The sequence below is a fragment of the Leptonychotes weddellii genome, chromosome 6 (assembly GCF_054177405.1).
Source record: "Leptonychotes weddellii isolate Sample4059 chromosome 6, ASM5417740v2, whole genome shotgun sequence".
NCBI lineage: Eukaryota > Metazoa > Chordata > Mammalia > Carnivora > Phocidae > Leptonychotes > Leptonychotes weddellii.
In genome coordinates this window covers 58,921,484-59,065,662 of record NC_138374.1, presented here as the reverse complement: position 1 = coordinate 59,065,662, position 144,179 = coordinate 58,921,484, and the positions used below count along the sequence as shown (strand labels likewise).

General features: G+C 40.7%; 1 protein-coding gene across 6 annotated transcripts; it reads right to left on the bottom strand.

Moving 5' to 3' along the window:
- Nucleotides 1–82,922: 82,922 nt before the first annotated feature.
- SLC16A9 (solute carrier family 16 member 9) lies at nt 82,923–134,789 on the bottom strand. Of its 6 annotated transcripts, none has more exons than XM_081824217.1 (7): nt 134,412–134,788; nt 121,920–122,100; nt 111,747–111,979; nt 100,259–100,402; nt 88,838–88,933; nt 85,405–86,322; nt 82,923–84,991 (listed from the first exon to the last, which is right to left on the bottom strand). In XM_081824217.1, exons 3-7 carry the CDS (start codon nt 111,940–111,942, stop codon nt 84,813–84,815), a joined length of 1,533 nt encoding a protein of 510 aa, XP_081680343.1. In that variant the 5' UTR covers nt 111,943–111,979; nt 121,920–122,100; nt 134,412–134,788; the 3' UTR covers nt 82,923–84,812. The 6 variants fall into 6 exon arrangements, with proteins under 6 accessions (XP_081680343.1, XP_081680344.1, XP_006732709.2 ...); XM_081824218.1 differs by having other exon boundaries at nt 121,920–122,096; XM_006732646.3 differs by lacking the exon at nt 121,920–122,100.
- Nucleotides 134,790–144,179: the final 9,390 nt, after the last annotated feature.

The window sequence follows — 144,179 nt, the reverse complement described above, 5'->3', positions numbered from 1 at the left end:
GACTCTTCATTTCGGCTCAGGTCATGATCTCAGAGTCCCGGGATAGAGCCCCATATTGGGATCCCTGCTCAGAGGGGAGTCTGCTTGGGATTCTCTCTCTCCCTCTGCCCTCCCACACCCTCCTCCCTCCTGACTCACTCACACTCTCTCTCTAAACATAAAATAAATAAATCTTTAAAAAAGTTAAAAAATAAAAGCCTTTTTAGGCTAAGAAACGATCCAAGAATCCACCATCAGACTTTAACTGGAATACCTATAGATTGGGTATATTTCTCTTTTCTTGATATCCCCAAGATATCCTGAGGTGCCTCAGCCTTTCAGGAAGTGACCTTCCTTACTCACCTTACTCACCTGTAGGCAAGGTACCAGGCCAGTTTTTCCAAAAGGCTTTTATTGACTCCTTAAGGTCAATCTTAGTTCCCAAAACCCATCTGGTCATATCAGATTTTATGCATATTCTCAAACATGAAATCCAAATCGAAGCCTTGGTAATATAACCAATGTTTCCAGTTGGGTCTTGTTATAAAGAGAACAGATTTTCTATGAAAGTATAGTTACTTAGCATATAATATTAGTTTCAGGTGTACAACATAGTGATTTAATAATTATATACATTATGAAATGCTCATTACAGTAAGTGTAATTATCATGTGTCCACATACAAAATTATTACAATATTATTGAATCACACTCCCTATGCTGTACTCTTTATCCCTGTGACTTATTTGTTTTATAGCTGGAAGTTTGTACCTCTTAATCCCCTTCACTTATTTTGCCAATTCCCTCACCTCTTTCCCCCCTGGCAACCACCAGTTTGTTCTCCGTATTTATGAGTATATTTGTTTTATTGTTTGATTGTAAATGTGGTAAGGAAGAACTAAGAAATTCAACTAAGATGGAAGTCAAGAGATGCCTATGTTCTAGATTCAGAGGCATGTTTCTTGGAATATTTGAGTAAATCCTTCCACAATGGAATTTCAAAATGTTTTTCTTTCCCTCTAGGTACATGGTTTCATTTTAGCTTAGGGGAGAAGGCCTTTAAAAAGTTCCTATCAGGCTTTGAGTATCAGCTTCCAATTTGACCAACTTCTGACCACAAAGCTACTTTAAAAAGAAAAAAATTCTTTTAAATATTTTGTCAGGTTCTAGCTGGAACAAACAGTAAATATCTCTGGCAGTATCGAACAACCCTATGGACACAAGAGGGGTCCCCAAGTAGGGTGCAAAAGATAGTACCTTCCCAAGAGCCACTCCCAAAGATAACCAAAAGAGAGAAAGCCTTAGCTTCCCTGAGAGCTGGCAACACGTGGTAGGACCCTAGCTGCAAATGGAGTGCTGCCCACATTTCTGTCCAGTCATACTTTGGAAGGTCCCAAACTGGTCATTGCCCAACTGGTTCTCAGGACACAAAATGAGACAAACAAGAAGGCAAAACTGTCCCTGGGAGAAAAAGGATTGATAATTAATATTTTTTTCCTGCTAATCTGAGTTTGGAAAGGAAGGGGCAATGCAAAATTTTATCTTCCTCTCTCAGCCAGGTACCACAGATAGAGATTTGCAAGAGCTGACCTTGCTAAGAATTCTTACCCTTAGCTGACTTCTGCTAATTTTCCCTGGATGCTGTCTGCAGGCTCCAGTGAGTGGATTGTCCCAGCAGGTCTCATCCTGGTCACCAGAAAACACAGAGGGGAAAAATAACTTTCCCTCTTCCTTTTATAGTGTGTGCCTGGCTGAGACCCCTTTTTTTCTAGGGTACCTCATAAATGGGTAAGTGTATCTAGGTTAAAAGTTCTCCAGTGTGGCTGCTGTAATTCAAGATTACCTTTGGTAAAGTTAACCTACTTATTCAGTCTTAAAACAAAACTCTATTCACCTGAGGTCTCACCCTGGAGCCAGTGCAGTTTAAGTTGGACCCAGGCTGTCCCCAGACCCAGTCCAGCTTCTGAGCCAATCCCAGTCTATCCTAGAACCCAGTCCAATTCCAGACCCAGTCCAGTTTCTAAGTTCTAATCCAAGTCCTGCCAATTTCTGGACCTACTCTAGGAAAATAAATGCTCAAATAGTCTGAAAGCTTATAACACAAAAGCTTCAGAGCTAAGAACTGAGATCCAAGATTCAAGAGGGACTTACCCATGACCTCCAGAGGCAGAGAAAAAGCAATGAGTTTTAGGGGCTCAACAGGTACCTATGGCTGGTTGCTCATTGCTCCTGGGGACAGTTGGGAGTCTTCTTTGGTTCCCTCTTCTTACTTTAGAACTTTAAAAAATTAAACTGCTGGCATATTAAAAATTTTAAGAGTTTATTTCAGCAAAAATTGATTCAAATCAAGAGGCACCAAACCAGTAGTGGTTAAGAGGTTCTTCAACACAAAGTCTTAAACCTACTTAAATGAGTTAATTTGAGTCAGTCTCTGCAACCAAAGTCTTATAAGCACTTGCTGGTTAACCTTCATCCTTGGCTTAGAAAAAGAACTTTCCTTAAGTGTTGTAGTAACACTTGATTTAACTACCTGAATTAGTTGTAAGTTTGTTCTCCCTTACAAGGAACACACACACACATACACACACACACACACCCCTACACTATTGCCTTGAGTTTCCAGCATTATGTCTTAGCTGAACAAGGCATATTTTTCCCATTCAGGAAAGTAACACACTAATTGGCTAATCCATTAGAAGAAATTTGCTTATATGAATAGACTTTCCTATCTGTTAAAACAAAGAGTACACAGTTTAGCAATTTAGGGATGAAGGAGTGGCTCCGTGAAATTAAAGGGAGTTTTGAGACCAGCTGAATTGCCAAAGAACCAAATTGGGTTCCAAGACAGCGGGAGCCTGGTTTTTAGTTATGGATCAGATTTTCCCACAAGCCACAGAAAAGGCATAGAAGAAAGTATCATAAAATGTTAGAACCAGAAGAGATCTCTGAGGTCATCTATCCCATCTCTTGCCATGGTCAGAAAATGGGCATGAAAGGCAGGTCACATGACTTGTCCAAGACACAGCATTGTAAGAAGATGCCACATGAGCAGAGCTCAGGTCCATCCACTCCCTTGGCCTAGAACTTCCCCGTTGTACCACACAGCCTTGTTAAAATCCAGCTCCATTTTGCCATCTCCTTTGGTCATTGACAAAGTTTTATCAAGATCACAAAGACCAATATTTTAGAAAAAAGTTTTGCTGAAGCAACTGTGTCTTGTCTACATGAGCACCCTGGCATTTCAAAAGTAGAAGCATGTTGCTTGAGAGGTTTATCAAGACTAACAGAGTTTCTGTAAAGCCATGTTTCTCAGCCTGACCTTTCACAAGCAGAGACAACATCCAGGGTTATTTGCAAGGGTTGACTTATGTTTACATTTAGACAAATGATATTGGAAAAATTCAGCAGTTTGTTTTCCAGAGTTTCCACTTCTCTAGCTCTGAGCAGAGTTGCTTTATCACCTTATTTTCAGTTTGAGGGAAAAGGAGATAACGGCCATGAACTTGCTGATTTTCAGATTTGAATCTCCCACTCAGTTTCTGCTGATACATTGATAGTTCTTGGCTTTTTGGCTTTTTTCTCTGCTTTCCTTCTTTCTCCTTTCATTACTCACAGGATAGTGACTCTCTCCCACAGTTACTTTCATTTTTCTGCCTTCTCTTTCTCACTCCCACAACATGCAAAGAGACACTCATTTTGCTCTGCAATCACAGGTTTTTTAGCAATTGGGTCCTAAAAAAACTTTTCTGAGTATTTCAGGATACTTTCCGGATGACTGTGTGATTCATGCTGTTAACTACTTAACATTTTTCATTGTTCCAAGCTTCTCTACAAAAAGAGATTTAAGAATAATCCTCAAAACTCATAGTTATAACAGCATAATAATGACAATCATGATGATAAACTGCAAAATTTCCAAGGCAAATCCTTTCAGTGAGTCCTCAACATCTTAAATAACTTTCAAGACTCCTGAAAAACTTTGCAGTTATGCAGCAACTATCTAGAAAGCATGTAAATATTGGAAGGCACTTTGGCTAACTGCATTGTATTTGGTAAGTTTGTTTTGGTGATGCTTCAGTGCATTCTATTTCTGTGAAGGTTGGTAGGTGTGAAATGCAAAGGCTCAGCTAATATGTTCTGTCTTTGTGAGGGGCACCAAACCAGGAGCCTGGAGACCAGGCTCCCAGTGCCAGTATTAGCAACCAAATAGCTTATGTAACCTGGGCAAGATATTTAACTGTTCTGGGTCTCAATTTTGTCATTTTCTAAATCATGAGGAATTTAAAAAGTCTCTGAAGTTCCTTCCAATTCTATAATTCTACCATTATGAGATTCAGAAAGGATTTTAAGATCATATAGTGCATAAGAATCATCATTATTCAATTCAATAAATGTTTATTGAGGAAAGTCTAAAGCAGAATATGCAAAAAGAAACATGAGAGAACAAAGCACAGAGCAGAACATAATCTCTGCCCTTTAGGTTTCCTCAATCTAGGGTACAGGAAGATGGTATAGGAATCATCAGTCATAAAAGCTTGTGTCCCCACTCAAAAAGCATCATGGCGAAGTAGCACTGGCTCATATTGGTATTAGCCTGATGCCTCTGTCACTGCTCCCCAACCTGACCCCCTGGTCTGGTCCATGTGGTCTCAGTCGTCAAGGAGTTGAGGCTCTGGTTGGAAATCAGATGGCATAGAGTGACACAGAGCGATATCTTCCTAATAGATGTTCAAGGATTGCAGAAAGCAGAACGATTAATACATTTGAGAAATTGGTAAAAAAAAAAAAATGGGACAGGGGCTAGGAAAAGAAACTGCTTTTCTGATCTGCAACTTAGCTGCTCCCTAAGTTGTCCTGGAACGTGAATAGCTAAGGGCCTGACAGCAATGAAGAGGACTAGGATGCAAACTGAGAGAAAAAGAAGAAGGAGGAGGAAGAATGCATCAACCCTGGGAACAAAAAGGACTGTTATGAAATAACCAGTGGTTTGTAGCAGCAAAGAGCCAATGTCTTTGATCCTGATACCTACAAGGAGTCCTCAGTGAGATGAGAGCACCTGACCAGTTTAGTCTTTTGTGCTAAAGGCCGATAAGCTCTGTCCTCCCCAGGCACAGGATAACTGACTGCTATCTAATAAAAGGAGGTGGAAATACACATTGAATAAAGTTGATGCATAGAGCTGGGCAGCAAATCACAAAATTACTGAAGGATAAACCCACAACCATTTGCCAGAGTTGCCTTATCTAAGCTTCTGGCAAACCCTGGAACTATATTCTTATAGAGCAGATCCAAGGTGACCCGCTTTGCAGGCCAACAGATTGTTGTTAACACTACTTCTTCTCTCTAGTCTCTGAAGCCAGTATATCATTGAAAAAAGATCTTACGATCTTATTTATGGTTGTGAGTTTGTGTGCTGTTTATCATGCCAGGAACTGCTTGCCAGCAACAGCAACTAAAGCATTCAACTACACTTGGACTTCATTATGTCTCTGTGAGAAAATCTTAGCATCACTGCCTTGCAACCTGGATTTCTGCCTGACCCCTACCTCCTATCCCAACTTATGAATCTGGATAAAGCTGTGTGACACATTTACTATGTGCCTGTATGAAAAATGGAGACCTTGACTCTCCAGAAGCTTTGTGGGGCCGATATAACCACAAGTGGTAACTGCCGAATGGGTTTTGAGGGCCTGTGTTGGGCAGATGCCTGTGAGTTTCTGTGGTGAACACAGACCATGGTGGGCAGCCAAGGCCTCTGGCAGTGTCTTTCCTGGGAATCACTGATGAACCACAGCAACATCCTTTCAGACATGCATTTAGCTAAGTGCCTCCTGAAATAAAGATCTGGAAACCGTCTCAGGTGGCAAAACAAAGCCAGATTCGACTGGGGCCTATGGGTCATGAGAGGCTGTGTCTGGGAGAGGGGGAAACAGTGAGAAGTGACCCCTCAGGTCCAGCAGCTTCTCTCCAATATGGCACAAGGGTTAGACAGCAGAGGGAAAGAGGCAGGAAAGTCTAGAAAGACAGACTACGGTTGGCTCTGATCCTAGCTTCAGCTCTGTAAAGCTCTCCCTGAACCATCAAGAGACTTGAGGGCAACTAACTCCAGGCTTTGGTGAACTTGATCTTACCACTGGCCCTCCCTCACCCACCTTGCTCAGCTCCCTAAAGAAATAAGAAATAAGAAGAAAGCTCTTGCTCTTGGGCCTTGTGGAGCCTCAGGCATGAAAGTGACTGCTCAGAGACTGGCCAGAGCGTGAGAAGAGGAAGGCGTGAGAGCTGGCAGACGAGGAGCAGGGTATCCAAGGGAACAGTGAGAAGGCCTGACCGGGGAGGTTCAGAGGGAGCAGATGGTCAGTCATCAGCTATAGGTGCTGTAGAGATCCATGTAGAAAGGGAACCTGGTGACTTTTTATGACTTAATACTGAAATTCACATTACATAATCAGTTAACCTTTGGTCAAAACCATGCTAAAACTCTAAAAAGGAATTTTTAATTTAGGGATTATAGGCAAAAGGACAGAGTGAACTCTTTGATGGAGTAGTATAAGGGTCAATCCCTCGTATATTGTGACATTTGTTTATGTACGTTATTGTCACTGAATTGGATTTGGCAGATGTTTTTTCCTCTAATATCTTATTATGAAAATTATAAAATATACAGAAAAGTTTAAACTTTTTGATGGACATCAACATACCATGCTTAAATGCTTAAATGCTTAAATTCTACAATTGTCATTTTTTGGCTACACTTGCTTCGTTCACACATTTATCCATTAATCTTATTTTTTAACAGCTTTATGAAAATATAATTTATATACCATAAAATTTACTCATTCTAAGTGTACCATCTGGTGAATCTTAGGAAAATTACACAATTGTGCAACATCACAATTCCAGTTTTAGAACATCTCCATCACCCAAAAAGTTTCCTTGTGCTCATTTGCAATCAGTCTTCCTTTCCACTCCCAGCCCTCAGCAACCACTGATCTTTGTATCTCTATGGTTTTGCCTGTTCTAGAAATTTCAAATAAATGGATTCATATAATATGTAGTCTTATATGTTTGGGTGGTTTTTTTCACTTAACATAATGTTTTTCGGGTTCATCATGTTGTAGCAAGTATCAGTACTTCATTCCTTTGTCCTTCTATTAGTTGATGGATATCTGTGGGTTTTTTTTTTCCATTTGGGGGCTATTATGAATAATGTTGCTATAACATTCAACTCCAAGTCTTTATGTGAACATGTTTTTATTTCTCTGGGATCCCTTATTGTGAAGCTGAAAAAAGGCTAGGATTTCAAGATGAAAAAAATAAATGAATGATACGGAATTTTTAAAAAATCTAAAGAATATATGGGCCATTTTTGCTATCACTAGAATAGAGTCTGCCTCAAAATCTGAAACTCATGGCAAGAAATGAAGGGAAAGAGCAAGGGAGAAAGAGAGAGTATTTTAATGTCACCCATTAAACCCCAGAATCTTGCTATGCCTTAAAGCAAGATACACCCTTGACTTCCCAGTTATGTGAGCTAAAATATTTACTCCTTTTTTTGATTAGTTTGAATTAGGTTTCTGTCACTAGCAAACAAAAGATTTTTGACTACTACACATCAATTCAAAATAAGAAAATGGACAAGAAAGATACACATGATATTTGTGGCACTAAAATGGTGTTTTAAACCACAATTTCTTAACTTCAATAGAAAGTATGATGAAAGGAGATGGTTTATAAAAAGGGCTATGAAAAAATTATGAGTCTGCATGGCTAAAAGTGCACAGACTGGAGTCCTGTGTGACCACTGAAAAGGACTCACCACAGGCGGTCCCTATTCCTCACCGTGTATCGTCACATATAGATCATCCCAGAAATATCAAGGCCAGTGATGAGTGACGATTGCAAGGAACTGCTCTCACTGCATGGTCAGACAAGTTCTTAGAACACAGGAGAAACATGCCATGTCCTGCAGTAGCTGAGACGGGCCACATGGAAGGGAGGGAGGAGAGCTGAGAGAGCAGCGTGAAAAACCAAGGCCAGTTATGAAAAGCTACCAACCATGCTTTCTTCTCACTTAAAGAAAAAGAAGTAATTGCACCAACATGTTCCAAATGTTTGGAGTAAACTATGCTCCTGCTCTTTCTTCAGTGACCTGGGCCTTGTACCAACTCTGATCATGCCCTTCTAGGGATTGCAAGTCTATAGCAATTCAAGGGCCAAGACACCAAAAGCCTCCTCTTGACTGCTGCTGACTTACTCACCTCCCCACTTCCTGGCCCTGTTCCTTGAAGCCAGACTAATTTGTTCAGCTTCCCAGGCCCTCCCCTAGCACTGATGATGGCACCCATCTCTCTAGTGCTGCCGCCACCCCAGACCATGGCTTCTCTTGCCTGTGACCTACCAATACAGTCTCCTAAATTATTTCTCCTTTGGCATTCCTTAGGCCCTGACTATCTGTTTATTCTCCATGCCACAACCAGAACAAATGCTTTTTGTCACTTTATTTTGCAAACTCAAAATTTATAAGAACAGTAGAAGGAACTATCTTTTATCAGACACACCAATTGTTTGCATTTTGCCCCTTTTCCTTATCCCTGGGCTCGCCCACTCTTTCTCTCTTTCATGCACATACACGTGTACATTTTTTTCAAAACTATTTAAAAGTAAATTGCATATAGCATGTCCCATTACCTCTAAGCTCTTCAGTGTGTGCTTAGGACATTCTCTCACATGACCACAGTACAATTGAAGAGGGCTCATCTTAAAGAGCAAATCTGCCTTCATCACTTTCTTCCTACTTCTGCTCTTACGATAAAAACAAAAATCCTTAACTTGCCCTGCAATATGGGCCTGACCTAGCCCACCTCTTTCTCCAGCTTTGCCATTTGCCGTTTGCTTTTTGCTCTAGCCACACTGGCTGTTCTTCGGTGCACAAACAGCCTGTTCCTTCCCACCTTCAGGATTTTTCTGGGAAAGTCTTTTCTGCATAGACACATATCCATCCTTGGTACCTGCCTTTTTTTCTTAGCTAACTTCTACTTATTGTTCAGGTTTTGGTTTCCTATTTTGCTTACTAAACTATGCAACCACTTTCTAAATTGTCTTCACTATCAAATCATGAGCTCCTTGGTACAGAGACTTCATTTTTTATGTTTGTCCTTATATCTCCCAGATCCTTGAGCAGTGCTTAGTACATGGTAGGTCCTGAAATAATATCTGTGCATGAATAAATCTTTCTGGATTACTGAGTGGTAATTACTTATTTATTGTCATTTCCCAAGGGTTACAAACTCCTTACATTCAAAAATGATTTCCTGATTTGATTCTGTATAGTCAATGCTCAGTACATGCCCTGACACATGACAGGTGTTCAGTGAATCTTTATTGAGTGAATGAACTAATAAATACATATTTATTGAATGTTTAGTATGTACCTTGGCTGCACGAGGCATAACAATGGATAATGTATTCATAATCTCTGGAAAATTTGGTATCTTGCATGTTTTACATATAGTATTTTTTGAGAATTCAGTCAGTTTGTAAACAATATTTATTTCTTGTTTCACATTACAATTTCCTCATTGAGGACTGGACTTGAACCAAAAGTATTACCAGTTCAATGACTTTGTGGATATGCACAACTTTGATTTCCATAACTTCAGTACATATTTGGATTTGGTTCTGATTAGAGTAGTCAGACATCTTGTTTGCAAATGAAAAAAAAACTATATTTCAGGTAAAAAGGAAAAAATATCTTAAAATCTTTAGTTATGTGACATAATCAAAATTAACTGCAGAAATTCTCAGAGTTCAAATGCATTGTGAGTCTCAAGCAAGGACAATATTATTTATAAGTTTCCTTATCTTATTTGGCCATGAAATTATATTTTTTTGTTGGTATTTTTTTAAGAATATTTATTAACATCTTGTGAAACTCTGGGATTTCGTGGAACAACACAATAGAAAATGCTGTATTAGAGGGAAAACCCTTTTTAACTTCTCAGCTTCCTTCCCTTAGGACCACTGGTATGTGTTTGGACTGTCTCAAGTACTCATAAATCACACCCACCAGATCAGTAGGTGATCCTGTTCCAGGTTATGTGAGGGCCTGTAAGAATCAGTCCTGGAGAATGTGGGACTTGGTTCACCTCATCAAGCAGTATGATATTGTGTTCCTTTTGTTTGTTTTGTTTTGTTTTAGGTCATGGTAAAGGGGCCCCTACTCCCTACCTCCAAACAATTTACATATTAAGAATGAATCAATCCCCTTCAGTAAAGAAGGGTTTTGCAGTATATTAAAACTTCATTTTAATTGCATATTGCTATGGTCTGAATAATTGTGCCCCTCCAAAATTCATGTATTGAAATCCTAACCCTTGATGTGATGGTATTTGAAGTTGGGGCCATTGGGAGATTAGTCATGAGAGTAGAATCTTCATGAATGAGATTAGTGTCCTTACAAAAGAGACCTCCCTCCCCTTCTGCCATGTGAAGTTATGGCTAGAAGGCACACTCTGTGAAACAGGAAGGAGTTCTCACCAGACACAGAATCTGCCAATGCCTTGATCTTGGACTTCCCAGACCCCAGAAATGTGAGAAATAAATTTATATTGTTTATAAGTCATCCAGTCTACAGTATTTTGTTATAGCTGTCCAAACAGACTAAGACACATATGCTTGTAACTTTCAATAGGGACCAGCATTTTGTGGACTTCTGGTGCAATAGGGATAAGATTCGCCCTTCCATATGAAACTAAAAAAATGTATAAAAGATAAGAAACAATGGTTCTTAAGATATTTGCTATTAGGCAACAAAAGACAGTGATCCCAATTGTCCCAGTTTACTACTTGGGGAAAGTTTTTAGGCCACAGAGTAGAGAGGAGAGACTCAGGCAGAGCCCAGCAATATCTATGAGTTGGGAAGATTGAAGCAGGTCTGAAAAGACCACAGCAGCTCCAGTTTGTAAGTAACAGTACAAGGCAGAAGAGAGATACATAAAAGAGGATTCTGAATACTTGGAAAGGGTTGCTTTAGGTATTCACTTAGTACTGATCAGTGCATGAAGGTGAAAAATTATCTGAAGGTGGAGGGAAAAAAACACACAAATAGATGAGAAGGAATAATCTCTGGCACTCACATAGGGTCAGGAATAGAGGCTGTTCCTAACAGCCAGGGTAGAAAACTTCCTAACCCATGGAGCATTGGGCATTGTACTCAAAAGCATATGTTGCTTCAGTCAAGAAAAAAAATCCTAGAATAAATGCTGCTTTGGTTCCCCCTAAATGTCTTAAAAAGCAATACCTAAAAGCATCAAACCATTTTCAACTTAACTGTGTCCTAGGAAATATCTGCTACAATAAAAAATTAGCAGGCATGCAAAGAAGAAAAATATGATCCATAAGAAGGAGAAAAACCAGGGGTGCCTGGGTGGCTCAGTTGGTAGAGCGACTGACTCAGGTCATGATCTCAGGTTTCAGTTCAGGTCATGATCTCGGGGTTGTGAGATCAAGCCCTGTGTCAGGCTCCATGCTCAGTGAAGAATCTGCTTGAGATTCCTTCTCCATCTCCCTCTGTGTCTTCCCCAAATTGTGCTCTCGCTCTCTCTATTAAATAAATAAATAAATAAATAAATAAATAAATAAATAAATAAAATCTTAAAAAAAAAAGGAGAAAAATCAATTTATCAAAATGGACCCAGAAATGACACAGATGATGGAATTAGACAGGGACATTAAAACTGTTATTAGAACTCTATTCCATATATTCAAGAAGCCAGAGGAAACACTGAACAAGTAGAGCTATGGAAGATATAACAAAAGATCCAAATTGAACATCTAGTCATGAAATCTACAATGTCCGGGATGAAAAACATACTGGATAAGATTAAGGATAAATGGACATTACAGAAAAAAAATGTTAGAAAACTTAAAGACAGGGCAATATGAACTATACAAAAGAATATACAAAAAAAAAAAAAGACTCAAAACAAACAAACACAAAAACAGAGGGTCAGTGAGTTGTGGGAGAGTTCAAACCCACCTAATATATGTGCAGTTGGAATCCACACAGGAGGAAAGAACAAAAAAAATAATATTTGAAGAAATAATGGACTGGAATTTTTCCAAATTTGATGAAACTATAAACCCACAGATTGAAGCAGCTCAATGAAGCCCAAGCAAAAGAAACATGAAGGAAACTACACCCAGACATACCATACGCAAATTACTTAAAACTGTAAATATTCGGATACTTAAAAACCATGCTGCTAAATAACCCATGGATCAAAGAAAAAATAAAAGAGAAACTGTGAACTATTTTGAACAGACTTAAAACGAAAACACAACATATCAAAATTTGTGAGATGCAGATAAAACTGTACTTCGAAGGAAATTTACAGCACTAAATGCCTACATTAAAAAGGAAGAAAGGTTTCATATCAATGACCTCAGCTTCCACCTTAAAAAACTATTAATAGGGGGCACCTGGGTGGCTCAGTCGTTGAGCGTCTGCCTTCGGCTCGGGTCATGATCCAGGGTTCCTGGGATCGAGCCCCGCATCAGGCTCCCTGCTCAGTGGGAGGCCTGCTTCTCCCTCTCCCACTCCCCTTACTTGTGTTCCCTCTCTCACTGTGTCTTTCTCTGTCAAATAAATAAAATCTTAAAAAAAAAAAACTATTAATAGGAGAGCAAGTAAACTCAAACAGAAGAAAGAAAATAATAATGATAAAAATAGAAATCAGTTAAATAGAAAACAATCACAACAGAGAAACTTAATGAAACTAAAAGCTCTGAAATAAATAAAACTGATAAATGTCTAGCCAAAGTGTTCAAGAAAAAAGCAGAGAAGACGCAAATTACCAATATCAGAAATAAGAGAAGTGACATCACTTCAGATTCTATAGATATTAAAAGGATAATAAGGGAATAATATGAACAGCCTTATGCCAGTAAATCCAACAACTTAGATGAAATCGACAGGCTCTTTGAAAGACACAAGTTACCAAAGGTGACACAAGAAGAATTCGATTACCTAAATTGGCCTATATCCATTAAATAAATTGAATTTCTGGTTTAAAAACATCCTATAAAGAAGATTATGGGCCAGATGGCTTCACAGGTAAATTCTAGCACAGGAAAGGATAATACCAATTTTATACAAACCCTTCCAGAAAATTGCAGACGAAGGAACCCTTCTCAATTCATTCTACAAAGATGCTATCATACTGATAACAAAGTCAGACAAAGGCATTACATGGACGAAAACTATAGATGATAACCCTCATGAACGTAGATTGCAAAAGTTCTTAACAAAATGTTAGCAAATGAAATCCAACAATACATTAAAAGGATAATGCATCATAATTATGTGGGGTTAGTTGATACAACTTTTAAAAATCAAGAAAATCACCAAATTAAGTGTGAAAAAAGAAAAACCATATGATTGCTTCAATACAAGCACAAAAGCATTTGACAAAATCCAACACCCATTCTTCATTAAAACTTTCAGCAAAGCAGGAATCAAAAAGAACATCCTCAGCCTGACCAAGGGCATTTCTGAAAGCCCTACAGTCAATGCCACACTTAATGGTGACAGAGTGTATGTTTTCCCCAAAATCTCAAAGAAGACAAGAACATTCATTCTCAGTGCTTCTATCCAACGCTGTACTAGAGATGCCAGCCAATAAATAAAGCAAGAAATAGCAATACAAGACATCAAAACTGAAATTTTTTCATGGAATTTTTTTCATCAAATTCTCTTTGTTTATGTAGAAAATCTATAAGAAACTTACTAGTACCAATGGGTGAATTTAACGAGATTGCAAGATTCAAGGAAATGTGGAAATATCAATTATATTTCTATATACCAGCAACAATCTAAAATCAAAATTTAAAAATTACCATTGACAATGCCATCAAAAAATATGCAATACATAGGAATAAATCAGACAAAGGATGCAAAAGATCTTATCCTGAAAACTACAAAACATTGCTGAAATAAATTAAAAGCAACCTAAATAAATTGAGAGATATATCCATCTATAGTGACAGAAAACAGGTCGGTGGCAGGGGAAGGGGGTGGGCAGGTAGGAGTGGGAGAGAAGAATTACCAAGGATCAAAAGGAGATGTTAGATAATACTTATATTCATTATCATCAGGTTGTCATGATTTCACAGGTGTAATATTTGTTAATTAACACAAGTTTTATAATTTGAATACGTGCAGTTCATTGTATGTCAATTATATCTTTAAAAAAGATCAGTTCAGAATAGCCCAACTCAGATTGATTCTGTGTAAAAATTAGTAAATTCCGTATGGTACCACTAAAAATTGAGTCAAGATACTCCTGATATCTGGAAATATAGAAATAAGGTTATTTTTCTTTTCTGCACTGTTCTCTTTTTATGCCATTTCTAATGTTCAGTCTGGTTTCTTGATCTTAAAGGAAATCAAATATCAGCAACGGAGATAATTAATATAAGGACAAAGAAGAGGAAGGGACTATTTAGATTAGTAAAGCAGAATCTCGGGGCACCTGGGTGGCTCAGTTGGTTAAGCGGCTGCCTTCAGCTCAGGTCATGATCCTGGGGTCCTGGGATCGAGCCCCACGTCTGGCTCCCTGCTCAGCAGAGAGCCTGCCTCTCCCTCTCCCTCTGCCTGCCACTCTGCCTATTTGTGCTCTCTCTTTCTCTGTCAAATAAATAAATAAAATCTTTAAAAAAAGAAAGAAAAGCAGAATCTCAGCATTGTTTTGCTAAGAATGTTGTGTATGGTACATTATTAGTCAGAGGGGAATTAGCATCTGTTCTCTATCCCCTCAAATGAAAAGAGACCACTCTTCACAAAGGTAAAGTGTAAAGAAAAAAATGCATTAAAATGATGGTTTGTGTGCTGGGGTGGGTGCCCATGAGAGCAATTTATTTACAAGCATGAAACACATAGTCTTGACGGAGAGCATAAGAACAGACCATCTAACTTACATGTTTTCTTCTGTTCACCTGGAAAATCCCTCAGGCTAAATCCTAATCTAACTGTTGGCTGACCTCATCACATTTCCTGTCCAAAAACAATTTCCTGAGCTGTGTGTGGCATAGACAGGTGTCATGGGCTAGACAGTTATGGTATCACTTTCCCATTGGTTAGAGGAGCTGGAATGTGAGATGTGCAGACCACAGGAACATCATGTTTTCTTCATGTGGCTCATCATCTATGTCCTCGTCTCCTGTGTCACACATCGGCCGGCAACGTCTGCACCTCTCAGTGGTTCTCTCATTTCCCATTAAGTCCAGGATCGTTACATCCCCTAATTCATTACTACCCCATTTTTTGAAACTGCAGCTGACATTTTAAACTCCACACCACACCACACATCTCCTCCAGTATACGGATTTTTTGAAGATCCCCCTGATGGTGTCAGAGAAGACATTGAACAGGGAACCCACAGTTCCTGCTGCCACTGGCTCAGCAAGACATGAAGCCCTTTGTTACAAAAGAAGAATCACCGTGTGTACTCTTTTCCTTCCTAACCCCTACTTGCTCCTGTTAGCAGATATAATAGGCTTTTCCCAAAAATGACAACTGTATGAATAAACGAGGCTTACCTAGTAGAGCCTGGTGGAGGAACATTATCAGTATGGAACAGACCTGACCTCCAAGTTCCTCTTTGGAAGATCACCTGGTCTTTTAGAGAACAGCTGATTGTTCAGAGAATTTTGAACTGTAGAGCAGTGGCCTTAGGAATCATCACGGAGCTTGACAAAGCTTAGAACAAGTTTGCTTTTATTTGAACAACATGTTGTAGTCTGAAACTGAACACTTGGTTAGGAAGCAATGTTCCGACCCCATCCCCACAGGACCTCATCAATCTGATGGGCAGGAATTTTGAAGATTGAGAATATGTGGTGCCTAGGTAGCAACTTGGCCTGGGTACATCAGCAAATGTTAGTGTTTCTTGGTGACTCCCCACCTCTCCCTTAGAAGGGCAGGAAGGAATCTTTTTATTCAAAGGTGCTGTGGGTTTCTGAGAATACAACAGAACACTGACTTTGGTCTCAATTGGAAAGGAGTTTATGAGGCATTATGACAGGCTTTGCCCTTTATCCCCAAGCACAGAGCCCTTTCAGGTGTTTCTAAACCACAGTTTTAATACAGTCAATGGTAGGAAACTAAAGTGGAACTCACTCCTTTCTTCCTTTTTTTATGGGATCATAAAGATGAAGAATAGATGACAGGTGAGTTTTATTAATAGGACTTGTGCTTCAGGTGGGCTAATAATATTGATCTTTGTTTCAAAAGAAAACCCAGCCTCAGGCTTTCTTGGGCATTTTATTGTTGGAGTTTGGGACCTTTGAGAAAAGTAGCTGGATGGGGCCTGGAGTAGGGGTGGGTGGGAGGATTTTGGTGGAAGTGAAGCTGGGGAAGCTACTAAGGAAAGAATGTTGTGTTGGAGCTCCCATTAAAAGTGGTAGCAGTGGGAGGAGAAAGAGGAGCACCCAGTCTCCCCCTTCATTCTTGCCCCATTTTTCATCAGCCATCGTGGAAATGACTGCCGATGAATCACCCACCAAACTCCCCTCTACTGACACTGAGGTGAAGAAGTAAGCAGGAGGTGGAGGGGTATGGGAGCTGCCTCCTATATGAAAGAGGAGAGAAGTGGGGTCCCTAGTAAAAGGTGTAGCTTAGGTCAGATGTGGGCTAGTCAGGGACTGCCTAATCGGATGTTCTTCTTGGATCCTCAAGCCTTTAGCCACAAGGACCAATGCGGTTGAATATTATATTTGCCACTATTCAGTCTAGGTTTACATGATACTGCCAAGAAATAAGTTGGAAGCATTCAAGAGATACTGAAGACTAAGGAGGCTTAGGCCCTCACGGAAATATTTACAGTTTAAGAAACAAAGAACTAGTTGGCCAGCTGCCTCACCTCCTCAGAGAAGCCTAAACTCCCTGCACTGGTGATCTTCAAATACTGCAGTGCATAAAAATCACCTGAACAGTTGTTTTCAGTTATTTCAGGCGTGTTCATAAATGCTCATTAAAATGTTCTTAAGATATTTGCTTTAAAATATATATCAGATAATTGCAACATCTGTGTCATCTCCGTGCCGGCATCTGTTGATTTTCTTCTCTCGTTCTGGCTCTTAGCATGATGATATTGTTATTGTATTCTGGACATTTTGGATGTTGTATTTTAAGACTCTAGATCTTACTTAATTTTTTGTTGTTGTTGTTTAGCTGGCCTATGCTGAAACTGGGCCAGTGGTGGAAGAAACACACCCTCTTCTGCTTTACCACTGAAACCGGATGGAAGTTCAGACTCCCTCCCTCAGGCCCCACTGACAACGCCATGGCTGGGAGGTAGGGAGATACGCATTACCACCACATAGAAATGGAAGTTTGAGCTTCTTCGGTGGCCTCCACTGAATAGTGGGGTAGAAGGTAGAGGGAGGGATGCCTCATCACCACAGGATGGGGATAGAAATCCAGGCTCCCTACTTGGCTTACCCGAACACTGCCTCAGCATGGAGAGGGGAGAGTACCTCATTACCTCCATTCCAGGGTGGAGGTTGAGGTCCTCCACCTAAATGTCTCGACCTTTTCCTCAAGGTAAAGGTGTGACATGGTTTCTTCCCTGATGTTGTGCTGGAATAGAGCATTTATTGTGAAAAAGTTTGTCTTGCTAGTTTGTACCTTGCTAGATTATACCTTTCCTAGTCTTTTTGACAAGAGCGAGCAGGCTTTGATTGAGACTTTGTTTGTTCATGCCCATTGAAATTTCTGGGTTGTAGCCTTCTCCAGCAACCAGACTGGGACATACAGGAAGCAAAAACAAAAGCAAGAGAATTCAGTGTCATATCATTTCTGGAATCCTGGAGTCCCTAACTCCAGCATCTTCTCTTCACCATTCAGAGACTTCCTATGTTTGCTTTACATGTGATGTCCAGAGTTTTTAGCTCTAATTAGTAGGAAGGCCAGAGAGAAACGCACATACTTCATTTGCCCAGAATTGGAAGTCCTACAGTTTATTTTCTAAAATGCAATTTCCTGCCCAGGCCCCATCTAGGAAATTCTGTTGCCATTACATCAGCATGAAGCTCAGAACACACTGAGGAAGTCAAATCCAGAAAGAGGCAATAGGACACTGTTTAAGCCCCATAAATACAACAAAGCTTAATGATCACAATAACAAAAATCTGGGAAGCACAGTCTGTTTTCAAATGATTGTCACATCCCGTGACCTTTAGTCCTTATGCCATTTACAGAACAGTCCAAGGTAGTGATTGACTTGTCCAAAGGCATATGAATAATCAACAAAATAGGAGGAACTGGAAACCAGATTTTCTGATTTCTGGCTATTTTTTAGCCTATTTTAATTCTAGAATTCTTCTGTATTTACGGTTAGCTCCAGCACTCCAAATTTTCCTTTAGGTAAGTGGTTCTCAGTCTAGCTACATATTGAAGCTCTCTGAAGAGCTTTTTAAAAATGCTTATTCCTAAATTCTTTCCTCCCCCAAAGATTTCCATCTCTGTTCAAGGTTATGGCCTGGGCATCAGGAATTTATATAATCTCCCTAGGTGATCCTAATATGCAGCCAAGGATGAGAATCACTGTTTTTATGTCTTCTACCTCAATCAATTGTAATCTTTCTCCTTTAAAGAAAAATCCAGTGGATTTTGCTAATAGCAACAAGAAGCAGCTGGAGGTAGAATATCGCTTTCTAGGCCCTCTTTTGGCTAAGCCTTTGTCACTATTGTGTGATGCTAATCTGTCACCGCAAGTCATGTTTCTAAAGCATTCAGAAAGATGAAACGGTTCAGAAGGTAGTGATATTAAAAGAAGATGCCAAGACAAAGGAGTTGCAATGGGTTGGCCCCCAAGTCGGCTGCAAAGTGAGCTTGCAGCTGGCAATCAAGGGAGCGGCAGCAGCCAGGGCTACATGGCCCTGGCATCTTCCAATTTTGTTGTTAAATGGGTATTTCCACTGAGATTCCCAAATTAACATTTTCAAGTTACAAAAACAAGACAGCAGCGATCAGGAGCACAATACTGCCCCCAAGAGGAAAGAAACCTAAATGGCACTTGGATGGCTCTGCAGAGCTGAGAGCCTCAGGTTCTGATGGAAGAGAAATACCACACTGAGGACAAAGCTGCTCAGCTGGAAAGAGGCTCGGAAGCAGCAAACGTGTCGAGTTCTTTGTCTGTAATAAGTTTTTATGTGAACGCTAATGGTGATTCATGAGGGAATATTTACTTTCAGGTAAACGTCCTCTGAGGTCATCATGCACGTAAATTTCCAACCATCAGTATATATCGGTAAGGTTAATAATCTTTAGGTTATAATCTGAATTTTCTTCTGAGAAACAAAAGCAAATTCTGAAGAAACTCAATAATACGATCTAAATGGAAATAAAGTAAGTTTTACCAAAATACTTAAAAGAGAGTTTAGTAATTTGGTTTCTCAAAAATTTGAAACTCATTTCTGGGTTCAGTGTTTATGAGCAGATGCTGAAGAGCAGAAAATATAAATGCTGTAAAAGGGAGACAGGATCAGGAGCCCCTAAGGCAAATCTTGGAGTCAGCAAGCCTGCCTTGGTGTGCTTCTCCATCTCTTTCGTTTGTCCCCCACATGTGTTCATTCACCTGAGGGGATGGAAATGGTGGGAGGCTTGGAAAGTGACTTTAGGAGCTTTTAAAAATCACTGTGAAAGGCTGGCTCTCTTCCTCCAAGGAAGGAGGCTGGTGCCCCACCTAATGGCTGGTGCCCATTTCTTGGGAAATACTCTATGGCCAATAAACTCTCCCAACATTCTTTTAGTCAAAAGCTTCCCAGTCTGATTTGTTACCCCAGGGCTCCCTGAATGCACAATATGGAGGTCGGGGAGGGAGGACCCCAGCCATTACAGACTCTACTAATGCAGAGGATGCCGACCAGCATCATTTGCAGAGACAAGAAGGGAGTACCGGGAAGAACAGGTGTGATCAAGAACCTCAATGAGAAGAGATTGTTGCTATGAGCTCTCTTTCTCACCCAGAAGTCAGGTATTCTCATCAGTCTGGATTTCAAAAGCCACATATGAAAAAAGGGCAAGCCTTCCTTCAAGAAACATGAAACTAAAACAGAAACCGGACATGGAAGTACTGTCTGTTCTCACAGCCTGCCAAGGACTTGCTCCAGACCAAGAGAGTCTGAGTCTCTGGGGACCTACAGCAGCGTCTGCCAAGTGTTCTTGATGATAAGAATCACCTGGGTCCTTGTTAGATATAGAAATTTCCAGCCCCCACCAGGGTCTATCCCAGCCCACTGAATCAGAATCTCCAGAGCCTGGGAGTCTGTATGTTTCACATCGCCCTGCTGGTCTGGAGTGGGAGATGGACATTTCCTGGATAATTATATAAATATCTAGTGCCATGAGAGAGTGTCAAAGGGAGAAGAAGGAGCCATGTGACACCTGACTTAGGAAGCCTTCCCAGAAAAATGTCCTTTAAACAGCCATCTACAGATGAGTAAAAGTTAATTCGTGGGAGCAGGGGAGGGTAGGATATATATATTTCAGGTATACGGGGGGAGGGGGGATGTGCAAAAGCTCTAGGTAGCTTATAGTCTAATAGTAAAAGAGTATGTTCCTCAAATATTGGAAACCAAGGTAGTATGTTTTAAATGTCATGGGGCAGGAGGTCATGCAAGATGCTATTACAATTCAGTCAGAATAAGGACTGGGAAAGGGTGAGGGTGTGGGAATTGAAAGACTGAACGAATTTCCATCCAATTTAGGCTTTCTGAGTAGAAGGGAAAGCAAAGCAGAGACAGGGATACAGGTGACTCCAGGACCGTCCATGAGATAAGTCACAGAGGGTGTGGAGGAAAGAGGGCAGACATCGTGAAGAAGTACATTGGGCTTCGAATCTTAGGGAAGGGATTTTTCTCTCCTGAGTGTCGCATCACCTTGATATTCTACTTCTGGCCTACCCCATGGAATAGTTTTTCCTATTATCAACATTTGTTTTGGTTTTTTTTTCTTAAAGATTTTATTTATTTATTTGACAGAGAGAGACACAGCGAGAGAGGGAACACAAGCAGGGGGAGTGGGAGAGGGAGAAGCAGGCTTCCCACAGAGCAGGGAGCCCGATGCGGGGCTCGATCCCAGGACCCTGGGATCATGACCTGAGCCGAAGGCAGACGCTTAACGACTGAGCCACCCAGGCGCCCCTATTATCAACATTTGTAACTTGAAATTTTCTCATCTCTTTCAGTCTTTGGTGCTTCCAGTACATTTCATAATCACTTGAAAAGATTCAGCTGTGGCAGATCTCTCATCAACTGCCTCAGTTTCCCAGGAAGTAAGAAACTACAGATGAACAATATAGGTGTATGTGCCCGCATACAGAAGCAATGGTAAAAGTGGCATTTGCTGATTATCTTCCATTGTTTCTTGTATTTAATTCAGCTTAAACTGACCATGATTTTATTTTCAAATTAGTGTTCTCAAAGGAAAATATATTAGATTGAGGCTTTTCATTTGGAAAACCATAATATTTGCATTATCATTTCAGTGTCCATTTGGTTTATTAAAAGTGATAATTCACGCTGATGGGCAGCAGTCCTGAATCAAGCACCACAGTGAGAGAGGAGAGCATTCTTCAGGCTTCTAGGCATCAGCTGCTAACCTTTTCTAACCTCACCACAGCAAGGGGCTAGCTTCTCGTAGCACCTGAGCCCGTCACACAGATGCTATCAAAGATATCTGCAGTGGGGTGCTGTGCATGATAGATATTACAATCTAAATGGGTCTTTTGTTGTAGTTTAGTTCAAATGGAGTGAATGACTTTTGGCTTGAAGCCATACTGATTTATTTGTCTGACTTTTATTTCAGGAACAGTTTCCTTCAAGAAAAAGGAGTTTTGTTTAGGCACCTATAGGGAACTTAAAGTAGTCAATGGAACCAAAGGTATTCAATGATTGAAGTAGATCTCAGGACCAGGGGCTCCCCTATCCCTGTCCTGGGCCATGTGCCATCCCTCATGGTGTCACTGCTTCTCTCTGTATGAGCCCCATCTCCACTGCCTCTCCTCCAGTATTTGCAGCTCATGAAGCCTCTGCTTCCTCACATCTCAGTCTTGCTCAGACTGAGACCCTGACCACAACCCTCTTCACAGTCCTCTTAAAGTTCAAACCCCTGGTGAAAGGTCCCACTGTCCTGTCTTCTAGGTGCAAATTCTTAAGAAAGAGAATATGATTGGTTCAGCTCATCCTATTGTACCAAAGGGAAGAATACCAGGCTGGGGTGACATTCAGATTTCTGAATTTAGCCATTAGCTCTGCACTTGTGCTGGACAATCAGAGTCTGCCAGAGGTAGCTCCTTAACTGCTAGATTGTGGAAAGTTCTGGGCAGAGTGGGTGTGAGGGGGGGTTCAGTCAGATCAGTTGAAGGGCACAAGGAAGGCTCAGGGAAACCCTGATTTCCAATGGATACAGAAGTATTTCAATATTTTAATAACCAGTATGGCCATACTGGTTTATACTGCTGAAAACTCTGAATCCCTGGGAGTGGAGTAGGACAGAGACATGATATGCACAATATGGCCTCCTTGGAAGGTAGTCTAGGTTTAACAGGCATTCAAGGCTCAGCCCGTGCAATACCTATGTATGTCTTTGAAAGAGGCATGAACCTTGAGGGCAGTGAGGACAAAGTGTTTAGTTCTTACTCATCCCCCCAAAGAACCATTCATGCCCTCCTACATAGAGGGAACTAGTCAACCAACCGATCAATGCCGTCAGCTGATTGGGGAGTGAGGGCTCCCCCGCATCAGTCCTGGCTTTGCACATATCTGCCTACGAGGCTTTGGACACAGGGTCTCAGTGTCTTCACCCTTAAAATGGTAAGTTTGTGTTGTATAAACTCCACAATCCCTTTCCCACTTCAGAATCCGCCCATGTTCAGAGGGCTTATTTTAAGATTTGTGATTAGAGGTACAGACAGTGCCAACTTCAAGAGGAGGAGGAAACCTTATTGAAGAAATTCAGCACAGCAACGAAAAACATAGGTTCTGGAGTCAAATTCTGACTCCGCCATTGTGGTTTGTATAACACACACAAAATCCTTCCTTAATCCTGCTATGAATCTAATAGGAAGCTAGAACCGCAGAGTGAGAATTCCATTGAGACATTGGGATAGAAGATTGATGATGGGAAATTATTCCATAAGCTGGCCCGTGAAAGGAATTTCCAAGCACTGTGACATACCTGCAGAGAGTAAAGGCCACATTAAATCAGATGTCAGAGATATCAAAGGAGTGTCTGCCCCAAGCAGCTCTCAGTACAAGAAGGGCTTACACAGGGTGCGAGACAAGCAGACGTCTGAGAAGCTTGGTTCCATCTTTAAAAGAATACTGTTAGCCAAGCAAAGCATAAGCATTAAATTTTAATATCATTTTAAGTGCCGGAATGTCCTCATAAAACTTGAAAATCTGTGCTTGCTGGGCCCACAGAGAACACTCTGCACTTTTCTGGGCTATAAACTTGCTAGGTGGAGTGCCGGTAAGAAGAGCTGGTCTTTCCTTTGGCTGGCCTTCCTCTCCCTTGGCCTCTCTGAGGCTACCTTCAAGAAGGATGCTCCAACAGCACTGGATGCCCACACCTGGCTGGTGCCCTAGCAGCCCGAGCTGCTAAAGAAAGACCCATTAAATAACCACTCCCTGGATAACTATAAGCTAGAAAAGGCCTGGGGACCCGGCCTGGGAGAGTTTCTGCCAACTTCCTTCTACTTTGTACAACTTCCCTCCCTGCCTTGCTCAGACTTAAAGGGGCACAGCTCCACAAACACTTTGTCAAGAGGCTCTTGCCTCTCCTGAAAAGCTGTCATTCAGACACCCTTTAGGGCCACAGAGAGGATGGTCTGGGAGTTGGAAAACAACTATATCAATAATACCAGTAATAACCAATAATAACTGGTTAGAAGCCAACCTTGTGTCAGGCTATGTGCTAGGCACTTCATCTCCTCTACTTCATTTAAATCTCACCACAACCTTAGGAGGTTATGCTGTGCAGGTGGTCACTCCCTGAAATTTGGTCCGAGGACTAGAAGCATATGCCTCACCTGGGAGCTTTTCAAAGATGCAGAGTCTTGGGCCCCCCTCCCCCAGATTTGCTAGGCCAGATTCCACATTTTTAAACAAGTTCTTCAGGGGATTTTTGTGCACTTTACAGCTGGAGAAGCACTGATGTAACTCAGAAACTAACAGCTCAGTCACCTGCCATCCTTAGTACTGGTTTTCTTACCTGAAGAAATGAAGGAGTTACTAATAATCACTCCACTTTCTGAGGACATCGGCAAGCACACACTGCCCCTAACCCTCACAACAGCCCTGAAAGGCAGATATTCAGGCTCTCGTTTTACAAATCAGGAAACTAAGGCCAGAGCTAGCAAACAGCTTCCCCATTTACAAAGTTAATAAGCATTTGAGCCAGGATGCAGACCTTCCCTGAAAGACTGAAAGCTAATACCTTTTCCTTTCCTCCATGTTGCCTCTTAAATGATCTCAGGGATTATTCCGCTTTTCGTCAACAACTGGTTTGACCCAACTGGTTATTCCGTGGACAAAGTAACAAGCTGTGTTCCATGACCTCCCTCCAGTTGGCTCTGAAGAATTCCTTGTTCCTGCTCAGCTTCTCACTGGCCTCAGTGCATCCCATTTGTCCACCCCTGTGAGGCTCCAGGCACTTCAGACCCCAGAGCACAGCCTGCTGATGAACTGTCCCACCATGTGCTCCCTGCAATATGTCCACCACCAGCTCAGCACTGGTTACTGGTCAAGACCCAGCCTCACCTGAAAACTCCCTAGGAAGGGGCTTGCCCTTTCCCATCCTGTTTTAGATCCCAGGGCACTTGTGTAGTTTCTGAGTCAGATAGATACCAAGCTAGCTCAGTACAATTTATCACTATATCTAACCTATTACTAGTCTGAGGCAAATATGGACACATTGAAGCCTTGGCACATGTGACCTCTCTCAGCCTTTCGTTTTGCAGCAGGGCAGTTTGAGGTCCAGAAAGGGAAGTCCATTTTCTTTCTTCTTGTGGTCAGAAGATCTATGTAATGGTTGCCCTAAGTCCCTTGAAACAAAATTTTAGCCCATCATATTACATCCTGCAGCATCATCATTTATTAATTTTTTACATTCAACAACAACTACAACAAAAATCCTGCAACGTGTCCTACATGTCTAAGAAGCCCAAGAGAATTATAAAGGCTTAAAGAGGAGAAGTGGAAGAAGAAACAGACAGAAAGATGAAAAGCAGGAAGGAGAAAATACAGAAAGAATCTTGAATTGGTTCTCACCAATTCAGAAGGAGTGGAGTTAATTAAAATTCTTCAATAGTAATAGCAAAAACAGCTACCACTTACTATGAATGTGCATCAGGTACTTGTAAGCATTCTCCAGCCAGGACTTTATTTAATTCTTACAGGTTTCCAGAAAGAGGAAAGTGAGACTTAGTGGGTGAACGACTTATCAAAGTCACAAGTGAGAGGTCAGAGACTCAAACCCTGGCCCAAACTCTTCACCTAATGCAAGGACAAGGAACTTCCACAGGTGCCCAGAAATGTCAGCTTGAGTATGACCACATGGGGTCCAAGACCCAGAAAAAGCAGTGAGACTACAAACAGGAGAGACATGATTTGGGATAGCTTGACTGAGAAGGCAACATTCCCTCTTGGATTCTTGTGCTACTATGACACTTTGGAAGCAAACACTGAGCACCACTCAACCCCTGCCCTTCCCCCTAGAAAACCAGAAGTTTCTCTAGTTCCACATTAGCTGGTTTCTCATTATGTAAACAGTCTGAGCCATCTTCATTCAATTTATTGCTACATTAGTCCCAAACCTAGCTAGGGATATACATTAACTTTTAATAACGTGTCCTTGATGACTTGTAGAAATCAGTCCCTGCCAGCTGCCTTCTTAAATTTATCCTTGTGAATCAGGGAGCAGTGAGGAAAAGCAAGTTAAACCCAGTGTCCTTCTGCAGCTGAGGGAAAGAAAGAAATTTGGAATTCTTGGGAGACCTTTAAAAATATATCTAATGTTTAATCATCTGCTAGAAGCCTATGGTAGTAAATAGTAACTTGATAGCAGGTTTCTGGTACTGTCCATGCTTTTTCTCAAAATCTTGGCAATGATACCAACTAGCATCAGGGAAAGGGAGAGACTTACTTAAAAATTCGTTGGGAGTTATTCTTCCTGATCACAGCCCTGCTCCCCGAAGTGGGGAGCAATTTAGGCTTTATTCATTGCTGTAATAGACCTGAAATTAATTCAGAATCTAATCACAAGAAGAGCCTTTGAGAATCAATCCAATTTTTAGTCAACATCATTATCATCACCATCAACAAATGTTTATTGAGCATCTAGGACACTAGATGCTGGGAATACAAAGAAGCCTGAGCCCATCTTCCCGTTCTGAAAGTGCTTCAGTGGAGAGAAAAGTAACATCATATTAGAATTCACTCAAGATAAAAGGTGTTACAGGAAATAGGCTGGGGCAGAAAGAGAAGGCAACATGTGCAGAGCCACAGAGGTCAGAATTCAGAGAGAATGTCCCTCAGGTAAGATTCTGGAGTGGGAGAGTGACTTCCACAGGATGCATCAGTAAGATCTAGTGGGCTTGTGCAGTATGAGACAGGGAGAGTCTGGGGAGATGGTCTCCAGCTAAGTAAGGCAGATGCAGACTCTAGGGGTGGCCTGTGGGAATAGAAAACAAAGGACCACTGTAGAATCCACCAAAAAGAAATAAGAAGCCCAGGGTGCCTGGGTGGCTCAGTTGGTTAAGCGACTGCCTTCGGTTCAGGTCATGATCCTGGAGTCCTGGGATCGAGTCCCGCATCGGGCTCCCTGCTCAGCAGGGGGTCTGCTTCTCCCTCTGACTCTCTTCCCTCTCGTGCTCTCTGTCTCTCATTCTCTCTCTCAAATAAATAAATAAAATCTTAAAAAAAAAAAAAGAAAGAAAGAAGCCCACAATTCCCTTCTATGTGCTTTCTAAAATTATCTGCAATCTCCCACTGATCTTTCTACCTGTGACTGTCAAATGACAAAGAAACTAGGTTGAAACCCTTCGTTTTTCTCTCACTGATCCTATACTCCCAAATAAATTTCTTTTGATTTTGCTCTCTTCCCTTGGTGCACTTTTTTTAAGGTTTTATGTTTTACCCTATTTGAAAAGAGGCTTTGTTTTTAAACAATCCCATTTTAATAAGACATCTTCCTCAAAGCGACTTTGTGAAAGCTATTTATTAAGTTGACAATATCAACCAAGTGCTTAGAGCTCCTCTAAAAAAAGATGCCAACTAATGTAAAAACAATCACAGGCAACGATGTGCTGCCGGTGGGGGGCGGGGTGTTCTTCTTTTAATTAGCATTAGAATAGCTGTGGCCTCTGAGGGCTGATAAACTCCTCCAAACAATGGCAAAGCAAAAGCCATTCAGGTTGGACATCCCCAAGTTTTGAATGGTCATGTTCTGAAGACATGTGAATTTGTCATTTGAGAGTCAAGCCAAGCTTTTCCATAGTGAAAAAAAAATGGTCCAATGATGGCCAGTGGTTCCTGTGCCCCTGCTCTGTAGCAGGCACTGTTCTAAGCCCCTCACATGACTTATCCCATTTCTTCCTCACAGCAAATTCTATAAAGTTGGTGTGATTATTATTTGTTTCTTGGAGGGAGAAACCAGGGTTCAGAATGGGTAAAAAACTTGCCCAAGATTATACAGCTAAGAAGTAGCAGTGCCAAAGATTCTATAGGCTTAGCCAGTGTTTGATCCTACCTTCTCTGTAAGAACTGATGCTAAGCAGGCCAGGACTAGGGTTGAAACTAGTGAGGTACTCTCACCTGCAGCTGCAAAAAGCTCAGTAGGCCAGCTCCAAGAAGACTATCTAATCTGTAGTAAAGCCAGCTCAACATATTCTTCAGAGTATTGTGCCTGGCCAGCCTGGGCCACCTACTGTATCCATCTTGCCAAACTCATCAGTAGTTCTCATACTTTAGTGTCAGTATCACCCTAGAGGTTTTTGTCAAATTCAAATTCTTAAGGACCCACCCTAAGAAATTAGGATTCACTTTGCCTGGGATGGTCTTTGTTACCCTCTCTTCTGCAGCTGGCATTAACTCCTCTTCCTGAAGTGGAAAACCAAGGATTGAACTGGGAATGGGAAGAGGGAAGGTCAGCACAGTTACTCTGGAGAAAGGAGAAGGAAACTGAAAGGACAAGAAATCAAGGACAGCATGCTCTTTGGCTCTATGACAGCAAGCATAACCAGGTTGGCTCTTTCCATAGAGAAGGTACAGGGCTATTTATATAGAGGAATATAGAGGAGTTAAGATGGTGGAGGAGTAGGGGGGCCCTGTGTTTGTCTTGTACCTCAAACACAACTAGATAGTTAACAAATCATTCTGAACACCCGAGAAATCAATTGGAGATCTGAGAAAAGAAATGCTGCAAGTCTACAGGTAGAAAAGCAACCACTGTTTGGAAAGTAGGAAGTGAGGAGACTTCAATCCAGTGTGATATATCAGAGGACATGGCAGAGGGGAGGCAGCCTGCCTAAGGAGGCTACCGCAAAGTATTATAAGCAGCAGAGTGCAGAATCAGAACTTTCAGAAGTCTGCTACAGTGGGGAATGTGCCTGGCTTAAAGTTGCTCAGGTGGTGAAGTGGGGCAGAATCCCAGGTGTTATAGCATGGCCTGAGGATCCCCAGGGTTGCAAGAAGAATGGGTGGCACCTAAGTGTAGCACAATTCCTAGGCACAGGAGCAGGGAAGCTGGCTGAGAACAGTGAATCTAGGTGCCGACTTCCTGCTCTGTGTTGCCATAAACTGCAAACCACTGCACAGTTGTGTGACCACTTTCCTGGGAGGGATCCAGCAAAAAGCAGAAGTGTGGCAAGACCCTCCCCGGATAGAACAGCACAAGTCCACACTGTGGGAATCCCTAAAATTTGTAGTTTTGAAATTCAGTTGCATACCTGAGATAAAAACACTCAGTCACAGGCTGGGTGAACACAGAGTTCTGAAGGAAAGCAGGGAGACAAGAGTGATTGACTGCTTTTCCGTCACTGAAGAGTGAGGGGTGTGAAAGCAGGGCACCACCATATTAATCCCACCCATCAGTGCTGATAGACTTCAGGGAGCAAAACAACACCACCTAGTGGAGTCTGGAGCCGCTTACACCGAGGCCTGTCTCCCTGCACACTGGAGGGGCATTTTTACTAGGGCAAGTCCTCCTGAGAATTAGGCCCCTCCCCCGGAAGACAAGCACAGACAACGCAGTCACACCAAGTTTACTGATCACAGAGGGCTGCAGAGCTTCAGCTCGTGGGGAAAACAGTATATAGCAGACTTTGTATTTTTATTCTATAGTCTTTTAGTATTATTTTTTAGTTATTTACTTATTTTTTAAATTCTTTCTTATTCTTTTTTAATTTTCATTTTTATATATACTTTGTGTATTTTTTTTCTTTCTTATTTTGGGATCTAGTTTCTTTTAACAAGCAGACCAAAACACACCTAAGATCTAGTTTGTTGTTGGTGGTGGTGGTGCTGGTGGTGGTGTTTTTATCATTTGTTTGTTTTTTTCTTTCTTTCTTCTTTTCTTTTCTGGACAAAATGACAAGATGGAGAAATTCACATCAAAAGAAAGAACAAGAGGTAGTACTCAGAGCCAGGGATTTAATCAACATGGATATAAGTAAGATGTCTGAACTAGGATTTAAAACAGCAATTATAAAGACACTAGCTGGGCTTGAAAAAAGCATAGAAGACACAGAGAATCCCTTACCATAGAGATAAAAGAACTAAAATCTAGTTAGGCCAAAATTAAAAATGCTATTACTGAGATGCAGTCCTAAGGGGAGGCCATAAAATAAGGATGAACAAAGCAGAAGAGCAAATCAGTGATATAGAAGATAAAATTATGGAAAATAAGGAAGTTGAAAAGAAGAGGGAAAGAAAACTATTAGGTCACAAAGGTAGACTCAAGGAACTCAGCAATTCCATAAAGCAAAATAATATCTGTATTATAGGAGTCTCAGGAGATGAAGAGTGGGGAAAAAGGGGCAGAAGGTTTATTTGAACAAAGTATACCTAAGAACTTCCCTAATCTGGGGAAGGAAACAGTCATTCAAGTCCAGGAGACACAGAGAACTCCCCTGAAAATCAATAAAAATAGGTCAACACCTCAACATATTATAGTGAAACTTGCAAATTACAAAGATAAAGAGAAAATCCTGAAAGCAGCACAGTACATGATGTCCTTAACCTACAAGGGTAGATATATTAGGCTGGCAACAGACCTGTCCACAGAGACCTGGCATGCCAGAGAGGACTGGCATGATATATTCAATGTGCTAAATGGGAAATATATGCAGCCAAGAATACTTTATCCAGCAAGCAATTCTGTTCAGAATAGAAGAAGAGATAAAGAGTTTCCAGGACAAACAAAAACTAAAGGAATTTGTAAGCAATAAACCAGTCCTGCAAGAAATATTAAAGGGGACTCTTTGAGTGGAGGGAGCAACCAAAAGTAACAAAGACCAGAAAGGAACAGAGACAATCTACAGGAACAACGAATGTCTAGTTATTCTGAATGTAAATGGAGGGACTACCTGATCTCATCAAAAAGACATAGGGTACAAGAATGGATAAAAAAAAAACAAGACCCATCGATATACTGCTTACAAAAGACTCATTTTAGACCCAAAGGCACCTCCAGATTGAAAGTGGGGCATGGAGAACCATTTATCATGCTAATGGACATAAAAAAAAAGCTGGGTTAACAATCCTTATATCAGACAAAATAGATTTTAAATCAAAGACTGTAATAAGAGATGAAGAAGATCACTATATCATAATGAAAGGGTCTATCCAACAAGAAGATCTAACAATTGTAAATATTTATGCCCCTAACTTGGGAGCAACCAAATATATAAATGAATTAATAAGAAAAATTAAAGAAATACATTGATAATAATACAATAATAGTAGGGGACTTTAACACCCCACTCACAGTAATGGACAGATCATCTAAGAAAATTAACAAAGAAACAAGGGGTTTAAGTGACACACTGGACCAGATGGACTTCACAGACATATTCAAAGCATTTCATCCTAAAGCAGTATAATACACATTCTTTTCGAGTGCGCATAGAACATTCTCCAGAATACATCACATACTGGGTCACAATTAGGTCTCTACCAGTATAAAAAGATTGAGATCATAATGTGCATATTTTCAGACCACAGTGCTATGAAACTTGAAGTTAACCAAAAGAAGAAATTTGGAAGGACACAAATATATGGAGGTTAAAGAACATCCTACTAAAGAATGAATGGGTCAACCAGGAAATTAAAGAATTTAAAATATACATGGAAGTAAATGAAAATGAAAACATGACAATTCAAAACCTTCAGGATGCAGCAAAGGTGGTCCTAAGAGGGAAGTATATAGCAATAAAGGACTTCCTCAAGAAGTGAGAAAAGTCTCAAATACACCTTACTGACTTATTTACTTACTAATCTTACTTACACCTAAAGGAGCTGGAGAAAGAATAGCAAATAAAGCCTAAATCCAGCAGGAGAAGAGAAACAACTAAAATTAGAGCAAAAATTAAATGATAAAGAAATTAAAAAAACAGTAGAACAGATCAACAAAATTAGGAGCTGGTTCTTTGAAGAATTAAGATTAAACGAGAGGAGGAAGATAGTGAAGGAGTAGGGGACCCTAGTTTCATCTGGTCCCTGAAATTATGCTAGATAGCTATCAAGTCTTTCTGAACACCTGCAAACTCAACTGGAGATCTAAGAAAAGAATTTCTGCAATGCTACAAATAGAAAAGCTACTGCTTTTTGCAAGGTAGGAGGTGTGGAGAAGTGAATCTCAGATGATATTTTGGAAGATAAACTGCAGGGGGAGGGAGCCTCCATAAGCTGGCTACCAGAAAGTGATATAGCAGCAGAGTGCAAAATTGGAACTTTAGAAGTCTGCTCCTGTGAGGGACATCCCTGCTTGAAAGGTGCTCAGGTGGCAAAGTGGGGTGGAATCCTAGGTGTGACAGTGTGGTCTCAGGAGCCCCAGGGTCACAGAAAGAACAGGGGTGCCTGAGTGTGGCAGAGTTCCCAAGTATCGGAGCAAGGAAGCTGGAGGTAATCAGTGAGCCCAGGATTGGGCTTTCAGCTCTATGTTCCCATAAACAGCAAACCATGGCACAGTTGGGTGACTGCTCTCCAAGCAGAGACCCAGCAAGAGGCAGACTGGTGGCGGGACACCCCTCCCTTCCCCAGAAGGAGCCACATAGGTGCCCACTGGAGGAGACTCAAAGCAGGGTCTGTACCTGAGATTAAAACACTCAGTCACAGGCTGGATGAACACAGAGGGCTGATGGAAACCAGGGAGGTAAGAGTGATTGACTGCTTTTCTGTGAGGGCTCACTGAAGAGTGGGGGGCCTGAATTTTCAGCTCCAGGGCTGGAGATTGGGGCTGAGCCATTTTCATCCTCTAAAGCGGTACAGAAAGCCTCAGGGAACAAAAGCCACATAGAGCAATATGAAGTCACTTACACTGAGCTCAGCCTCCTGGCAAGGGCAGTGCAAAGACACCTGAGAATCAGTGCAACAGGCCCTTCCCCCAGAAAACCAGCAAGAACATCTGGCTACTGATCACACAGAACCGCAAAACTCCAGTGCTGAGGGAAAATAGTATACGGAATTCAGGGTTTTTTCTCATGATTCCTTGGTCTTTCAGCTTAAATTTTTTTCTTTTTTCTTTTTTACCTTTTGAACTAGTTTCTTATTTTATCAACTTTTTTTAAGTCTTTTTTAATTTAATTTTTACATTTATATTTTATATATAAATTATTCATTTTTTGCTTCCTTTCATTGTATTCAATTATATTTGAATATATAATTGAAATATATATTTTGTATATATATATTTGTGTATATATATATTTGTGTATATATATATATATATATATATATAAGTTTTTCTTTCGTTACAATTTTGGGATCTAGTTTCTTCTAACAAACAGACCAAAATACACACAGGAATTAGTGTACTATTCTGTTCTGTCCACCTGTTTGATTATATTCTTTTTGTCCATTTTTTTCATTTTTGGTTTCTAATCTCTTCTGATATGTTTAGTGTATATTTTGTTGGGGTCATGGTTGATATTTTTGTATTTTTGTTCTCTCACTCATCTATTCTCTCGACAAAATGACCAGATGGAAAAATTCACCCCAGAAAAAAGAACAAGAGGCAGTACTTACTGCCAGAGACTTAATTAATATGAATATAAGTAAGATGTCAGAGCTAGAATCCAGAATAATGATTGTACAGATACTAGCTGGGCTTGAAAAAAGCATAAAAGACACTAGAGAATCCCTTTCTGGAGAAATAAAAAAAACTAAAATCTAATCAGGCTGAAATCAAAAGGGTATTACTGAGATGCAATAAAAAGTGGAGGTTCCAACTGCTAGGATAAATGAGGCAGAAGAGAGAATCAGTGATGTTGAATATAAAATGATGGAGAATAAAGAAAATGATAAAAAGAGAGATAAACAACTACTGGATCACGAGGGGAGGATTTGAGAAATCAGTGATACCATAAAGCAAAACAATATTAGAATAATTGGGAGCCCAGAAGAAGAGGAAAGAGAGAGGGGAGCAGAAGATATATTTGGGCAAATTAGAGCTGAGAACTTCCCTAATGTGGGGAAGGAAACAGGCATTCGAGTCCAGGAGACACAGAGAACCTGATGCCCTCAAAATCAATAAAAATAGGTCAGCACGTTGACATATAATAGTGAAGCTTGTAAATTCAGAGACAAAGAGAAAATCCTGAAAGCAGCTCAGTACAAGAGGTCCTTAACCTACAGAGGTAGAAACATAAGGCTGGCAGCAAACCTATCCATAGAGACCTGGCAGACCAGAAAGGACTGGCATGAGATATTCAGGGTGCTAAATGAGAAATATCTGCAGCCAAGAATACTTTATCCAGCAAAGCTGTCATTCAGAATAGGAAAGATAAAGAGCTTCTGGGACAAGCAGAAACTAAAAGAATTTGTGACCACTAAACCAGCCCTGCAACAAATATTAAAGTGGATTCTTTAAGCAAAGAGAGAGCCCAAAAGTAACATAGACCAGAAGGGAACAGAGACAATACACAAAAACAGTGACAATACAGTTAATACAATGACACTAAATTCATATCTTTCAATAGTTACTCTTAATGTAAATGGGCTAAATGCTCCAATCAAAAGACACAAGGTATCAGATTGGATAAAAAAAGGAAGATCCATCAATATGATATCTACAAGAGACTCATTTTAGACCCAAAAACACCGCCAGATTGAAGGGGAAGGGGTGGAGAACCATTTATCATGCTAATGGACATCAAAAGAAAGCTGGGGTAGCAATCCTTATATCAGACAAAATAGATTTTAAATCAAAGATGGTAATAAGAGATGAAGAAGATTACTATATCATAATTAAAGTGTCTATCCATCAAGAAGATCTAACAATTAAAAATATTTATGCCCCTAACATGGGAGCAGTCAATTATATAAACAATAATAAAACTAAAGAAATACACTGATAATAATACAATAATAGTAGGGGACTTTAACACCCCACTCACAGCAGTGGACAGATCATCTAAACAAATGATCAACAAGGAAACAAGGGCTTTGAATGATGCACTGAACCAGATGGACTTCACAGATATATTCAGGGAATTTCATCCTAAAGCAGAATAATACACATTCTTTTTGAGTGCACATGGAACATTCTCCAGAATACATCACATACTGGGTCACAAATCAGGTCTCAACTGATACCAAAAGATTGGAATTATTCCCTGCATATTTTCAGACCACAATGCCTTAAAATGTAAACTCAATCACAAGAGGAAATTTGGAAGGAAAACAAATGCATGGAGTTTAAAGTTCACAGTAAATATCATTCTCAATGGGGAAAACTGAGAGCTTTCCCCCTAAGGTCAGGAACATGACAGGGATATCCACTCTCACCACTGTTGTTCAACATAGTATTAGAAGTCCTAGCCTCACCAATCAGATAACAAAAAGAAAGAAAAGGCATCCGAATAAGCAAAGAAGTCAAATTTTCACTCTTCACAGATGACATGACATGTGGGAAAACTCCACCCCAAAATGGCTACCACTCATACAGGAATTCAGCAAAGTGGCAGGGTATAAAATCAATGCACACAAATAAGTTGCATTTCTATACACTAACAATGAGACAAAAGAAAGAGAAATTAAGGAATCAATCCCATTTACAATTGCACCAAAACCCATAAGATACCAAGGAATAAACCTAACCAAAGAGGCAAAGGATCTGTACTATGAAACTATAGAACACTCATGAAAGAAATTGAGGAAGACCCAAAGAAATGGAAAAGTGTTCCATGCTCATGAATTGGAAGAACAAATATTGTTAAAATGTCTATGCTTCCCAGAGTAATCTATACATTCAATGCAATCCCTTTCAAAATACCATCAACATTTTTCACAGAACTGGAACAAATAATCCAAAAATTTGTATGGAACCAGAAAAGACCCCAAATGGATGAAAGACCTAAATGTGAAACAAGAATCCATCAAAATCCTTGAGGAGAACACAGGCAGAAACCTCTTCGACCTCAGCCACAGCAATTTCTTGCTAAACACGTCTTCAAAGGTAAGGGAAACAAAGGCAAAAATGAACTATTGGGACTTTATCAAGATAAAAAGCTTTCACACAGCAAAGGAAACAGTCAACAAAACCAAAAGACAACCGACAGAATGGGAGAAGATATTTGCAAATGACGTTATCAGATAAAGGGCTAGTATCCAAAATCTATAAAGAACTTAGCAAACTCAACATCCAAGGAACAAATAATCCAGTCAAGAAATGGGCAGAAGACATGAACAGACATTTCTGTAAAGAAGACATCCAAATGGCCAACAGACACATGAAAAAGTGCTCAACATCACTCAGCATCAGGGAAATACAAATCAAAACCCCAATGAGATACCACCTAACACCAGTCAGAATGGCTAAAATTAACAAGTCAGGAAACGACAGATGTTGGCGAGGATGCGGAGAAAGGGGAACCCTCCTACACTGTTGGTGGGAATGCAAGCTGGTGCAGCCACTCTGGAAAACAGTATGGAGGTTCCTCAAAAGGTTGAAAATAGAGCTGCCCTACAACCCAGCAACTGCACTACAGGGTATTTATCCCAAAGATACAAATATAGTGATCCAAAGGGGCACCTGCACCCCAATGTTTATAGCAGCAATATTCACAATAGTCAAAACATGGAAAGAACTCAGATGTCCATTGACAGAATGAATGGATGAAGAAGAGGTGGTATATATATACAGTGGACTATTACTCAGCCATCAAAAAGAATGAAATCTTGCCATTTGCAATGATGTGGATGGAACTAGAGGGTATTATACTAAGTGAAATAAGTCAGAGAAAGACAAATACCATATGAGTTCACTCATATGTGGAATTTAACAAACAAAACAGATGAACGTAGGGGAAGGGAAGGAAAAATAAAATAAGATCAAAATAAAGAGGGAGGCAAACCATAAGAGACTCTTAACTATAGAGAACAAACTGAGTGTTGCTAGAAGGGAGGTGGGTGGGGGAATGGGATAACTGGATGATGGGCATTAAGGAGGGCACTTAATTTAATGAGCAATGGACATTATATGCAAATGATGAATCACTAAATTCTACCCTTGAAACACTATAATACACTATATGTTAACTACATGAATTTATAATACACTATATGTTAACTACACTATATACTGTATGTTAACTAAATTGAATTTAAATAACTTTTTTAAAAATAGAGAAATATGCTGAAAAATTATTCATAATTAGCCAAGCTGAGATGGCATTATGGAGAATCATTTTTAACAGATGCTACTTGATATTACAACAAAACACATGCTATGCACTGATTAAGTAAGCAATGTTCAGATCAAATTTCAAAACATTTATATATTTTTAAAAATATTTCCTTGAGCAATCAAAGGAATGATGTATTTATCACTGCTGAACTTCCATTCTTATGAGTTAACACCACTGGAGAAATACCAAGAAAGAGGAAGGAGAGAATATGGACTTAATATTTAGTAGTCAATAATACTATGTCACTATATGCTTATGTATATAGCACATCACTTTATACTCTGTATATAGACCATATACCATATATGTATCTATATCTATATATATATACCATATATATCTACATAGTTATTCCACAGGGGCAAAAACTCCCCTAGAGAAGCTCCATGTCTATCTGGTTCACCATTGTGCTGCCAGTCCCTAGTACTGCACCTAACATGTAAGTAGTAGCCACCCAGTGAATATGCCTATAATACTACAGAATACTGCAGGATGCAACTGAATGCTAAGTTGCATCATAGAGCTTCAAGTGATGCAGAAAGATCAGGAAATAGAAAGATAGATATAGCCTAAATAATGAGAGAGGTTTTGAAAAGGAAGTAAGGCTTAAACTGAGTTTTTAAGAATTTTAAGCCCATGGACACTTCTCTTCCCACCCCTCCCCTTCTAGTTCCTCCTTTTTCTCTCCTGTCCTCTGTCTACAACCACTCCTTGGTAACCTCATCCAGTCCTATGACTTCAAATACCATCTATAGTATACCAATTCCACATTCCTATTTCCAGACCTCAATTCCCTTGAGAAACCCAGACTCATCTATCCAGCTACATCCATGACATTTCCATGTAGAGTTCATTCCTCACTGAACCCTTAATACACTCCAGCATCCACCACCACTGACAACCCTGCTCCTGTCCAATCTCCCTCATCTTGGTAAATACATTCTTCAAGCTGCTTAGGCCCAAAACCCTGGAATCACCCTTGACTCCTCTCCTCTCTCAATCCCCACTTCCAAAGGTAGGTCTTGTTGGCTCCATATTCATAACAAATCCACAATCTGACCACTTCTCACTAACAAAATCATCCTGTGCCAGGATTTCTTCTGTGACCCCCTGATCAGCCACCTGTTCCCACCCCTGGCTCCCTCCAGCCCATTTTCCACACAGCAGCCAGAGGAACTCATTAAATATCTACATGATCATGGAATTCCTTTGTTCAAAAGCCTCCACTGATGTCTCATCTCATTCAGAGCAGAGGAACAGCCAAAGTCCTTACCATGATGCCTATCTGATCTCATTGACCTGTCTCCTTCTATCCCTTACTCACTGGATAAGTTCAAGTCATGCTGACCTCTTTCTTATTCCTTGGATATTCCAAGCACACTCCAGGATCAGTGTCTTTTTCTTGCCGTTCCTTCTGCCATAGAGATTCCTCCAGATATCCCACTGTTCACTCTTGACCTCTTTCAGGTCTTTCCTTAAATCTCCCTGAGTGCACTATTTAAAAATAACACCCCACTCACTGCCATGACTCTTTCCACTTACCAGGCTTTCACCATCTCACATTTTATGTATTTGTCCACAGAATATAAATCCATGTGAGCAGGGACTTTGTTATATTCAGTGCTGTGTCCTCAGCCCCAAAAACAGTACCTGGCACATTGCAGGTCCTCAATGAAGATGGCATTATGAAATCTTGCCATTTGCAATGATGTGGATGGAGCTAGAGGGTATTACAAATTAATAAAGAATGAATATGCGATTACAGTTGGTGGAAAAGAGGATAAAGATTTGAAAGGAGAGTTCCAGCCCAAGCAAAAGTCACAGGATGGGACTGTGAGTGATATGGGGAACAGATGGAAAAGAACAAGTCTAGAGTGTGGTAGAAAGTTTTCATTAATACACAGTTGGAACCGGTTGGGTTTAAAATAAAGTTCTAAAGAGATATATTGAGAAAAACACTGTCTAGATTACCAGAGAAGATTATTGCAAGATAGACATCATAAACAGAAAGAATAGTGTATGATATACATGATTGCACATGAAAAGAGAGAAAAGCTAGTAGAATATTAATAAAAGTTACTTCTGGGGGCACCTGGATGGCTCACTCAGTTAAGTGTCCCACTATTGGTTTCCACTCAGGTCATGATCTCAGGGTCTTGAGATCGAGCCTAGGGTCGAACCCCACATGCGGCTCCATGCTCAGCAAGGAGTCTGCTTGTCCCTGTCCCTTTCTCTCTGCCCTTCTCCTTCTCCTTCTCCCTGCCTCGCACATGAGGGCGCGTGCACTCTTTCTCTCTCTCTAAAATAAATAAATAAATCTTTCTTAAAAATTTACCTCTGGTAGATGTTGTTATGGATGGTTTAAGTTATCCTCCCTTATTTTTCTATGTTTTTCAAATTTCCTTAATAAGCATGAATTAATTTTATAACTAGAAAAAAAATTTCTAAAGTTGCTTTTGTTTTCTAAAACACTGAAAGATAAAGTCCTCTGGAAAATCATTATTCTCTGTATGAAATATGACCATTTAGTGAATGCCACATATATTTATTAAAAAGCAAGGATGGAAGAATTACAAGAGAAAAAAGATTTCAGGATTCTCCAAGAGGTGACTTTTGAGCTAGACCTGAGTGATAATATGAGACAGCCATCAGAGGGTGAAGAATTCTCCAAATTTTCCAGGCAGAAGTAACAAGTGCAAGGCTTCAAGGTGGAATAAACTTGGAAGTGCCTGATGTGAGCTTACAGGATCTGACTTACATTCTCATTCTGCTATGTGAAAAATGAGAGGAACGAGGGTGGGAGGGAATGAAAGGCAAAAGTAGAAGTGTGGAATGCAGCTTAAAAGGGGTTCTGTAAACCTAAAATGATGACTTGGTCTGGGTTAATAACAGTAGGGATAGAGAAAAGTGAAGAGAGTTGAGATATATGTTAAAGGCAGAGCTAACCAGACTTGCTAATGGATTAGTTGCAGGAGGTAAAGAAAAAAACAGAAATTACTGCCAAGTCATGTGGAATCTATCCTAAGCAACCAACAGTCTCTGGAGGCATACGGAGTATGTATGGAATAGAGCATGACATTGAAGTTCTCACATTATTCCTCCAAAGACAGCGACACCCCAAAGAGAGAAGTGTCAGTTACTCAACTGCTATCAAGAGTCCAAGTGCTAAAGTCCTGCTGGGAGGTACAGTGAAACATAGTATAAAAGAAACAGAAGGGATGAATCTTTTTCTCTTGAAGTTTATGAATTTATAGGTGAGGCAGAACAAAAACAAAGATATATATAAATGTGACTTTTTTACATGCTTTAGCATTGACATGAACACACTCTGACTAACCAGAGGCTGATGTGCTTATGGCAATTTCATCAAAAATTATGGCTCTAAAAGACAAATATCATATGATTTCACTCGTATGTGGAATTTAAGAAACAAAACAAATGAACATAGGGGAAGGGAAGGACAAATAAAATAAGATGAAATCAGAGAGGGAGACAAACCATAAGAGACTCTTAACTATAGGAAACAAACAAGGTTGCTGGAGGGGATGTGGGGTGGGGGGATGGGGTAAGTGGGTGATGGGCATTGAGGGGGGCATGTGATGTGTTGAGCACTGGGTGTTATATGCAACTGCTGAATCACTAAATTCTACCTCTGAAACTAGCAATACACTATATGTTAATTAACTGATTTTAAACTTTAAAAAAAGAATTATGGCTCTAATAAATTACACTCAAAAATCCAACTGTGGTTTATAATTACAAGATCAGGAAATGATCACAGCTAAAAATATCAACACATAAATGGAAGTCAGTTTCACATGCCCATCTTTAGCCTTCATACTTATATAATGGCATGTCACTGTGAATGACAGGATCATTAGTCTATTTTATTCTACAGCTGGATTGACCCAGCACCAAAAAGAAAAGGCCATCTGAATGATGGGCTAAGTTTTCACTTGTCACACAACTGTTTTGAATTCTGTAACAAATACAGAACAGAGGAAAATATGAGAAACTTGCCTTCTAGGAAGCTACTGAAGACAAATTTGCCATCAAATGAACCAAAGCTAGAATTGGAAGAACTTTTGATAATTAGGTGTCCCCTGGAGCTTGTCACATGTAAACATAAACTTAGAATAGAACAAATGAAAAAAACCTAGGTGATTATGGTATTGTTTCTAAATTGAGAACCATTTGATACTGATAACTCATTAGATTCTGGGAAATTTTACTTATGCCCGTAATAAAACCAGAGAATGAAAATAATCATCAGATCCAGCAGATTTTTTCTTCTGCATAATTTATACCTATTGAATCTGAACAAGCTTCAACAAATGACTAATCAGTTAATAACTTTTCTTTTTCTGTCTTGTGATTAAACTATGATTGCTAATTTTATTTTTCATGTTTTCATTCAGTACTAGGAAGAATAAGAATTTGTCAGCTTGTTCAGTTGCCAAAGAGCCTACAGGCCAATGTATTAATGTTATCAGGAAGATTTCCTTCCTGGAAAATGAGTGTCATATAGACTTTGAGGTCTGGAAAATCTAGGTATTCCATTCTGTCATGTGGGAATTGCTAACAAAGGAATCAATGCAGGGCAATGGTTAAGAGCACAGGAATTGGAGTCAGATACTGAGTTTTGTTTGTTTGTTTCAAGTTTTTATTTAAATTATAGTTAGTTAACATATAGTGTAATATTGGTTTCAGGAGTAGAATTTAGTGATTCATCACTTACATTCAACACCCAGTGCTCATTACATCAAGTGCTCTCCTTAATGCCCATTACCCATGTAGCCCACCCCCCACCCACCTCCCCTCCAGGATCCCTCAGTTTGTTCTCCACAGTTAAGAGTCTTTTATGGTTGGCCTGCCTCCCCCTTTTTTTTCTTCCTTCCTCTATGTTCATCTGTTTTGTTTCTTAAATTCCACATATGAGTGAGATCATATGGTGTTTGTTGTTCTCTGACTGCCTTATTTCACTCAGCATAATACCCTCCAGCTCCATCCACATCACTTCACTGCAGATGGCAAGATTTCATTCTTTTTGATGGCTGAGTAATATTCCATCATATATGCCACATCTTCTTTATCCATTCATCAGTCAATGAACATTTGAGCTCTTTCCATAGTTTGGCTATTGTTAATAATGCTGTTATAAACATTGGGGTGCATGTGCCCCTTCAAATCAGTATTTTTGTATCCTTTGGGTAAATACCTAGTAGTGCTATTGCTGGATCATAGGGTAACTCTATTTTTAACTTTCTGAGGAACTTCCATACCATTTTCCAGAGTTGCTGTACCAGCTTGCATTCCCACCAACAGTGTAGAAGGGTTCCCATTTCTCTGCATCCTCTCCAATATCTGTTGTTTCCTGCATAAGCTACTGAGTTTTAAGCTATGCTACTCTGTGAACTTAAAATGGAAACATTGCCACATTACTTAAACTCTCAGATGGAAAGTGGGAATTCTAAAACCCAACCCATAGAGATTAAGTGAGATAATGTATGGCATACATATAGAAAGTGTTCTAAACTGGCTAGAAGGATTATTCAAGAAACTCTCAAACTATAGAGTTTACTATTACTACTACCTTCTCTAGGCTACCACAACTCTTAAAATATGCTCATCCCTGTTCCTTTGTTTATGTCTTCATTTATTCAACAATTGTTTATTGAACAAATAATCATGCCAGATATTGGGCCAAGTGCTAAAGACATAGCCACAAACAAGATAAATGAGTTCTCTGCCCTTCTGGTTTTGCAGCCTGCTTAGAGTTGGAGTCAATAGGATATGATAGTTGCCCTGGTGTGAGAAATTTAAGATATACTTAGGTCCCCTGGCACAGGTTAAGTTGAAACCTGGACTTAAGGAACAGGGAAGGTTTTCTTGTGGACAGTGTATTTAAGTTGCAGATAAAAGGGGAAGCAGGAATAACAAGGAGAAGGGAAGAAAAATAGTATTTCAGATGGAAAAAATCAATATGAGCAAAGCCCATGGATGAAAGACGTTGGTGCAGCATTCACAGTGGTAAAAGTGCAGGAAGGACATGGGAGATGGCTCCGGGAAGATAACAGAGCCCAATCATAAAGGCCATTATTTGTTTTTCTCTACCCAGTGACCACCCACGTGCCTCCCACTCTACTTACATGGTTTTCATAGGGACTGCCATGTTTTCACCAGACCCCACTCCCTCTCTACCATTGATTGGTCCAGAAGTAGGCATCTGACCTGAGTTGGGCCAATGACCACCTTCCCTAGGGCTGTTGGTCTTGAAGGTGATCAGAGTAGTGTTGTTCTTTCTCAGCTGGGTGAAATAGTAAGATATAAATTCAGGAACAACCGGCTCATGTTTTCTCCACAGGAACGTGGAGAAAGCCACTCGATGGCAAGAGAAAAGGATGAGAGCAGAGGGACTCAGAGGTGGAGCAGAAATTGAGTCTTGATTATCTAGTCCCTATTTCGAACTGTTAATCCTAAGGCTCAATGGCACCTTTACTATCCACATGGTTGGCTTTCTTCATGAGTATCTTCCAATATCTTCCAATAAATTTCACTTTTTACTTAACCTAGTTTGAATTGGGCTTCTTTCAGCAAACAACGGTTAAACACACACGCGCACTTAAAAAATGACTTGAGGGGCGCCTGGGTGGCTCAGTTGGTTAAGCGACTGCCTTCGGCTCAGGTCATGATCCTGGAGTCCCGGGATCGAGTCCCGCATCGGGCTCCCTGCTCAGCGGGGGGTCTGCTTCTCCCTCTGCCCTCTTCCCTCTCGTGCTCTCTGTCTCTCATTCTCTCTCAAATAAATAAATAAAATCTTAAAAAAAAAAAAAATGACTTGAGGCCAAGGACCGCCAGGATGGACAGGGAGACAAGGGCAGCCAGGGCAGGTGCTACAGCCGGGGGAACTCTGCGTGTCCCGCGAGCACAGGGCGCCCCTGGCGGGGCGGAGACGTCTCTCCCACAGCCCGGAAGACCAGAAAGCCGAATATTGTATTTGCCTTCTGCCTACCTTTCCGGTTCCCCTTGGAGGCGGAGATCGCCTGTGGGTCCCAGGCCCCAGATGCCGAATCCCACAGAGGGGCTGTTCAGAAGTAGCTCACAGTGAGCGGCAGCGTCCTGGCGGTCCGCTGGAGAACTGAAGGCCCTCGCCTCCTCCGAGTTTTCATCATCGACTTTCTTTTTTTTAAAGATTTTATTTATTTATTTATTTGAGAGAGAGAATGACAGAGAGAGAGAGAGAGCACATGAGATTGGGGAGGGTCAGAGGGAGAAGCAGACTCCCCGCCGAGCAGGGAGCCCGATGCGGGACTCGATCCCACGACTCCAGGATCATGACCTGAGCCGAAGGCAGTCGCTTAACCAACTGAGCCACCCAGGCGCCCCCATCGACTTTCTTGACCAGCCTTCCCTGGTGACGCAGACCATGCAGCGCTAAGCCTGGGCTGGGGAAATGGAGTAATGTCCAACCTTGTGTCCCTTCCTAGGACAGTGATCCTGTTATTATAGGGGCCTAATCTTCTGCCTGTACCGGAGCTTGGGCACTCAATTCTTTTGCTTGGCGCTTAAGTATTGGTTACTGCAGAAAATAAAACTGGCTTTTGCTTAAAAAAAAAAAAAAATTGATTTGAGAATTTTTAAATCTAGTTCTTCCACTCAGTTCTCTCAGTTGAGGTCCCATTTTGTGGTAAGGTCATGGATACTTCTTGTTCAATAATGGAAGTAAAGTATTAGACAATAGAAAGACATTTCTCTCCAGCCTGACTTATAAAAATAATAGAAATCAGAACCAATCTCCACTCCCCATCCTCTGAAAAAATTTCTTAGGGTGAAGTATGTTAGTTTGTGTCAAACTAGCTAAAACTATTTCCTTAATTATCTGAATCTCTGATGTATGTATTGGTTACGAGAAAGGGTACATATTGATTAAAAGATTCTCTGACAAATTGTCCACCATTGATATCAGTCATCCTAAATTAGAAACTTTGAAAAATGAATCTAGTTAGGAAAAGACTAGGAACTACATCCTGAGAGCTTGAAGTTCTAATAGGTTTTTTCAAGTATTCAAAAATCTGATGAATGAATTTTCCTTACTTTTGTTGCCTTAATTTTATAAAGATCTATAAAAATTAATTTTCTATAATGCTCCAGAATCAATTGTTTCAACCATCACAACTGATTCGAAGGAGGGGCAGGTCAACCTTTACAGATTTCCTGTCATGTGGCGGGCACCCCACTCAGGGCTTTCACAAATATGACACTTAATCCTAACAGCCCATTTATAGAGGAGGAAACAAAAGTTCAAAGGTATTAATCTGCTTGTTGAAGGTCATCCAAGTGTTTAAATGAGGAAGATAGAGTCTTTCAGATTTCAAAACCCACACTGGAAATAATAAAGTCTTAATCATTGTGCAATTTCAATTCACCAATCATCATTCACAATAAATGAGTCAGCGTCAGGCTTTGAAAATATTTAAAAATAAAGATGATATAATATTCTTCAGTAAAATGGGAAGGCTAAAATATGTACAATTGGGGGGTGGCTTATTGAGAGCTCTAACTAATAAATCAGAACAGTTAAGACCCAAAATGAAGAAAATAGTTAACTTAGCTAATGATGACCTTTTTTTTAATTGAAGTATTGAGGATGGAGAAGGAGACAATGTTGGTGATAGTATTTTTATTTTTATATTTTTAATTTTTTGTAGCTCACTTTGTTTCAGGTTATGATATAAGCTTGATTAAATCTGCTTTAAGAACAAAGATTTAACCCTAACAAACCACGAAAAGAAATGTGTCCATTCAGCTTCTATTTTACTTCCATCTGCTCTGTCTAAAAGCATTGGTGTCACACTGGGAAAGATGAAACTACTTTTGTTAAGAGGGAATTGAAGCCAGAGATAGATAAAGAGGTTGTAATTGGGGACTTGGTGCTCTAAATGAATTTCCAGCTGGAGAAAACAAGTACAGGGATTGCAGAGAGAACTGCTGTTAGTCATCTTTGAGGAATCAGAGAGAAGAAAATCATAATTGTAATCCCCACTCTCACAAAATAAAAGAAGGAAGTGGATTCTACAAGCTCTAAACATCCAACGAGAAAGAGAAGGCCTAAGGCCATCTACCAATGGTGCTAATGGATGTGTGGCTGGCTGGGAGGTGACAGAAGGAATCAAACCCTTTCCTTTCTCCCCAGTTAACTTCACCCTTGTACTTCTCAAACAAAAAGCAAGGATTTGGAGCAAAGATTCATAAAATGAGCACCTGAAAGTCTCTGGGAATTGAATGATTACAAACATTCAGTCCCAATCCTTCATCTATAAGTAAAGTACACACTAGATGAACCACTTGAAAAATCAGGTTTTTATTCACATGTATATCCCTTCCTGCCAGTATTCTGCTTTGGATACTGAGAATAAAGATTAGACACTCCCAGTACACAAATCTGCCAGCATGCTGCATGGGAATAGAATTGAAAGTACATTACATAAAAAAAAAAAAAAAGAAAGTACATTACAGGGCCATTTGATATAAAATACCCCTGAAAGAGAAATTTCAGGAAGAATACATTGGGTATGAATGAAATTAACAGGAAGATATTACTATCAGGCTTTTGGGTTCACTCCTCCAACAAGAGGTCCCAAGTTCCACGCATCATTTGTGGTAGTGGGTCCAAGATATTTACAAAATGTGAGATGAATTCTATTGTGTTTCTGCTTAATGCTGGAGAACTGTCAACCCCGTTTCAAGGGAGCATTGGCACACGGAGTCTGACTCATGCTAAGAGAGCTGAAAATTATAACCCTTCAGCAGCACATTAGTCTTCATTGCCCAATTTATTTGTAGCATTTTCAGACTGCAATGCAGTTTTACAGCATACATATATTACTGCAGTTACATAAAAGTCACATTTCATTCTAAAGCAAAGATGGATGATAGATAGGCTGTCATTCTCCATTCCCCCAGAGAAAACAGATTGTGGAGTATGAACTTAACAGTATAATTTGAGATAGCAATTGAAGTGAGATAAAGAGTAGTTTAGGGAGTATCCGAATTCTAAACGGGAATCAAGAGGCACAGTTGTATTCCTAAAATTCACGGTGTAACCTTGAACATGTTAATTTTTTTATTATTCATCTTCCTTTTTGATGAAGTGAGAATGGTATTCAAATTGTATCTATCTCATGGCGATGTTCTGATGCTGCAGGAGATGAGACAGAAGACAAGGGAGTCAGCAGAGATGCTTAAGATCTCTGCCTGTTTCCTCCCCTTAACTCTCCCATCAGAATAACAATTTTCTCTTCAATGTTCCTATGGCTCTTACTCCATGCTTTGTGTTACAGCATTTTCTCAATGATTGTCTGTGTTGCTCTGATAATGATTTTTACCAATGAGCTTTGTTTTTTCATTTAAACGGGAAAAAATAAATACTAGCCACAGTCAGCTTATAAACAGATTGTAGGGGAAAATAAATCCTGCATTTAGCTGATGCAGAAATCCACTGAACTCTCTGATACCAGTGGATAGTACCATAACCAAATTGTTTCAAACTAGTGGGTTTGTCAACAACATGGTTGACGGCCCATGCCCTGTGATTCCTTGGTGCTTACCACTTCTGTGCATGTCTGCCCAGTACCTGCAGCTCATTCTAAGGGCTCTCTATGGCCATAGGAACCCATTTTTTTTTGAAAATGCAGAAAAATTAAAAATAATTTTTGTTAGTACCACAACTCTAATATTTTTTTCCCATGCAGAACGTGCCCTCTTTAATACCCATCACCAGGCTAACCCATCCCCCCACCCCCTCCCCTCTAGAACCCTCAGTTTGTTTTTCAGAGTCCATCGTCTCTCATGAGGAACCCATTTTGCTCCTGCTGGGCTGACCAGGAATACCAGGGAATTGATGCTCCCCAGGACAGCCTTCAACCAATGACTGACAGGAGCTGATGAATAAACACTCCAACCCTGGCCAGAAGCAGCTCTCACATCCAGAGCCACTGAAGGCTTTTTCCTGTGACACCAGAGCACATACATATAGCAGATCTCCCCTAATCCTACCCCAAAAGGACCTCTAGCCATTTACCCCTGTAGCTGTACACTGAAGAGAAGGAGATGACCAGGCCACTAAGGACCGTTTGGTGCGGGGTCTGAGCAAATCACCACACAGCACCCATGAGAGTGACAGGAGCCAAGACAGCGGTAAATGGAGAGCTGGCCCAAGTCTGTCCCTCAGGGGACATTTTCTCAGTTCCTACATGCATAATTACAATGATATTCTTACTCCAGGTAGAACACCTACATTAGTTTAGGTCTGGAGAATAAGAATGTGGATGGCCCTATGTTGAGTGAAAGGTTCTACCCAAGAAAACATTAAGGATCCTGCTGAAATCTCTCCTCACAGGCAGGGAAAGAAAGGAATTGCTACATTGCCAGAAATCATTGTGTCTGATCATTCTAAGGAAGTAAGTATGTAGCTATAATGAGGCAAGGGGGAGTAGGTCCGGAACACTGAGAATTCACTGGAGCCCCTCTTCTTGATGTTTGAGTGCCTTCCCGTAACCATACTTGAGCAACGGTAACAGCTACAGCACCACTAAAATACTAACCAGGGGCCCAGGCCCCTTGGAGATGAAAGCGTGGGTTATCCCACTGCGTTAGCAACCTCCCCACGCTGAAGTGCCACCTTAGAGTGGGGAGCTCTAAAATGGATGGAGGAGAGAAGAGATGAGAAAAATCAGTGATATCCTTGAAACCAATTGCAGCAGCGAGGACTATAGCTTGTCTACTAAGTCCTTGTGACTGGCCCCAAACTTGAAGAAATAGTAGGAGATAAAGTGAACATGGGGCCCACGTGGATATGTGCCGGGCAAGGATCAGACTGCAGCAGAAACCATCAGAGTCTTGTCTCCGTCCCTCAACACTTTCTCTTCTGTGCTCAGTTTCCACCTGCCAGCACCTTTGCTTGGTTGCCAAGGGCTCTTTTTGTCCTGGAGCTGATAGGAAGTGCCAAGGAATTAATCCATCCCACCCTGGAGCACCCGTCCACCAATAGCAAAGGGAACTGGTAGAGAAATAGCCAAACCCCTCCCCCCTTCGGCGAGATAACTGAGTCACATCTACACTGTCTCCCACACTTCTCGGATGGATTAAACTCCTGTTGCCATGGAGGTAGCTTGTTAGTAGCACATCCTTCTTTGGCTGCTTTTTCTTCCCTGTTTCATTTGCCTGCTCTTCTATAGTGATTTCTTTGACCCTATTTCAAATAAACTTTCATCCTTGCTTCAAATTTGTTTTTGAAGGAACACAACTTACCGGAGATGTGTTTTCTGCTATACAATTGTAAAAGCAGAGGTATGCACCATATAACAACTCTCCTACAAATAAGCAAAGATGTGCTCCTGCCCCAGGCACAGACCCACTGTTTTTATCCCCTGCTAGGGGATCAAAAACAGCCAGCGCTTTTTCTTTTAGACTTTCACGTTTTTCTTACAGATCTTAATAAGGGGACAGGAGCATCTATTGAACTTTGTCATTCTTCACTTTAGGTGAAAATAATCTGAGATGGGGCGCCTGGGTGGCTCAGTCGGTTAAGCGTCTGCCTTCGGCTCAGGTCATGATCCCGGGGTCCTGGGATCGAGCCCCGCATCAGGCTCCCTGCTCAGGGAGGAGCGTGCTTCTCCTTCTCCCTCTGTCTGCAGCTCCCCCTGCTTGTGTTCTCTCTCTCTCTCAAATAAATAAATAAAATATTTTTTAAAAAAAGAAAATAATCTGAGAGTGAATGCATTCAGAAACGAAAAGGTTATGATCTTAACAGGTAATATTTATTCAGCACATCAGTAAAGCAGATCTTCTGTAAAGTGCCTTGCATACATTACTTCATTTTATTTTCACAGCAACTTCATGAAATACTTAGGATTGTTATCCCCACTTTACTGGTGAGAAGATGGAACAGGGAGTGTTCCTACAGCTTAGAAGTTTCCTGTTTGGGCATGGCCGCCTTGGATTTTCATGTATGTACTTTCCCGTCTGCTACAGAAACTCCCAGCAATAAAATAAAACAGCTTGTGTACATCTACTGGGCTTGGAGCTTGGAGTACATGCCAACTAGTGCAATCCCCAAAACCAGAACCATTAAAAAACCTGAGAAAGAATATCAATTCTCAAGACAAGGAAAATGTCTTAATAAATGCAGTTTGGCTTACCAGGACTCTGAGCCTACACTGCTCAGTTGTGCAGCAAAGAGTGAAGCAAACAGTCCAAGTTCACCCAACATGAGTACATTGCTCCAAGTATGAAAACATAGGGAACTCACAGCAGTGCTCTACTCAAAAAGGTTTTCCTTTTAGCTGCAAATATGCACACCTCAGGGAAAAAAGAAAGGGATAAACATAAAGTGAGACACCAAAAATATGATTCATTAGAGAAAAAGTTGATTAAAAAAATTTAAAATGGACTTCATCAAAAGCAAAAAAAAAAAATACAAAACAAAACAAACAAACAAAAAAACCTTACCTTTGCTCTGTGAAATGTCCTGTGAAGAGGATAAAAAGAAAAGCTACAGACTAGGAGAAAATATTTGAAAACCACATACCCAGCAAAGTATTGTACCTAGAATACGTACAGAACACTCAAAACTCAATAATAAAAAAATTGTAATTAATAAACAATTAGAAAATGAGCAAAAGACATGAACAGACATTTCAATGAGGAGGATATACAGATGGAAGATAAATACCTGAAAATGCTCAACATTAGCCACTAGGAAAATGCAAGTTAAAACCTCAATGAGCTATCATTATATACTTAGGAAAATGACTAACATCAAAAATAGTGATAACACCAACTGCTAGCAAAAATATGGAGACACTGGATTGCTCATACATTACCGGTGGGAATATAAGTTGGTATAGCCACTCTGGAAAAGAGTATGGCAGTTTCTTACAAAACTAATCATGCATTTACCATGTGATCCAGCAATTAGTCTTGGGCATTTATCCCAGAGTAATGAAAATCTACATTTACATAAAACCTGCACACAAATGTTCACAGCAGCTTTATTCATAATATCCACAATTTGGAAGCAATCCAAATGTCTTTCAACCAGTAAATAGTTAAACAAGCAGTGGTACATTCATATGATGGAAAAATACTCAGCAATAAAAAGGATCAAATTATTCATACATGTAACAACCTGACTGGATCTCAAGGGAGTTATGCCAAGTGAAAAAAAGTCTCAAAAGTTTATGTATGGGTCCATTCATATAGCATTCTTGAAATGACAAAATTGTAGAGATGAATAACAGATTAGTGGTTGCCAGGAATTAAGGAGTGGGCAGGGAGAGAAGAGGCTGTGCCTATAAGAGGGCAGCATGAGGGTTCCTTGTGATGAAACTGTTCTGTATCTTAAATGTGCTGGTAATCTTGCTATTCTACACATATGATAAAGTGCATGGAACTAAATATCACACAAACACACACACACACAGGAATGCATGTAAAACTATTGAAATCTGAACATGGTCAATGGATTGTATCCATGTTAATTTCTTGGTTGTGATATCGTACTGTAATTATACAAGATGTGACCATTGGAAGAAGCTGGGTAAGGATATATGAAAACTCTCTGTAATATTTCTTTTTTTTTTTTTAAAGATTTTATTTATTTATTTGAGAGAGAGAGAATGAGAGACAGAGAGCATGAGAGGGAAGAGGGCAGAGGGAGAAGCAGACCCCCTGCTGAGCAGGGACCCCCCCCCCCCCGATGTGGGACTCGATCCCGGGACTCCAGGATCATGACCTGAGCCGAAGGCAGTCGCTTAACCAACTGAGCCACCCAGGCGCCCCTGTAATATTTCTTACAAGCACATGTGACTCTATAATTATCTCAAAATAAAAAGTTTTTAAAAATTTTAAATACAGTGGAACTGGATAATGTAATATAGCAATTTTTATGTTTATATATTGATTAAAATGGAGTTTTACTTTCACAAAATGATGTGTGAGGAGTTTATTTACATTTCTGATGCCAAGGTTGATCAGTTACTTCTTTTAAGAAAATAGAGAAAAGACCCCCAGCACTGAATTAAAGCACACTTAGATCTCCAACAAGAATTCTTAGTTTTTCATACCTCACATGTCAACACAAGAGTGGTGGAAATTTGCTCTAGGTATTTTCACCATAAGCATCTTTGCCAGAAGCATTTTTGCTGCAAACATTTTCTCCACAAAACTAATTGAACATAAGGCAATTTTGCCTTAAAGATAAAATCACAAAAAAATAAAAGGACATTAAAAAGAACATAATGAAAAAGGGAAAAAAAGATTAACAAAATTAAAAAGATTTTATTGTGAAATACCAAATATTTGAATACATTCAAAATGTGTAGTGTAGATTCACGGCAATACTGCACAAATAACTGATTTTCTTTTGCAGATTGTACCTAAACACTCACCTTCAAAGTCTTTCATTCACAGTATTATACTTTTTTTGTTTTTGTTTTTGATTCATCTCCTCCTTCAGCATCCCATTTTTTTCCTTTTTATGCTAAAATTTCCTCCTTCATAAAGAGAGGCATCCATTTCCAATACTAAGATGCATATTTCTAGCTAAGTTTTGTATTATGTTGTGAAAGCTGTTCTTGGCATATTGTCATGTGTCTGTTGATAGCCATTCCAAAGTTACATGGGAAATGGGGTTCAAAACTCTGTGCCACTGTATAGACCATCACAAGGGCTAAGACTTCCATAATTTAAAAATTGAGGTACTGCATCAAGGGAGAAATGAAATCAAACTCAACCAGTTGATGAAACCAACAAAGTGTCCAGCTAAACTGTCAACCACTTATTTTTTTATCTTATATGGCAAAATTGCCTTACAGCCAATTAGCTATGCAGTGAAATGTTGGCAGCAAAAATGCTTGCGGCAAAGAGGCTTGCAGTTAAAATACCAGACACAGTGGAAATGCTCCTGACATGGTAGTTAGGAACCCTATGCCCTAAGTCTGATTTTGCCTCTTTCAGAGCCTAAGCCAGTTTGACCTTTAGTAATAATACAACACAAATATAATTTCCTTCATAACATCGGTATTTGGAATATCCCTCCTTGCTAAATACTTACTGATACTATTAAGGCTGGTAAGAACAATTTTTTTCATATTTCTCCGACTTAACTTATATACTATGATCCAACCTTTTTTTTTAAACAAATTCATGGAGGACCTCAATAATATTCATAAAATTTTAGACATCTGTTCAAATAGCAAAATGTCCCAAGCCAGAAATTCAGAACTTCTCAGATTTCATAGCAGACCTCATCCCTTTCATACGCTACTGCTAACCTAGTAGTGCAGACTCTTCCCAATAACTCATACCCTCCTCAGCCAAAATAAAACTTGAACTCATTCCAAATGATTATGTCATTAGAAGAACATTTATTAACTGCATGCACTGATCTAACTACCTTTCAACAAGAGCATAGAGTGATTAAAATAGCAGAGGAGGCACATACTGACATGGTTTCAGGTTGTTTTTGTCTTTGTCTTTTATCTGGACAAAAAAGTTACAAGCTTTAGAAATGCCAATCTGTGACTTTATCTTGCAATTAATGTTGCTGTGTCCACATTCTTTTTTTTTAAGTTTTTATTTAAATTTGTTAGTTAGCATACAGTGTAATATTAGTTTCAGGTGTACAGTATAGTGACTCAATACTTCTATACATCACACAGTGCTCATCACAGCAAGTGCCCTCCTTAATCCCCATCACCTATTTCACCCATCCCCCTGCCCACCTTCCCTCTGGTAACCCATCAGTTTGTTGTCTATAGTTAAGACTTTGTTTCTTGGTTTGCCTCTCTCTCTTCCTTTTGCTCAATTGTTTTGTTTCTTAAATTCCACGTATAAGTGAAATCATATGGTATTTGTTTTACTCTGACTGACTTATTTCACTTAGTTTAATACACTCTAGCTTCATCCATGTTGTTGCCACTGGCAAGAATTTATTCTTTTTTATGGCTAAATAATATTCCATTGTGTGTGTGTGTGTGTGTGTGTGTGTGTGTATATATATATATATACACACATACATACCACATCTTCTTTATCCATTCATCAATTGATTCATCAAACTTGGGCTGTTTCCATAATTTGGCTATTATAAATAATGCTGCAATAAACATCAGGGTGCTTGTATCCCTTTGAATTAGTATTTTTGTATACTTTGGGTAAATACCTAGGAGTGCAATTGCTGGATCATAGGGTAGATCTACTGTTTTTAACAGTAGCTACACCAGTTTGCATTTCCACCAACAGTACAAGGGAGTTCTTTCTCCACATCCTCCCCAACACCTGTTGTTTCTTGTGTTGGTGATTTTAGCCATTCTGACAGGTGTGAGGTGATAACTCATTGAAGTTTTGATTTGCATTTCCTTCATGATGAATGATATTGAGCATCTTTTCATGTGTCTATCAGTCATCTGTATGTCTTTTTGGAAAAATGTCTATTCATGTCTTCTGCCCATTTTTAATTGGGTTATTCATTTTTTGAGTGTTGAGTTTTATAAGTTCTTTATATATTTTGGATACTTTATCAGATAGGTCATTTGCAAATATCTTCTCCCATTCCATAGATTGCCTTTTAGTTTTGTTGATTGTTTTCCTCACGGTGCAGAAGCTTTTTTATTTGGCGTAGTTCCAATAGTTTATTTTTGCTTTTCTTTCCCTTGCCTCAGGAGACCTATCTAGAAAAAAAGTTGCTACAGAGATGTCAGAGAAATTGCTGCCTGTGCTTTCTTCTAGGACTTTTATGGTTTCAGGTGCTGTGTTCATGCTCTAATACATATCTGACTGATACTATTTTTCTCTCTTGAATGTTGAGTCACCTTGTTGCAATGTCAGGGAGATACATTACAACGTGGGGGACCTTATCCCCAATACATCTTGCCTGTGATTTTAAATCAGGTAGGTTTCAAAGGAACTTTGGAAAAAGGGATGGCCATCTCTAGCAAACATAGGCAATAAAAAGACAATCTAGTAGAAATCTCTTTGGATTATTTTTCCAAGAGAATATTTGTATTAAAATAATTTGTAGCAAATATTCTTTAAGGGGTGGCAAGCTTTGAACATGGGCAAATACCATTTGAAACTTATGAGTAGAGGTGGTAGATAAAAAGTGATTAAATTCTGAAGATCAAAATCAAATTTAAGATTGTGTAGAACTGTATAAATAGACAACATTTTAAAGCTACCATCATAAAGGAAATCAAACTTTCAAGTCATAATATGGGGTCTGATGGGTCCAAAACACAACAGTAACAACAAAAATTTCTTGGTGCATTGGCCAAGAATGGGTCTAAAATTTTGAAGGAACTAATACAAAGAAAAAGCAAGTAAATAACTACCCAGCTGTTTCCATGCCACCAAGCCCCCCAGGTAAGTCAAGCCTGTTTGGGATTATAACTTCCTAAGTACAGACCTCCTGGGGTTCTCAGCACTGGGACTTTTTGGGGTAAAGGGCAGACATGGTCATGTTACCAGCGGAGATATTTGTGTATATACATTTCTAGTCTTTCTTGTCTAATCTCATCACTGAAACCATCACTCCCCCACCGCCCCAGCCATGTCAAAAATAACAACTCAGAAACAAATAAAAACAGGAGATTGGGTGAAGAAGTAAAAGAAAATAATTCCCTGGCTTTATTTCTTTAAAAAAATTTTAAGTATAGTTGACACATAATGTTACATTAGTTTCAGGTGTACAACATAGTGATTCAACATCTCTCTATGTTATGCTATGCTCACTACAAGTGTACCTACTGACTGTCACCACGTACTATTAAAATACCATTGACTATATTCCTTATACTGTGCCTTTTATTCCCATGACTTATTCATTCCATGTTGGTTGCAAAGCCTGTCTCTCCGACACTCCTTCAGCCACTTTGCCCACCACCCCACTTCCGTCTGGCAACCATCAGTTTGTTCTCTGTATTTACATGTCTGATTCTGGTTTTTGTTCATTTATTTATTCATTTGGGTTTTTTTAGATTCCACATAAGAGTGATAGGATATGCTTTTGTCTTTCTCAGTCTTATTTCACTTAGCATAATACCCTCTAAGTCCAACCATGTTGTGGCAAATGACAAAAATCTCATTCTTTTTTTATGACCGTGTAATATTCCATTGTAGATATACCACATCTTCTTTATCCATTTGTCTATTGATGGATACTTGGGTTGCTTCTTTATCTTCGTTATTGTAAATAATGCTGCAATAAACATAGGGGTGCATATATCTTTTCAAATTAGTGTTTTCATTTTCTTTGGGTAATTACCTAGTAGTGCAATTATTGGATCACATAGTATTTCTATTTTTAATTTTTTGAGGAACTTCCATACTGTTTTCCACAGTGGCTATACCAAGTTACATTCCCACTTACAGTGCACAACAATTCCTTTCTCTCCAAACCCTCACCAACACTTGTTATTTCCTATCTTTTTTATTTTAACTATTCTGACAGGTATAAGGTGATAGCTCATTGTGGTTTCGATTTGCATTTGGTTTGCATGATTACTGATGTTCAGCATGTTTTCATGTGTCTGTTGGCCATTTGTATGTCTTCTTTAGAAAAATGTCTATTCAGATGCTCTGCCCATTTTTAAAAATTAGATTGCTTTTTTTTCTTTGGTATTGAGTTGTAGAACTTCTTTATATATTTCGGTTGTCCTGGCTTTGTTTCTTTTTCTGCAACCCCCACAGTTGGAACTATACAGAAATGCCAACAACTAAGCGCAATTACACACACAGGAGGAGCCAGATTCATGGTGCTGTCTATTGTATATTTCCCCTTTGCAATCCTCTAGACTTTAGCAAAATCTTCTTCTGACTGTCCCAGCTGTGTCTCACAGGTACTGTGAGAAAAAAGGGAAGTGTCAACTCTCCATGGTGGGCTAGAATTCTAAAGAGAATTTGGAGAGCATAGAGATGGCAGTGGGAATTAGACATGATCCCAAGAGGAAAGTAAACCTTTGGGAAGAGTTGGGATCATGTACTCCTGCCACCCCACCCCACTTAAAATATTTATTATCTGTTCTTTATAGAAATATTTTGGGGTGCCTGGCTGGCTCAGTTAGTAGAGCGTGTAACTCTAGATCTTGGGGTTGTGAGTTTGAGCTGTGAGTGTGGAGACTGCTTAAAAATAAAAGCTTTAAAAAAATAATTTTGTTGCCCCCTGGTATAAATAGTAAAAATAAGAAAATAAAAAGAATGAATACTTTGTACTGGATTTTTTAAAGCTCCTTTCATATACATAACCCTATTGATCTATCAATATATTCTCTTTAGTTTTCCCACAATCACCCTGATTGAGGAAAAAATATGTTTTTAAAAAATATCCGAATAAGAACAGGGCTTTAGTACAATGTATGATAATAATCTATTTACTATCATTTTCACACATGCTATTTGCTAGGAAGAGCAAATGCCAATCATGTTATTAATTCTTGACCTTCTCAGGTCTAGTGTAAAACTAACTGCAGATAATTTAACTAGCAATTCTCCCCCTGATGGTTAGGGATGTGGCAGTGAGAGTTGGAACCGGGACCTTCACACACTGGCGGCTGCTGGCCATCTTGTCATCCCCAACCTTTGAGAAAAGACATATGTAGCAGCTACTTCAGATGGAAATCATCCATGGGAAGAGTTACAGCTTCCTATCAAATATCTTCAATGTTTTGTGCATCGAGACTTCTTTTCTTGAGATAGCTTGAAATTTTTCTTCTTTGAGCTTTTTCATATTTTTCAAATTTTCTAAGATAAATATGTATTACCTTTGTAAGCAGAAAAAAAGCTATTTAAAAATAAATTATACAATAGCCCATTGTTTTCATGTGCACTATTTAGATTATGTATATGTCATCCCACAAGACTACTCTTCTCAAGGAATAGCCATTAAAAAGGGACTATGTCGCCATGTGCAGTGTTCTATGGCCACCGAAGTATGTAGGGTCTACTCCAGAGCAGTTGGCCCACGATGCACCTATAAGATCTAATACAAGATCTCTCAAACCTTGTTGTGTTTTTTAAAAATAGTTTACTTTTAGAGTAATTTTATATTTACAAAAAAAACTGAGAAAATAATACAAAGTTCTCATATACCCACCCCACATAGTTTCCTCTACTAACCTCTTACCTTAGGATGGTTACATTTGTTACAATTAATAAACTATCACTGATACTTTATTAACTAAAGTCAAAGTATTTCAGACTTTCTCAGTTTTTACCTAATGTCCTTCTCCTATTCCAGGATCTCATCTAGGATACCACATTATATTTAGTCATTATATCTTCTTAGGCTCCTCCTGGCTGTGGCAATTTCTCAGACTTTCCTTGTTTTGATGACCTTGATAGTCTTGAGTACTAGTCCGGTATATTGTAGGATGTCCCCGCACTGGGATTTGTCTGATGCTTTTCTCATGATTCAACTAGGATTGTGGATTTTTTTTTTTTTCTTGGAGGAGGATCAGAGGGGTAAAGTAACATTTTTCATCACATTGTATCAAGGGTATATGCAATTAACATGACATATAGCTATTGATGTTGACCTTGATCAATTGGCTAAAGTAGTATTTGGCAGTTTTCTCCATTGTACGGTTTTTCTCTTGTCCCTCTCGCTTTCTATACAGTACTCTTAGGAAGAAATTCACTGTGCACAGCCCACAGTTAAGGAATGGGGTGTTTTGCTTCACCTCACTGAGGGTGGGGCATCTACGGAAATTATTTGGAATCCTTCTGCATAGGAGATTTGTCTCTTCTGCCCCATTTATTAATTTATTTAATCATTTACTCATATCCATATGAACTCATGGATATTTATCTCATATTTGAGGCTCTACGAGAATGCACTTTCACAGAGCTATAAAATAGTGTTCCAGAGGAACATAGCCCTGCCTGTGCTGCTCCAATAATTGATGCTATTTATTGGAACAATCTATTTCCAGGTCCAGCTCTGTCCCTCTGGGGATGGTTCTCTGCTATGGAAAATAGAAAGGATTAAAAGTGAAATGCTGAGCCCAGCCTTTCCCGTTCCAGCCACACCTGACTTGTGGTTTCTGCCTACAACATTCATTTAAAAAGTACTTGCAAAATGATTAATCAGTGAAAGAGTGAGGCCCTACATCTTTCAAGAGGGCTGTTTGAGTGTGAGAGAATGCAGTAAAGGACATTTTCCTTAGGATGCACTGCAGTTCAGACAGAAGCCCTGACTCTCCATAGAATTCTTTCTCTTTCATTTTCCCCACATGTAGCCATTGGATTATTGCCTCTCCCAGCAAAGATGTGGATGGCATACTTTTGCCCCTGTAATTGAACTTTGATGTTGAACTAAGAATCTCACATCTATCCTATGAAAACTCATATAAGCACATTTGGATTTTTAGTTCATTACCAAAAGACAGGGATCTCTTGAACTCAGAGGACATCCTTCCCAGAGAAAGAAAGCACTCCTCTGAGAGGGGGTCAGGACTGTGGGCAGAAATAGCACCTGCACCCCTAGTACCCACATACAATAAATGATAAATAAATATGTGAAGAATGAATGAATGAATGAATCAGGGAAGGAAATGAGGAGACCCGTCTCCCTGGCTTCTAACTGGCTATCTGGAGAAATCACATCCTTGCTCTGGGTCTCAGTTTTTCTTGGGCTAGGATCAGGAAAGGCTGTTCATTCCAACTATTAAAAAGCAAAAGCATTCAATATACTTTGTACGGGAAGTTCTTAGGCTTAAAAATATGTTCCAGGAACCCTACTGTGAAAATGCCTTTGCTGGGTGGAAGTAGCCAGATTGATTACAATTGTGCGACAGTCACAAAAAAATGTTTAAGGCAGCCACTTCCAGCAGCTTTAACAATTGCTCCTGAGATGAAAAGGGGAGTGAGAATAAACAATACACCTATTCTTCATAGCTATTTCTCTAGATCAAACTGGATTTCAGCAAAATTGAGAATTAAACAGTTTGTGCTTTTCCATTCTCTCCCTTCTTTGTGTGTTAGGTTTAATAACTTTTAAAAGTCTTTTTAAAATAACCTGTTATTGCAGAAACAGGACATATGATAAAATGCAAACAAGTAAAACTTAAAAAATAAAAACATCACATTCTTACCATACAGAGATTTCCACTGTGAAGACCTAGTACATGTCATTCTGGGTCATTTTCTACACATATATGTACCTACGTGTGTGGGTTCAACTGAAATGAGATCATATACTTTTTTATGATCTATTTGTCAATCAACAATCTCTACATTATCTCTACTAATACCCACACAATAGTCATATTTTCCCAACTGACCCCAAACTGTCCTTTAGCTGGTTTGTTCAAACTAATATCCAACCCAGGACAGTGATGACATTGCATCTTTTAATTTTTTACCTTCAGTGTCTTTTAACCTAGTTCACTGCCCTCCTCTGACTTATGAAATAGGTGGCCCCAAACATCCTGAAGAATGTTCTACCTTCTGGATTTGGATTTGTTTTTCCCTTGCAGTGTTGTTTAGCTGTTCTCATACGCTGGAAATTCAGTCGAAAGACTTGATGGATTCAAGTTGTGTCACATCAGAAGACATAATATCTTAGCACACCATTGGAATGCTCAGCCTGACCCCTGGATTAGTGTGATGATAGTCTCATATCACATTGTACTGAAAAGTGTTCACCTTGTACCTGAGCGCGTGACTATGTGCTGTTGTCCTGGCACTATGGGGATGTTCAATCATCCTTCAACCATCTGCCTAATGATTTTTAACATGTTGATCATGACTACCTGGATCAATACTTTCATTATGGTTTCAGAATGACATTTCCTATTTCTTTCCTTCTTTGCACAGTGTCCATTTCCCTTTGAGTATCACAATTGTCCCTGTTACTTGTGGATTCTCAGGGTGCCACATCAATGGTCCCTATAACCTTCCTGCCATGATGACCATACATGGAGGTACAAGTGTCCACGTTTGTATCATGCTGTTGAGCATGGGGAAGGTTAACCCTAGTCACTTCCTCATGAAAAAGTGCCTGATGCTTCTCTGTTTTATAACAACACTACTTGAAATGACACTCATGTAAGGGAAGTTGGGATGGGTCATCAACTTCCTATGTGGGATCATGAAATACATCTTGAAAATAGGCACACTCTGAAGTGCTTTGCTTTTGTATAGGAAGCATTTAAAAGCTGGGGGGGTTTTCCCTTATGGAGTTTACCCTCTTCCCCTCCCTCTTCCTCATCACTGACCCATCAGGCTCCTATGTGAGGTCTAGTAGAAAGGGGTCAACCCTATCTAAGTCAAGTTCACTTGCCCCCATCAGTTGTCCTGTCTGGCCCCCATAACCCCACGACACATGACTGTTGGGACAATAGGTTCCTGAAATTCTTGAGCTTTGAATGCTGGAAGGGAAAGAACACAGTTTTATTGAGTTCATCTTGTGTGCTAGGCATCCTGCTAGGAACATATCTTAGCTTAGGCTGCTATAACAGAATACCACTGTCTGGGTATCTTATAAACAACAGAAATTTATTTCTCAGTTCTGGAAGCTAGAAGTCTGTGAGCAGGGCACCAGCGTGGTCAGGTTCCAGTGAAGACCCTCTTCCAAGCTGCAGACAGCTAACATCTCTCCGTGCCCTCACACGGTGGAAGGAGCAGGGAGCTCTCTGGCGCCTCTTCTGTAAGGGCACAAATACCACTCCTGAGGGCTCTGTCCTCACGACCTAATCACCTCCCAAAGGCCCCCACCTATTCCTACCATCACAATGGGGATTAAGATTCAACATATGAATTCTGGGGGAACACATTCAGTGTGTAGCAGAACATAGTTCTGAGATACCAATTTATGGATAAAGAAACTGAGGATAGAGATATTAAGATTCTTGTCCTGTATTTCAGACATTTAGTTGCATATCTGATCACGTTACCCTCACTTCGTCACTGCTGATAGAGTCCACCACCCATTCTGTAGGCTAAAAATGTCACAGCTAGGGCATGGGCATGTGACCTATCCAGGCCAGTGATACTCAAGAAGTGTTCAAGGGGCTTCTGAGATCAGTTTCCCTGCCTCATAGAAAGAAGTACATGAGAAGAATCTGCGCTTCTCCACTGTTTTTCCTTTCAGCTATAACCATGAGAGAATGTAATACCTGGAGCTATGGCAGCCATCTTGCTACCATAAAAGAATGTGTCTGAGGAAAAGCAGGCACACCTGATGATGGCAGGAGCAGCAAGACAGACAGAACTGAGTACCTGATGGAATCAGCTGATCTGCCTTACTAGCCTTGGAACTGCCCCGGATCCCAACCCCCTATTAACGAGATAGTAAATATCACCTAAATAGCCTACTAGTACACCTAGGAAAGCAAGGAGTGAGGGTTTGAACCCCACTCTGTCTCCTATGAAAATAGAAATTTCAACTCCCTGGTTCTCCGGGTTTGTTTTTAGGCCCTCAAATTCATAGGAGACTCAGAGACCGCTTCCGTGCCAAGTTTCACCCAGCTGCCTGCAAACATGTGGCGTGACACTCAGCTCTTCACATGACTTTGGTCTCTTCCTGAACTAGGACTTATTTTCCAGTGATTCGGTCTGCGACTTACTGCCAACATCGGCCTCAAGTCTGCCCCTCCGCCGAGGTTTGAACATGCCCTTAGGATCCAGCTCTGGGGAAGGCATCTCATGCACTAAACCTCTTCATAACTGCAAGGGCCAACAGAGGGGCTTTGTTGCTGCCTGGTAACCTAAGCCAAATAAATGCTGGGCAAATACTTCCAGTCTTCAGAATTCATTGGCCATGCAGCTACGCTTTCTGATCATAGACTTGTTATCTATTCTCTATCTATGTTATATATGTATCTTTATGTTACTATATATATAATTATACACATTTCATATATATGAGAAGGAATGTTCCTACCCTCTGCAATATTGTGTCTTGGCAAGTAAGTGCATACTACTTACCCCCATCAAAACTCACCTTCCACAAAGTCCATGTAATGTACTTTTATACTAAGGTTAAAGTGGCAGATAAAAGCTTAAATCTACTCCCTTAGCAGAATTGTACTTTAAGGATTTCCGCTGCCTTAACCCAGAGGAGAAACTCGCACAGGAACTGTAGGTACTGAGGCCACCTGGTGGGAAGGAATTCCCGGTTCTGAGGTTCTTTTCCTTTGCCACTTGCGTGGCTCTCACAGACACAGTTGTGACCGGCAGGGCAGTCCACGAGCTTTAGCAAAAAATTAACAGTGAGCCAAGAGCAGGACTCCACTGTGTTGCCTGATCCAGGAGCATTCACAATCAGGAGCTTGTTTCTATTTTTATTTAGTATCTGGAATTGCAAGTGCCTTCTGACCCTGTTTGGTTGGAGGTTGGAAGGAGCGGGGGTATTACATTTTATGGCCCTGTTAATTACCACCATTGTTCCTTGCCTTTGTTAGACTATGTAGTTAGAAGCCTATAGGCAGATGTGCATTTCTTAACATGGAAGGATCTGCACTCGGGGTCATGGGATTCCCAGCTCACTTGTCAGACAGGTAAGGTTAGCAAGGCTGTGCTCAGCCAAATGTCAGGAGTCTGAGAAGCTTGTGTGCAGGACCCTACAGTCTACCCTTTTTTGTCCCCTCTCCTCTCAATTAAAAGCCTATCTATCCAAGTCTCTTGCACTGTTTTTCTTCCTAGGAGTCCTTGTTAGAACATCCTCTCAGCTAATTCTTGGGAAAATGTTAAGATAGGAAGGAAGCCCTTAGGGTGAAATCCCAGAAGGTGAACACAGAGATGATGGAATCAGGCTGTCCAGGGGCTCCTCAGAGTGTTTCCCCCGCCACTTGGGACACAATGTCATTAACACTCCGAATAATGCTGTTATGGCTGAATGTTTGTGTTCTCCTCCACCCACCCAAAATTCCTATGTTAAATCCTAACCCCCTGTGATGGTGTTAGGAGGTGTGGTCTTTGGGGGATGATTAGGTCATGAAAGTGGAGCCTCCTTGATGGGATTAGAGTCCACATAAGAAGGGGAAGAAAGCTAACTCTCCTTCTCTGCTCTCTGCCAGGAGAGGATACAACAAGAAGGCCGCCATCGACAAACCAGATGGTCCTCACTGGAACCCAACCATGCTGGCACCCTAATCTTGGACTTCCATCCTCTAGAACCATGAGAAATAAATTTCTGTGTTTATAAGCCACTCAGTCTGTGGTACCTTTGTATAGCAGCCCAAAGGGACTAAGGCAAAGGCCATGTAGGTACCAGCTGCATCATCATCATCATCATCATCATCATCATAATGGCGAGAACTACAGGGAGGCACTCACTGTCACGGTCATTTTGCACCTTCACTTAGTCCCAGCCCTGATTACTGTCATCAGTGAATACTTAGGTTGCAGGCCCTGTTTAAGGCCTTTCTATGTTACTAATTTAGTGAATGAGAAGAGGAAATTGAGCCAAAGAAATATGATCAATAGACATTCTGGCCAAGCTACACAGTTAATGAAGTTTAGGTAAAGCGTGAATTTGAATTGTTGACAATAAACAGGTCCCCTAGGGTTTTTGTCCCCTCAGCTTTATTGAGATACAATTGACAAATTCAAAATTGTGTATATTTAAGATGTAATGTGATGATTTGACAGGCATATGCACTGTGAAATGATTGCCACAATCAAGCCAAGGTTCTGAAGTTGGGAGACTGGGAAACTCAGGATATACACTCTACCCATTACTGAGTACAAACATATCTCCACAGAAATCCAGTGACTTATTTTTAATAGGAAATTTGTGGGATGAAGCAATGATTAAAAGTGTTAAGTTAATCGGGCGCCTGGGTGGCTCAGTTGGTTAAGCGACTGCCTTCGGCTTGGGTCATGATCCTGGAGTCCCTGGATCGAGTCCCGCATCGGGCTCCCTGCTCAGCAGGGAGTCTGCCTCTCTCTCTGACCCTCCCCCCTCTCATGCTCTCTGTCTCATTCTCTCTCTCAAATAAATAAAAAAAAAAAAAAAAAAAAATCTTTAAAAAAAAAAAGTGTTAAGTTAATCAATGAACTTCTGCCAGTGCCTAATGATATGACCACAAGCAAGTCAATCGGCATTTCTGGACCAGTAAGGAAATTGCAAACTCACACCTTTCCAACAGAAGTAACCAATAAAGGGATTAAGGAATATGGCTGCAAGATACTAGGGAAGCATGTGAAGTTATGGATATCAGTAAAGCTTCTGCCCCATCTGTCGGTTTTCTTTTTTTTTTTTTTAAAGATTTTATTTATTTATTTGAGAGAGGAGAGAGAGAATGAGAGAGAGAGCATGGAGGGGGAGGGTCAGAGGGAGAAGCAGACTCCCCGCCGAGCCGGGAGCCCGATGTGGGACTCGATCCCAGGACTCCAGGATCATGACCTGAGCCGAAGACAGTCGCTTAACCAACTGAGCCACCCAGGCGCCCCCATCTGTCGGTTTTCTAATGCCACTTATTTTCAACCTATGCTGGCCACACCAACGTGTCTGTTGATGAAATTCAGCCGCAGGTTGGGTTGCAGATCCATGAAGTGCGTGCGATTTCCAGGGTGTATGGCCAGAAACTGATTCCTAACTTGGAGTAACTGAAGGCACTAACTCAACATTTTACAGTAACAGCTGCCGGAGATGCCAAGCTCTCTGGCTGAGCCAAGTCATCTGTGAAATGTGGACACAATTCAATTTAAATAATAGAACAGTAGCAGCCTGGATTCGTGATTCTGCGTGACTCTCTGCTTTATGCAAATTGGACCCACTACACCGCCTGATTTCTCAGCAGGCAGTTTAGCCCATAAGAGATATTCCATATACAGCAACAAATCTCATTTCCTCTCAGACTGGAGAAGACAGCAAAAGCCAGATGGCCTTTCAAGGCTGTTAATTATGCTCCGTGATCCCAAGATGGATGCGGCCCACTTCTGGACTTTTTCTCCTAAACCACAAGGTGGGGCTGAAGCACAGGAAATGCTTCTCAAGCTGGCAGGTGTCGCCAGCTTGGAGAGGCAAAAGAGAAGGCAAAGATCCTTTATCTTTGATCGCTGAATAAGAAAGGAAAAGGCCTAGGAAGGGCCCCGTGAGGAAGGCCTCTGCACAGCAAATTCCTACTTATTCCTAGCAAACCCACAGATGCCTGAGTTTCAGGAGCTCGAGGCTGCTGGTAAATTAGGTCTGAAAATTCAAAGGAGCTTAAAGAGCAATTAAGTCACACTTTGGTTTGGTAATGAAGCCAGCACTAAGCAATGGGCCAGGTAATTAATATAATTGAGCTCAGAGCTGAAAAGACACCAAGTCTATGTTGTAAATTCTACACCTATTAAGGGCTGTGTGTGTTTACAGGTGAGTTAAGCAGTGAAGGAAGCCCCAGGAAGATCCTGCAGGAAATTGTAAACAGCTAGTCACCTCCCCAAAAGTCAGGGAGCAAAGACAGAAAAAAGGGCAGGCTTCCCCACAGTCTTTCTAGAACAGCATTGTCCACTTGTGGCTGTTGGGTACTTCCTGAAGTTTAAAATACACACTGAGGGCGCCTGGGTGGCTCAGTTGGTTAAGCGACTGCCTTCGGCTCAGGTCATGATCCTGGAGTCCTGGGATCGAGTTCCACATCGGGCTCCCTGCTCGGCGGGGAGTCTGCTTCTCCCTCTGACCCTCCCCCCCTCATGCTCTCTCTCATTCTCTCTCTCAAATAAATAAATAAAATCTTTAAAAAATAAATAAATAAATAAAATACACACTGAATTTCAAAAAAAAATGTGAGCTCATTAATCACGTTATATATTGATTATATGTTGAAATGATAACATTTTGGATCTACTGAGTAAAATAAAATATTAAAATTAATTTCCCCTGTTTCTTTTTTTATTTGGTTCCTAGAAACTTTTTAACTATATATGCGGCTCACATTGTTTTTCTATTGGATACTGCTTCTTAGGAGCTAGGTACTTTCACAACCATATCACTTCTAAAATACTGAACTACTTCGGGGGCACCTGGGTAATGCACTTGGTTGAGGGTCCAGCTCTTGATTTCAGCTCAGGTCATGATCTCAAGGTCATGATGTGGAGCCTGGCCTTGGGCTCCACACAGCATAGAGCCCGCTTATGATTCTCTCCCTCTCCCTCACCCCCAACCCCCGCTAGCGGGTGTGTGTCCACGCATTCTCTCACTTTCTCTAAAAAAAATAATAGAATAGAATAGAAGAATAGAATAGAATAGAATAGAATAGAATAGAATAGAATAGAATAGAATAGAATAAAGTTAAGTAAAGTAAAATAAAATATTGAGATACTCCCATACCAGCGGGATGAGAACAACTGCCCTAGTCCCCAAGCCCTTCCTATGTCCACTGCTCTGGCCGCTCAGTCCCTCGGCCCTGAGATGCCCACCCCTCCATCACTCCCCCACTCAAAATTCCTCCATGGAATGTAAAATGAAAAACTGGGAGTTTATTATTAAAAAAATGCATTTCTACCTCACAACCTAGCTATTGTACTTCTGGGTATTTCTCCCAAGAGAAATAAAAACATATACCCACAAAAAGATTTGTACAAGAATATCCATAGGGGCTTTATTCATAATAACCAAAAACAACCTAAATATCACCAAACTGTGGTACATTCATACTACTGAGTACTATTCAGCATTAAAAGAAAAGAACTATCAAGAACACAATATGGAGCACCTGGGTGTCTGTCGTTAAGCATCTGCCTTCAGCTCAGGTCATGATCCTGGAGTCCTGGAATCGAGCTCAACATCAGGTTCCTTGCTCCACAGGAAGTCTGCTTCTCCCTCTCCCTCTGCCCCTCCTTGTGTTCCCTTTCTCACTGTCTCTCTCTGTCAAAATATAAATAAAATCTTTAAAAAAACACACACACACAATATGGATCAAAGTTACCAGATTTAGCAAATAAAAATACAAATATTGCATGGGACCTACTGTTACTAAAAATTGTTTGTTGTTTATCTGAAATTCAAATTTAGCTGGGCATCCTATGCTTTATCTGGCAAACTTAACAGGGCTTAATCCCAAAAATATAATGTTAAGTAAATGAAGTCAGATGCAAAAGAATAGATCCTAAATGATTCCTTTTCTATGAAGTTCATCAACGGACAAAATTAATATTTGCTGATAGAAATTAGAACAGTGGTTGCCTCTGGGAGGTAGAGATTGAATGGAGTGGAGCCTCAGTGAAATTTCTAGGATACTAGAAATGTTGATTGGGCTAGTAATTACACAGGTGCATACATTTAGCAGAAGTCATCACTTTGTACACTTCATTTTACCTCAATTTAAAAAAAAAAAAAAACAATCTTCCATGGATTCTCAATACCTAACCTCTTGCTAAATAGCATACAAGGTCCTTCGTTCTCTTGCCGTTATTTTACCCATTATTCTTCCATTATCCTTAATGAATCCTACAGGCCAAGTGTGATAAAACTTTTACTCATCATTTCACCCTCTGCTTTGACTCTGTCTCCTAGAAGCTGAAGACTTGCTAAGAGACGTAGACCAACAATCTTCTCTGGTACATTATACCTTGCAATCTACCTCCATGATGCCACCAACCCATTGCATTATTGTCACTGTCTACACCACACTAATCTGTAAATTCCTGGAGGGCAGGGACCTTTCCTCCTTGTATTCATGCAGCATAACGTAATGCACTTAGTACCAACCAAAACCAAAGGAACTAATCATCCAGTCTAACCTCTCTCCTTAATTCCCTACACCTACTGTCTTTTTTCAAATACGATATTAAACACATATATGCATGTAAAAAATATTCAAATGGTCAGAAGAGAATGAATGAAGGGCACAGTTTCCCTAACCATAAGCAACCACTATGTTTTATTTAACTCATTCCATAAATGTTCTATGCATAAGCAAGTATATATTATTTGTGCATATATGTACATATTTATATATTCCTCCTGTTTATATAAGTGGGAAATACTGTGTCACTTATTCCCCATTTGGCATTCCCATTCCCAATTTATTTTTTGTCCAATTCTTTGCCCCCAAGAGGTGGCCCCTGTATACCTCACTACCCAGCCTCTTTTGTTGGCTGGTTTCCAATTGGGTTTATCCAGTGAGAGACAATGGAAAGGGGTAGGAGGGTAGGAGAGAGAAGTCTGGGTCTCTTCTTCCTCTGCTTTGGCCCCATATCCCTGGTGGTAGCTGCACCCTTCCACACCATAGCTCCTGCATACAGTCCCTACTCCAGGCTCCAGCACCTTCAGCCCCATCAGCTCTAGGGATATACCTTAAAATCGGTTTCCTGGAAACACACTGAGTTGGAGAGGTGAATGCAGATGGCTTATTGAGGAGTGCTCTTTGGATACACACCTATGAGGAAAGGAGGAGAGCAGGATTGGCCAGAAGGAGAAGCTAACATGAAATGCATTTCAAAGAGCTCTGGAGCTGGGATGGCCCTTCAGAATTGTCCCAAATTGAGGAGAGGGGGCTGGGCTTTTGTATCCCTATGTCAGACAGTCATTGGCCATGGCTGCTCCCAAGAGGGAATATAGCCTGAATGAAGCTGTCCCCTGTAGAGGCTGAGGGCAACCAAGTGAAGGGTCATCCGTGAGCCAACAATGGTTGATATTTTCAGCCCTCATGAATGGGTGCATCAGCCCTGAAAAGGAGACCTGGGTGGAGAACCTTAGTAGCCTTCACACTGGTGTCTAATGCCTCGGCCCACACTTCTGCATACCACCCCCTCGTTTGTCCCACCTGCGGCAAACTCTGTTTCCTGATGGGGTCCTGACTAACATATATACAATACACACACACACACACACTTATACTCACACTTAATGTGTTCTGAAACACATTCCATCTCAGTCAGGTACTGTCTTTAATAGCTGCAGAGTAACTCGCTATATCAATATAATATAATGCAATTATCAAGTTCGCTTCTTAGACACTGAGGTGGTTTCCAGCTTTGTTTTTACAGATAATACTGCAATGAGCATTTGTGTACATCTTTGCACACATCTACAACATGAAGATAAATTTTAATTGTGAAATGGCTGGATCAAAGAGTACGTCCATTTTAACTTTGATGACTACTGTCCAAGTATCTATGAATATCATGGTGAGTATGTGAGAGAAGTTCTGTCAGCACTTGTTGACTGGATGCATGTTCACTACTTTCAAAGCAGCCTGTTTGAGTCCAGGTTTCCCCAGCATGCACAGCCCTCTTACCCTTCTCTTCCACCTCCCCCCACCCCAACACACACACACACACACACACACACAAGCACGCACACACGCACACATGCATGTATGTACACATCTCTCTGGATACAAACTTACTGCTGGACTGGAGGACCCTCACGGTCTTTCTGACTTTCCTTCATGTAGATGGCCTTATGATACTTGGCTCTCAGGCCTACAGTGGCAAGTGTGATTAGTGGAGGATTTTCTATCTGTCCTCTCTCCCTCTTGAGTTCAGGATGTCCTTAATAACTCCATTAAGTGTCAAGAACCAGAAAACTGGAGGTTAACCTGGGAAAATGAACCTTGTCATATGTGAATGCACCTTACTGTATAACCAGGACTCAGACCAGTGTCCCCCATTCTGCAGACGTTCAGACACTCAGTATGTGTTTGCTGCTGGAGGATACTAGTGATCTCACCTGACGCCCTTTTAAAGCCATTACAACATCTCAAAGGAGGACTGATCAGCTTTCAGGTAAAATTCAGCTCATCGATTCTGCCACCTCAGCTCCAAATTCTCCCTTTAATGCCCTCCCATCCGAGCATAACATATAGATATAGTTCATTTGTTTTGACTAAGAACATTAGTATGTGAACTACACTCTAAAATTAGTTCTGGAACATTCTTGGAAATGGAAGAGAAGTTATATAATTTCAAGAACACAAAATGAAGGGACACCTGTCATTTCATCTAATGCTTTAATCTCTTGGTTTTAAAAGGAGCTATATTTGATTTTAATAGAAATGGAGGTCATCCAGCACAATCTGATAGGCTTGTCACCTCCCATCAAACTTTGAGTCACAACTTGTGAAAAACAGACTGTCCAAAAGGGCCTGGGAGAGGACAGCAGAGGTCAGGCCAGAGTCGACTTCCAGAAATTGAGGCAGGGCTGGGTGCCTCAGGCTGTAGAAGTACCATGGTGAGGGCTCCATGCCATCTTGTTACCAGGAAGACACGACCCAGGGGAACAGAGCAGCTTCTGCTCACTGGAGCCAAGTGCAGTAGGGCTGAGTTAGCAGTAGAATCGGACTGAATAGGAGATAGGTGGTCAGAAGTTTTAGGTGGCCATCCCAGCTCTAGGCTCTGAAGCAGTTCCTCAGCCGTGGGAGTCCTCAGTTTCCTCCTCCATAAAACGGTGATAGCATCATTGCCTGGCCTACATCATGTGGCTGTTATGAGGATCAGATGAGATATTGGATTAAAAAGCGCTTTGTAAGCCAAGCAGTGCTGCAGATTCAAAAGGGGTTATTATCCCACCCCCCACCCATAGCACCTGCTACCCCACAGGCCCAATGGGAATGGCTCGTCCCAGTTTGCTCAATGCAGTAGAGAGAACTTCCATAGGAAATAAAGCCAGGGATCACTGTTAGTCATACATCTCAAGCTGTTCTTCCAGGACTGTGGATGAGCTTGTAATTATCTGCCCACACTCTCTCAGGTCATCCCCAGAGGTGACTATTCTGGATAAGCAAAGTCAGGAATTCATTTTTGGCCAGGAGACAAAGCAAAACAAATTGGCCCTGTATTTAAACCGCACATAGTAACAGAAATGGTAATTTGGGGCTAATTAGCACAGTCCCAAGTCAGCGAACAGAGTTAATGACATTTTCATCACACATAAGAATAAAACTGCTTAGGAGTTGTTGCACTCATGGTCCCCCATCACCTTTCCCCATTCCCCGTTGAACCCACTCTAACAAGACACTCGTGTACTGACTGTTCCTCCATCCCACTTATCAAGCATCATTGTGTCTCCACCCCGGGGAAGCCGACTGTGTTTGTGGCCCTCCCCTTACCCCCTTCCCTGAATCACTTTCTCCACTGGGCTTCAGGGATGCCATCCTTTTTCCTCCTATTTATCCACTTGCTTGCTCCTTTTCGGCCTCCTTTGTTGGTTCCATCTTATCTTCCAAATTCCTAAATGATGGAATGCCCAGACTCAGTCCCTCCCCTCTTCTCTTCTCTATGTACAATCACTTCCTAGCGATCTCACCAGACTTGAAGCTCTACTTTCTATGAGACTGATGACTCCCAAATGCATGCACAGCAACCCTGAACTTCACTCCTGTGCATCCATTACCTGTTCAATATCTCTATTTGGATGTGGAATAGATATTTCAAACTTAACATATCCATAGCAGAACTTTTATTTTACAACCTGCAACATTTCTCTCATCTCAGCAAATGGCAAATCCATCCTTTCAGTTGCTGAAGCCAAAAGCATTGGAATGAATCATCCTTGCCTCTCTCTTTAATATCCCGTGTCAAACCTGTCAACAGATCTTCCTGGCTCTACCTTCAAAGTATATCCAGAATCTGATCACTTGTCACCACCCCTGATCAGTTCCACCCTCATTTCCCAACTAAATTACTACAATAGCTTCCAGCCTTGTCTCCCTGCTTATTCCCTAGCCTTCTATAGGCCATTCTCAATACAAAACCCAGGATAATCCTCTTAAAACATTAATCAGATCTTCTTTTCTCCCTCCCTCCCTCCCTCCCTCCCTTTCTTCCTTCCTCCCTCCCTCCCTCCCTTCCTCCCTTCCTTCCTTCCTTCCTTCCTTCCTTTGTTCCTTCCTTCTTTCCTACTTTCTTTCCTTCCTCCCTCCCTCCCTCACTCAGCCTCTCTCCCTCTCTCCCCCTCATCACTAGGTGCTGTCAACCTCATTTAGAGGAAAAGCCAACATCCTTACAATGGCATATAAAGTCCCATATGTAAGCCTAATAAGCACCTTCACTCTCTGATCTCATGTCCTCATCATTCTCTCCACTCCACCCACTAGTGCCAAGCACACTCCTGACTAAGGACCTTGGCACTTGGTTCCCCTGCTGGGACTGATTTCTCCCTAGACAGCCACATAGCTCGATCTCTTGTTTGCACCATGCCTCTACTCACAAGTCACCCCGCCTGTGAAAGTTTTCCTAACAATCATATTTTAAAAACTCCTCGAACCCTGGCACTCACATCCCTCTTACCTGCTTTTCTTCCATTGTGTGTGTATATATATATATATATGCACACACATACGCACACGCATATGCAGGTACACACATACATACGTACACACGTGTGCACACGTACACATACACATACGCGTGCATATACACACGCACACGTATACATGCACACACATACACATGTACACATTTTTATGTGCACACATATATAGACATACACACATAATGCACATACATACATAGAATATATTTGCTGTTGTCTCTCAACCTTACTTAAAATCTAAGATTCTAAAGGATACTGTGTGCCTGGCAGATAGTTGGCATTTGGTTATTTTTATAATAAATAAGATATAAGTATACTTAAGCATTCAATTTTCAAAACAAAAATATTGCTAGTATTTCACATGACTTCTCAGCATAAGAGTCATGATTTTTAGGTTATATTCCATATTGTTTATCTAGATTTCAAATGGAGAGAGATCTCACATCTCTGGCTTTCACAGTATGGACTTGGTATGTGTGAGCAATGCAGTTTCAAGGTGTTATCTCACAGGAGTTTATGTGAGATCACGACCTTAAAAGACAGGATCAAAAATTCCCAAGAGATCAGCAGATTTTTCCCTCAATATTTCCTTTTAGAAACTCTCATAAGAGAGCTGATTAAAAAGATAAAGTATTGGGGTACGTGGGTGGCTCAGTTGGTTAAGTGTCTGCCTTTGGCTCAGGTCATGATCCCAGGGTCTTGGGATCCAGCCCCGAAGTGGGCTCTGTGCTCAGTGGGAGTCTGCTTCTCCCTCTGCCCCTCCCCCTCCCCCTCCCCCCACTTGTGCACGCACACACGTGTGTTCTCTCTCTCAAATAAATAAATAAATAAATAAAATCTTTTTTAAAAAAGAAGGTAATACAAGTTTAAAAACATACACATAGCTTATATCTAAACTACATAAATTTGTATTTAAAATGAGTTTGAAAACAATCAATAAAAAATCTTCAAACACAAACATAAAAAAGTTTCAACATGGCAAAAGCACAAAGACAAATGACAAACTGGGAAAAAAATCACTTTAAACTTATAGTACAAGGGGCAAATATCCCTAATATATAAAGAGTTTCTAAAAATAGAGAATAAAAACACCAATAACCCTATAGAAAAACAGTTTACGAAGAATAAAATTCAAATGTCCCTTAAATATATGAAAAGATGTTTAAGTTCACACATAATAGGAAAAATGCAAATTAGAACTGCACAAATAAGCCTCAGTGAGTAGCAAGTTGGTGACTTAATCACACAGAGAGGAACTATTTCAAAGGGCTAAAATGTAATAATCTGAGTGCACATCCTGAATAGGCTACCTTCAGATGAAAAGAACCTCAAAGTAGTGTTTCAGTAATCGTGTTACCGATAATAATAATATCATTATTTTGAAAATTTTATACACATGACAGGATAGAGCAAATACTGTCATTAGCAAATCAGGATTTTCAACATCAAAGAAAAGAATTTAAATATAAAATCAGTGAAAGTAGGTTAAAAAAATGTGATCCTCAATTTAAATTAGAATTATCAGTATTACCACGTGATGCATTTTCTGTTGAAAAAATAAAAATATCTATTTTGTAGAAACAATCCCAAGTGCCCAGATTGTGGTCTAAAAACCATCCCCTTGTGCTCCTTGGAGGAATGGCTAGTTGCAGATCTGGGGCAGTAATGTACAAGATGAGTCGGGCTAAAACATTTTGTCATAAGAGGAAGTAAAGAAACTAGCAAAGACTATGAGCTGTGTCGTTCGTACTTAAGGGTAAACTTCATGGGAAAATTTGGGCATCAGAAAAAAAACCTGTAATTGCTGAAACCACCCCCTCAATGCCCCCAATTTAAAATCCATGAGTTCATAATGATATCTTCCCCCCAAGGCGGGGGGAGGGGGGGGGCACGACTCATTGGTGACATCTGAAGGACGCCAGAAAAACCAACTTTTTCTTCTGAAATTGATAAATAAAGAGAAAGAATAAAATAAGTAAAATAAGTATCTTGCTTTTCTTGTATCCACTGTTCCTTGGGGAAAGTGATAGTTGACAAGAGGAAACTTCTCTTTATAGAAGTATGTCAGTTAATAAATAAAGGAATGATAGAATTAGAATATCACCATTTTGCACCCTCTAGTGTAATAATGAGCGTAGGTAATGCAAATAACTAGCTGCAAAAACCATTAGGTGAAGAAAATATTATGGGGAAATTTATAATGGATAATCATACTGGACCTACTGTTCAATCTTAACATCAAAAAAATCAGACAACCAGACGTTTAGTGCATCTTGATGAAAGTACACACAACCAATGAATTTTTCTTACCAAAACAATCAAACCTGAATGTGATCAAGCTCTAGGTGTAACTACTAGTTTCCAGGTAATACAGGATACAAAAGAATATATTAAATAATACAGGGGGGGTACAATCAGCAATACATTCTATAGGAAACTCTACAGGACAAATAATTTGATTTCTTCAACAAATAAATCAAAGGAAAATCTTGAAAGAGACTCGAAATTCATATCAACCAAATATAATGTGTGTAGAATTTTTAAATATGTTTTGGATAGCAATATCTACAATTGCACTGCCCCAAAAATATATAATAAGAACCATATATAGAACCTTGAATTTTCTCACAGCCACATCTTTTTAGTAAAAGAAACAGAAGAAGTTAATTTGAATAATATATTTGACATTATATATCCATATTGTCATCTAATCATAAAATAATCATTAAATATACAATCAATATATAAAATTATCCAATTATTTCACTTTTTTGTACTAAGTCTTTGAAATCCAGTGTACTCTACATTTAAACTTAAAACACAGCTCAATTCAGATTAGTCACATTTCAAGTGCTCAATAGCTACAATTTCTACCCTGTTGGGGAAAAAAAAGAAAGTTCTTGCTAAAAATAAAGTTCTGGTTACATATTAAATGCCTGTTTTCAAGGGGCAGGAGTGATGTCATGAATTTCTAGATATAAATAATGATGCAGGAGAGTTCTGTTCTGGACCTTGTCTCCTTCTGGCCCACAGTGTTTTCTTCTCTGAGGTCATGGGGTTGGATCAGATCATTTCCATATGCACATTCACTTCCCCATCTCCATAAATAGACAGGATCTGGGCCTGTGCCTGAGACACTGGCTGGGTGACCTTGAGCACATTGCTTGGCTTATTTGATTCTTTGGTTTCTTCATCTGCCCCATGGTGATGGTGGCTCCCTCAGCAAAAGTACTGACCATGTAGACTGCCTTCTGAGCAGTCAAATATGCAATCAAGCATAATGCCTCTGAACAGATAATTGCCCAGAGGCTTTGACCAATAGCACTTGGCTGTAACCTAATCAAAGGTAGTAACATACTGGGGAGACAGCAGGGGTTGGTCCGCCATAGTACATTTATAAGAGGATTGCCATGGAGGTAAATATTGTCTGTGCCCAACTATGCACGGTCTAGAGACAGTTCCTTAGAGTGGCAAAGTTTGAACCAGGCTATTGTCTCATGATGCTATTAAACACTCCCATCACTCAATGAACTACCATGGCGCTGATCCCAGGAACCTCAAACACCTTCCAATTAGTGGCTATTTGGCTTCCCCTTGAGCTTAGCTACAGTTTGGAAAGGGAGACTACCAGGTGAACTGGCAGGTCCAGTCCTCTTAGCTATTTTATTGCTCATACAAATCAGTAATTCTCATTTTGGCTCCTATATCCATTCTTTGGGGAATTTTAGCATGAGTCAGAGGTGACAACTCAATTGGGACAATGCTAAAGGGCCATCCCTGCTCCAGAGCTTCCCATAGGAGCTGAGGCTTCTGTTACAACCAGCTCTGGGGCCCTGACAAGCTCCAAGAGGACAGGAACCTTATCTATCTTGCACACAGTTACAACTTTGGTACCTGGGAGAGTGCCTGACACATAATAGGTGCTCAGTTAATATATGATGGATGAGTAAGAAATGAAGTACCTGGACTTCTCACAAGACAGCCAGACCCCAAATGTCCCAAGATAAAAGGCATCTTTGTGTCATCTTGATAATCAAGCAGCCAGCCTTACCTGTTGACAGCCGGTCTTTGCCAAAGTCTTGGAACTTAAATAGGACAAGATACAGTTGTGAAGTACCTGAAAGAATACTAGATACATATAGGCCCTCAAGAAAGATGTCTCCCTTCCCTCTCTCTGCTCCGATGACCCTGTGTGCAGGGCATTATCCCACTGTGTTGAAATTACAGGTGTTTTCAGTCAGATCCCCTGGTGAAAACAAACTATGCAAGCAGGAAATTTACTGGGGAGTGTTTTCCAGAAGAGCACCTGCAAGGAAGTAGCGGAAGTAGGATGGGACAGAGGGAAAAGTTCAGCTGTGAATCAAGTGCAACAGAGGCCTCAGTTCTAGAGGAAGCTCTAGAGCTCGGATGGCTCTAGAGTTGTCGAAATTGAGTCAAAGAAGCCATTCATCAGTCACTGAGGCCAGGGTCACTAGACTCTGGCTTCCCTGAAGAGGTAGTAGAATCCCTTCAGCTGAAGGCAGTTCCCAGAGCAGGACTCAGCTGTGAGCCCTCAGCAGCCAATCCCAGCCCCCAGGGAGATGAGTGACCAGGTCCTGAAGGGTATCTGGGTGGCACACTACAGAATCTACTATGACAGCAAGCATACATGTATACCTTTTCCTCCCGCTGGGACGATCTTATAGAGAGAATTGGCCTTAAAGCACAATTACTAGTTAGACTACCATGGGATCGATTTTTTGCTTTAAGAAATCTTTATGAACACAGGGACCACATTTGTCTTGTTTATCACCATTACCTCAACGCCATATACCTGCCACATGGTGTGTGCTACATAAAGATTTGTTGAATGAGGGGCACCTGGGTGGCTCAGTTGGTTAAGCGACTGCCTTTGGCTCAGGTCATGATCCTGGAGTCACAGGATGGAGTCCCGCATCGGGCTCCCTGCTCGGCAGGGAGTCTGCTTCTCCCTCTGATCCTCCCCCTCTCATGCTCTCTGTCTCCCATTCTCTCTCTCAGATAAATAAATAAAAAATCTTAAAAAAAAAAAAAAAAAGATTTGTTGAATGAATACATAAATTAACAAGCAAATTTTTAAAAGCGAGTTCTGAATTTATACTTAATTGGATATCAGTTGGTCCTACTGAACCATGAGCTTCTCAGAGCAAGAGACTTTCTTATTTATTCTTGTATTTCTGGAATCTAGGACAGCCCCTGGGAGTGATACACTCTCCCCTAGCATAACACCACTACACATACATTGTTTGCAGAATAGTTTGATAACATGCCCATGTCATATAGCAGTGAGGTAAGAATCCAATCTACCATATATATTGTGTATCTACCATTTTACCACATACCTCCTACTTTTTGTAATACTGGGATTCACTTTATGGGAGCAGAGGTTAAAAATAATTTCTATTTTTTTTAGAAACTACTACACACTGGACATTTTGCATCTATTATTTCTAAATCTTCCAACAATACAGTTCACCAATAACAAAAATGAAGCTAAGAGAGTTTAACAAATGAAAACTAAGATTACTCACCTAGTAAGATGGTAGCTGGAGGAACTAGGTCAAGCCTGCTGTGTTGGACTCCAGATCCCAATCTTTCTCCTCTATGCCGGGCTATTTTCTTGTTAACATCTATTCCCAATGTTCAGCTTACCAGGCCCCAGGTAATTAAAACAGCCCTTGGTGCTCCATGACTTCCTGGGGCATGTTCCTACTCATAGAACTGTCCTGGCTAACTAGGCACTGAACTGCTGTCTCCTTCACTGAGAGCCCCCACCCTTCCCAAAGATTTCACAAGGTGGGGGAGGGGGTTTGAGCATAGTCCCCAAAGGCAAAGCCAATAAACCACAAAGGAAGTTTACCCTGAACTTCCTCAAGAAGCCCAGCTGAAAGGAAGCTTCTGTTGCCTAAAAACAACCTGGAGATTTTCAATTTTCAGGTCTTTCTGGAAAGACCGGGATGCCTCAGGTCCTGAAACAAGGTCTTCCTCTGAGATGTTTCATAACTACATGTGGACTGTAGGCTGAGGTAATGAGGAGAATCTCTCTCTTGAACACCCACAGCTCTCCCTCTCTCTCTCTCTCTCTTCCACACACACACACACTTTCTCTCAGATTTCTTTGCAACATCCATTCCCAATTCCATCAGAGCTGCCAGCCAGGGTTCCTTGATGCTTCTGTTGACACCTCTCCTTGGTTCACACCACTTCCCAGGGCTTTGAGAACAAAGAACAGAGACAGCTCTTACCCCTGCTTATGCCTCTCAGCTAGTGAGAGCTAAAATACCACTTGGAAGTTACAGCAGTTTTCAATCTTGATCAGAGGAGGGTCCCATATATTATCCCATTTTATCAGACAAACTGCCACTCTACTGTTGTGTCCAGGAACCCGAGCTCATCCTGACTCTGTTTAGCATGGCACTCTCATTGGCTTCAACTGATTCCTCCATCAGCCCTTGTTCACACTTCACCTTCAGGGAGAATCTCCTTCAAGAGGGGATCCTGCCCAGGAGTTCTCAAAATGGCACCCTCTCAGCAGCCATAGAGACTATATGAAAATGGACTGTTGAGCCTGGCCTCTCATCTTTTAAAGGTTAATATAGCCATTTCCATCTGTTCTCTTTTGTTGTTATGGTCCGAGAGCCATTTGGGCTACGCTTAGAAATGCCCTATTAAAGCTGTGGATATTGAGGGGTTTTCAGATCTAAGCTGGAGGAATAACATCTTGCCTTATCACATTAGGTATTTTCCAGGAAGGAAAAACAAGCATGTCTCCATGGCTTTGTAGTTTAAGGTGACCTACAGCAGGACAGGACCTGGACCACAGTTAATTATTTGTTATAGAAAATATGCTGTTGCGGGGCGCCTGGGTGGCTCAGTCGTTAAGCGTCTGCCTTCGGCTCAGGTCATGATCCCGGGGTCCTGGGATCAAGACCCGCATCAGGCTTCCTGCTCAGCGGGAAGCCTGCTTCTCCCTCTCCCACTCCTCCTGCTTGTGTTCCCTCTCTCGCTGTCTCTCTGTCAAATAAATAAAATCTTTAAAAAAAAAAAAAAAGAAAATATGCTGTTGGGGCACCTGGGTGGCTCAGTCAGTTAAGTGTCCAACTCGCAGATTTTAGCTCAGGTCATAAGTCAGGGTGTGGAGCCTGCTTGGGATTCTCTCTCTCCCACTCCCTCTGCCCCTACCCGCCCCTTAAAAAATCTGCTTAAAAAAAAGAGAAAAGAAAATGTGCTGTTTACCAATGTTTGTAGACTATCACTTAGAAAAAAAATTATTAAATTCTAAATATATATATTTTTAATTTTTGCGAGGAGAGAGAATAAAAGTGACTCTTTAGGACAAGGAATGCATGTAGTAAGAAGCAACTAATGTGACGGACCTGCTAGGAATAGAATCCCGGTAGACCTGGCAAGGAATTACGCTCCCCCAAGAGTAAATCTGAAAGAGGTCCGGGGGAAGGCAGAGGGAGGTAAGAGCCCCGGGCTGAAGCTAATTAGTGCTCAATAAACAAATGCGAGCATTTTGCTTTCTGCCTAATTTCAGGCCCGCCTTCCAAACAGCTCAGATGATGAGTTCTTAAGGAAATAAATAAAAGTTCAAATTCCCATAGCAATTCGATTTACAAAGTGAATTCTATTTGATTTGTGGAGGAACAGCTTGTGTTTTGTTTTGTGTCAGAGCCTCTGAATGGCAATTCCAGAAAAAATGTGCTGAGTCATGAATCCCTAAGGGTGAAAGATTTTGACAAGAACATGCGTCGGGAGGGCAATAGCTGTGAGAGCAGCACCAGTTAGGGGTAACAGGAGGCCCCTTCTTCCTCTAAATGAGGCCCTTGGAAGCATTTACCCCACACCCGTGCCCAGGAACACTTGACACCTCCCTCAGAGACTGAGGCCACACCCTAAGGAATAATGAGAGTAACAAAAATAATAACAGCTAGTATTTACTGAACAGGTGCCAGGAATGTATATATGGGTTATGTTATTTAATTCCCCTAACAGCCCTATGACATGTTTGACCAGGGAGGAAACCTAAGGCTTTGCGAGGTTAAAGGTTAAATAATACGCTCACAGTCACCTAGCACAGGACCGGGGCTAGGATTTGAACCCAGAAACCATAGCCTTAACAAATATGTGTACCGCATCTCTGGATATTGTCCCTGTATTCATACATCTCTGATCATTTTAACTGATTGTAGTCAGACTCCTGACTCAAAGAGGCATTTTATTAACCGGCATCCTTCAGACACTCTTGACCGCAGAGCAAAAGGTCCCCCAGGATCGTTATTAATGAGGGAGAAATAGTATGGCACTGCTAATGTAAACTGTGTACTTGATGTGTTTAAAATAATACTCCTAAGTAAGAGAAAAAATGAGGCATTCTTTCCTTCAAAAGAGAGCTCTCCTTTATTTCCCAGAACGTTGCGAGTTAAGATAATCCCAGATTGATTGCTAGAAGTTGAGGCTCTCTGAGGTCAGGGGACTTTTCCAGCCAGCACAACAAAACTGACAGTCCCCACGGTCATGACCTCCCAGTGCTGCGACTCCTGGTTCCTGGGAACGGTTCCTCACGGGGCTTTTAAAAGGTGGTGGCTAGGGGCGCCTGGGTGGCTCAGTTGGTTAAGCTACTGCCTTCAGCTCAGGTCATGATCCTGGAGTCCCTGGATCGAGTCCCGCATCGGGCTCCCTGCTCGGCAGGGAGCCTGCTTCTCCCTCTGACCCTCCCCCCTCTCATGTGCTCTCTCTCTTTCATTCCCTCTGTCTCAAATAAATAAATAAAATCTTTAAAAAAATAAAAATAAAAATAAAAGGTGGTGGCTGAAACTTCTCTCTTGATGATATGGTCACCCTAGAGAAAATTAATTCAGCAACTGGCTCCTGGGAGGCTTATCAGAGACAGAGTGAAGGAGAAGGCTGAAAGGAGGAAGCAGGGGCGCTAACAAAGTCCCAGGCACTTGGAAGGTTACAAAATACCATTTGAGTCGCAAAAGAAAGATTATATTCTAGTCAATTATAATTTCATTAAGTGTGTTTTTAAATGTTAATTCTTGGGTGCCTGGCAGGCTCAGTCGGAAGAGCAGGTGACTCTTGATTCCGGGATCATGAGTTCAACCCCTGACACAGATACATAAACTTTTTAAAAAAAATGTTAATTCTTAGGAAATGGGCAAATCTTGAATAATTATTTACATAAACATGACTTGTCTATTCACTAAAGGATTGGCTTTATAGCAGCCCTCCCACCCAAGCCCCATTTCTTAGCCATGTTAGAAATCAGAGGGTTTACTAGAAACTTTCTTCATTTTGCTTTTGGAAGCTACTTATATATGTTGTCCATATCATGACAATTATGTTTTGTACCATACAATGAAGACTATAATCCTCACCTCACAGGGCTATAATGAAAGATATATAATATAATGTGCCTAGAACATATTAAGAATTCCATTAACGACTGCCAACATCATTATTAAAAATCTCAAAGAGAAACCTATCCCCTTTTCCTCAAAAGGATTCTCTAGGATTGACATGTTAGCTTTTTGGAAGGCAATGGTCAAAATAGTTTAGCAGACTGACTTGAATATGTTGAGGTCCAGTCACCAAATTCTGGGGTCTGAAGTGAACATGTGGTAATTAAATTTTTTTACATTCAAGTGAAATGTCACTGCAATTTGGGGGCGGAGGATGGCTAAGAAGAGAAAAAGCAACCAAACCAGTGCAAAACAAACCAAAAAAATATTTTATTGTAACATAAAATTCATTCCCTAGACAACGGAAAATGCACACACTGGATGACATTAGTAGACAGAGTGAAGATGCATTTGGACAATTATCGACATTGATGAATGTGGGGATGTTGTGAAAGTTAAATTTTTCAGGTTATAGGATTTCCTGAATATAATATTGGCAAAAAGGAACTTTCAACACAAAAACATTTAGTTTAAATTTTTAAAATGTCACTTCTTTTATTTACTAACCTTGACAGTAACTAAAGAATGAGGTACAGAAAACTTTCCAGAAGTCTGAGTATGGAGTAGAAGTCCAAGGCACTTTGGAGCCCCATTATTGCATTATTGAGTAGGATTAACTCAGTTATGAAATTCCCCCACACTCCAGGTTTACTCCATAGAAAAATAGTACTTACCTACTTCACTGAGGTGTGGTGGGGCTTCATGCTTATAAAGTGCTTTAGGCGCCTTCCAAGAAAGGCAACATAGAAGTATAAAATCTTACATATTTCAAAAGAAATGAAAAGAAAATTTTGGCACAATAAGAGTGCGTCTTATTTAAAGAACCACAGTTGGCTATTTCTAAAAACACCTCACCTCAATGGTTTATTGCTTTTTTGTTTTTTATTTAAGAGAATGACTCTTTCTCTATTGCCAGTCTTATAACAGCCATTCTCGACGGCTCTGTTGTCAGAATTCCTTGAAGAGCTCACTAAAAATATTGAGGCTTGGCCCACAGCCTACACCTACAGAATTAAAATCTCTAAGAGTAGTGCTCAGGCAACTATATTTTTTAAAAGATCTAGCGGATTCTATCATATAGCAAAGTCAAAAAATATTTCTTTAGGAAAATGTCCATTTATTAAACATTGATTTTTTTCCAAAAATTTTTATAAGATTGAATAAACTTGGATCAGGGTATGAATTTCTTATTGCCTTCTTCTCTTTCCATGTCCCACACAGACTTGGAGTACACACACACACACACACACACACACACACACGTTTTAGTTCTACCCTTGAATTAAAATTTGATAGTGGTAAAATCTGATAGTAGCAAATAAACGGTTCATTGAGAAGTTATGCAAGGATTTGCAATTCATTCCCACTGTGCCCGAAGCAAATGGATGTTGCCCATTTGCCAGAGCGGAATGGTTTACGCATTTCCAATTTGGAAACAGGTAAAATCAGCACTTCCTGGGAAACATCAGTTGACTGGATGCTGACAAAGAGTGAGCATGGTTATGGCAGCCAACCATGAGCAAGGCTGTGGTGAGTGCCCCCGTTTGGAGACTGCCTGCCTCTCAGCAAACAACTTAGGAAATGAAACGATTTAAGCGCAGTGGGTCCGAACATGGGGTGCTGCCTCAAGGGAAATAAAATCAAATAGTGAAAACTAGTGACTGTAATTCAAAATAGCTTTGAGAAAAAAAAGATCGGCTTGCTCCACTGCAATTCTTAATGCCATTTTAGTAACTGTTTTCATGTACCAGCCAGTCTAACATAGAGAAGAGAGTGATTTAGTCCCTAGTGGCCTTCACATAGAGCTCATCATGCTGCCTGCATCAGGTTTAAAATAGAAGAGCCCCCTCCGGGTGCCTTGCAGTGGAACTAATGGAGCCTACAGAGAAATTATATTTCTTTACGCAGAGAAAGCCTTCCAAGGCAGGCCAAAATTTTTACATCATCAAGAACTCATGAGTAATGAGTCCCACTTCTTGGAAAAAGAAAAAAAGGGAAAAAATATATACGGGAGATAGAAGCTACATATACAGTACATAGAGAATAGGATTTGTTAAAAAAAAAAAAATTTCATTCAGAGTCAGCCACAGTGAAATTCTGCTATGAGAAAAGTCTGTAGCGCCTTCCAATATTCCTCTAAACATTAGAGGTAACTTTGTACAGAAAGGTTGTTGGAGCCGGCCTGGGCAGCAGCTTGTTGCATGTGTCCCAGGAGGGCAAGGCGGCCAGCAGCAGGATGAAGCCTCCCAGCAGGACGCAGAAGCCACTGAAATAAAACGCGGTGTCATAGGTCTGGGTCCAGTCATAAAACCAACCTGAAAAGAGAGTAAGAAATAAGTGAATTTGATAGAAATCGTATGAAAGGGAAGCCCATCCTCCATTAAGTTCATCAATCTTCGATACAGTAAGGATCGGGATATATATTAATTACCCCATGTACTCTATAGCAGACTACTGGGAGTCAGCAGAGAAGAACTTCCCAAATAATTTGGACAAGGATAAACAGGCATTTTGAGTTTCTCCCAAATAAAAAATGAACACAACTCCCTGAGCAAGTATACTGGCCTTTTCAACTATATCAAAGTGATTATGAATAAATCATTACCAGGAGACATCTATGCAGATTTATTTTGTGCTAATCTGTGCTACTATAACAATCTGGATTTCTATATCCAGGGATGTTACAAAGAAGAACAGTAAAATAGACTGACTTTAAGAAACATCTTACCAACAATTGGTGGTCCAAGGCTATTTCCAAGTCCAGCAAAGAACATTAATATCCCATAGGCATGGGCTAATTTTTCAATTCCCACAGTCTTTGTGGTCACATATGGGAAGATGGACCAATTACCAGTCAGAAACCCTAGAATCCCAGAAAGTATTGCCAATGTGACATAACTTTTGGCAAATGGAATTGCACACAAGGCCAGGCCCATGATTACTAAGGTAGCCACGTAAAGATGTAAGGTATTAATCCACTTAAAGTCAGCCAGTATCCCTAAAAGGAGTTTACCCACTGCTGTCATAATACCAATAATGGAAATGAGAGGCATAATAAGCTCTTCTTCTTTCACATTTGAACTTCTTGCCACATCTTCCATAAGTAAAGAAGGTGGAAATCCCCCGATGTCAAAAAGGAAGATCGCAATGAAGAGGGCTGAGAATACTTTGTTTTTAAAAAGAGCCACAGTTTCTCCACAGTAGTCTTTATATAATTGCCACTTCCTCTTGGCAAGCTGTTTGCAAAAATATGTCTGTTCTACGACTTTCTTTTTGTATGTTTCAGCCTCTTTTGCGTGCGCCACTGTTGCTGGGTTTTTATGAAGTAGACTCTCCTGTTTGCGGCCACCACTGGCCAAGGTGCTCTTGCGTGTTTCCTCAGCACCATAGCTCTTTCCAAGAACGTTTGTGTTCTCTTCCAGGTCCTTTCCTTTCTCACTGTAAATGGAGTATCGATCTGGTACACTTTCCAGAGCTGTTTTTTCAGGCAAAGGGCAATCAGAAGACTCAAGGGGTCTCATCAGGCTGCCACAGGCTAATATATTTAAAGCTAAGGCACCCACAATCAGCAGGCATCCATCCAGCCCATAGAACTCAATCAGCAACCTCTGCAGAGCAGCGTATATAAAAAGTCCAACACTTGAACCTAAAAAGGAAATGAGAGCTGTTCAATCTTAATCTCTTACAAATTTGGGACTCTCAGAACAACCATTATTAATATCGGCCAAATAAGATTGGTAAAGGAAGGAGCATGATTATATTCCAGTAAACCTTTATCTATGGACATTGAATTTTTAATTGCACATAATTTTCATATGCCCTGGAACATCCTTATTCTGATTTTTGTATTGACTATACAAAAATGTAAAAATCATTCTTAGCTCATGAGCTCTCCAAAAACAGGCAGTAGACCAGATCTGGCCTGTGGACATTAGTTACCAACCCCTGTTCACCAGGGAACAAGATCACTTCCCTAAAATCTTTGTTTCATGCCCATGTTCCTTTCTTTCAGTGAGGTCACAATATTTCACATATTTTGATTTTTGGTTTCTTTTCAATTTTTAAAAAATTCTGCTGTGAGGTTTGTTTTGCTTGTCATCTTTCACTGAATGTGGATGCTATGGGCTGAATGTCTGTGCCCCCACCCCAATTCATATGTTGAAATCCTAACCTCTAACATGATGGTATTAGGAAGTGGGGCCTTTGGGGGGTGATGAAGTCATGAACCCATGGAGCACTCATGAATGGGACTAGCACCCATATCAAAGAGACCCCTGAGAGACCCCCTTCCCTGCCACCATGTGAGGAAACAGCAAGAAAATGGCAATCTGCAGCCTGGAAGAGGTCTGTCACCCGAACCCCACCATGCTGGCATCCTGATGTCGGATTCCCAGGCTCCAGAACAGAGAAATACACTTCTGTTGTAGATAAGCCACCTAGTCTATGGTACTTTGTTATCACAGCCCAAAAGGACTAACTAGATCCATGATTCTACCTAATTTTGCCTCACTGAGCTCCCTGTGAGTTGAAACTAAAAACTCCTTAATTCTGCCAAATCTTAACTGTCCAGAGTCGATCCATTTTTACTTCAGTGTGCCATGGCCCAGGCCCTCATGCCCTCCTTTCTAGACTGAGTGAAAGCATACAGCATACAATTTCTGGCACCGTCAGCATACGTGAATTTGGACATTACGGGAAACCTAGGTCATAATTACAATAGTCCGTGTTTTAGAGCCCTTGCTATGTGCCTTACACATATGTTCCTTTAATATTCCCAATAACTTGATGTGATGAGTACTATTATCCCCATTTTACAGTTCAGAAAACTGAGGCTTAACTCACAGTTAACTGAACAGAACGGTTACATAACTTGTCTGTCACCAGACAGCAAGTGAGTGACGCAGGTAGGATTCAAAACCAGGTCTTCTGGGTCCGGGGTCTGTGTTTGTTGCTACATTACAATGCCTCTACCAAAATAGAGTGCACGTAAGACCTATTGTCCTTTAAGCTCATGCCCACCCTCACGCTTTCTCCCACACTTGCAGGAGATCCTGTAAGGTTCTTTGAACAAAATTCCAACTGCTTTGGGTTCTCTGTGTTCTGTTTTTGCTATTTCTTCTCCCAGTTCTGCCTCAGCCTAGCCGTGTCCTCAGACTCTGGCCCTGTCCTGTCCCCTCTTAGACCATAATTCACATTTCTCACCTGGCAATGCTTCCTTTAACCACCTTTGGTAAATATCCCGCTCCATTTAATTCAATCTGGAATCACTTTGTTGCCACTGGGTTGGCCTCAGGAATAAAACGTTAGTTTGGATTCTGTTGCCAGAAAGATCATTGAACTTACTCAGTTTCTCTGGAAATCTGACCTCCCAGGACCCCGTGCTCATTAACGAGTAAGTAGCATATGTAAACGTACAACTTTTACTCAACTTGACATCTCTGTTTCCTAAGCAAACTCATAAAATATTGGCCACAGAAAATTTTGATAAGTTCCCTAAACAGCTTAGGAAAAAATCCATCTGAAAAGTGCGAGGCCACGTTAAAACATCAGAGGAAGTCCAGAAGGCTTTTTTATTTACATTTCCCCCCAGTGATCATCTCTTGATTATTAAAGGAAGAACAAGAGTCAACAGCTGTCATGTGGATATGCACATGGCCAGGGAGATGCATTCATAAATCAGGACTTTAGAAAAAACTGTACACTCAGCAGTAAATGGAGATGGTGAGATGTCGGCATCAAGCTTCCTGATGGAGCCCTGGGGTCCCCACTTTCCTGGCATTTTTCCTACCTCTCCCAGAGAGAAGGTGACTCACGTAAGTGCACTCTGCTTCTTTAGTAAAGCTCTCACCAGCTTGTGACTCTCACTTGACTGGGCCCATAAGCTTCTCCTTCCTTTATTATATTGGTCATCAAATGCCCCAGATTTTTCGTATATGTATCCTAGGATTTTCTGGAAGCTACACCCTTATTCACAGTGGAAAATAACATTTCCTTCTCGGGCTAGAGTAAAAACTTCCTTCTCGGGCTAGAGTAAAAAACTCGAGTAAAAACTCCCTAAGTGGGAGCTGGGAAGTGGTTGGTTAAACATCTGTGTTTGGTAACTTTTGACTTTGATTAGAAGGCTGGATAGTGACAATGCTATACTTATGTTGAAAATGTACCTGTTGAAATCAGGCCAAGGGCAAGGCCTCGGTGGCTGTCAAAATACTGGCACGTAATGGTCACTGTTGCCGTGTATAATAAACCACATCCGAGTCCTAAACATAAGAAGACATTGCATAAATAAGACAGACTATAGTACTTCAATGCAAAAACAAAAAAGACTAAGTATCTCCAGTGGGCCGTTCTGTTTCTGACTGGCTAAAACTCTTCAGAGCATGGATTCCTGGATCCTTTAGATGTCATTGTGCAGCTCCAATGAACATATTTGGGTAGGCTCAGCTCTCACTCCACACCCATCCTAAGGTTGGGCTCAAGTCAAAAAAAAAAAGTCCAATTTCTGAAGCATGAATGAATAATGCAAATTTAAATCAAGACATTGCGGGCAGATAAAGACAATGGTTAAGTCACCAAATAGTAAAATTTAATCAAACGTGCCTTTCTGCCTCTATTCCAAGTCCTTGCCCTGAACTCACTGTCCCTTCCTCCTCAAAGTGCTCTAAACAATTTGAGAAAGTTCCCTTCACTGGTCCAAGCTATTTTGTGAGAGGTTATAGTTTGCACACCCCAGTCTACAAAACAAAGACCCCCCCCCACAAGTCCTCTGGGGTTCTCAGATCATCCCATCACAGTAAAATATAGATTTGTAAGTTTTTTTCTTTCAGAGATGCAAACTACCCTATTTAGGAGTAAAATGTCTTTAATTTAGTTTAAAATATCTATGCAAAAACAAAAAAGGAAGCAAATACAATAAAATATTAACAACTGTTAAGTGGAACATACAGCTTTTGCTATATGATTCTCTATTTTTCTGTAGATTTGAAATTCTCTTATAATTAAAAAAAGGTACATTACTAAATTTCCCTTTCTTGAGACCCAAGGACAATATTTATCTCCAGATCTTCTCCAAGGCTTTTATTAGCTTAAATCTTTTCTTTCCTATTTAGCACCTGATAAACCCAGTTTGTTTTTCATAAAATTCTCCTCTGGCTTCTAACTCATGGCTTTTTGCCTTTCCTCTGCAACATTATCTGCTCTTGAGGATCATTCTATAACAAACACATAGCTATAGTTTAAAAACTGGATTTTAACCGTGGTCCATTAAATGAGTTAAGATCATTTTCAGTACTTTTAACTGGTACCTAAACTATGATTAGAAAGAATACATGGGCTTTACGAATATACTGCATAACTATTTTAGGAAATTAACATTTTAAACAACTTAAGACCCAGAGGATCATCTGTGATTCCATAAAAAGTCTTCTTAAAGAAATGAGATAGACTAAAACAATTACGCTTTAAGCAAACTTTTTAACATAAAGTGACCTTTTTATATGATTTAAGGGGAAAAAATATCTCATCAACTAAAACATGAGTTGGATTGATTTATACAGTTACTATGTGTATATAGGACACTTCAAGATATGAAATAAAACTGTTTTTAAACAATCAATTTCAAAACCAAAAAATGTCACCCTCAGCTGAGACTATACATCAGAAAGCCTTTGGAGGACGAATGAATTTACTTTTCTGTGATTTGGTTGTCAGGGCTCTGTCAAATGTTAGGCATTAGAGACAAGAAAAAAAAAAGACATTTCGGATTGCTAAATGTCAGTGTCAGAAAAGTTGAAACAACAACTTTTAAACTTTTAGCCTGAGACCAAAAAAAGGCATTTTTAAGAATTATTTGAAGGCCATGGGTTTCCGTTAAGTTTATTTCACTTTTTTTTTTAATGTCACAGAAACTTGAAATGCTTTCTCCTTAAATTTTTGAAAAAGTTAGCATGATGCCTTCCTACGTCTGTATCAGGCTGACCTTAAACTGGAAGTTATTACAGAGGGGTCCCTAGAATCTCCAAGATCTTTCCTAGAGTCCATAAAGTCACAACTATTTTCCTCATAGTCTTAACTAGTCTCCCACTTATCCGCAGTTTTGCTTTCCATCGTTTCAGTTACCTGCAGTCAACTGCAGTCCAGAAGCAGATGATACTCCTGACGTATGGTCCGAAGGTCAGTAGTAGCCTAACGTTAGGTCACAGCGCCTACGTCATTCACCTCACTTTGTCTCATCACTCAGGCATTTTACCATCTTGCATCATCACAAGAAGGGTGAGTACAGTACAACAAGGTATTCTGAGAGAGAGACCACTTCACTTAACTTTTATTACAGTATATTGTTATAATTGTTCTATTTTATTATTAACTATTGTTGTTAATCTCTTACTGTGCCTAATTTATAAATTAAACTTTATCATAGGTGTGTACATATAGGAGAAAACATAGGGTTCATTACTATGCATGTTCAGACATTCATTGGACTTGGACTGTATCTCCCATGGGTAAGGGGGGACTACTGTAACACTAACATGATCTCTGCTTTTTTTCACTGTGTTTACATTTACACTGAGGGAGCAAAAGAGATGGTGAGTAAAACCACAAGGGCCTTAGCACAAATCAAGGTATTGGTACCAAACTTTGGTATCAAGTTATGCTACATAACCACCTACTCACAATAAAAACAAACAAAATTTTTTAAAAATGCTTCATTTGAATTCCAACAATTGTTACAAGGAAAAGCCCTTATGCAATTGTTTTAGTAGCCAGCTCAAATAGCCCCTCTTTTCCTGTGTAACCTTGTTTGTATTTGAAAGAATATCAGACAAACTGCAGTTACTCAGACTTGGGTATTAGGCAGACATCTTTTGAAAACAAACTAAGAAGGGAGACAACTGGCAATAATTGTTACCAATGATAAAATCCAAACATTACAGAAAAAAATAGAATTTTAGAAAACTTGTATCCATGACCATGAATTTGGACAGCTTCCTAACATATAAAGGTTTTCTGATGAGTCTGCTGGTGATAGTAACAAAAGTGATTTTTGATGTTGTATAATGAAATTTAACAATATTTATAAGTTCTTTCATAACTCAGTGAACCAATATTTTTCAAATAACCAATTCATGATATTACAAAATCAGGCTTGAAAGAAGATCTATTCAAAGTGCAGAATATGTCATTTGCAACGATGTAGATGGAGCTAGAGAGTATTATGCTAGGTGAAATAAGTCAGTCAGAGAAAGACAAATACCATATGATCTCACTCATATGTGGAATTTAAGAAAGTAAATAGATGAACATATGGGAAGGGGGAAAAGAAAAAATGGAGAGAGGAAAACAAGCCATAAGAGACTCTTAACTCTAGAGAACAAACTGAGGGTTGATAGAAGGAGGTGGGTGGAGGATGGCTAGATGGGTGATGAGTAGGGCACTTGTGATGAGCACTGTGTGTTGTATGTAAGTGATGAATCACTGAATTCTACTCCAGAAACCAATATTGCACTGTATGTTCACTAACCAGAATTTAAATAAAAATTTGAAAAAATAAAGGTTAGGTATTATAACAAATAAAAAAAAAGAAATGAAAAAAAGAAAAAGCAAAGGGCAGAATAAATAATTGGGTTTAATATAACAGAGTATGAAAAGTATATTGATGTGGTACCAGGTTTCATATTACAATTAATGGTGGAAAATCATCACTCATCAAGTTTTGGTGTAGTATCAAAGAAGAATATCTACAATTACATGAAAAGGCTATTAAAAACTCCTCCCTTTTCCAACTACATCTTTGTGTGTACACACACAAAGATTTACCTCATACACTTCAATCAAAAAAACAGATCGCAACAGACTGCGTACGGAGCCGATATGAGAATCCAGAAGTCTTCTAAGAAGCCAAACATTAAAGAGATTTGCAAAACTGTGAAATAATGCAGCTCTTTTCACTAAATTCTGTTTTTCTTTTAGAAAATAGAGTTATTTTTCATAACAAGTTCATTATTTATGTTATCATGTACTGGGTTTGTTATTATCTTTAAATGCATTACTAACCAAATATTTTCAAATTTCTCAGCTTTTAATACAGTTAATTTTAACAGAATAAATATCTATAAGTATAATCCATATATTCAAAAGCTCCTTGGGGGTCCTACATAAAAGAGTGTAAAAAGTCCCAAGACTATAAAGTTTGGAAACCACTGTCTTTAAGCATCCCTTGGTCTCCAATCATTTTTAATCAGACTCCTATCAGTGAAAAAAATTCACTGATTCACATCAGCCTGCAGTATAATTTTTAAACTAAATACCTATATTACTAGCAATTCAAAGCAAAAACATTAGTAAAATATTATTGTTTCCTTTACTTAAATAGGTAAAAGCTAAATTTATTTACATGTTCTGACATTTCCTTTCCACACCTTATGTTCCATTTCACACACCTCTGAGCAAGACCACAAGTTCAGAGGCCTCTTTTCCCTCATCTCTTCCCATCAAACCAGACAGAAGCTCTTTAGTATACCCACTACCTAAATTATTAACCTCCCTCTCTCTCTGCCCCGCCCTGGCTCTGTTCACCACCTCATCTTTTCTGAGATGAATTCTGCCTTCCTGATCACTGTCTCAAGCCTCCAGTACTTTTCCCACCAATCTGTCTTCCTTTCTTTTTTTCTTCTTTTTCCATCAATCTATCTTCTAAGCTGCTGTCATACAATTCTCATTATGTCACACTCCAACAGTCAAGTCCGTATAAAAACATTTTGTCATCCGGTCTTTGGTGCACACCATGCTTTGAGGTATTTGCACCCCTCCACGTGACTTCTGCAGTCCTTAAACAAGTATCTGTAAAAACACTTTTTTTTTAAAGATTTTATTTATTTATCTGAGAGAGAGAATGGGAGACAGAGAGCATGAGAGAGGAAGGGTCAGAGGGAGAAGCAGACCCCCCACTGAGCAGGGAGCCCAATGTGGGACTCGATCCCGGGACTCCAGAATCATGACCTGAGCCGAAGGCAGTTGCTTAACCAACTGAGCCACCCAGGCGCCCCTTGTAAAAACACTTTTATCCACGGTCTATCACACCTCTGAGCATTTGAGCTCCTGCAGTGTCTTCCTTCCACCCCCCTCACTCCCCTTCGAAACCCATGCCTACCTGACCACATCCTACCTGTCCTTCCAGACTCAGCTCAAGCATGAACTGCATGAAGCCTGCTTCAGCACCCCCTCCCCCACAGGTACATTTACACCTACACGGAATGTTGGTTTCATTTTATTATTGCACTTATTTTGCTGTGCTACAAGTTGCAAATTTACAAGTTTATTCCCCCAACTAGGCAATGAGCTATCTGAAGGTAGGCTGTGCCTTATTCATCCAAGTATCCTGGTTCCAGGTCCGAGCCTGGCACAGTGTTTCTAAAATCTGTTGAATCAACTCCCCACAGAAGTTAGTCTACTACCTTTTCCCATAAATCTCATTTGAGTTTTTGCATCTTTTCTCTTCCTGTCTGTGTCTCTATACATATAACAAACACAATCACTCTGTATGTATGTGTGTGTACATGTATTTTTAAATCATTTCTTTATATCTGTTCCCCACTTCAATGATGCTGATTTTTTTTACTTTTTACTTTAGTCAGAAACTAAATCTTACCTCAAAAAATATTAAAGATTTTTTTCTTTCACAATAATTAATTTACTAGGATAGCATCAGTAGAAAGATGGAATTAGAATTATATGGTTTGAAAAAAGATAGAACTAATTTCCTACTTCTATGCATTATAAGATGATACTTTGGGCAAATCACACTAAACTTCCTCATTTTCTCATTTTTCTCAATCCTTACCTATAAACTAAAAAAATACCTAGATCAATTAAACTGATAAGAGAGTTAAGAGAAGAAAATATAATTGAAGTAAAACACTCTGATATTATAAAATGCTTCAAATTTAGGATAAATAACGCAAGCATTTCTAAAGAACTAGCATGTGAATAAAAGCATGCAAAGTGGAAGTCTGATCTATTTTAGGAAGACAAGCAATAGAACATCTGAAATCGTGTATGTATTTTTGAAAATGTCTATGAATTTTTTTAAATATCCTTCCATTATATACATATTTTTGCATGTAACTGAATAGATATATATCAAGCCCCTACATTTATATATAAAAACTTCTCCCTGCAGTATTACTTTTACGAAAAGGAAACATTTTAGTAACAGTACATTTCAACGTGGCAATCTTAAGAAGCAATATGGGTGAGGCTACAGAATCCAAATACTGTGTGGGGTCGGGGGAAGGGCCAGTGCCCAGGACATTCCCGGTTTGGCTACTAGAAGTCTCATATCCTAGAAAACCCATTAGTCCTGGGCAAACCAGGACAGTGACCACTGTAGTGTGAGGACCTGTCTCTCAGTTATTTGGGAGAATTCCCCTTCTGTATATTTTAAAGCAAGTATTTGAACCACCTCTTAGAATAGTTGAGCCAAGACGATTTATTATCCTGACCAAAGGTTAGGATAAGCAATTACATATAGTGTTCTAGAAATACCTACTTCTAGAAATGAAACTGTGGGAAGGTAACTTAAGGCACCGAATAAGATAAATAAGTTTAGCATATCCAAATGCAGGTACTTTTATGCTGCTAGCTTCAAACATCTGCATGAAGAGTTTAAAAGTGCAAGCGATTGGCTAGCGTTTTTAATAAACTGTCTCTGACTTTTGTACCTTAGCATGAATACTCTGAACATGACATTGACTAGTTATGAGAACAGGCTTGGCAATCAGGCAGGCTTGGATTCAAATCCCAGCTCTATCTCTTACTGGCTGGGCGACTTGGGGGACTTGAGAATTTACTTAAACTCTCTATTTCTTAGTTCCTTTATCTTTAAAACAATCTTATGAGATAGCTGTAAAGATTAAGAGACATAAAAAATGTAAAAGATTGGGGCGCCTGGGTAGCTCAGATGGTTGAGCGTCTGCCTTCGGCTCAGATCATGATCCCAGGATCCTGGGATCGAGCCCAGCATCGGGCTCCCTGCTTAGCAGGGAGCCTGCTTCTCCCTCTCTCTCTCTGCTGTTCCCCCTGTTTGTGCTCTCTCGCTCTCTCTGGCAATAAATAAATAAAATCTTTAAAAAAAAATGTAAAAGATTTAGTATCTGTGCCTGGAATATAACAAGTAGTAAAAAGTAACCATTAACCAACTTTTTACCTGAGTATTATGGCATTATGTCGATAACAGCCTCAGACTAATTAGAAAATCATAGTTCTTTATTACAACTGAGCATCAGTGAGAGATAAAAGGACTATCTTTAATGATATAACCATTAAAAACAAAACAAAACAAAAAGGCTTATAAAACTCTAACTGCTAAAATGAACTTCAGGAAATGACCTTGATCTCATTTGCTGTATTTGAGCAGGAGAATCAGACTGTCTGCAAACATGGTCTTTTCCCTCCCCGATCTCAATAAGCTGAGCAGATTCACTACATACACAGATATTACCATGAAAACGAAGAAAGAGAAAACTGAATTTTTCCAAAGACCAAGAAGGAATAGTAAGAAAACACTAACTAGGTAGCTAAAAAACAATATACTCTGAAGAAAAGAGACAAAAGACATTGATTTTGAGTTGTGGCTTTTCAGAAAAGCAAAAAGAAATTATTGGGGAGACACTTGAGCAACTCATTCAGCACATATTTCCCACCCCCACCCTGCACCCCACTTTCTTTTTCCTGACTTAATAAAGTAATTGAGAAAATAGAAGTCTGAATCCCCAGGTTTGGCAGTGTGGCTTGCAGTCACTTGAAAAGGGGGAAACGGCCATTTTATGTTAGCTACAAAAACTGAACAAGATAACATCGTATTTTCAAGATGATCCTTTTAAAACATCAATTAAGTGGTCAAACAGAATTATGCCCATTGATACACTTTGGTATCCTTTTTGATATTTTGTATTATAATTACACATATGAAAAAGCTTTAATTTCTTTTCTATCTTCTTAAGCTGTTATACAAATATTGCTGATTCAATAAAGCTTCCTCGGTAGCAAAAAACTGCTGCTGTGGTCTTGAACTAAGTGTTCAGAAAGGAATTTAAGGGAAGGGATGTATGAAACACCTCCTTGTGCTTCTCACAAATAGGCGCAATAGCTTCGTGCAGTCATTCAATAAAAAGAAAAAGAGAAGTTCAGAGAGATTAAATAATTTTCCAAGGTCACAAAACTAATATTAACGGTTGTGCTAACTAACGTTTATTGCACTACCTCCTCAATTCACAAAACCCTAAGGTGGATGTCATTATTACATTCAGTTTTAAAAATGAGAAAATAGAAGCTAAGTAACTTGCCTGAAGTCAACAGACCTGGCAAGTGAATAACATAAGGTAAACCCACATGGTTGGTCCCCAGAGCCTGCCTCTCGGTGTTTGCTCCTTCCCTCCACATACTGTCGCTCTTAAGAGACCATCTAGTTCATCCTAGGCAAATGAAAATGCTCAGTATACAATTCTGCACAGAACTAGTGCTCAATTAATATTATCATTAAAGTGAATCTTTCTTATTTTTTCTAAGGAACTCAATACAGAAAGGAAAATGAGTTTAGACCGTAATAATTTCTTGTCACTTCCTTTTCAACTGGCTATTCTAAATGATGATAGAATGGAAGTATCACTGTTCAGTATTATCTCATTTATTTATCCTAGAAATATTCAATGAGCCCTGGAGTATGAGCCTACTGATGAAAGAAAAGAAAGAAAGAAACACAAAGACATCAAACATGGTAATAAGTATTAATTATCTGCTGGCTAGGAGTAGTTAACAAGGCCCCAATAATTACCAGGGAGAGCGATCTTTTTATTAATTGAAATCCAACTCAATTCTTTTGTTTTATTTTTATTTATATGTCACTTGACTTTATTTGGTCTTCACAAAACCTGTGTGAGGTAGGTTTCCCAGCCTGCCTTCACAGATAAGGGACAGCCATTTGTCATCAAGCTTGTTCAGGCTCACAGAATCTCCGTCTCCTGACCTTAAACCCAGCACTCTCTCCACGAACTGACAATTGCTTCTTAGTTGCAGGGATTCAGAACCTATTGCCAAATCAGAGTCTTCAGACCTGAGCCTGTTTTCTGACCCAGAATCATTAAGTGAAGGATAGACCAGGATTCCAGGAGGAAGGACATTACAATAAACTCTATGACAAGTATGTATATAACAATACCCTAAATGCTTCCCCAAAGGTAACAATGGCCATTTATATAGGTACTCGTGCACTTGGGAAAGTGGGATACCCTTTGAATCTTGGTCGACACAGAACATGAGCTGCCAAGTTAACTAGGGGCCTCAAGCATTTACGTGGCCTTCCCTTAGAATGCGGTCATATGGGGGCCAGGTAATATACGGGATCATGCCCCAGGTCTGGCTCACAATGGATCCACTGAGTCCATGGACCCATCCAATTCCTGATATTTCAATGGCTCACCCATTCATGGTGGTGGGTGTAACCCTCTACATTGTTCCTTGGCCAATGGGGTAAGAGTTAATCATAGTGGAGAAAGCCAAGTGGAAGCCCTATAACACCAGCACCAGCCAAGACCAATCTCAAGTCCTATCTTAACTGAAAATCGTGGATTCATGGAGGTGGGGGGTGGGGGGGCACAGTTAGTTCTCAAAAGGTTCCACCAACATAAGCCAAATCAAAGAATAACTTCACAGGTTGATAAAACTCCCTCCATTGCTGCAGAAATTGAAATTTAGTTATGGGAGTTAGTTAATATTATCTTTTTCTTTCTGTACATCCTTAGATATTCTTCCAACACAATCAAATGTATATTACTCTTAGACATTGCAAGCCAATTTTTTCTTCTTAAAAATTTATTTTTATCTACAGGTAATGCAAATGCTATGGTATCACTCACTGCTCATCAATTTTTAAGTCAGTAACAACTTCATATGCCTAGATTAACCTTGAAACCATGTGGAAGAGGAAAATCCCATGAAACTTTAAATGTGTAGTCCAGAGTTTGGGGGAAACGCCCAAATCATATCAATGGCATAATGATTCAATTTTCTATGTAAAAAGGGATTTGTCCTAAAAGGAATAATCCAATATTCATGCATAAACACAGATACCTACATTTTTATTTTTATGCCTTTAGACAATAATGCAAAATGATTATTCAGTGGAGACTCTCAAATTTTACACAAGAGATTAATGTATTTGTACCCACATTCCAAAACTGTATTAAACACTATAGGAAATATAAAATCCCAAAAATGTACTGCATGTTCTCAAAGAACTAACATGGGATTCAGGTCTCAGCAGTATTAGAGTATGTAGTTAAATTTAAAATAGACTTCAAGGGTTTGAAAAGCACCGAAAATAGTTACAAAAATGTGAAAGAGGTCAGGACCTGGTGTCAGACTGAGTGGATTCAACCCCAAATCTCCTACTTATATAGCTTCAGTTAGTAATTTCCCTTCTCTGAGCTTCACTTTCCCTCTCTGTAATGTGAGTTCTTATGAAGATTCACTGAGGTCAGATAAAGAATTCAGCACAGAGCCAAGCACATAGGAAGTACCCAGTGCATATTAGCTGTTCTTATTTCTATTATGTATTCTTCGGGAAACAGTCCCAAGTAAAAAAGAGGAATATCACTAGTCAACAAAATTAGGTTCTTTCAGACACTAAGAAAAACTTTGACAGCTGCAATCATCTTTTTCAAATTCTCTACCAACAGCCCCTAGGACTAGTCTGATGATGTTGAACGTTGAATGCAATTAGTATAATACATCACAAAGGCATCTGCCCCAAAACTGTCCTCTCAGGCCAAGAGCCCTCTACTTTTCCTCTCCTATAATCAATATCATCATCAATTATCCCCACCACTCAGTTTTTCTTCACTCTTGCCTTATCTTAAAATAATAATAATAATAATTATGTGTTTTAAAATCTACTTTTTACTTCTGCTGTAACTTTGTGATGTGGGCCCTGGAAGCACAGGATGTTTAGAACACAAACGACTCAACAGAGCCCTGCTTAACGGGCCATATGAAAGGGACCACTTCCTAAGTCAGTGAGAAGTGCTATCAGTCTCATGCTCCCCCCTCTCTCTTTGCCTTTTTTGTGCAGTGCTGAAATGAAAAACCTTCTTGTGCCTTGCAAGAGAACATAATATGCATTGATAAAACATGTTTATCCTTTCAAATACTTGGATTCATTGGGCGGACATGTTACTAAGGCAGTAATTTTTGGTGAAGTGGTCACTGAAAGTAAATTATTTTTGATCATTTTCATGCCATATATTAACTGAATAATAAAGCTGAACTTGGTAAAATGACGTCTAACTCTTGAAGCTTAGAAAAATTATAGTTCCTTCTGTAGTTCGGGAGAGCACCCCTCCACCCCCACCTGCTCGAAATACCCCAGAATCTCTGTGCTCTCGCTGCAGTTCTGCGGGCTCCATGGTTCCTTATCCCCAGGTCTAGCTGGATTGCAGAGTTCAGTTTATGATGATGAAATAAAACCTAAACCACAAAAAAAAAAAAAAAAAGAAAAGAAAAAGAAAAATTATAGTGACCAGGTTTCTTACCTACAACAATGCCATAGGAAAAAAACAGAAAGTAGATATTGGGGGCAAAACTGCTCAACATCAGGCCTCCAGCTACCATGAAGCCACTGAAGATTGTCACAGGTCTTGCTCCAAAAGAGGAGACACAGAGGCTGCAGACAGGACCTAAAATAATAAATGAAACCTTCACTTATTCAACAGTAACCTCCTTCCCACAATCAGAGGATCCATCCCATCATAAATTTAAAATGATTCTTTCCATCATACAATAACAACACTAACAATAAACATCTACTGTGTATTTACTATGTGCTGGACACTCTGTGACATACTTCATACAAACAATCACATTTCATTTTAATCTCACTGCAGCCCAGGAAGGTAGATACTATTGTTCACCTCATTTTTTGATAAGGAAATTAAAGTTTCCGGATGATAAGGCCACCTAGTTAAGAAATGGCGTTCTGGAGTCTGACCTTATTCAAAGTGGAGCTCTACTACTTGCTGGCAATTTGATCTCAGGCAACTTTTCTGATCTCTCTGTGCCTCGGTTTCCTCATCTGACGACTGTAATAATAGTACCACCTCATAGGGTTGCCGCGAAGACAAATGAGAGCACAGAAGTCAAGCTGATTCCAAGGCCTGACACAAGGAAATTCACAGTCAATGCTCGCTCTTCAGTGATGACAACGGCAGCCGCCGCCAGAGTAGTAACAGAGGAAGAAGTAAAAACCCAGGCAGTCTGAGTCCGGAGCCCAGCACCTTAACCATCATACTATGCTGAGGATTTTGCCTCCTGCATGTTCCATGCATTTTTTCCTGCCCAGCGCTCCTTTCCAGCACAAGGGTGATCATCAATATGACCATATAGAGGGATGGAGGGGTGGTTATTCATTTCCTAGAGAATATTCTGGCAGGTGAGGCCAAATGGAGAAGCACCCCACCTGTTCCGGTATGAATCCGTCAGTACCACTGTCCTACATTCTATGTGTAACCTGGAATTTGTGGGAAGAAGTACACTGTTGAGTAACAGGTAACAGTGACACCGCCCGGATTTGTGCTATGGATAAGTGGGCAACATGGATAACTATGGATAAGTAATGGGATTTAAGTGATGGTGAAATTCTTTCCCACTAGCCGTGTACCTAGAAAGCCCCTACAACTACAGAGCTAAGCTTATCAGAAATGAAAGGACATTAAGGATTATTCAGCCCATTAGTCTATTTACATGGAAGGAAACTGAAGCTCAGAGAGGTGTCCAAGCCCATGGCAGAAGAAAGAGCCCAGGACTTGAAAGCAAAGAGAAACACATCTTCATTAAGTTGACAACAACCTTTCAAGGTACCAATTATTATTCCCAATTTTTAAAAAGTGCAATCACCAGGATGGCTAAAGATAGACAACAGTGTTAGCAAGGATAGGAAGCAATCAGAACCCTCATAAACTGCTGGTCTTGTCTCCTAAAGCTGAACATGACACATGGTATAGCTCAGAAATTCTGCTTCTGTGTATACACTCAATAGAAATACCTGTACTAAAAGTATATAATGTTCACAGCAGAACTATGTATAGTAGCCTAGAAACCCAGATTGTTCATCAGCAATAGAAAACGTAAGTGAATTCTGGTATAGTCATACAATGGACTATTATATGGCAACGAGAATGAATGATCTGTAGCTACACATGCAGAAGTATCTCATAAACATATGTGGTATGAAAGACACTCAACACAAGAAAGAATACGTTGCATAATTGCAATTATAGAAAGTACAAACACAGGCAAAATTGATCTATGATAGAAGTCAGGATAATGGTTATCTTTGGTAATGGGTAGGGAGTTATAACCAGAAGGGAGCACGGCCCCACTTCTAGGGTACTACCAATGTTCTTTTTTTTTTGATGTGAATATTCACATTATTACATGGGTGTAATTTGGTTTGTGAAAAGTTCATCAAGCTGTACTCAGAATATGCACACTTTTCTGTATATATCTTTCGTTCAGTAACCTCAAACAAAGAAATGAGTTACACTGTTTATAAGTGATAGAGCCAGGATCCGGCCACTCCAAGTCCAGCATTCCTGCCAATACCAGGGAATCTCTCAAGTGCCTACTTAAGACCAGGATATGACCACTGAGATACCACATAGCTCTCAACACGTACAGCTCTCCCACATTTCTCCCTGGTCATGAACTGGCCCCTGACATTTCAGGCCTTCTATGTGAGCCAGTTCAGAAGAGGAGACTGATATATTTGTATGATAAACAGAGGGGAATAATCTGTGCCTGTGTTTTAAAAGGAAAATCCATTTGAAAGACCAAACTTATCATCCGTAGTTGAGCTGTGTGTATACCCAATGAGAAATACTTAGACACTTCAAAAATAGAAATGATTTTAAGGGTCAAATTTCATAAATGGGTGTGTGACATCATAAAAGCATGATCCTTCTGTGTTGTTTACCAAACACTGACATTGACAATGAGAGTCAGTGTCAACAAATTTAACAAGCCCAATGGAATTAAAACACAGAGATGATTATTATTGGCATACCTGAAAAGTTTCAAGTTCCATCCTCAAAGTAGGACTTTAAATCTATGCTCCTTAACACATGATAACTCCACAAGGAGATGCAGAGTATGGGAAACCAGGGGTGCGGATGAAGGGTAATAATTTTCATAGCATGTACAATTACACTGTAACTATTACATGCTAATAAGTACATAATTATTGTCAACTATGTGATAAGTTCATAAATCATTTTGGTCAAATACATGATTATTTGAAAAAAATTAAGCTCAGGAAAGAAATGAGCAAAAATTCTTTGACTGACAAAACAGTAAACTGAAAACTCTTTTTTAAAATTTCTCTACTTTCATACTGCCATCTGCTGTTTACTTAGAAAAATATCTTGATGTCAGAGATATATAAACAGAATTTTAGAGCTGAAAGAGGCCTTGGAAAGAGTCCAAACACCTCATTTTTAAAATGATAAAACTGGAACTCAGAAAGATCCCTTAATTTGACCAAGAATCCATAGCCAACCAATGACAAGGCTAAGGCCAAAGTCAGCTTAGCATTCTTCCCAACTGGGAAGTATTTCAACTGACACCTTAATTTTTTCCTAAAAATCAAAATATTAGTAAAGAACACCAATGTACTTTTGTTAATATCTTACAGCTTAAGTAGTTCTATGAATCGATGGCAGATGAAAATGTAACATTCATGTCATTTTGGTGTTTGAAAGTTCAGAGCAAATTATTTTATTCTCATCCTTAAAACTAGAGTATTTCTAGATTCTATTTACATAGATTTAAACCACAGTAGCCCCATATTTCATCGATAACAATCAGGGTGAAGTATAACTGGAATTGACCATTAAGTCACATCTGCAAGACGTGACACATTTACAGGCTTAGCTCTTGGTAATAGCAGGCAAGTTTCCCAAGATGAGAAACCATAGAGTACTCCTCAGTGCTGGACTAGTTTCAAGAGATAAACTGAATGAAAGGATGACTCTCTGGGGAAATTTCTTACAATGTTTCAAGTCTTGTACTTTGCAGAAGGGGCCTTTGGAACAAAAGTTAGTTAACTCAATATGAGCCAGTGATTCCACTTATGGAAAGCTGTAAAACTTTAGAAAAAAGGAAGAAGAAAGCTTCATCATCTTTTTATTTTAACAAGTCATTTTTTAAATGTAATCACCATCCATTATCGCTGCCATTTCATTTAGGAGGAAGAAGGAATCTTTTAATAAGGAAATAGTGAGAAGGATACATCATTTGAGAATAAAATGTAAGATAGAAAGAAGATAGTGGGAACCTAATACACACACACAGAGGATCAGTGCCTTTATATTCATTTCGCCTTCAGTGAAAATGTTTCTTGAAACTAAAATTGTATGTCAGTTGGTGTTTGGGAGCCATTATTACTATTACTACATTCCGTCTGGGAGATGAAAGTTGAGGAGCTGGTTGAACTGAAAGTCCTTGGCTAAATGTTCAGTAGTAGGCAGCTGGCTCAGAATGGTCTAAGGACGGTAGATGGCAGGGTGGGGCACCAAGAGGGGAACAGCTCTCTCCTTCCCAGCGTATGGTATTCAGGGCTCTTACAAGATATTCTATTCTCCCAGCCACAGTTTTGGCACAATGGGAACACATTCACTCAAAAAAATGTAAGAACCTGTATATTAGTGAATAGCCCTACAAACCAAAGTAAGGAGCAAAGAAAGTAAGGAAGATAAGGATGGGGTTTTGAGTACTGCAACCTCGTAAGTACAAAAATGAAACAAAAAATATAAAATAATGTGTTAATAGCCATCCGCAAATCAGACCGATTGAGGTAATTTTCAGCCAATAAAGGGAATAAAAAGGGAAATGAAAATGAAAGTTCTAACTGAAAAAGTGTTTTGTTATGATCACGGGTGAATTAAGAAAATGACAAGAATGAGTTGTTATAAGGAAGTCAGAAAGATCTACAAGTAGGTGATGAAATTGTTTCCTTCATCCCTCAGGGTGATTTAGGAAGAAACAAGAAAGCTAAATTTTTGCTGGCTGTTCAAATTAGCATGGAGGAAGAATACACTTCTTAAAATTTTAAAGTACGTTGGTAACATTATACTTAGGTCTGCATTCATCAAACAAAAACCTAAATATGTGACCACTGTCGTTCCTTCACTATTTACCCCGTGTCCCCTAGAGCAACACTGCACAATAGAAATATAAGGAGTCACACGTGTGAGCCACGTATGGAATTCTAAACTCCCTAAGTAGGCACATTAGAAAAACAACAAGAAGTAAAATTAATTTTAGCAATACATTTTATCTGACTCAATACATCTAAAACACTATCATTTCAACATTTCAATATCATTAATGAGACATTTTATAGTCTTTTGTTTTGTAGTAAGGCTTTGAAATCCAGTATGAATTTGTTACACTTCTAGCACATCTCAACTTGAACTAGCCACATTTCAAGTGCTCAAGAGCCACATGGGGCTGGGGGTTGCTTTGTTGGACAGCGTGGCACTAGTGTCTCATACCATGGTAGAAGACACAGAGAGGACGACACACAATCCAAGAGCCAAACCAGAAGACAAAATAAACACACAAGAGTTCAATTAAAATCCAAGGTCACGGACAAGAGGCACCAAAAGAAAAGCTCAAATCATGTGTTGGGGATTTCAGAAAAAGGAGAGCACCATGGGCCAAAACAACTGAGCCTTGAACTGGGCCCTAAAGTATGATTATATCAACAAAAGAGATGAAAATTCTAAATGGAGGAAATGGAAACATAATGTGGTTTTCCAATTTATCATTATTATAAGATAGCTTTGAGAAAGAAATCATGCCTTTTGGGAAACAAATCAACTTCCATGCACTTATTTCTCCTAAAAGGTTTCAGAATCCCAAGAGTGGTAGAATGGCCAGGCCTACTGCACTGAAGCCGTAAGTAGGCTGACAATACAGTGAGAAGAAAAAAAAAAAAAAAAAAAGAATAGAGCAGTAACCAGGTTGTATGCCTGCAGCACAGCAAGCATTTCCTAACAGAGCAGATGACTGGGCCATGAGAGTCTTACCCCTCTACCCACAATGCAGGGAGCCCAGCAAACTCTTATAGGTTTCTCACCCCTTCCTCCTGCTGAGACCAGAATTTCAAGTTCATCTCCCTAAAGGAAGAGAAAGGCACTAAGGAGCTAAACCCACTCAAATCCTTGATCTCTTGCGTACTGACTGCCTTGCTGGTTGGTTGGCTTGCTGATCTACAGAGAGTACGGAAAGCTGAAGCAAAACCCGGAGTTATTCTCACCAAATCCTGGAAATGCCTAGCATCCTGGGAACTGGCCAATGCAACAGAAACCTTGTAAGAGGCAGAAATTCAGTCCTACTTGAAGGAGTTAACAGTGCTTGGGAGTAAAATCATCCAGATAGCCTCAAAAGCAACTCTGCCAGCCCTCACAACTCATTTAGCAAGCCCAGCTGGCAGTAGTGACTCACCGTATTAACCTGAGGGCGGATTTATTGACTCATTATCAGTTTGAAGGCCTTTGGAGGAATTAAGGAGAAAAGGGAGGGGAGAGACTGTTGAATCTGCTTTGAGTACAAAAATAGGGAACAAAAGGTCTCCCTGCTGTTTCAGCAACTCTGTTGTCTGAAAAATGGCCCCGCCCTTCTTGAATTTGAAGAATGACATCTAACCGAAAAGTGTTTTAGCTCATCCAAAAACAATGCAGGGCCACGAACAGCCCTTGAGTTCAGTTCCATCCCTCCTGTATCAGGCATGTTTCAACCAGAGAAACAGAACCAGAAGATATGTGTTAAGAGATTTATTGCAAGGAACTGGCTTATGCAATTGTGAGACCCAGCTAGGCAAGTACAAAACCCATAGGGCAGGCCATCAGGAAGGGCAGCTTGAAACTCTCTGGCACAGGCTGAAGCTATAGTCCAAAGATGGAATTTCTTCTTCTGGGAAAGTTCATTTCTGCTCTTAAGTCTTTTTAAATGGAGTGAATCAAGTTCACCTAAATTATCTAGGATAATCTCCCTTACTTAAAGTCCATTGATGACGGACTTCGAGCACAACTATAAAATACCTTTACAGCGGGGTGCCTGGGTGGCTCAGTCGTTAAGCGTCTGCCTTTGGCTCAGGTCATGATCCCGGGGTCCTGGGATGGAGCCCCCTGGAGCGTCGGGCTCCCTGCTCAGCGGGAAGCCTGTTCTCCCTCTACCCCTCTCCCTGCTTGTGTTCCCTCTCTCACTGTGTCTCTCTCTGTCAAAAAAATAAATAAAATCTTAAAAAAATTTTTTTTAATTAAAAAATTAAAAAGTAAAATACCTTTACAGCAACACCTACACTGGTGTTTGACTAACGGGAATATAGCCTAACCAAGTGGACATTGACCATCACATCTCCCAACGCAATGCCTCCTTCTGCAGCCAGATTTACTCTACCAGAATGCATCCCGAGGTGCACGCTGCAGGCCTTTGCACGGAGGGACTCCGTGTGGATGGCCTGCTCCCTGATGGCCCACCATGCACAGCCCATCCTCCCATCTGGCCCACCTCACAACCCATCTCTATAAAACTCCAGACATTGCTTTGCCTTTGCACTTTTGAAGCCTCAAATTGTCAGTAAGCCTTTTTTCTTTCTCTTCCCTGAAACTAAAATCCCTTATAAGCACAGGGGATGTCTTCTGTCTTGGAATCCTGAGCATGGAGGAGACTCTATGGATGTGTGTAATGGAGGTGAGCTCATTTACTATGTATAACCCAAATTCCCAGCTTTATTCATCCCAAGGATCATCTGGACAAGCAAATAATTCAGATGAGAGGAAGAAGTATTTTCTCCTCGATTATTCAAGTTTCAAAGAGAAGGAATGAAAAAGATGATAAAGAGTGTAAAGAAGTGCATGTCTTGCACTGTTCGGATATGCTACTGTGAGCTACTGTCCAAGTCTAGGTTTGCCAGAGAAAAGGGGTAGGCCTTTAAATTTGAGATGTTCAGACACAATCTTCCCAAAGTTCCAGTTCTCCCTCCAGCCCATTGCCCCAGAAATATCTTTGTCTCTCGTTCTGAAGGGTCCCTTTCTTTTGCAGCTTCCACAGTTTGGTTGAAACTGCTTGCAAAAGTAATTTTATTTGCAGCTGATTCTTGTCCTCTAATAGCTAATATATGTTGAGCACCTGCCATATACCAAACCCCATCTCAATTATTCTACACAACAATCATATAAGGTAGTACTTTTATTGTCCCCAATTTAAAGACGAGGAAAAAGGCTGAACAGATGCCACTATTCGTCATAGAGAATGTGCTTTATCTTGGGCTTCATCTTCATGTGGGCATCTTGAGCACTAAAATTTAAGGACAATAATGCCTACCTCAGTGCAATGTGGTGAGGATCAATTAAGATCAAGTAAGTGAAAGTGGCTGGTATTGAGACAGGCATACAAGGGGCGCTTAGTGAACGTAAGGGACAAGCACAAGAACGGTAGAATATAGATGTTGCTTGACAAATGTACTTATTCTTCTCTGCCTTGCTCAGTTATAAAGCTCCAGGCATTGGATCACAGAACTGAGGATGACACCTACTATGTTTTCTCTGGACAAAACTGGGTAAAGACAGTAACTCATGTTTCTCAGATATAATAGGGTCTGCCTGCATCATAATCATCTGGGGAGTTAATTAAAATGAAGACGCCCAGAACCGCTCCCCATCCCCACCCCACTGCACTGATCGGTAGGCAATTGTCTTTTTAGACAAGCTTGAGTAATTCATACATACTCCTGAATTTAAGAGCAAATACAGGGGCACCTGGGTGGCTCAGCTGGTTAAGCATCTGCCTTCGGCTCAGGTCATGATCCCGGGGTCCTGGGATCGAGCCCCACATCGGGCTCCCTGCTCAGCGGGGAGTCTGCTTCTCCCTCTCCCTCTGCCCCTGCTCCCCCTGCTAGTGCTCTCTCTGTCAAATAAATAAATAAAATCTTTAAAAAAAAAAAAAAGAGCAAATACACACACACACATATATATGTATGTATAAAGCCCATCTTTATCAAAAAGTGTATGAATCTATATACACATATGTATATATTATATTTTATCAAAAAGATACAAAGATGTCCATTTATGTGTTTTTTTCACCAGAATCAGAGTCAGCGGACACTATTTTTCATCTTTTACATAGCATGAGCAGTGCTACCACCAAGCAGAAACCTACAGTAGCTCCCTTTACAAAGTCAAAGCAAATCATACATTGGAGAATTATCAAAAAGTGCAAGGTTGAAATCTAAGTCAAGAGGGCTTAAGCCAGTGGTAGTTCCCAACTGAAAATCACTTTTTGGGCTTACAAAAATTCACATATGTGGGCCCCATTATAGACTGACTGAATTAGAATGTCTGAGGGTCGAATAGTGGCCTTTACATGCTTAACCATTTCTATAGATGATTCTAGCTACCTCCCTGGTTCAGGAGGAGGTGCTGCTGATAACCATTTGGGTTACCAACACGAGCTATACTTTTCCTATTTCCAAGGTAGTATTAATTTGTTTATTTCTCTGTAGAACAAAGTTGTCAACAAAGGGCTGACATGGTTCACACACTGCTAGACACCTCTTGCTAATACTTCGTTATCATGGTTTCCAGGACCTGTCCTTTAATTTATGCTCTGAAGAGCCAAGGGAGGCTCTTCAAGTTCAGCAGACACAGACTAAAGTGCTCACACCTGTGCACACACACACCTATCAGCGGTAGCTCTTCAGCCATCATTTTTTTCCTACCACTCCCTCATTCTTAAACCCTTTGGTCTCTTTATTCTATGTTCACCTTCAAAGGGTATGATTAGCTGATCCAAGTGCCTCCTCATCTAGCTGATGAGCCTGAAGTTAAGTGGGACTTATACAAGGTAACTCAGCTAAATAATCTTAGTGCCAGGACTTGAACTAGCATTTGGCTTCAATTCATACCTTTGGAGGTATGCTCTATTTCTGTAACCCCTCCACGCAGGGCTGGTTTCGTGGCCTTGAGACCACTGTGGCTGCACAGAGCTCTGCTCTTACAAGGGCCATGCACTTGATTTACTGCTCTGCTGTTGCTGTCTTGAAATTCTTAATTTTTAACAAAGGGCCTTGCATTTTTATTTTGCAGTGGGGCCTGCAAATTACATAGCTGGTCCTGCCTACAAGTTAAGGGGGCCGCTCATGGCCCTTGAAGCAGAGGGAGCTTGGAGAAAGTGCAGAGCTGCAGTTCAGTTTCAGAGTCTCAGCTTGAGTTCTGACCACCAGGGCCCCACCCATCCCTAAGGAGCTCTCAGCTTCTCTGAACCCTCAACTCCTACCTGGACAGAGTTAGTGAAAAAACTTGCTCTCTGAGTATGTGCTAACTGAGATATCATTTCCATTATCCCTGACCCTTGCTGGAAGATGAGGTAATGACATTTCTGTTTAACTTAGTATTTGCGAGGCACCTGGGTGGCTCAGTCGTTAAGCGTCTGCCTTCGGCTCAGGTCATGATCCCAGAGTCCTGGGATCGAGTCCCTCTCCCACTCTCCCTGCTTGTGTTCCCTGTCTCACTGTGTCTCTGTCAAATAAATAAATAAAATCTTATAAAAAAATGTAACTTAGTATTTGCTAATAGAAATGGTGACCAATTGGAGAACATTAAAAAATTCTGTCCTCTTCATACCAGATCATTTTCTAGAAATCAATACCTGCAAACCCCTATATTAACATATCAGTTATCATCCATTTGTACTTTGCAAACAACCCGCATTTTGAAAAACTCTTTCAAACAAATCTTGAGCAAACTCTTCCTGTTTCTCTTGAGTTCATAATGACAGTATTATTTTCATTTGTTAGTTATGTTTAGTTATCTTATCTGGCATGACCAGATGATCCAGCATTGTTTTTCAAGTCTTGCTTTTAATTTAACAAGGTAATACATTAATTGGAAGCAAATGTTTATGTTTTGTTTTAAGAAGTCCCCTTTAGTGATCAGGAAAGACACTATGTTCAAATGAAGGTACGGCTAGTGCATTTTGTTTTCATGAAATCATTTCAGAGCTGAAAAGTACCTTACAAATCACCACATTCAATGTCCTTATTTTCTCTGTATATTCCCATAGAACAGAGATTGTGATTTGCTCAATGAACCATGTCAACTTCATAGTACACAGGAAGAGACTCCAGGGCAACTGACTCCAAACCATCCTGGCATACCTGTGCTTAAATAGTTCCAAGTAAATTATGTGATCATTAAATACTGCTGCAGAGTTCAAACTATTACTTCAGAAACTGAAGTGCCATATGATTTTCATCCTTTAAAGGTAAATGAAAATCTTCTACTGTTCTAAAGATGATAGGAATCATTATTACATCATATATAAATGTTTATGAAGAACATCTCTCTTGGAGACAAAATACATCACATCTATGTCATGCATAACACTGCATTAGAATTCTGAATAGAATTGCCATTGTGAGATGGGACTACCCCTTGCCATGTCACACTTCTCTTATGAAGGGGACACAAATGATGTTCATACAATTTGATTGCAATGTACCTAAATCGCAGAGGAGTAATTTTGAATCATACAGGAACTGCTTACGACTGCCTGACATCATGTGGCCCTTTGGTCACCAGCATTCACTGGACATGCCTGGATCTATGCCATCATGTTCATGTGTCATTCGTACTCATGGAAGTATGTGTGTCTCTCACTAAACTGTGAGTCCCTTAAGGGCAGGAACAGTGTGTTTACTATCCATCTTTTTATAAGCATCTAGTACACTGACTGGCACATAACAGCAAATAAATGGATAAAGAGATGAATGAAGATCTTATGGAACCCTGTATTTTCACATAGATTTATTATAGTGAAAGGGTACTACAATCTCAATGAAGGCAGGGAAATATGTTATACTTAAAAAAAAATCTTCCTATGCCTTGCACAGTGTTAGTGATGCAACAAAACTAATTAAATGATAAAGGAGTGAGGAGAAGCATAAATTTATCCACTTACTTGCAAGCAAGCCAACTCCACTTGCAAGGGATCCGACCCAGGCTGTTTTTCCTTTCCCTTCACCAAAGGTGTCCAGCCATTCTATGTACAAGACTCCAACAGCCAACGGAGATCCGTAACACAAAAACTGAGTGAAAAAGGAGACAAGCACAATCACCCAGCCCCATCCACCATCAGGTGACTTTTTAAATTCCATCGTAAGGTAAGATCAAAGAGGTGTTCCTCTGTAGGTCCTAAGCAAAAACAGAAAGGAAAGAAAAGCATATTTAGAGTATAGTAGGGCACAGTATTTTGGATTAAAAATATCTCCTAAATTAAGTCATAAAAAGCTTCTCTAAAAATACACATGGAAAAGCATAAAATATCACTGACATATCAACTTTAAAATTTTCACTGATGATTTGAGTAAAGAATACATCCACATGGTTCAAAAAAATTTTTTTAATTATAAAAAGGCACAGAGTGAAAACTTTGTCCCCATTCACCAGGTTTGGTCTTTTGTCACATGTTGGCTTCTCCAGGAAGAAGACTCTTAGTAAGAAGAAGGTTTTTGGGAACTGTTTTATTCCTATGGAAGGTAACAGGCAGGAGAGGAAAAAGGTAAGCTGCCATGCAGTGTCAAGGAAGGGAACTTCTAAAGAGTTGCTCTGACTTAGGCACGGAGAGTTGGCCCATCACACCCCCATGTTGATCATTCACCAGATTCAGGCCGTCCAGGGAGTGGGCATGACCATAGGTCTCCCTTCAAATGAGGCAGTCATTCCAGTAGGGCTGTCAGCTGAAGGCACCCTGCCAACAGTACTGTGAGCAGCTAGGGCAAGGAATCTTTCAGTCCCAAAGAGAGTCTGGAGGGGAATTGGCAGCACATCACAACATCCACCAACTCGAGTCTCCTCCCAGAATTTCTTCATGAATATACAAGGAATTTTCCTCTTTTTTGACAAAAAACAGCACATTGTACATTCTATTCCAAACCTTGTCTCATGCCCTTAACATCCCCAAGATTTTTCCCTATCAGTACATAGACAGCATCCTTAGTCATTTTTTTCTTAACAAGCACGAAGTATCTCACTATATGACTGCACACTTATTTATTTACCAAATAGGCAAAACATTACAAGAGCCTTTTAGTCTCTTTAGATGTTTGGCTATTGCTATCACATGTTATCTAGTTTATTATCTAGATTATTATCTAGTTCAAGAATGAAAAAGAGGGACCAAAAGTATGTAGCCCACATCTAACTATTTCCCACCTAACTCCCATATCCTCCACAAGAAACCAATGCTTCTTGTTTCTTTTATATCCTTCTAGAGTTTGTTTATGCAAACATTGCTAACTCAAATATAGATTTCCTCTATTTTTTACACAAAAATAGCATGATATATACATATGTATCTGTATATATCTTGCTTTTTTTCACTTGACAAACATCCTGAAGATCTTTCCCATCGATACATAGCGACCTTCCTTATTCTCTTCTTCGTGCTGCCTTGTGTTTCAGTACAGAGCTTTCTCTTAATTCAACCAGTTCCTTGTGATTTACAATGAAAACAACTCTGCAGTGAATAACCTTACATATACATACATCTTTTTGCATATATGCACATGTTAGGTAAAACCCAAAAGAGGAATCGCTGAGTCAAAAGGTATGTACATTGTAATTGTAACTAGAATTACAAAATTGGCTTCAAGGGAGTAAACCAATTTATGTCATCCCCAGCAATTTGTGGTGTGTCATAAAACTTTTGGATTTTTGCCAATTTGGTAACTGTAAAACAGTATTTCTTTATAGATTGAACTTGCATTTTTCAGCATTCCCTGAATATAGTATGTCATTTCATAGATGAAAAGCCATTTGTAATTCCTATCTAATTTTTGGGTATGTATATATGGGTATATTTCTGGATTTTCCATTCTGCTCCATCAATCTGCCTATTCACTCACCATTACCACATTAGTTTAAAGTTTAAGGTAAATTTGTAAATTGATTTAAGGCAAACTGATCCTTTTATGATGTTGAGTCTTTCTATCAAAGAACATGGTATGCCTTTGCGTTTGTTCAAGTCTCCTATTGTGTTCTTAATGTTTAAAGTTTTCCCTAACATTTTTTTATTTTAAATATTCTATTCTTTTTGCTAATATTATAATTGGGGTTATTTCTTTGTCTTTTGTTTGTGTGTATAAAAGTTATTGATGTCTATATGTTAATTTTGTGTCTCACTACCTTACCAAATTCTCTTGTTTGCAGTAGATTTTTGGACAATTCCCTTGGGTATATACAATATATAATACAATAAAGTTACACAATCAACTACAAACAGTGATAGTTTTACATTTTTATTTTGAATTTTTATACTTCAGATTTCCTTCTTTTGCCTTTGCTTCGAACAGGGTATACAGGATGATGTTAAATAATAAGGGTATGTGTCTCTGTCTGGTTCCTAACTTAGTGGGAACACTTTCAAATGCCAAGGTGCTACCTCGGGGGCTTAAATCAATTTATTTCACAAATTAAGAAAACAGTTATATTTCTCTATCTTTGAGTGTTATTATAAAGGATGCTTACTATGTTTTATCAAATGCATTTCTGGTGCACAGGGAGATATTTATGATCTCCTCCATAAAACTTTTAATGTAATAAAATCTGTATTTTCTTTTTTTTTTAGATTATTTATTTATTTGTCAGAAAGAGAGAGATAGAGAGAGCACAAGCAGTGGGGAGCAGCAAGCAGAGAGAGAAGCAGGCTCCCCGTTGAGCAGGGAGCCTGATGTGGGGCTCGATCCCAGGAGTCCGGGATCATGACCTGAGCCGAACGAAGGCATACGCTTAACTGACTGAGCCACTCAGGCGCCCTCAAAATGATATTTTAAAAGAATTTGAAAATATTACTTCTTTCAAAGTTCTAAAACAGTTTACATGGCATGGATTAGGAGGCCCAAGCCTCGACCTCCCTGCCCCCACAGGGCTTCCCACTTAATCTACACCTCCTATGTCTCTGCACCATGTCAGGTTTACAGTTTCAACAGAGTCTTCTTTGACCACAGATTTTTCTAAGCCATTCCCTTGGCTGTGGTTTCATCAGATAATAGCTAAAGACAGTGGAAAATATCATTCATCCATTCATGCATGTCCCTAATTAGATGGTGGAGCATTTGGCTACCTTAAGAGAGTCATAGTCACACCCATCAATTTATCTGGGCTTCAGTGAATTTCTTCACTTTGACATTCAGAACACTAGGCAAAAATCACATCACCACCCACCACAGGCCTTTGTATAAATTAACTTTCAGTATTTCATAACTGAAAACTGGAAGATGTTACAATTTGCGCACAAGACTGTAGAGTCCAAAAGCCAGCCTCTCAGACCAAATGATTGTGTTAGCAGACAGAATACTGCAAACTTCCAAATATCTAAATCCTTTGAAATAATCAGATATGTCCCTTCATCGAAATTAACTCTTTCTAGTAAAAACAAACAACATAATTCTGGTCCTTCTAATGACAATTTGGTACTTTGCAATTTTTCTTGGTCAAAATCCCTTTTAAAGAAAATATACTCTTGATTCCCTAAACTAGATACTATATAATAACAATAGCCAAAACTCTAAAGAGACTAAAGGGCTGTATAAGAACAAATGCATATGAGACTGTCCTTCATTTAAATCTTAAAGTTACAGCACTTCAGGAAAAGTACACAATTACATAGGCAAAGCACCAGAATCATGAAGAAAGCTAGTATTTTCTGGAGGGTGGGAAGAGTGAACGGGTGAGGAGTATCTCCCTTGCCCCAGTGTACAGACTTAAGTAGACAGAAATGCCTTTATACACAAAATACCTTGGCCTTGCTTTACTTTGCCTTGCCTTGGGTGACATTTCAACACAAAGGACAAGAGCCAGAGAATTCTTCTCACCGTAAATATTTGGGAGAACAACCTTTGAAATAAAAAGCTCCCGTGTATATCAACTCTGACTAGAAAGACAAGTTTTTATAAAGAGTTGGCCAACAGCTTCTGACCTTTAATTGTCTCATGGTTTGATATACATGTGATCTCTATAGAACATGCTGAAAAATACCATTTCATGATTTCTTGTTTTCTGTCAGGGTAACAAATACATTTCTCCTATAGTTTCCTCTATTCCTTAGGTGTTTCTCACCTAAGGAATTATATATTCTGCAAGGTGATTTCACGAATAGACTAATCTTTATTTTCCCCCCTTTTGTAATGGCTCCCAATTTCCTTTGGGGGACTTAGGTCTTCTCTATGGGTAGACAGCTGGTAGGACTGTTGATCAAGATTCCTTGATCTTGATCTATAGAATGACACCTGACCCCAGCAAGGGCAGCAGACCCTCTCTCCCAGGTTTCTGAATCTTAGGTGAAATGCCATAAGGAAAAAAAATGGACATTTGAAGTTTATTGATTGCAAAGGTAGCACATTGAAGAGACCCTCTGTCAGTTCCTACTACTTTGACTACCTAGGGGATACCCAAGATTGGCTTCTCCAGCTTTTCATTTCACTCTATGAGCAAACCCAATAAATTAATTTTGTTAAGTTAGCTGGTGTTTGTTTCTTTTACTTAGAACAGAATAAACAAATTTGAGTATGCAGTGATTTCAAGTTGAATTATATTAACTTTCTATACCCCACTTGTTTCCATTTGGGCCAAAGGGTAAGCTTAGGAATATAGTCTATGGCTGCATAATATAGGAAATATAGATATGCCATAACTTTTTTCTGAAATTTCTTTATTATCCTTCCTATTCATATCTTATGATTCAATGTGATAAAAATCTCTCCTCTGGAATTTTTTTTAAATAAAAACTTCAAATTAACTGAAATTTCCACTAAGCACACTTACACTAACGTCTACAGAAATACAGCATTATAAAAGTGATCTTTATTCAACAGGTTTTTTGATCACTTGCAAATTAAATTATATTGCACTAGATACCAAAGTAAATCAGAAGAAATATGACATGGCCTTTGCCCTCTAGGAGCTTACACCCCAGTTAGGAAGGTAAGATAGCATGTGATCTTTGAGCGCCAAAGAGGTGGCCAGCTATTAAACGTTTGGGAGTCAGAAGGAAATGAAAGTGGGAGTGGAAGGCCTTATGAAGTAGGTTGGTCCTAAAGAACAATGGAAAGATTCAGGAAAGCGTGGCGCTGGCAAGAAAACAACATGAACTTGGGTGTGGAATCAGGATAGGCCTGCTACATATGGTGGAAAGTAAAGAAGGCAGGTCTTAGAGGGCTCAAGGAGGAAAACAAGATTAGAAAGGTAGCACCCTCAGTTGAAATTTAAGAAGAACGTGTATCAGGAAGCCTATACTTACAACCCCAAGATAGGATTTTTTTTCATACTTTACATGATATATGCTGGCATTAATAACCCACTTATATTATCTAAGTGATGGATTTTTTTTGTCCTAAAAAATAACAAGATCTGTAAACATCAGAGAGTGTTGTTTTATTTGGACTAGTGTTCCATGAGTATATTCCAAGTTTGGGGCTCTTACTCATTTAACTGTATGAAATTATGCTTCTAGGAAACAATACATTGTAGCACATTCTAGTACATTCTTTGAAAATTTAGAATCTTTTTAAATCAGAGTGTTCACAGACCCAGACTTTGCATGACAAGACACCTTATAAAACTCAAAATTATAAGCCATTTTGAGAAGACCATTCTTTGTCACACTACGATCTAAGGGAACATCACAAAATTAACATTAACTTATCATTTAAGTGTACTTCTTATTTTTAGTTTAAACATTAAATATGTTCTACATATTATAAACCTTGTTTGGAGTGCAGAGAGAGGACAGCATGAATAAAACTCACCATAACAAGATATTATTACTCAAGAAAATCAGATTATCATAGTATAAAGGACAGTATATCTCTTAAAGACGCTAGAATTTGTTTTGTCAGAGGGCAAATTCCAAGCTACTTTCTTTGGAAAATGAAAGGGACTGTCTATGAAAATCTACATTTTACTCATGATGATTAAGTTCTAGTACCTTAGATTGCATTTAGTTCTGTGCAAATAATGCCAATCCTTTGTTATTTCCTTAAGCCTACACTGGCTGAAAATGTTTATTCTCCACATATAGGATCCCAGAATTGCATATTTGACATTTATAAACATTCACTGTTAACACAGAAGCTTTCTGTTCCTGAAGTGTATACATACATAGTATACCATTTTTTGCCAAATTGGGAGTGATTTATAATTGATCTTATTTTGAGTTGATGGTCCCTCTTGCCTTTGTTACCCCCCACAATAATCATTCTCTAATAACCCCTTTTTTACTGTGACCTACATCTCGGTAAAGATTCCTGATACATTTTTTGCTCAAATCATAGGCAGTAAAATCAGAACTTTTTTTTTTTTTTAATCTCAATCACTGCCAAATTAGCTGGTGCTGAAGCTTTTTTTTTTTTTTTAATTAGGAGCCTAGGATCATGTGACTATGTCCTTGGCGGGCGAAATGGTTGATTCCAGGTTGGTTTTATCTTGACCTGGTCATCCGACAGCTGTGTCAAAAGTCTAAGTCATCCTGGGCTTCGTGACCTTCCTCAGTTACATTGATGTTACTCTTGTTAAATGAAAGGCTCTAAACCACAGGCCAAGATGAAACACTGCCCCGTCAAGGTTGGGCACATGGTTTCTTTTTGGGGTAATGAAAATGTTTTCAAATTATTTTAAAATGTTTTTAAAGTAGATTATGGTACAGCTTGCACAACTCCTGAGTAAAATCTTATTTCGACGCATAGCTCCTCGAACAAAAGAGTAAAAGAAAGCAAAGCTGCTTTCTGTTCAGGTGCAGGAATGACCATACATCATAAAAGAAGAATCTAAGCAATGAAAATGAAACATAAGTTCAGGGTTTCCGAAGTACATCAGTGGTGTTTGGATGTTTTATGTAGACACACAAGAAAGACATAAAGAAAATGATTAAGAAGTGTGTTAACATTTTCAATTGCTTAATAGCTTCTCTTTATTCCTCTTAATTTTACCATAAAGATGGGGTAGAGAGGAAGAGGGAAATTTTTCTAGTATGTGGTTCCAGAATTTTAGGAGCTTTGTTATTACATATATATATTCGGCTTGCAATCTAGTCTATGCTACTTACCATGTTTTTGAGCCAATTACTTAATGTCTTTGAGCCATACTTTTCTAGTCTTAAAATGGGATTAACAGGGAATTTCAAGTGCAAAGCTCAGTGCCTAGCACACAGTAAAAAGTTTTAATAAATGTTAGCTATTACTTTAAAAACCATAAAGAATTCCTGGTCACTTGATAGCCTCCTTAATGAGTAGTTACTAGTTACGTGAGAGAGTTTTATAGCAACTAGTTACTGAATCATATTTAAATCTAGGGTTTCTAAGACTTTTTAATCTTTAGTTATCTCTTAATATTTAGAAAATTTAAACCAAGATCTGGATATTGCCAGATTCCAACTTGGAATAATTTAAAAATCATGTTTACCACCAGATTGTTTCCTTTTATTGCAGGTTCAAGTCCTAAGCATTTTTAGTGTGTTAGAACCTCAGAAATTGCATTTTTTAAAAATCACTCTGTGATTCTGACGGAGGTCACCCACAGACGCATTCTGAAAACGGTTGCCCAGTCCCAGTGGCTCTTGACGGGAATCATCTGGGGAGCTTAAAATATCTGTGATGGACAGCCCACCCCGCCCTGATCTGGGGTAGGCCCCGACCCTCTCTGTCAGTCTAATGTGCAGCCAGGGTTGAGAATCACTGTCCTATAGGAGAGAACAACCTCTGACCAAACGTCACATCTTCTTTCCCAGTGGAGAAAGGATACGGGCGAGCGAGAGAGAGAGAGAGAAGAGGTTAAGAGCTGGGGATGAAGGGGGAGACTGGAACATGTGGAAACTCGTACCTGAGCCCACCCACCCCAGTGTGGCAGCCAGCACTTGGCTGTTCTTTTAGCTCAACCCCATCATTTATAAGATGGTCAAGGACAAAGCTTATTTACCCCCAAATCTCCACTGATCAAAAGCAAAAATTCCTATAGGAGTGAGGACCATGACGAAGTTACTTTCTTGATTTTCTATCAACATTTGAGAAAATGCAAAAGGGGATCATTGTCTATGATACAAAATTTTAAAAGATGATTACATCCATTTATCTGAAGATTTGCAAAAGGTTTTTTTAATGAAAATAGGAGAAAATAGTGTCAGAAAGTGTATCAACTCAAAAAACAACCTCCAGGGGCGCCTGGGTGGCTCAGTCGTTAAGCATCTGCCTTCGGCTCAGGTCATGATCCCAGGGTCCTGGGATCGAGTCCCACATCGGGCTCCCTGCTCGGCAGGAAGCCTGCTTGTCCCTCTCCCACTCCCCCTGCTTGTGTTCCTGCTCTCGCTATCTCTCTCTCTGTCAAATAAATAAATAAAATCTTTAAAAAAAAAAAAAAACCCTCCAACATGTTAATGTGCCCTAGTGAATTGGAAGGCTATAGACAAGTAAGCATCTCTCTCCAAAGAATCCTAACTTTACAAAACAAGAGAGCAGAATAATTGGACCTTCCCAGGAGAGCACGGCTTTTATTTTTCTAGCCACCCCAGTGCACAGAGGGAGAACAAAGGAATGGATGGTTGCCTGCTCACTCTTCATTTGTGACATTTGGCTCTGTCCCCACTGGTAGTGGCAATGCAATATATTAACCCCACACTTTGATGTGGCAACTCCCCAAAATCTGTTGGCTGGTTTCCAGGCTGGAGAATGAGCAGAGTCCACCCTTGTGTCTCCAAAGAGAGCAAGTACACACCGTTGCCAGCCAGAAGAGAGAAAAATCTTCCTGTCTCTTTCCCTCTGTCCCAAATGGCCAAGCCTGGGCACACTACTTCTAGAGAACCATTCGATGACCCATAATGCCACCCTTCTGCAGTACAGCAGCCCAGGAAAAACCTGCGGAGAAGCAACTCCAAAGCTCTCCTGGCAGTTGGTGCAAAAATGGACCCACTTCTCTGGGTCCAAGTCACATGCCCCAACAGAGGGCATCTGCAGTCCCCAGCCTCTGCCGTCCCCAACAGAGCAGGCCTGCGGTTGGCAGGTAAAACTAAGCAGATTCTAATGATGATGATAATGCTGCGGCTGATGGTGATAATTCTAATAAAGCTGTCAGCAGAATGATACAGTCACCTATTAATTGGTTCACATTAGCCAAGCAGTCTCTCAGTTTGAGGAAGGCAGTGGGAGGGAAGCTGGGATCTTCTAGTAATGGTATTATGTGGTCCCAAGAATGGTTAGTAGGATTCCCACTTTTCTGTTATGTCAGTAGCCATAGCTTCATACAAGTACATACACAGATATTTCCATCTATAAATACAGGAAGACATATATTCTAGAAAATTTAGCATAAGGAATAAGAGTGTGGGCTTGAGTCCTAGACAACCTGGGTGCATCTCCCATCTCTGATACGAGCCAAGAGTGTGACTTTCAGCAAGTTACTGCGGTATCTCTGTGCCTCACTTTCTCCATCCCTAAGAGGGGGGGTGATAGTACTTACTTCATCAGACTATTGTGATGATGAAATGAGTTAGTTTACATAAAGCACTTAGCACAGTGCCTGGTACACAGTACTTTCAATGTAAATTATTATTTCTTGTCCTTTTAAACATAATTGTTTGTCATAAAAATATTATTTTTTATCTTGGCAGAGATCCTCTCAAAATCTGAAAGTACTATCACTACAAATACCACCGGCCAGAACAACCACAGCCCCCTCCCCCTTCCCTGTCACAACAGTGCGCACGCACACACACACACTCACACTCACTCCACTACCAAATTCCTCCCTCCAGAAAAAAAAAAAAAAAAAGGATATGGAAATAACATTTTCCACATCTCGGATAATTTCCTGACAGTAAGAAAAAGTCAGCAAATGGGAAGAGGGAAGTCTCAGTGCGGAAAGAACACAAGGACAAGGACCCTCTGCTCTTAGGTCACCAACAGCCAAGAAAAGACAAAACAAAGAGGTGCTGAAGTCCAAACGAGGTTTGCTTTCATCTCCTTTCTTTTGTTCTCTTTCTCACTTTTCATTTCCTTCCTTCTTTTCCTTCCCAACTCAGGAAGCCACACAGCTTCCCAGCAACTTTCCCAGCCGCTGCCGTACTTGTGGGTAGAGTGGAGATGAGCACCTTTCACCAGAGTTGACAAGCGACTTTTAAAATCAGCTCCTTGGGCGCCTGGGTGGCTCAGATGGTTAAGCGTCTGCCTTCGGCTCAGGTCATGATCTCAGGGTCCTGGGATCAAGTCCCGCATCGGGCTCCGTGCTCCTTGGGAGCCTGCTTCTCCCTCTGCCTTTCTCTCTCGCTCTGTCTCTCATGAATAAAAAAAAAAAAAAAATCAGCTCCTTCGCCTCTTAAAGCACCACATGAGCTCGAGCTCCTCTTTGTATTCTTCATACCCCAGTTTTCTATTCTTCCCAGTTCAAAAAACCACTTTCTTATTCCAAAGACTCCTAAGATCTTCCTTTCTAAACCAGTTCTCCAGATAAGTGGTAACTCTTTGTGCATCAAAGGGGCAAATGAAGAACCCCATATTAAGGTTGTATCTCCGCTTGAGCTTGTTTCTAATCATCAAAGCATCCTAAGCACGCTTACTAAGCACGTACTTACACACTAAGCATTAAGATCTGTAGGGGACAGCAAACCTGACTACACAGCAGAATCACCTTGGGAGCTTAAGAATGACCCATGCCTGGGCCCACCCTCCAGCAATGAAAACAGGATCTCTGGAGGGGAGCCAGGTTGTTAGAGAGCTCCAGGTGATTTTAACATGTGGTTGCTGAGGAAAAGAAGGGGGCAACAGCAGTATAAGCCATCTTAAATAATTGCACATCCTAATGTACAATCATAAAATGAAAGACTTGGCTGCTTTTAGTTATTTAAATTGATTTTTTTTTTTTTACCCACTTCAATCATGGCTATGGAAAAATATTTCAAAATGTCCTTAAATCCCAAAAATGATACCAAACTTTCTTAGGTATTCCCTAAACAGTGGACTTAAGAAAAATTTCTAAGGTTTAAATGTACTACTACTTAGTCATATCATGGAATAACTTCTAATTACCATTTTCTATTAATGTTTTCTGTATATCATACACAGTGCCAAGGACTTTCGAATGTTATCCTTTTTTTTAAGATTTTATTTATTTATTTGAGAGAGCGGGAGAGTGAGAGAGAGAGAGAGCATGAGCGCAAGAGCACAAGTGGGGGCAGGTGCACAGGGGGGAAAAGTAGACTTCCTACTGAGCAGGGAGCCCATCACCGTCACCGGGGTCTTGATCCCAGGACCTTGGGATCAGGACCTGATCTGAAGGCAGACGCTTAACTGACTAAGCCAGCTAGGCACCACTCAACAGTTGTCTTTTTAATCTGTGTACAACTCTACATAAAACTTAGGTCGGTATTAATAATCCTCATTCTACGCCACTGTCCCTTGGCTTTTTGTCAAATTCTGTTTAAAGGTCTCTCCATTTAACCTGGGGAGTTATCACCTAATATAGATTCATAAAGTAGTCTGTACGGTTGCATTCTTTTACTTCAGGAAGTTGATGGTAAACTTTTTTTTAATGGATATTCTTGGATTTTAAAACTTTTTAATGGATATACTTTATTTTTTTAAAGATTTTATTTACTTTGAGAGAGAGAGAGAGCGTACAAGCTAGGGATGGAGGCGCAGAGGCAGAGGGAGAGAATCTCAAGTTGACTCCACGCTGATGTGGGTCTCAGTCTCATGACCCAGAGATCATGACCTGAGCCGAAACCAAGAGTTGGATGTTTAACTGACTGAGCCACCCAGGCACCCCTTTAATGGATATACTTTAATATGAGTAAATTTGCTAACATCATCCAGGGGCTTACAATGAACAAACTGATGTCTAAATAATAATAATATTTTGACTACTTCAGGACCTTTGAGAAAAATACACAGAATATCATGGTCTTCAAATCTCCCTTGGCGTTTATTCTTAAAAGTCTTTACCAAAGACACTTCTATTAATTTCATAAAAGTTTTTAATACTTTCATAGCACAAAAAACACTAAACACTACTAGTCAAATCAATATACATTTAGAACCAGCATTAATCACCCTATACTCCCATGCTACGTTGCTTACACCTCTCTTTTCTTCTTATTTCATTCTGGCGTGCATTATAATTAGCCGTTTACTCGCCTTCTTCCCTTTCTCTTCACTAACAAAAAATTCCTGTGCTCAGGGCACATCTTATATTCTTTAGGTTCTTTCTGCATCTACGCATAAAATAGGCACTCAATCAATATTTGTGGAATGTAATAGAAAAGAGTATTAAGCTACAGTTTGGGAAGCAATGCCAAGCGGTGGGCTGGAGCAGTGTTGTCCATACTGCAACGCATCCCAGGTCATGAAATCAACTGTGGATTGTGAGTACATTTTTTTTTTTTAAATTGGAATTTAGAATAGAACAAAATAGGTAAGAATCGGAAATGTAAGAAAGCTCCTACATGGTGGTGAGGGCTCAATGGCAGTCTGGGAGACCGTGCCTCAGTGTTTGTGCCCGTGAGTGTGTGCAGGGCTGGGCCCACAAACACATTCCACTGAAGTTCAAGGTCAAAACCGCTGCAAGTCCCTGCGCTAGAACACGGACCCTGGAGTCATTTCTCTGGGGTTTGTGGTTGAACTCGGCCATTAGCCGCGTGACTCACAGCGAGTTCACAACCTTCCCAGTTTCTTCATCTATAGAATGGAAATAGTAAGAGCTCCATCCTCCTAGGATTTTTAGGACGAATATAGGAAAGAATCCCTACGAAACACGAGGCCCGGGGCTTGGCAGAGAGTGAGTGCTTACAGTTCTCATTATTGTTGTTGCACCTTTCACAGGTTTTCTTAGAAAAACTTGAAAGAACAGGCTCCCTGCCTCTGCTTTCTCACCTCCTGACGATTCCTCAACTGTTCTCTGGTTCCCACGTGTCCACACAAGAGAAATGTTCTGGCTGCGGAGCCCCCAGCGCCTCAGCCCGGGGTCAGGTCAGGCTTGCACTCCACCACTCTCCTGACAGTGCCCCCCATCTCTTCTTCACTGCAAACCAGGGCCCCCCTGGCTTTCCGGACCCACCTGACCCTACAAGCTCTCTAGCCTCACCGAGGGACCGCATGTCAGCAAAGGGTGGAGTCCCAAGTCTCCGTCCCCAAGTCTGCCCTCTCTTCAGAACTCCAAACCCACATGTCCAACCCATTTCTTACCATTTTCTCCATCAAGATCCCACCTGGCTGTGCTCAGGCCCCATTCAACACAGCCATAATTCCTCCTCCTCCTCCTCCTCCTGAATTTCATCTGGAAAACCAACACAGGCCAGGCTTTCCTTTGCCCAAGCAGAAATCCCCGTCTTCATCCCCCCCGCCCCTCCTCCCCGGTTTCCCATGTCAGCCAGGACCGGCCTGCCGACCACGAGCTCTGCAGGCGGACCCTTCCTCTACTTCTTCTTTGCAAACCCCTCACGGCCACCTACTCATGGATCCTTCTGCCCTCTCCCCACTGCAGTGCATCTGGCAGGCTGCTGCCAAACCAGGCTTCTCACTCATCATCTCAAGTTCTGCCTCCAACTTCTCAAATCTCTCAGCGGTACCTCACCACTCACAGTCTGTCCATAGCAGAGCACAAGTTTTCTGCTTAATTCGTGAGTATAAGCACATAAGAAAATCCAAGATTTTTCCTTCCCTCATGGAGCTTACAGCCCCATCAATGAATAACATTATTCAAAACTTATAAAGGAAAATGAAAAATTGGTTTTACAAATCCATGTTTTGTCCATACATTAGATATTTACATCTTTAAATACCCAGCAAGTTACTAGATTCCTTTTGTTTTCCTCTAATGATTTGCAACAATCCAGCCCCCAACTACACCCCTCTAGGATGTCCCACAAACCTGTTGTCCCCAAGCCATTGTCATAATTCAGCACTTGGGCCACGCTCCGTCCCTCCTCTAGAGAGGGGCCCCGAGTGCCTCTCTCCAACTTGCCTACCGACAAAGTCCTGCTTTTCCTTTAAGACTTAGCCTAAAATGTCTCCTCCTACTGTTGTCATCCTGACTCTCCAACAGTCAGTCTTTCCTCCTCTAAGATCTCACACCAATTTGGACAATCTTGCTATTATAACATTCATCCCAATATACCCAATATATTGTTATTATTTGTTACTATTTGATAACCTACAAGCCTGTCTCACATCCCGAGCACTAAGAATTGTGTTGGGCCCATAGGAAAAGCTCAATAAATCTTTATGAAATTAATGAATGCTAGAAAACCTACTTACCTAACTCTCCTGTATATTAAAATGATTAATCAAACATCTCTCATTCAACAAAATGAATTAAGTGCATTTAGAAGATATCATGCATTTATTTAGAAGAAAATGAATTAGAAGGCATGGTGGAACCAAGACCATGTGGTCCCTGCCTCTATGGAGCTTAGAGGCTGCTTCCCGTCATTGATTCTGAAGGACTAGCTAAATATGTGGGTAAATATAAAGAAATTGTGGGGGTTTTTTTAATTCAAATTTTTTTTACCAATATAACATCAAATGGTATGTCTTTAATAGTCAGACAGTTACCTGATTCTCTCAGATGTGGTTTTAAATGTTGAACATGCTTGACACACTGAAGTGCACCAGGGGGCGGGAAGGGGGAGGGGGGCGAGGGTGACACATTTCTGGAGCCAGAACTAGGACAAACTGTGGCTTAGAACTATCATCCAGAGCCTTCAGTTCGTCCTCTTGAAATCAGCTCCGTCTCAAGAAGATATGTGGTTTCTCTAAACATGTCATTCTTGTTTTGTTTACTCAAATGCTTCCTTCTCATTGTCAACATCTGCTCTGAACTTTTCAGTTAGAGTCAGACTCTCTTGTTTGTAAAACAGCTCATTGACATAAAGTGAGGAACACATCTTAGCCAGTCAAATCCAAGACTGAGCTTTAAAATAATTGTATTAAGGAATTTTCACTGCAGAGGATCCAGAGTTATTAAAAATAATTTGGGATTGGAATCATACACAAATCCATTACTTTTTGTTTTCACTTTTACTTTGCGGTCCATATAGATATGTTTTTTTAAAAAAAAAAAAACCCTAAACTGCTGTATTAACACAACTCAAAAGCCAAACCCTTAATTCAGTTTGCAATTCAAGAGCATTCTCAAATACTTAGTTTAAAAAAGAGAGGCAGACTACATGGTGAAATTTTGCCAGGGTAAAGACAATGAAGATTTCTTTGTCCAAGCACCTTAAGCCAGGCTACAAATACAACTTGCCCTAGGGGGAACCAGGATCAATTTCCCAACTGGTTATTATCTCACACTGGGGTGAGAAGGAAGAGCAGGAGAAATAGCTCTGGGCCCTGGAATTAAATCACATTAATCGTCCCCAAAAGGGATAATTAACACAAGTAATTAACTGCTGGAGCCTCTGAATTATGAAAACAGTATGACCATCAAAAAAGGACATCCTTTGACTCTTTAAGGCCTTACAAATCAATCACAGCCCAGCACTTAGCAAAGAGCTCCTCCAAAGCTAAGTTATCCTCCAAAGCATGACTTAGATATGGTGAGTACTGGGCTCTGTTTTAGCAAAGTGGAAGAAATAGGTTAGAGATAACATGGATTGAGTGTAGGATCATGGAAGCCTGAAGCCAGAAGGAGCCTTAGGAATCATTTGGCAAACTGACCACCCTTAGGCCAGATCTGATCCCTAGATCTCCAGAGGCATCTTGTTGGCCTGCACAATTTTTATTTTATTTTATTTTTATTTTTGTTTTACTTTTGGCAATTGCCAATGTTTTAAAACCGGAAGATTTCACCTAAAAATCTGAATTTTGGGATTCTCTTGAAAATCCATCGGAAGATCTGGCAACACGGGCCCTTATTCCCACATAACAGCTGGCTGAAACTGAGTAGCTTTCACCTTCATTGAATGGACATGTTCCCTCCAGTTCCTGCCACTCTCTAACATCTCCCTGACACAGGACCAAGGCTGACCTGCATTTAGAGTTGCACCTGTGTTCTCTCCACCCTCTACCCATCACCTGCTTTGCCTGTCTCCCCTGAGTGAACCCTATGAACTTGCTACCACCAATCTAGGGATAGCGTGGCTAAAGGAGAGGCCAGTACCATGGTCCCTCACTGACCAATCCAGTGAACAGTCACCTATTTCCAGTCCTGCTCTCAGGCTCAGAAGAGAAAATGGCCGAATTTGTAAACCACTCAGAGCCTGAGAAAAGATGAAAAGATCTAGATTTAACAGAGTTAAGAACAGGCAAAATGAGAGCCAGACACTTATATACAGTTGGTATAATCATTTCCCTGCATCCCATACTCTTATCATGTTCCCTATGCTACTGGGCTCTTGTTTCAGCTTTTCTCTGCTGTAGTAGCTACTACTTGGGCCACACTTTGAGTGATATGGTTCGTGTCATGATGATATCTACACTGATACGGTTTGTGCGATGAGGATATTTACACTGGTGTGTTCTTTTGCTTAGTATATGTTCTGCATAATTTGCACTTGATTATGTAGAGTTGTATCTGTTGTCTGAGCGCACTTGAGTATGTCATGTACAAATTAGTATATTTGCTGTATCACTTTCAGAATAAAAGCTCAAGACACAAGGCAACATATATGGGATGTTGAAATACAAAAAGATCTGGTACATTTGGGAGGGTTATTGGGAATAATGAGAAGAATATTTGAAATTGACACTCTTCCAGAGAATCTGGCAGATCTGATCTTTGTGTTTAATGTTGTCACATTCGCTAATGTTTTTCTCATCCATATCTTATCTCTTCTCAAAGTGCTGAAGAGTTTCTTATGAGTGCGTCATAAAAGCACAAGATCATAGAACAGTTTGAAGATGTGTTAAAACATTTAAATGTCTCATCATGAATTTGTAAAGTAAAATTAATCAAATGATGAGTAATGTACAATATGATGACTATAGGTAACATCATATCATATATTTGAAAGTTGCTGAGAGAGTAGTCCTTAAAAGTTCTCATCACCAAAAAAACTGTATGTGTGGAGAGGCTGCTGGGAAGATGATGGAGTAGGACGTCCCTGGGCTGACCTTTTGCCGTGTGGCCGCCTAGAGAGCACCCACGTCGGCATAAATAACCCAGAAAGCAGCCCGAAAACTGGCAGAACAGACTCTCCGCAGCCCAGCATAGACAAGAGGCCACAGCGAAGCAGATCCACCCCTTCCGATCGCTCTTGGCAAGATCCCGTCAAAGCGGAGCCACAAGCCTGGCAGTGTGCGCGCGGCTCAGACAAGGGTCAGCACCACTCCAAAGTGAGTCCTGCCCCAGAGAGAGGGGAAGATAACCACACACCTGTCTGACTGTGACCCCAGCAGTGGGCTAAGGGCAGGCAGTGGGTCTGACTGCAGGCCCCACCCACCAGCAGAAGCTTCTCTGGGAACGACACAGGGACAGTGCCTGCAGTCTGGTGCTACTTCATCTCTGGCCAACACCTGGTCTGACTCAACTCAAGCCCAAGGCAGCCCCGGAGCAGCCCACTAACACCACAGGCACCAGACTCTGCCCACAACAGGCAGGGAGCCATCGCAGACAACAGGACTGAAGGCAAACACATCCCAGCCACAATGGTAGGACACTGCTGGAGCAACACACATAGGAGACACCCCCTGAAGCACCAGGTTCTGGGGAACAGACATTGCACTGCAGGACCTCTTCTTCATAAAGCCACTACTTTCAAGTGCAGGGGACGTAGCTGACTTTCTTAACACAGAAAAACAGACAACGCAAGAGACAGAATGAGGAGACAGAGGAATATGTCCCAAATCAAAGAACAGGACAAAATCAGAGCAGGAGACCTAAGTGAAACGGAGATAAGTAATATGTCTGATAGCGAATTTAAAGTAACACTCATAAAGATGCTTGCTAGAATTGAGGAAGGACTGCAGGACCTCCATGAGACCCTCTACCAAGAGCTAGAAGACATAAAAAAGAACCAATTAGAGCTATTGGACTCACTAAATGGAAATAAAAATAGACCATCTGGAATAAATAGCAAGCAAGAGGAAGTAGAAGAAAGAATCAGCCACCTGGAGGACAGAGTCATGGAAAGCAATCAAGCCGAGCAGATGAGAGGGGGAAAAAATACACAAAATGAAAACAGACCCAGGGAACTCAGCAACACTGTCAGGCGTAACAGTCGCATGATAGGGATCCCAGAAGGAGAAGAGCAAGGAAAGGGGGCAGAAGATTTGTCTGAAGAAATAATAGCTGAAAACTTCCTGAATCTGGGCAAGGAAAGAGAAATCCAGATCCAGGAGGCACAGAGAGCCCCCAGCACAACCAACCCAAAGAGGTCTGCGCCAAGACACAAAGTAAATAAAATGGCCAAAAGTAGTGATAAAGAGAGAATTTTAAAAGCAGCAAGAGAAAGGAAAGCAAGTACATACAAGGGAAACCCCATACGGCTATCAGTGGGTTTTTCAGCAGAAGCTCTGCAGGCCAGAAGAAAGTGGCATGATAAATTCCAACTGCTAAAAGGAAAAAATCTACAGCCAAGAATACTCTATCCAGCAAGGCTTTCATTTAGAATAGAGGGAGAGATCAAGTTTCCCAGAAAAACAAAAATTAAAAGCAAAACCAGCCACATCCCTGTCACACACGATGCCATCAGCCTGTGGGTCCCAAATTCACGGTCCAGCTGCCCTCCTGCCCGAGTCAGCGTGCACGGCCTGCCACCTGCTAAATGCCAAGTCAACATGCCTTCACCTCAGATTGCCAAGGGCTCAAATTGACACTGTTCCCCTCAAATTTCAGCCCCTGTGCCCAAGTTTGTGCACAAAAGTGGGAATAATTATAACAGCAGAATGAAGCAACCCAAACATCTATTTCTGTGGAATATAGAATGGATAAAAGGAGTGTGCTAGGCTGAGAACATCTCCAAAAAGCACATGAACAATACATACAGCATGATTCTGGTTAGTAAAAAAAAAAAAAAAACAAACAAACAACCTGGGAAGAATAAAACAAGATGAAACCAGAGAGAGAAAAACCATAAGAGACTTCTTAAGCATAGGAAAGAAACTGAGGCTTGCTGGAGGGGAGGTGGGGGGGGATGGGGTGACTGGGTGGTGGGCATGAAGGAGGGCACGTGATGGAATGAGCACTGGGTGTTGTATGCAACTGATGAATCACTGAACTCTACCTCTAAAACTGATAATACACTATATTGTTAATTAATTGAACTTAAAATTTAAAAAAAAGAAACCCCCCCCTCCAAAAAAAACTGTATGTGTGATGGTGGATGTTAACTAAACTTACTGTGGTAATCACTTCACAATATATACATATTTCAAATCATTATGCTGTACATGTAAAAGTAATACAATGCTGTATGTCAATTATAACTCAATTAAAAAAATAAAATCAGAATGATGGGAATGAGGATGCAAATTTAAAAACAGAGAAACACTTCTACAGGTAGCAGGCTCAGTTTCTAACTTCTTTTTTTTTTTTTTTAAAGATTTTATTTATTTATTTTAGAGACAGAGCACAAGAGGGGGGAGCGGGAGAGGGAGAAGCAGACTCCCCGCCGAGCAGGGAGCCCGATGCGGGACTCGATCCCGGCACTCCAGAATCATGACCCGAGCCGAAGGCAGTCGCCTAACCAACTGAGCCACCCAGGCGCCCAGTTTCTAACTTCTTTTAACAAGTTATCCTGTATGATGTCCTTCTTACCTGATAGTTCAACAATAGTTCAAAGGATGGGCTTTTGAGAGACATTTCTTGGCTTCAAATCCTGGTCCCATCATCTATTTAGCTGAGTGACTTTTTTAAAATTATCAGCCTAAGATCAAAATTATGCCTTCTTCCTTAATGAAATAAGGTATGTGACTCACATGACACATCATGTTTAATAAACATTAATAATAATTATTATTATTGGCAGTTGAAACAGAGAATAGACAGTGGCTCTACTCTGCATATTGCCCAGGAAAGTGGAGGTGTCTTCCTATCCAGAGTTTTCATCAAACCAAGAGTCGGTATACCGTAAGACTGCAGATTTGGGGGGAAAACTGTCGGAATTATATAAAGCATTAAAGGCTATTTGAAACACATTACTCTTTTATAGTAATGTTAATAGGAAGCAAATACCATTGAGATTTTATCCACTTATTTATTTTAGGGTATAAACAAAACTGAACTTCAAGGTATAAACTACAGTTAAGGATGGTATAACTACATTGCTGGTATAAATAGTAATAACAATAATGATGATGTTCAATGATTTTTAATTTCTTCACATGGCTTGTCATATTCTCCCCAATCTAGCCCCATCCTACCTCCCAGCCTTATCTATCTTAAATTCCAGGCTCCAATCACTCCAAACCACTCTGCTTCCTTTGGATACATTGGACTTCCAGAAGTCTGTGCTATTTGCTTGTTCCAGCAAGGCTCCTTTCAATGGAGGAAATCCTCTTCCTTCTTCAAATACCAGCTCAAATGCTACACCTGCTATGTAACTTTTTTTAGTTCTTAACCTTGAATGAACCTTCCCTTTTCTCTGCCATTCAATAGCACACTAATGATGTTACTGCCATATGACTCCATTTATACTATCTTGTATTGTAGGTATTTGTAAACATACCCATTTTTCCCACTAGACTAAACTCTTTGAAGGCAGGGACCATGTGTTCTTCGCTTGAACTTGGTTGTTAAGTTCTAGTTCAATCTCATTATCTACAGGGAATACTTTGGTATCTGCAAAGAACCTCCCAAAGAAAAGGCCAACTAGCTCAAAATATATGCACTCTTGCAATCTTTAACTAAAACTTAAGTCATTAGGTGAAACTTTCTTGAAAAGCTATACTTAACACAAGCAAGACACTGTGGTTTTTTGCACCTTCCCACTGGCTTTCTATACTGAACTGTTGTCTATAAATTAAAGTCAAGAGATATCTCACTTGAGTAAAAGACCACAAAAACTGGGGGTTCAAAAGATTGGGGTGAGGAAATGAACCTTGAAAATCTGGCCACATCTTTCTAATTGTCCTCCTCTAGCTCCTGTTTCACGACCAGATCCAATCCAAAGCACCATGCTCTGGTCTGTCTTGGTAGTTTCAGACCTCAACCAACACACACCCTCACCTCAGTCCCTTCAGAGTCACAGCCAGAAGTTGGGAGAGATTCCTAGCGTCCTTCCCCTTATCACCTGTCCTTCCCCAGATTCATCCGATTGATATGAAGGGTCCTTGTTCCCCCACTCGCCTACACACAAAAGGGAAGCAACAGAGAAGGATGTTCTTAATGGAGCTAAAATTATGAATTGTCCCAAATGTTCAGGTTGAACTATTTTATTATGTAATTTCCATTTCCCAGGGCCTTAAAAAAAAAAAAAAACTTATTTCTAGCAATGATATCAGTACTAACCCTGCTAGTGACATGTTATTTAAAAGAAGGTGTGATCATGTAATGAATATCGATACTTTCACTTCGGAATCTTCCCCAGCTTCCTCAATCTTCTGCCTGAACCAGCCAGAACCATTTCTCAGAGCTAAAACAAACCTGAATCTAAGAAACTGTCAGGACATACCAAATTAACACAATTTGATGGAACAACTAAATAACCTACTGGCAGGGAGGATCCATCTGCAATCTGAACTACTATACAGATAATTCGAGATTAAAAAAAAGAAATACACCCAAACTAATTGTGACCCAGGAAATTGATCCCAAAAGTGTTATATTAAATAACTTACTGTATAAGTATATTATTTAGTGTAAATCCCGCCTAAACAGCCCGGATGCATTGACCTGTGCTGAATTAGAACTGGCAACAGAAGAAGCATTGATTTGGTTTTGATGACCAAGTTTTTAAATAGTTGTCAGCTCTTTCCAAAGCCTCTGGCGCTGCTGAAGCCAGAGTAGGTTACCCGGGGCGAGCCACAGATGGAGCGGTAAGCACCAAGTCCTCCCAAGTTCCCGCTCGGTGTCCCGGCGGCCGAGGTGCCCGTACCTCCCGCGGCGGTCGCCCGGACTGACCCGGTGGTGCTGAACCTGGCGCGGCGGCGTGGACTCCGCCAACCCGCGCGCCGCCTTCCTCCCAGCCCCGGAGCACCCGGGGGCGGCGGCGTGCACCAGCGCCCCGGCGGGGTACCTGGAGGCCTCGCTGCCCTCTGAGAAACAGGGGGCCACCTGGTCGCATTCCCCCCAGCCCCCGCTCTGCCACCAGCAGCTGTCTCGGGAGTTCCGGGACAGACCGCGGCCCTGAGCCCGGTCCGTAGGCACCGTCCTTCCTTCAGGACCCTTTTCTGGCGGTCTTTCTATCTCTGTCTCTGTCTTCCACCTCCGTGCAAAATGCGACCCTCAGATTGCTGGGGAAACTTGCCCACCGCGGAGAAGCACCCCATCCGCAGGGGCGGGTATCAAGGGCCGGGCGCACCGAGGACACTCAGCCCCCGGCACACACCCCAAACCAGAAAGCTGTTCCAAAGTGCTTGGCCGCGGGTGACAGCGTCGCCGCCGCCGCCTCCTGCTGCCCCGAGCCAGGGGAGTTACTTCTCGCCTCTGGGAGGCGAGGCAGCGCGGGCGGCCGCCGAGCACCCTCCCGCGAGCTCTGGCCCTTTACCTGGGTAGCGGCCTCGGGGCGCAGAGCCCCGGGCGAGCCGGGCTGGTGGTGCGGTGAGGACCGCGGCCGCCGCTCTCGCCTGCTGCTTCGGGCCGGCCGGGCGGTATTTATCCGGGGGCCCAGGCCCCTGCGGGAGTACTGGGCAATCGGTCCCGCTACGCGCGGCCCCGGGAGCCGCCGCCCTCTGCCCTCGCCGAGCCCTGCGGCGGCGGCGGCGGCCGCGTGCAGGGAGAGAGGAAGCCGGCCCCCTCCTCTGGGCTCCACCTTCTGTTTCTCCGCCTCCTTCTTCCCGGCAAGTTCTTCCCCGCTGTTTGGCCCCTGTCCCTCTCCTTTGCGGGGCACCCTGGCCAGTCTGAACCGGTTGTGACTGCGCGGGTGGCTGGGGGAAGGAGGAGGAGGCGGAGGAGATGGAGGCGGAAAAGCGGGCGGTAGGGGCGCTGCTCCAGCTCTCTCGTCTCCGGCCCGGCTCGGGCCGGCCAGGAGGAGAGAGGGCACCGCCGGGACCGCGGCCCCCGCCCGGCCCGGGGCCACCAAGGCCTCGGGAGCGCCTGGCACCGCCGGCCAGGCGCCCTGTCGGTGCGCACACGCGCGCGTCCCCCGGCGCCTCTGAGCCCCCGCCGCCTCTGAGCCCCCGCCGCCCTCCGCGTGCCCGCAGCGGCTCGCCAAAGACCCAGTGCATTCGGGGGAAGCCGGGGTCTAGGGATGAGGGCGAGTGGCCCCGGGTCTCCCAGGCTCCTGGGGCCGCCGGGCGCCCTCCTGGCCGGAGCTGTATACCCAGCTGGCAGTGATCCCAGAGAACCGGGCACCAGAACTTTGTGGAGCCGGTGCTCCTGGGCAGTGAGGAGTGAGGATGCCAAGGGCTGTCCTTTGTGACAGCTCCATGGGAAAGGAGGGCGACCCGCAGTGCACACAGCGTGCTGGGAGAGAGGGGGCATCTAAGTACGAGTTCAGGCCGTCGGGCAGGTGCACCGCACTGACAGTACGCTCCGATCTTTGGCTGGAAGATGATGGGCATGGGAGCTGAACTGGATGTGTGCTCTGTCCCCACAGAGAGTCACTGCAGCAGACTGGGGATGGTTCCTAGGAATCCAGGGAGTCCCTGGGTGAGGGGACCCCCTAAAGTGATATGCATTTTCAGTGTATGCATATTTCTGGGAAGAGGCACCATACCTTCTACCAGCTTCTCAAAGAGGCCCGGGGCCACCACCCATTACGGGGCTGAGAATTCCCTTTATAGCCTGAAGCCTCTGGTTCTGACCTAGACACAGGCACCACACTTTGCAAAGGTTCGTTTTCTGAAATCCAGATTAAGCTGCCTCACCTTGCTGAGCCTCTGTTTTCTCATCTTGGCTGCATGGTGCAGTCTACCTGAAATGAGAGCTCCAAAAATCCTGAGGACCTTGACCATACATATCAAGTTGTCATACAGATATGAAAACAGTGGTTCATCCCTTTTGCCCCACACCATTCCTTTCCACCCAATTTACTGACTTTCGGGTTATGGGGAAAAGAATGGCCAGTGCTAGTTGATATTTCGTATTTTGTTTTGTCCTGAGAAGGAGAAAGATTGGGGGCGGGGAATGAAGTAACAGTGAGAATGAGAGGGAGGTGGTCCCAGGAATGGTTCTGGAAGGGAACATAGAGAGGTGATGCTGTCAACACCATCAAAAATGTATTTCTGAGAAGGAGAGAGCATAGAATGAGGGCTTATCACTCTGTGCTATTTTTGAGCTCGTTTGTGGTTACTCAATGTGTTCACGTTATAAGAATGCATTGACCTGCCCACTAATAGCGTGTGTACTTTTCTCCATATATTTTGATAAAAGATATTTTAGAAAGTTTTTTCTTTGATTCAAATACCCTCTAACCACCAAAGCAAGTGTCATCTTGATAGTTAGTTGGTTGAACAAATCCATGTATATAAAATTATATTTTGAGGACAAGGAAACCCTGCTTGAAAAATATTTGTGTTCCCCAATTGGTTTCTGAAGGTGCCTTGTCCCTGTTTTCATCTCCACCAAGTTTTCCCAGATTTTTTTAAAGATTTAATTATTTATTTTTACAGAGAGAGCACCAGCAGGAGGGGCAGAGGGAGAGGGAGAGAATTCCAAGCAGACCCTGTGCTGAGCACGGAGCCTGAAGCAGGGCTCGATCCCAGAACCCTGAGATCATGACCAAGAGTCGGTCGCTTAACCACCCAGGTGCCCCTCCCAGATTTCTTTTACAGAGAGTTTATGACCAGCACTCCCATGTCTGCTCAGGCCAGTCTGCACCGATCCACTAAGAACTGAAAATGAGCTCATTCTTACACACGGGAGCGTGGTCCCGACGTTAGCGTAAGACTGGATCCCAGGGGTCAAAAACTCAAAGGGCTGGGGGTCCAGACTCATACTGCAATGAATGGAGTGGGCAGAGGCAGCCCGGAGGACTTACGGAGTGTGGAAGGTGGCTCTGGGAGCCGTGGCCGCTGCCTTAGGGAATTGCTGCCGTTGCTAGAATGTGAGAATTGCACCACCCCTGTGAAGGTTCATTGTTCAATCACACCTCAGCAGAGCAATCAGACGTGCGGGAGAACTCAAGAAATCTAGTCCAACCCTGACACTTTACCCACGAGTGGAATTTGACCCAGAGAAGCTAGGAATGTTCTGATCACACACCCTCTCCCACTGCCCCCCACAGTGCAGAGGGGCTGGAGAGCAGGTTGGTGGAGACAGGACCGAAACCACCTCCCTACCATCTGGAATTTTTGTCCCCAATGACTGGAAGATGCAAGATTTGCGAACGAGGTGAGGGTCAGATAAGTTTCAGTATTGCTGGCTTTACAGCTCTGTGCAGCCCTTGCCCTTTGGGCCTCTCTTGGGCCCAAAAGCGTATGTACTTGCAAGATAGAGTGAGAGAAAAAGACAGGTCATCAAATAAGCTGGATTTAATAAAACTCCCTTGGGAAGAATGAACGCTGAATGTGCATTTAAAAAAAAATTGGTACAGAAGTGATGCCCTGGACGAAGAAGTTGGTCCTTTGCCTTGTATTATTTTTATTGTTTGGGGCATTTATTAAGAAGTTTGTGATTTGTGAGATATGCTAAAGCCCACGCCCCCTTAGACCTTTGCTGATTCAATCTTTTAGAGAAAAGACAGAGAAATTAACCTGAAATTGCTCGGCAGACCTCACGCCAGCCAGGAAACCAGAAACATGGAGGGCAGATGAAGGCAAAAGTTGGCCAGGGGAGGGTGGGACATTTGCACAGACCTGAGTCACCCGTCCAGTGCCTGCCCAGCTGAGCAGACTTTCCTTCCTGACTTACTACACCAGGACATGTTTCTTTTGTACACGCTGCTCTTCCCCTGTTTATGAATGACGGCATAGCTACATAGACACTACACTTGAAAATAAAAATAAAGAAAATAGAACTTAGAGTTTTTATAGCAGTTGGCTCAGATCTAGAGATCCATTCTATGAATTCCATTTCATTCACTCACACTTTAACAGATAAAAAAAAAAAAACAAAAAACTAGAGGTGGATAAGCCATTCTCTCACATACTTAGAGATTTGTTTAGAAGGACAAAGTTTCAAATGTTAAAAATGACCTTAAAAACATACTACATCGTATTTTTACTTGTAATTCTCCAGAATATTTTTTCTTGCCTTTACTTTCATCACATTATTGGGCTCAAGCGGTTTTTAATCTTAGGGGAAAGGAAAAGAGGGATAAATGCTATTCTTTGAGTGCCTGGTAATTGCCAAGAACTATGCAATCTCATGGGGTTACGTATTGTAACATTTTACAGAAGAGAAAACTGGAATTCAGAGGTTAAGTTACTTACTTGGTTGATAAGTAATGGAGTAGGACTCAGGCTCTGGTCTGGCTGGTTGCTAAGCCTGTGCCCTCCCCACTCTACCTTAGGAAAATGATCCAAGGCTGGTAAGAGCTAACACTGAGGACTGCCAGCTCACTAAGCTTACTACAACCCACCATAAACCTAAGAAGTAGGTGCTATTATAATCATCCACTTTGGCTGCTAATGAAAATGAACTAGAGAGAAGTTAAGCAGTTTGCCCCCAGTCCACAGTTAATGACAGGTAGGCTGGAGTTTTGATCTAGGCATCGTGCTCTGAACCACTACTCTACATCCTCATGAAAGTGGAAACCAGAAACACAAAACTACATAGAATGTGCGTCCTTCAGTGTGTGTGTGTGTGTGCATGTGTGCGTACACATATATACACTTTCCACTTCACATCCTTCTGACTTGCATTGCACGGTTTCAAGACCATAAGCAAAATAATTACATTTTTGTGTGTATCAGTTTCCAAAGCACCCAGCATATATCTACATGTAGGACTCCCAACATCTATAATGTCCTCGTTGTTTGCACAGAGAAACTGTAAAATCCTGAAAGCTGGTACCTGGTCTCCTGGTCATCACTGCTCCCTAGAGCACAGTGACAGGAATAATAGGGTAGCTCTTTGCTTAATGAACTTTGGTTGAATGAATGAATGGCCAAATAGCAATGAATGCATGAAAGCATGCTCAAACTGTTAGTGACTTTTGCTGCAACAGTGGTCTTACTCTGCCACGCTCTATTATTTTTTTTAACTGAAGAACAGTTGACATGCAATATTGTATTAGTTTCAGGCTAGTGATTCAGTATTTATACGCATTATGAAAGGGTCACCACAGTAAGTCTAGTTACTGTCTGTCACTATATGAAGATGTTACAATATTGTAACAAATGTGCTGTACATTATATCCCCATGTCTTATTTATTTTATAACTGGAAGATTGCACTTCTGAATCCCCTTCACCTATTTCGTCCACCACCCACCTCCCCTCTGGCAACCATCAGTTTGTTCTTTGTATCTATGAGTCTGTTACTGTTTTGTTTTGTCTGTTTTGTTTTTAGAGTCCACATATAAGCCAAGTCATATGGTATTTGTTTTTTTTCCATATAACTTCTTTCACTTAGCACAATACCCTCTGGTTTTTTCCATGCGGTCACAAATGGCAAGATCTCATTCTTTTTTATGGCTTGGTAGTATTCCATTGTGTATATATACCTCATCTTCTTGATCCATTCATCTATCGATGGACACTTAGGTTACCTCTATAGCTTGGCTACTGTAAATAATACTGTGATGAACACAGGGATATGTATATTTTTTTCAAATTAAAGTTTCCATTTTACAGATGGGAAACTAAGGCCCCAGGAGGTTCAGGGAGCTGCCCAAAGTCAGAGGGCAACAAAGCTGCAGAGATGGAAGCAGACGGGCAGGTGAGTGCAGGGGCCACGCTGGTGAGACGAGGCTGGCTGTCCTCTGCCTGTCCCTGTTCACAGTGGTATCTCAGGATTCTGTACAGGGCTTGCGTGAAGGAGGGTCTCCGGCAGTGTATTGAAGGAGGGAAGAGAAAATTCCCTCGTGTGTCCAGGACCATCTCAGACCATTTCTCACATGTTAATTCACTCATGGAATCGTGTCCGTTACAAATTCAGCTCATATGATCTATGATGTAATCATATTGGATAATAGATCATGGGAGAAGGCTTTAATCCCAAAGGCAGGCTGTCAGGTTCAAATGTACCAATGAATTCAATGTCTTTTTCTGAAAATACAGGTGGAATTGATTAATGTTGTTTTAAAATAAACATAAGACCACTGAACTGGACCTTTCTGTGAAACCGTGCCAATTTTGTTCACGGGCCTCCGCCTGAGCGTCTGACTTATGGGCTGTACATAACAAAGTTTCAGACAGCCCCAAACAACATCTCAGCTCCAGATGGGAAGTTTTAGCCTTCTCTTCTCCACCACATGATGTAGGTGCACAGGGTCTATGCAGTCCAAATCGTGGACAATCCAAATAGTTTACCACATGGTTTCAGCACGTAAATATTTGGGTTTTTTGAGGTTGAAAATATGGTCACCTGAGAGCGAGGCAACATGCTGCTCCTTTGGCTTGTTGAGCCTGATTTCGAACATGGTAGCTACCTATGAAACTAGAACTTATAAAGAAAAAAGTACACCCTTGAGGGACGAAAGTGTGCAGTCAAGCGTGTTCTGTAAGAGTATGGACACAGGGGGCGCCTGGGTGGCTCAGTTGGTTAAGCGACTGCCTTCGGCTCAGGTCATGATCCTGGAGTCCCAGGATCGAGTCCCGCATCGGGCTCCCTGCTCAGCAGGGAGTCTGCTTCTGCCTCTGACCCTCCCCCCTCTCATGTGCTCTCTCTCATTCTCTCTGTCTCAAATAAATAAATAAAATCTTTAAAAAAAAAAAAAAGAGTATGGACACAGGAGGGAAAAGTGCAGACAGAATCAGCCTGACAGTGCGAGCAGGTTGCTCCCGCCCCCACGGGTGCGCTCAGTGGAAAGGTGTGCCCGGCCTTCTCGCTCTGACCCACACGCTGTACAGCTTCTTCAACTTTCCACCCAAGTACATGGCAGTTATTCCAAACTGCAGGCAAAACAACCAGCTGTAAAATTGAAATGTGTTTGAAGTCCTCTGCTTTACTTTAAAGGTGGATGTGAATCCTGCTTTCTACTCAATAGCCATAAATGTTTTAATATCATAACAATATTTAATATTTACAATGATCTATTTATTTTAATTTAAATATGTTCCATTAATGGTGTTTGATGTTCATTTTTAAATTTAATAATTAAACATTTAATATTAATAATTAAATATAGTAATAGCTCACATTTTTAAGCAATTTGTATATACAGTGTATTAGTCAAGGTCCTGGCAGGAAACAGAAGACATCCCAGAGAGTCAAGTGAAGGAATCTTAAGGTAAATAATTTTAGCACTGTGGGCAGGGTTAAAAGTCTGAGACCAGACAGTGGGATGTGATTGCTGCTGCTGGGCCTTACCTAACAAATGGAAGACCTAGCGTTACCAGTACCTAGGAAAACAGAGCCTGCAAAGGAGGGACCCCTCCCCCCGCCCCAGAGGGAGCTGGAATTGGGAAGAGACCTAGTTTGAGTGTCAGAGACAAAGTGCCAAAATGAGTGTGGAAAAAATACCCCTGCCTCTCTCTCTGCTCTCACACCTCTTGATGGTGCTTACCATTGGCCAAAGACAAGCAGAAGCTAGGCACTGAGAGGCCCACAAGTGGTCAGCCTCCTGGGCACAGAGCAGGAGAAAGAAGGGCAGAAATTGAACTGAGTGGGAGACAGTGGCAAATAGAGATGACCAGAACCACTAGGCTCTGTGCTAAGCACTTAAGAATACTATTTCCCCCATTTTACATATGAAAAGACAGAGATACAGAGTTTAAACCCAGGCTATCTGACTCTGGAATCTGTGCTCTTAACTACTACAATATTTCACTAAGCTGTATTTAAAATAATGTTTTAAAATTACTTACCTAGTTTAAAAAAAATTTTAGCTAGTAAAACAAATGCTATGTATTTGTCACAAGACTTAGTGATCATCACCACCCTTATTCTGATAAATTTGCCTTAATCGCATCAGCAATTTTCTTTATGGTTAGTCTCATGTAATTTATGTTGATTCTATGATCTACAGCTTGCAACCCATTTTCTGAAATCTGTTGTCTATAACACAAATCCCCATGCATGAACTACGAAATATACTGTCAATTCTTATTTATTCTTATTTACTCATTCATCAAATAATTCTTAATCATTCATTTTGTGCCAGGCATTATACGAAAACAAAGGGTCCTACAACCTAAGAGGGAATACTGACAGGTAAATAGTTATGAGAATGTGCTAAGTATCTCGGTCAAGATACTCATGCTGCATTAAGGGAACACAGAAAGAGAAACACAGCTTGGGTTGAGAGGGGGGCAGCCCAAGACAGAGGGAAGAGCATTTGCAAAGTCTTAATGGCATGAAAGCCTCTTATGTTAGGGACTACATTGAGAACTACAATGGATAATCACAAAGGATTGGGATAAGCGTGTTTGTGGGAAGTAGAAGGTAAACAGGAATAGAGCTTTTGATTGAAAGCAATGGTTGCCATCTCATGGCAGGATTGCTTAAATGGAGAACCCAAGAGGACATGAGTCCACTTAGAGACCTAGTTGGCAGGGACTCATAGTCTCATCAGCAAATGAACGGGCTCTAACTGTTTTCTCTGTCCTTGCAATATTTTGTTCAATATTCAGAGTCCCAGAGGAAAGGGTATTACTGACCTGGCTTGGGCAAGATAACCATCTCTCAATTAGGGCAACATGAAGCATGTTGAGAGTACCCATTGGAGAAGAGGTAATTCTCCAAAAGCAAATTGGATTGCTGACTAGCTAAAACATAATAAATGTCTTCTCCAATGGGTTAGACCATGTGAGTTCTTGTCTCCATATGAGGGTTTTACCCAGGAAGCAAAGAGGAAGCATTGAAGGTTCTAAACAGCAGGGTGACACGGTTGGATTTGTGTTTCAAAATGATCAATCTTTGAAACCACATCAGAGGATAGACTGGGAGGGAGACTATTTAGGAGGCTGATTAAACAGCCAAGGAAAAAACTTATGAAAACGTAAAACCTATGAAATTATGAACAGATAAGGGGACCAATTTGAGAGATTAAGAAGTACCATATGAGGACTGGAAAAAAAAAAAAAAAAGGTTTATGATCGCCTCCAGGTTTCCCCTAAGAGCTTTATAAGGAATTGTTGGAAAATTAGGGAAGTGTGCTTCACATCGCAGGACCCTCTACCATAGTCCAAATTTCAAATACTATATTCATTATTCCAATAAAACACACAAGATTTCCAAAAAACTCCAAATCTAAAATATATCTCCGAGATTCATTTTGCAGTTTGAAATGGTACAAAATTCTTTTGTCAGATTCCAGTTTTCTGATTCTTGGTTTGGGTAACATGGGCATAGATGGGTAAACATATGCAACAGAGACAGAAAGCGAGGAGCCTATTCAGAACCAGTACGGTGAGTAACGGTGCCTGCAGAGAAAATGCTCAAGTTTCACTAGAAATAGGCCTGACTTGAGCAAGAAGAATCAGGGTTGATTATTAAGCTAAAGAGACCTGAGAGGAAGGCCCGATCCTTTGGCAGTAATAAGCACACATCAGTCAAACCCCGGGTGTACGGCTGGCCCAGACCGAGGCATCCAGCAGCCCTATTACCCACAAATCCAGCACCCTGTACTTAGAGAAAAACCATACATCTCTAAACCTAGAGTGCTATGGCCTACAATACAAATACTTGGACTGATCACACAGACTTTGGCACCCACCAAGGAAAAGCTGAATGAACTCTCAACATTATGCACAATGGTAATTATGGGCATTTCCTTCCATTGAACCAGGTCCTCCAAACATCCTCAGAGGCTTGAAGAGGCTCCTTCAGAGTATTATCACATTCCCAGGATACTTTGTGGCTTGACTATTTCTCTTAGCCACCCATGGTCGTAAGTGCTCCTTTTGAGACTGTTAAATCTAAACCAGAGTCTTAGAACTGGGATGGGCCTTGGAGATTCGCAGGTACAACTTCACACTCAACAATCTACTAATTATTCAGATGAAGAAACAGAAGCTCCAAGGGGTTGGATAATAAGAGGCAGAGGGAATAGAGAATAGGAGCAAGCCAAGATTCCCTATTAGGTTTGTAACCTTGATGAGGTTCCTTATCCTTCCTGTGCCTGTTCCTCATCTGCAAAATGAGGAGAATAATCTCATATGGTAGCTGTGAAGATTCAGTGAATGAAACCAAATAAAATGCTTAGAATAAGCCTAACACATAGTAACTGCTATATGAGTTCTTGTTCTCATGTATAGACCAAAGAAACC

Coding starts and splice junctions, on each gene's coding strand:
- SLC16A9 (XM_081824217.1), bottom strand. CDS start 111,942: ATGGAATTTAAAAAGTCACCTGATGGTGGATGGGGCTGGGTGATTGTG. Junction 100,403..111,746: donor TGGAGTTGGCTTGCTTGCAA/GTAAGTGGATAA, acceptor TTATTATTTTAG/GTCCTGTCTGCAGCCTCTGT. Junction 86,323..88,837: donor CCTTGGCCTGATTTCAACAG/GTACATTTTCAA, acceptor TTTCCTTTTTAG/GTTCAAGTGTTGGACTTTTT.